Source organism: Aedes aegypti, chromosome 2 (genome assembly GCF_002204515.2).
Source record: "Aedes aegypti strain LVP_AGWG chromosome 2, AaegL5.0 Primary Assembly, whole genome shotgun sequence".
NCBI lineage: Eukaryota > Metazoa > Arthropoda > Insecta > Diptera > Culicidae > Aedes > Aedes aegypti.
The window spans coordinates 335873225-335978014 of record NC_035108.1 but is presented as its reverse complement, the minus strand read 5'-3'; the positions used below and the strand labels follow the sequence as shown (position 1 = coordinate 335978014).

The 104790-nt window shown below is 38.0% G+C and overlaps 2 protein-coding genes across 4 annotated transcripts; one reads left to right on the top strand and one right to left on the bottom strand.

The window, feature by feature from the left end:
- Positions 1-18203: 18203 nt before the first annotated feature.
- On the top strand, positions 18204-90590 carry LOC5577181. Its single transcript, XM_001663219.2, has 5 exons — positions 18204-18902; positions 75679-75751; positions 76432-76604; positions 87237-88231; positions 89702-90590. The coding sequence occupies exons 1-5, from the start codon at positions 18794-18796 to the stop codon at positions 89978-89980; spliced, it is 1629 nt and encodes a 542-aa protein (XP_001663269.2). The 5' UTR covers positions 18204-18793; the 3' UTR covers positions 89981-90590.
- On the bottom strand, positions 90213-103266 carry LOC5577183 (U6 snRNA-associated Sm-like protein LSm7). Of its 3 annotated transcripts, none has more exons than XM_021846024.1 (3): positions 103109-103266; positions 102673-103048; positions 90213-90404 (listed from the first exon to the last, which is right to left on the bottom strand). In XM_021846024.1, the coding sequence occupies exons 1-2, from the start codon at positions 103124-103126 to the stop codon at positions 102680-102682; spliced, it is 387 nt and encodes a 128-aa protein (XP_021701716.1). In that variant the 5' UTR covers positions 103127-103266; the 3' UTR covers positions 90213-90404; positions 102673-102679. The 3 variants fall into 3 exon arrangements, with proteins under 3 accessions (XP_021701716.1, XP_021701717.1, XP_001663270.2); XM_021846025.1 differs by lacking the exon at positions 90213-90404 and adding an exon at positions 91016-91029; XM_001663220.2 differs by lacking the exon at positions 90213-90404 and having other exon boundaries at positions 102571-103048.
- Positions 103267-104790: the final 1524 nt, after the last annotated feature.

Sequence of the window (104790 nt, the reverse complement as noted above, 5' to 3'; positions counted from 1 at the left end):
TTCAGCCTCAATGCAGCCTTTAAAATAGCCCTTATTCAGACAAAACAATATGTTAGTCCCTTGCTGTTGATGATGTTCACACAGTCTCATGTGGAGCAGATGTCAAGGTAAGTGGTTATAAATCAGCGAATCTCAGTTCAAATCTCAATGGCACATATTTACTAATCTTCATCTTTCAATTCCAGCGCTTTTCTACACTATGTGTTTGAAATTGTTAGTTGCGTTGATAAAACCCAAAACTATAAACCTGTAAATACTTTTTTTTTGGTTAATTATTGAATAATGGATGAATAAGCGATCGTTAAGCTTTCGAAGGTTGCCATCTGTTCTAATAATAGAATAATGGTTATTGAAATAGGCCAGAATAAGCGCATGCTGGACTTTTATTCAGACTTCTATACAGCTTCAATTAAGCTTAAGGCTGAATAAAATCGCCAGAATCAGATGTTTAACAGTTGAACAACAGTGAATGCAGACTATGAACAGCTTTTGTTCAAACAAAGGCTGAATTGAATTAGCTAGAAAAGCGTTTGAGCAACTTCAAATTGTTACCTGGGTACATAGTAGCAATCATATGTAGAAAAGTGATCTGCTAAGATGCACTGCACACATAGCGTTGTTCAGTTGAATATCTCAGAGTATCTCTACTTGCTCTTCGGTTCACAGTGATACAGTGACCCCACGCAGTTGAATCACCCACAATTTATGAATCAGCTGATTTCAAAAGACAAAATTATTATCAAACTTGTCACAAAACATCACAGATTTCTTTCTACGCATAGTTTCTTATCAGTAAAAATAATTCTGTGATGTTTTGTGACAAGTTTGATAATAATTTTGTTTTTTGAAATCAGCTGATTCATAAATTGTGGGTGATTCAACTGCGTGGGGTGACTGTATGATTTCTCTAAATTTTCTTAGATTTCAACAAGTGTTTAGCATCATGCACTAATTTGACATGAACACGAACCCTCGATTCAATTCAAAAGTTGAACTACAGGAGTGAAAAGTAAAAGTACGATTCAGTCACACGGAACACCCTTGCCCCGAACTAATTTTCACTCTCTAGTTTACCACTCTATCTGTTTCCGATGGTAAAAGATCTATATTAATGCATGCATAAATTAGAAGTGCACTGATCCGCAGCAGTTGGGCGAGCATTCGACGTTGGATCTCCGCTCCGTACCTAGTCTTCACGATACAAATCGGAGTCAGTCGATGAGCAACGGTTAGGTGGTTAAACAGAGCGCGCGCGCACGATCAAACTCGATCTACGGTTATAGCAATTGCCCGCAACCCCCTCCTTTTGGGGTGGAGTACCAACTGCAGCAACGCAGAAATTCGATCGCAACTCGCACATGGTCATGGACGTAGCCAGAAGAGTCCCTGTTGATGGGCATTTACTTGGCTGCGTCCGAATTCAGGTCAATTTTGGGTAGGAAGGGTAATGTTGACGTGTTAGTTGCTTTAAAAAAGCCGATGAGTCATATGCCCTTCCACAAGAAAATACTGGGTATTTGGATCTTCTTCTTCTTCTTCTTCTTCTTCTTCTTCTTCTTCTTCTTCTTCTTCTTCTTCTTGACATTACGTTCTCACTGAAACAAAGCTTGCTTCTCATATTAGCGTACTTATGAGCACTTCCACAGTTATTAATTGAGAGGCATTCTTTGCCAGAGTTATCATTTTCGTATTCGTATATCGTGTGGCAGGTACGATGACACTCTATGCCCAGATACATCAAGGAAATTTCCATTATGAAAAGAACCTGGACCGACCGGGACTCGAACCTAGACACCTTCAGCATGGCTTTGCTTTGTAGCAGCGGACTCTAGCCACTCAACTAAGGAAGCCCCCGCATGGACTAGCATATCCATAATAGAGTCATGAAATAACTAACGTAAGTTTTCCAGTATCAGCAAATCTATTGTTTTTATTTATTTTATATCATCAACAAAACTCTCCAACATATCTCATTTAATTACGAAAATTGATTATTATTGTAATAATTAAATGATTAATAATTTATGTTCACAATTTAAATGCTCAAGATTGACTTCTGAATTATTTACTTAACTGTAACCACCGATATCGTTTATGTCCACTTCATGCATTTTAAATCATATCTAGATACGTTAATGGTTCTTTTTACATAACCTGTTATTTCTGAAACTGTTGAAATAGGTTTAAAAAATTTGGGTTATGTTTGATGATCCTGAAAACGCTTTTTTCATTTCATACAGTGTATCAAATTTTGATGAAATATGCATATTAACAGAAAATAAGAGGATGTTTATTATGCCCCTAATCCCCCGTAATACCGATGAAGTAGTGCGTGAAACCGCAGATACCAAAATAAAAGCATCAGCTACCTAATCCTTAAATTCCCTCATAAGAAAGTCATCAAAAAATTTATTTACAATTTTGATTTTGTGAAATGAACTGTTTATAGAACAGAAACCTAACAGTCATGTGTCATAAAAAGCTCATATTGATTCCGTGTCTCTAACATACCATAGTTTCCCAAACTGTGGGTCGCGACCCTCCGGTGTGTCATGAGCCTATGTCAGGGAGGTCGCGAGAAAAAATCTAATTTTCTGTGTATTGTTTATACACTTTTCCGAATGCTATTTCAAAACATTTTATGTAAAATTGCGCCAAGATTTATTTAAGTAATTATGTGAATATTATATTGTACACCCCAACCTCTTTTTACGACCGTTATCGGGGGGTCGTAAAAAAATCGGTCGTAAAAAAATCAGAGTTATAATTATGTTTTTGAAAAATGCATGTCACTGCTCCGTCCGTGTAACACTGCCCGATTGTTATCAAAAGAGGCAATTTTATGGGGGTGTGATATGCAAATACCAAAAAAAAAATTAAAGATAACGATACCGAATGTTCACCAAAGTAGAAGGAAGTGTTGCGTGCCATACAGTCGACCAAATCACAAATGTTCATGTGGCTGGCAACACTGTTTAAGAAGAATAAAGTAAAGATCAAAACCATCAAACTTGAACGGAACAGAAAAATATAATGCTTTGCAACATAGCAATACTTTTAAACTGTAATCCAGTTTTTCATGAGGGGTTCAAAAAATTTTTCGTAGCTGGCAACACTGCTTAAGTGAAATTGCGCCGCCAGGCAGTACAAGTGTGCATGCAACTATTGTTTTGCGGATATCTCAGGATCCTGACCACTGAGAAATATGACGTCTTCGCCAAAGTTGTTCAGTAGCTCAAGGACTATCATTATAAAAGTTATGAGATTCAAAATTCCGCCACCAGGCAGCGCTAGTGAGCATAGAACTGACCACTTAGTAAGATGGCGTCTTCGGCAAAGTTGTTCAGTAGCTCAAGCGCTATTATTATAAAAGCTATGTGATTCAGAATTGCTCCACCAGGCGGTGCTAGTGAGCATGGAACTTTTGTTGTGCGGATATCTCAGGATCCTACCTACTTAGAAAGATAGCGTCTTCGCAAAGTTGTTTATCAGCTCAAGGACTATCATTATAAAAGCTATGAGATTCAAATTTTGCCAAAATATCTCAGGATCCTGACTACATAGACATGGCGTCTTGGGCAAAGTTGAGCTACTCAACAAGTTTACCGGAGTCTTCATCTTTCTTTGTAGCCAGATAACCGCAAAACAAAAGTTTGATGCTCACTAGCGCAACCTGGTGGCAACATTTTGAATCTCATGGCTTTTGTAATGATAGCGCTTAAACTACTGGACAATTTGCCGAAGACGCCATCTTACTAAGTGGTCAGGATCCTGAGATATTCGCAAAAAAAAATCATGCTCACTAGCGCCACCTGGTGGCAAAGTTTCAAATCTCATATCTTTTATAATGATAGCGCTTGAGCTACTAAACAACTTTGCCCAAGGCGACATATTTTTAAGTGGTCAGGATCCTAAGATAACCGCAAAACAAAAGTTTCATGCGCACTAGCGCCGCCTGGTGGCGGAATTTTGAATCTCATAGCTTTCATAATGATAGTCCTTGAGCTACTGAACAACTTTGGCGAAGACGCCATCTCTCTAAGTGATCAGGATCCTGAGCTATCCGCAAAACAAAAGTTCTATGCTGACTAGCGCCGCCTGGTGGCGGAATTTTGAATCTCGTAACGTTTATAATGATAGCGCTTGAGCTACTGAACAACTTTGGCGAAGGCACCATCTTTCTCAGTGGCCAGGATCCTGAGATATCCGCAAAACAAATGTTCCATGCTCACTAGCGCCACCTGGTGGCAAAATATCGAATCTCTTAGCTATCCGCAAAACAAAAGTTCTTTGCTCACTAGCGCCACCCGGTAGCGGAATTTTGAATCTCATAACTTTTATAATGATAGTCCTTGAGCTACTGAACAACTTTGGCGAAGACGCCATCTCTTTAAGTGGTCAGGATTCTGAGCTATCCGCAAAACAAAAGTTCTATGCTGACTAGCGCCGCCTGGTGACGGAATTTTGAATCTCATAACGTTTATAATGATAGCGCTTGAGCTACTGAACAACTTTGGCGAAGGCGCCATCTTTCTAAGTGGCCAGGATCCTGAGATATCCGCAAAACAAATGTTTCATGCTCACCAGCGCCGCCTTGTGACAAAATCTGGAATCTCTTGGCTAGAATAATGATAGTCCTTGAGCTACTGAACAACTTTGGCGAAGACGCTATATTTCTCAGTCGTCAGGATCCTGAGCTATCAGCAAAACAAAAGTTCTATGCTCACTAGCGCTGCCTGGTGGCGGAATTTTGAATCTCATAACTTTTATAATGATAGTCCTTGAGCAAATGAACAACTTTGGCGAAGACGCCATCTTTCTAAGTGGTCAGGATCCTGAGCTATCCGCAAAACAAAAGTTCTATGCTCACTAGTGCCGCCTGGTGGCGGAATTTTGAATCTCATAGCTATTATAATGATAGCGCTCGAGCTACTGAATAACTTTGCCGAAGACGCCATATTTTTAAGTGGCCATTATCCTGAGATATCCGCAAAACAAAAGTTCTATGCTCACTAGCGCCGCCTGGTGGCGGAATTTTGAATCTCATAGCTATTATAATTACACGGTAAAAAATAGGCACCATGCTATCAATAGTTCTGCACTTGGATTTGCACTACTGTTGAATCTTGACAAAATCAAGGTAACATCACTTGAATTCAACGTTGCATGTTTTGATAAAATAAAAAAAAAAGTTAAAATAAACATTTCCGCCTGACCCAGATTTGAACCACCAACCTTCGGAGTGCAAGTCTAGTGTCTTACCTCGACACTAACTCGCATCTGTTGAAACGGATTGAATTGATCTCAATCACTTTCTACAACGAGCTGTCAATGATTGCTCTCATACAAAAGACATGATGTTCAAAATCAACGACTTTTCACTTCAGAGTCTAGTTCTAGAGACAGTAGAGCAAATAAAAAGTTGAAACTCTTCAAATCATGGTGATTAGTGTTATGAATTGAGTCAAGTGATCAATCTATTCCATCGAACGTGCTGATTTTTTACCGTGTAGGCTATTATAATTATATGATAGCGCTTGAGCTACTGAACAACTTTGCCGAGGGCGCCATATTTCTTAGTGGCTAGGATCCTGAGATATCCACAAAACAAATGTTTCATGCTCACTAGCGCCGCCTGGTGGCAAAATCTCGAAACTCTGGGCTAGAATAATGATAGTCCTTGAACTACTGAACAACTTTGTCAAAGACGCCATCTCTCTAAGTGTTCAGGATCCGCAAAACAAAAGTTCTTTGCTCACTAGCGCCACCTGGTGGCGGAATTTTGAATCTCATAGCTTTTATAATGATAGCGCTTGAGCTACTGAACAAATCTGCCGAAGGCGCCATCTTTCTAAGTTACCAGGATCCTAAGATAATCGCAAAACAAAAGTTCTTTGCTCACTAGCGTTGCCTGGTGGCAAAATTTTGAACCTCATAGCGTTTATAATGATGGTCCTTGAGCTGATAAACAACTTTGTCGAAGACGCCATCTCTCTAAGTGGTCAGGATCCTGAGATATCCGCAAAACAAAATTTCGATGCTCACTAACGCCACCTAGTGGTAGAATCCCGCAATTCAATGATCATCATATAGCCCTTGAGCTACTGAACAATTTTGCTGAACATCATGATCCTCTATTTTGAATACTTTTTAAAATAATGATCATTTATAAAAACGGTCGTTAATCTGAATTTCGGTCGTAAAAAAGTGGTCGGAAAAAGAACCGTCGGTAAAAAAACGGTCGTAAAAAGAGGTCGGTGTGTATTCGTCTCTAAACTGTCTTATTTATAAATAAACAATTTAAAAGAATCATAAGTTAAGTAAAAATCAATGCTTTATCGACTCGGAAAATATTGTTTTTCCATTTGTTAAAAAGACATTCGAGATATTCGAGCTTTAATCCTTCAAAAGAATACAATTTGCTCATTAAAGCATATATCAACGTTATTATAGTAAAACAAGATATTTATTCAGTGGGTTCAATACTGCAGGAGATCTCCACTCAGTTGTTTTTATATATCAATGCTCTTGATGGAACAACCTGGATAATATTGTGGACATCAAATTCGAGTGTTATCGAAATTATTCTATCATTCAGTTTTCTAAGTCACTCAAAAATTCAGCAAAAGAGCATTTTTACTATTTTATTGTTTGTTTTTGTTTGTTTATTGCTGCCGTGAATCACAAGTCAGTCCCATCTGTAAAAAGTAGGCATTGAGAAAATGGGCTGAGAAGTTTCCAAACTCGTTTTCTATATTAACATTAAAAAAAATCCTGGAGATTGAAACATTTTTCAATCTCAATGGAATTTTCACAATTTACTTATTACTCCGATGGCTATCCGAGAAAAATGTTAAGATGACGAAAAGATGATCATTTGTTGTGTTACACGTTGCAAAACTCTGAAACTATTTCACTTGGTATTTTTTCCTTATTTTACCGAACAAATTGTTATGGATCATTAGTGCAGCTGAAAGATCATATCAACTCAATTTTGACAAAAATGCAGATGGGACTGACTTGCGATTCACGGCAGTGCAGTTCAGAAAAAAACTAGTAGATATGGGAAGCTGTTCTTCTACATACTTTTGAAGCAATGTGTCAAATTTGCATTCGATTGTTCAATAACACTTTTTTGGCGAACCATTTGAACAGTGTTATAGATGAACGCTAGTCTAGATAGAAATTAAATCAAGTTGATGGTAGTTTCCTCTTGATGTAATTCTAGCTTGTCTGAGATTAAAAAAGTTTTAACACAGGTCCTAAATAAGATTTACATTAATTAGCTTTTAGCGCCGTACGCCTATGTAAATTTTTCCAAGTCATCCACAAACTATTTAAGATGATTATAGAACGAAGCCATACCTCAAATTTTCAAGATTACAAGTCGCATTGAAAATTTGTCCCATTGATTGGTCACCACCAGCAAGCAAGTAATTTGATCGATTTTCAACGAGAACTGTTGTAAGATTCTCCAGACTTGAGCACTTGAAAATTCAAAGTTTGGCTTCGTAAATCACATTAATGCATCTGTGCACATTTTGAGCATACGAAATGAATCCAGCATGAAACCACTTCTGTTATTATCCACTGCTCCTTAGGCTGTGAACCGTTTCATCAGTTCGTTTAACTATTAGTTAAAATTTGACATTTCGATAGTTATTTTCCCCTCAAATGGTTAAATTGAACATCGCAGTCGACCCATTTGAGCTTTGACAGTCCAGTAGTTATTTCAGAACGAAGTTGACAGATGGTTAGTTATTTTCAAATTCACGGGAGCAAAAAATAACTTTCGAACTGTCAAGTTTAACCATGCTCCAGAGCAGGGTTATTTCTAACCGGAGGGGAAATAACTATCGAGCTGTCAAATTTTAACTAAAAGTTAAACGAATTGGTGAAACGGTTCACAGCCTTAAAACCTTAAAAAAAATAGACAATCACTAGAAAATGAGAAATATGTTTGATATTTTAAAGTCCTGAACCAAGGTTAAACAGTCTGACATTACTTCGTGAACAATGAAAATTTTTACCTTCACGAAGATTGCTTTGATCGAACTATATAAATTTATAGTGTAGACAAGGAATGTCAGAAGGGGGTAATTCAAAATTTATGGCCTGCTAACGTAAAAAGCTGGATAAACTGGACCCCAACATTATGTAACTCAAACAGGGAATAAGTTTGTTAAAACTGTCTTCCAAATGATTTTTGGGCACTGCGGTTATAAAAGTATCATTCGTAAGATTATCCTAACGCATGCGGCCCGCGTAAGGATTTTGAATAGTAGTGTGGTTAGGCCCGTAAGCTGTAATAACTTAATTCAAAGTTATCTGTCAAATCGTACACTTCAGGTTAATTATCAGAACTCCAGATCTGAAAGACTTCCTGTAAGAGCTGGAGTTCCCCAAGGCAGCATTTTGGGACCAATATTATACAATATTTTCACATCTGACTTACCTGAGTTACCTCAGGGATGTCAAAAATCTTTGTTTGCGGATGACACAGGCCTCTCCGCCAAAGGACGAAGCTTGCGTGTCATCTGTAGTCGATTGCAAAAAAGTTTGGATTTTTTTTCTTCATACTTGCAATAATGGAAGATTTCTCCTAATGCTTCCAAAACTCAACTAATAATATTCCCACATAAACCAAAATCTCTTTATTTGAAACCTTCAAGTAGACATGTTGTCACGACGAGAGGGGTTCCAATAAATTGGTCAGATGAAGTTAAGTATCTAGGGCTCATGCTAGATAAGAATTAAACTTTCAAAAATCACATTGAGGGCATTCAAGCCAAATGTAATAAATATGTAAAATGTCTCTATCCCTCATTAATAGAAAATCAAAACTTTGTCTTAAGAACAAGCTTTTGATATTCAAACAAATTTTCAGGCCAGCCATGTTGTATGCTGTACCAATATGGACTAGCTGTTGTAATACCAGGAAGAAAGCTCTGCAGAGAATTCAAAATAAAATTTTGAAAATGATTCTGAGGCTTCTTTCCTGGTATAGTACCAATGAGTTACATAGAATATCCAATGTTGAAACATTGGAACAAATCTATATAAATAAAAATGGAGTGGTGTTTGTATGTCACGAAATGGCTTAAGAACGGGTCAACGTATTTGAATGATAATTTCTTAGTTTTATTCCTCAAGGGTTCCGACGTGTTTGTATGTATAAAAATCCCAGGGTATTCTCCAGGAAAGTCGAAAAACGAGAATGTACGGAACTGTCGTTTTGTATGGAGTGATTCAAATCGTTTTCCAACAGCCTTACTTGATGGCAAGACGAAGTCAAATAAAATAATAAATAATTTCAGGCAAAAATCGTTACAATCTTCTATTTCTACGATTGATGCGTTATATGTTTAGGTTGAGTTAGGTTAAGTATATTAAAAACTTTTTTTTTCTCTTATAAGCAGGTGAAATCAACTCACCTGTAAAAAATCTGAACTGCTACGGCAAATGAAATGTAATATGGTGTTAACAAAATGTTAATTAAATCTTAAATTTGTTTTACCAATGATAAATTATAAGAAATGAATGTAATGTTTGGAATAATACTAATAAAGTAATTAAAAAAAAAAAAAAAAAGCTGTAATAACTTGGTGACCGGGGTTATGTTAAATTGTTTTATCAACTATATTTTCGGAAAACTTGTCTTTCAAACCAGTCTGAAAATTCTAATAATTTCCTGGAATTTGCGAATAAGCTTTTATGTATTAGCTCAGGAACACCTTTCAATCTGTCTAAGGACCTATGCGTCAAATTTCGAAATTTTCTGGAATTTACAAACAAGGCTTTGGTAGTCCGAGGGCTTCAGATTTTTTTTTCTGATCTCTTAATATTGATTGGCTTTGCGATAACTGTTGCTTTTTTATGTCTTTTAATTTCTATCGAAGAAACGTTTTTCCCAAGTTGTATGGGCGCTTAAATTGAATTAGCAATTCTGGAGCCTAGATTTTGTCGATAATATTGAGAGATTTTGAAAGTAACGGGTACTTCATGATAATCCAGATGTTTGATCTCTTCAATGGTTTCTTATGGGAAGATAATGGGAGAACCCAGAAGAACCTTTGTGTTCATATTGTGTATCCCGTCAACAGTTTTCGTGGCGCATACCTCATGCATGTAGATCTTAGCATTTACTTGTCATTCTTTCGGTGTCTCCTGGGTGATTAATCCAAATTGTCTAAGAAAAGATCATTAGTGCGGAACAAAATTCTAATTCTCGCTCCAGTCCACTTTTTGGATTGCTTTTGGGATCCATAACAACTGTGCACAATTTCAGCTCGATCGTTGAAAATATAACTTGGCGCCAGCCATTCAGAGTTAGTATGGGATTTACTATGAAAAAAATTCTTTTGCAAAGAAAAGTCGCCAGAAGTCACCCATTGCCCTCTATGAAAAGTATGAACACAGATCTAGATAGGGCTTATGTAACAGTGATAGAGGCAATATTAACAGGTTGAGGAATAAAAAATTGCCGAACAATATCGAAAGCTCGTTTTCCATATCTGAATAAGTTATTTAATAGCTTTTTTATTCTATTTCACGTAAAAAATAATCATAAAATAATAAAATCATTGAATCTTTTAAAAAAGCACTTCCTTCATTGGAACATGTTCTTGTAATAGTGGTATTTGCTTACTTCTGTTCCTATAATAGTGGTTTACATCGATTTCCCATTGAAACTCACTATATTAGGAACGTCCCACTATTACTGATGCAAATAGCGAAAACGCTAATCTTTTTAATTGTTTTCTATTATTTCCTTACTATTTTCTAAGATTTTTTTTATACTATTTTAACAAGAGCAAAGTTAGACAAATACACTTAAAATGAAAATTGCCAATAACACGCTTTTGAAACCGCACTATCGCTATTATTAGCGAACACACAACCACTTGATCAGCCACACTAGGCATTTTTACGGTGAAGAATATTGCCGAAAAAGCCTACACTTGTGAAAAAACTTTTGAATAACTGCGAAAACCTACAAGTGTTTTCAAGATTTTCTTCACGAGAGGTTTTTGTGCAACATTCGCTACCGTAATTTCGGGTGAAATTGATCATTTTTAACGGGTTTTCTTGTCCGTTTTCTATAATGTTGACAATGCCAAACAATTGAATGCAGGAAAACAAGTACGAAGGTGAATCTCATTGACTCATGTACCGAAATTTTCTAACAAATGTCATTTTAGTGCTAAGATATAGCTCTAAAATAAGAAATCGGGAAATCTCATTTCGGGGTGAAATTGATCACTTGTCAATGCGATTATTGTTAGTTTTCAAACCAACTCTATATAATAAATTTGAGGTCCCTGAATCCGAATATGCTTGCTAAATTCTTAACAATACAATAATTATATAAATAATGAATAGTTAAATTTCAAGAATTACGCGAAAAACGCCTAAAAGTATGCAACTCCCTAAGGAATTTCCTGATATCTAACAGAAATTCAATTATTTCCACCGAATGAGCAAATTGGTACGAGTTTTGGTTATGAAATCTGGTTTGGGGGTATATCTCATGAATCCTCACAAACATTCAGGTTTATACCATGTTCAAATCCTTGTTTAGAACTAGGAGTTTATGAATGTTTGTCAATACTGCACCGCACATGATTTTGGAATTTTACATTATTTTCATAGAAATACATATTCTTTAACGCAAAAAACTTCACAACACACAATTTAGCAATAGTTACGACAAACAACGTTCATTTACTGCAGGTTACATTTATATTTGTGCTCCATTAGGAAAAAATAAAATCGGGTGGCACGGTGATCAATTTCACCCTACTGATCAATTACACCCGAATTTACGGTAACGATATTTTTTTGCAATACCATTGGAAGCTGTTTAAATAAACTTATTCATATCTTGCGGCCCGCGCTATGTTTTGAGAGCATTCAGGTGGCCCGCATAACCAGTTAGGCTGAGGACCACTGGATTACCGCTACAAGTGGAGATTGTGCGTTCCGGAAGGATTGTGGAAGTCGGTTCTTAAGGAAGAACACGATTATGCTCTGCACCCAATTTTCGAAATTTTCCGGCTGCTTGGGCACGTCAGGAGTTAATCATCAATGTTAACCTTCTTTTCCCGAGTATCCTAGATAGCCGCGTAGTGTCGGTAGCGGTGGTTTCAACTGGCTAAGAATTAACACTTCGGACTGCCTGTTCCGGTGGTAAAAGTCCACCTCACCGTGCCTAGGAATAAATGGTTAGCGGGGTCTAAATAAAACTTAACCGCTAACGGAGCCTTTGGGGGTACCAGGGCGCCCTCCACAGTATTGAGCCCTTCCTGTGCTACCCGGAACAATGGTGCAGGTGACCTTGTGTTTCTCCGAGATAATCGGCTGCCCTTCTTCAGTCTCTATCCTGAGGCTTAATAAGGGTGGGATTATGAATATGTTGACATTTAATTTAAATTATCACCTATATGGATTCGCATTATATGTTTTACACAGTGTATTCTGCGCTCTTTCGCCTTTGGCGACTTTAAATAGATACCGATCTGGTTTTTTCGTTGCTGGTCTTTTTCGTGCTGAGATTACAATAAGCTTGGCAGGATTAGTGTGGGTAGTGGCTACGGTTAGGATAGCTCAGATCAATCTTCAGCATAAAAGAACAGCAACGATCAATCTTTGCAGACTCTAGAACTATATTTCAAGAAGTTTTCGGATGGCCATTTCATTTATTTAGTTAACATCTACACAGATAACACTGAATCAACAATTTCACGCTACAATACTCGGTTCGTGGCCGCATCTCTCCATCCTCGGTTGTGCCCCACGCTCTCCAAATCGATACGCACTTGATCCGCCCACCTAGCTCGCTGCGCTCCACGCCTTCTTGTACCAACCGGATCCGAAGCGAATACCATCTTTGCAGGGTTGCTGTCCGGCATTCTTGCAACATGCCCTGCCTATCGTATCCTTCCAGCTTTGGCCACCTTCTGGATACTGGGTTCGCCGTAGAGTTGGGCGAGCTCGTGGTTCATCCTTCGCCGCCACACACCGTTCTCCTGCACACCGCCGAAGATCGTCCTAAGCACCCGACGTTCGAAGACTCCAAGTGCTTGCAGGTCCTCCTCGAGCATCGTCCACGTTTCATGATGCCTGTAGAGGACTACCGGCCTTATGAGCGTTTTGTACATGGTACATTTGGTGCGGGCGTGAATCTTTTTTGACCGCAGCTTCTTCTGGAGGCCATAGTAGGCCCGACTTCCACTGATGATGCGCCTCCGTATTTCACGGCTAATGTTATTGTCAGCCGTCAGCAAGGATCCAAGGTAGACGAACTCGTCGACCACCTCGAACGTATCCCCGTCTATCGTGACACTGCTACCTAGGCGAGCCCTGTCGCGCTCGGCCCCACCAGTTAGCATGTACTTTGTCTTGGCCGCATTCACCACCAGTCCAACTTTTGCTGCCTCGCGTTTCAGGCGGGTGTACAGGTCTGCCACCTTTTCAAATGTGCGGCCGACGATGTCCATATCATCCGCGAAGCAAACAAATTGACTGGATCTCGTAAAACTCGTACCCCGACTGTTAAGCCTGGCTCTCCGCATAACACCTTCTAGCGCAATATTGAACAACAGGCACGAAAGTCCATCACCTTGTCGTAGTCCCCGGTGGGATCCAAACGAACTGGAGTGTTCGCCTGAAACCTTCACACAATTTTGCACACCTTCCATCCTCGCTCTTATCAGTCTCGTGAGCTTCCCGGGAAAGCTGTTCTCGTCCATGATTTTCCATAGCTCTACGCGGTTGATACTGTCGTATGCCGCCTTGAAATCGATAAAAAGGTGATGCGTTGGAACCTGGTATTCACGACATTTTTGGAGGATTTGCCGTACAGTAAAGATCTGGTCCGTTGTCGATCGGCCGTCAACAAAGCCGGCTTGATAACCTCCCACGAACTCGTTTACTACAGGTGACAGGCGACGGAAGATGATCTGGGATAATACTTTGTAGGCCGCATTTAGAACAGGGCTGGCATCTCCTCAGTGAAAACAGAAAAACACAAAGAGCGCGCACTTTGTGTTGATCATGAATTTGAGTGCAGTGCTACAGCTACAGAGAAGTGAGAAACTGGTTCTTACCTCTTTGACGCCTCTTTGTGTTTCTGCTCTCGCTGCAATGCATCCTTCGACACAAAGTGTTGATGGAAAATGGTGAACACACACTCTTTGTGTGGCTCATTGAGTACCTACCGAATGCTTCTATAGGAGCTTCTATTGGAATATAGGGGAACATGGTCCAAGACGCACTGATGGGGTAAAATGGCTCACCTTATTAAATCATTCCTACAGCATTTCCATTTGTATTCTTTGCCAAACGATGTTAAAATATGTTTACCCAAGAGTTGCCGCTACAACCCTTGAACATACACTCATAGATTTTTCTTTAAATTCTCGGTAAAATTCAACAATTTTCACTTTTTTGCCAAAAAATTAAGGTTTTACGATGATTTTATCAACGAATAAGCGTTTCCATACCACAGAGCAAACTCATGGAGTAACATGGTTGCTTACTCCTAGTGCTCCATACTAAATGGCATTCTACCCCACTCATTCGGTCGTTTTGAACCACCCCCATTTTTCAACCAACTTTTCTTCACGATTTAAGATCGTTAAATATCTCAAATTTGGGAAATGTTTTCAATGTGGTAGCTTGCCAATATTGTAAAGTTACTGTTAGGACTAAGAATGGTGTTAAAATGTAGATCTCATTAAGAGAAAACGACACATATCCTTAAAGTGGCATTTTGGACCATTTTGCCCTATGGGAGAATTGTTGGAACGGGACCGACGAGTAGGTAACGGAAATCGATGTCCGATGTCATTTTGGAATCCAAGATGGCGACTTCCGGTTTGCAAAAATCCCTTCAAACCCCTGCAATATGGGTATTTTTGGAACGGGGCCGACGAGTAGATGCCGGAAATCGATGTCCGGTGTCGTTTTGGAATCCAAGATGGCGACTTCCGGTTTGTGAAAATCATTTTGAACCCATGCAATATGGGTATTTATGGAATGGGACCGACGAGTAGATGACGGAAATCGATGTCTGGCACCAATTTGGAATCCAAGATGGCGACTTCCGGTTTGCAAAAATCCCTTCAAACCCCTGCAATATGGGTATTTTTGGAACGGGGCCGAAGAGTAGATGCCGGAAATCGATGTCTGGCACCAATTTGGAATCCAAGATGGCGACTTCCGGTTTGCAAAAATCCTTTCAAACCCATGCAATATGGGTATTTTTGGAACGGGGCCGACGAGTAGTTGCCGGAAATCGATGTCCGTTGTCGTTTTGGAATCCAAGATGGCGACTTCCGGTTTGTGAAAATCACTTTGAGCCCATGCAATATGGGTATTTTTGGAACAGGGCCGACGAGTAGATGCCGGAAATCGATGTCCGGTGTTGTTTTGGAATCCAAGATGGCGACTTCCGGTTTGTGAAAATCACTTTGAGCCCATGCAATATGGGTATTTTTGGAACGGGGCCGACGAGTAGATGGCGGAAATCGATGTCCGACGCCATTTTGGAATCCAAGATAGCGACTTCCGGTTTGCGAAAATTTCTTCAAACCCATGCAATATGGGTATTTTTGGAACGGGACCAACGAGTAGATGGCGGAAATCAATGTCTGCCACCATTTTGAAAGATGGCGAAATCCGGTTTAAAGTGATTTTCACAAATCTTGGATTCCAAAATGGCGTCAGACATCGATTTCCGTCATCTACTCATCGGCCCCGTTCCAAAAATACCCATATTGCATGGGTTCAAAGTGATTTTTACAAACCGGAAGTCGCCATCTTGGATTCCAAAATGGCGTCGGACATCGATTTCCGCCATCTACTCGTCGGCCCCGTTCCAAATGTACCCATATTGCATGGGTTTGAAGCGCTTTTCACAAACCGGATGTCGCCATCTTGGATTCCAAAAGCGCTTTTCACAAACCGGATGTCGCCATCTTGGATTCCAAAATGGCGTCAAACATCGATTTCCGTCATCTACACATCGGCCCCGTTCCAAAAATACCCATATTGCATGGGTTCAAAGTGATTTTTACAAACCGGAAGTCGCCATCTTGGATTCCAAAATGGCGTCGGACATCGATTTCCGCCATCTACTCGTCGGCCCCGTTCCAAATGTACCCATATTGCATGGGTTTGAAGCGCTTTTCACAAACCGGATGTCGCCATCTTGGATTCCAAAAGCGCTTTTCACAAACCGGATGTCGCCATCTTGGATTCCAAAATGGCGTCAAACATCGATTTCCGTCATCTACACATCGGCCCCGTTCCAAAAATACCCATATTGCATGGGTTCAAAGTGATTTTCACAAACCGGAAGTCGCCATCTTGGATTCCAAAACGACACCGGACATAGATTTCCGTCATGTATTCATCGGCCCCGTTCCAAAAATACCCATATTGCATGGGTTTGAAACGCTTTTCACAAACCGGAAGTCGCCATCTTGAATTCCAAAACAACTACGGACATCGATATCCGACATCTATTCGTTGGTCTCGTTTTAAAAATACCCATGTTATAAGGTAAAAAGAGCCAAATTGTGTACTCTTTGAGCATGTTTTGCCAACACACTCCGTCAGCATTACTCTTTGCGTAATCGCTTACACTCTCTTTCCTACTGCGTGCCCTCATTGTGTTCGTGTTGTTACACTTTGCGCGCGTCTGTCTCCTCTTTGTGCAGTGGTTAAATTCTGCTCTTTGCGCGCATTGTGCGAGTTGATGCCAGCCCTGATTTAGAATGGTGATCGCTCGAAAGTTCTCACAATCTAACTTGTCGCCTTTCTTGTAGATGGGGTAGATTACCCCTTCCTTCCACTCCTCCGGTAGCTGTTCTGTTTCCCAGATTGTGCCTATCAGCCGGTGCAGACAAATGGCCAGCCTTTCCAGACCCATCGTTATGAGTTCAGCTCCGATACCATCCTTACCAGCAGCTTTATTGTTCTTGAGCTGGTGAATGGCATCCTTAACCTCCCTCAAAGTGGGGGCTGGTTGGTTTCCATCTTCCGCAGTACTGACGTCCTTCATTGCCTGTGCTCTCAGCACCATTCAGGTGCTCGTCGAAGTGCTGCTTCCACCTTTCGATCACCTCACGCTCATCCGTCAGAATGCTCCCATCCTTATCCCAGCACATCTCGGCTCGCGGCACGAAGCCGTTGCGGGATGCGTTGAGCTTCTGATAGAACCTACGCGTTTCCTGAGACCGGCACAGCTGTTTCATCTCCTCGCACTCCGTCTCCTCCAGGCGGCGTTTTTTCTCCCGAAAGAGGCGGGTCTGCTGTTGCCGTTTCCGTTTATAGCGTTCCACGTTTTGCCGTTTCCGTTTATAGCGTTCCACGTTTTGCCGGGTCCCTTGCTGCAGCATGACCGCTTGCGCTCTATTCTTCTCCTTCAAAACCTCCAGGCACTCCTCGTCGAACGAATCGTTCCGTCGACTCCGTCCTACGTACCCGACGTTGCTCTCAGCTGCATCGTTTCGGATGGCCGTGATTGGCCAATACATTTTTGAAGAAATGTACTCAGATTTCATGAATCATACTTTATTAAATCACTAATAGCCCGTACCGTACTACATCATCCCTTATGTTACTTATTACGTATGTAGATTCTAAGACATGTTCCACGAAAATCTTGAATGACTCAAAACATCCCATCCCCCTGTTGCATAACAATACAACAACAAAATCAAAGCAACATATTTCTCTGATTGCATTCGTATATCGTGTGGCAGATACGATGATACTCTATGTCCAGGAAAGTCAAGGAAATTATCATTACGAATGGAACCTGGACTGACCGGGAATCGAACCCAGACACCTTCAGCATGGTTTTGCTTTATAGCCGCTAACTCTAACCACTCGGCTAAGGAGAGACGTAAATTTAATTTACAAAATCTTTCGGAATCCTCAACATCCGTTTATTTTAGTAGGGTCTTAGATAATTGATTGTGAAGCTAAATAATAGGAATGGGGATCGGTTCGTGGGTTGATTGAAATGTGCTTTCTATATATGTTTCATCGAACTCGAGACGACTGCCTCCAACACCCCCCTCTGATAGGAATCCTTGCAACTCCCATGCACATGGTGCAGCACCAGCGCGTTGACAACCCCGCGAGCGGAAAGGAAAAGTGGTCCCGATCACGATCGCAAACTCGCTCGCGCTCGCAGTCACGCTGTCGGCGTCGGCGTCTTGGTTTGGCTATTGGTTAGCTTTGATCGCGTCGCGTGCGCCAGAGGAAAACCAACCACGAAGGCGTTCGGATGCGCGTGTTCCGCGTCGCTGTCGGAAACTGCTGCTAGGAGCCTGTGCAAATAAAAGTTCGTTCGGATCAAGATCAAGTTTGGTGACTTTTCCCTCGCGTGACAACCACGGAGAAGATTCGCGATCTTTGTGATGGAAAAATACCGGTGGTGGGTGAAAATTCGCGTGTGACAACTGTCGGTTTCAAAGGAAGGGGCGGGTTGTGAACAGGGCGGTTTAAATTGTGCATCTAATGTTCAACTTTGTATAATTCAAAGAAAATTAACGGTCTCCCAGCATGAAGAAAGTGCTCAAATGAAACGCAAACAAGACTTTCGGAAGTGAGTTCACCAAACAACAATCGACAGCAGCTGAATGGAATCGAAACAATATCACCCCGTGGGAAAAGTCGAAATCAAATAACGTAATTACGGTTGGTGGCCTTCCGAAATTGGGCAGAAGCTAAATAATTCGTTCAAAGCAGTGCTGGAAAATCTTCACCACCGAGAAAAATGAAGATATACAAACTGACCACGGGTTCGGCGCACAAGACAGCTGCTACCGGAATGGATCTATTTATACTTTTCGCAACGGCAGCGCTGCTTACTTTCACTGGAAACGGTACGTACCAATAGCCAATAACCCGCGAACAAGATTCGGAAACTGTAGTATAATGAGCGAGGTAATATGTGTATGAATTCTGGATGCAGTCGGTTACGAAAACAGCATGTGGGCCGAAATTGCGTAATTTGAACGGGAACAAAGTGAAAGTACGTAATTCGTTTAAGCTCGGTAGACAGGGGGGTAGTGTGTAGAAGGGGAAAGAAATATAGCAATTTTCTTGAGTGTAGGCTGTTATCACCTGTTTTGTTGTGACCGAGAGGATTTCTCGACCAGAAGAAAATAGCAAGCCTATAACAGTCACATATCCAACTGAGCTACAATATCTGGAGTTATTTATGATTTGTTATTATTTGTATAATTTACTTGATGAAGGCTATATTAAAATACTGCAGTTATGTTTAAGTTGATCTGTAGATAAACCCTTTTTAATGTTTTCGAACTCTATGAGCAGAATCTCAATAAAGAGATAGAGTACTTAGTACACTTTAAATTCACTTTAATCACTGATCTTTGACAAAGTTTGGATATTTTTTCTTCATACATGCAAAAATGGAAGATTTCTCCTAATGCTTCCAAAACTCAACTAATATTATTCCCACATAAACCAAAAGCTCTTTATTTGAAACTTTCAAGTAGACATGTTGTCACGATGAGAAGGGTTTCAATAAATTGGTCAGATGAAGTTAAGTATCTAGGGCTCATGCTGGATAAGAATTTAATTTTCAAAAATCACATCGAGGGCATTCAAGCCAAATGTAACAAATAAGTAAAATGTCTCTATCCACTTATTAATAGAAAATCAAAATTTTGTCTTAAGAACAAGCTTTTGATATTCAAACAAATTTTCAGGCCAGCCATGTTGTATGCTGTACCAATATGGACTAACTGTTGTAATATCAGGGAGAAAGCACTTTAGAGGATTGAAAATAAAATTTTGAAAATGATTCTGAAACTTCCTCCCTGGTATAGCACCAATGTGTTACATAGAATATCCAATGTTGAAACATTGGAACAAATGAAAGCGTTTTTTTTTCTCTTATAAGCAGGTGAAATCAACTCACCTGTAAAAAATCTGAACTGCTACGTCAAATGAAATGTTATATGTTGGTAACAAAATGTAAATAAAAACTTAAATTTGTTTTACCAAATTAAGATGATAGTGTTGTTTAACATAGAACATCAAGATATAAGAAATGAATGTAATAAAGAATTAAAAAAAATACATTTTTTTTTTCTGATCACACTAAGCAGCTGAAAAGAAATGTCAGCTCAAACGGGAGTCGAAATTTTAGAAAATTTCTGCTAGGCGAGAAATTACTTTAGAGATTCCTTTTCAGCAGCAAATAAGACTTTATCTGCAAAAAAAAACTTATATGACATGGTTCTTAAGAAAAATGTCAAACTCGGTGCAAAAAAAACGTATTTTCATTACTTTGGTCTTATTTTGCCGTAAACTCGAAAACAGCAGGACGTGGAATTTTGGCGTCATCTTATGTTAATAAATCTTCGAGCTGTTTAGTAGAATACCTATAAGTAGATGAAAAAACCGAATTTAGTACTATACCATTTAATTCCACTAGAGTTTGTATCCTTTGACAGATACGCGTATTTCGACCTCAACTGTAAGGCCGTCTTCAGTGTCGTGTACTAGACTCGACTTATGTTATAAAAATGAACAAATTTGCCGAACGTTCCAAGTCTCTAGAACGTCACAGTAAAAAGTAAGTTTGTGGCGCCACCTGTATGTGGAAGATATACGAACTATCCGTTTGTCAGTAGATGGTTCTCGTTGTTACAAAAAACTTTGCCAAATCCAGCTTTTTACGCTAACTATAAAACTGCGGGGGTGATTTAACTTTGATATTTATTTTTCTTACCTACCGATTTTATAGTTAAGTTTTAGTAGGCTATGCGTTTTGATTGTGGGAGGTCAAGAGTCAAAATCAAATTTGTATCAGCCTAAAAATAAAAATAAAATCACAGAGAACCTTTAATATAAATCAACATTACAAAATTAATATAAAGTGCAATATTATACAAAAAAATATATATCTGCATATAAAATGACTGGTGTTCATGCAATCGCGCATTTTTTGTTGGAATTGAGTCGTCCCTGATGTGCTGTTCATTTTCCTGAAAGGTTTGATGATGAATTTGAAGAAATATTTGTATTTTGTAATTGTTCCATTTTCTGTACATCCCCTAGACGATGCTTGTAAACTTAACAAAAGTCATAAGGCATAATAAATTTTATATAATATAACATGATGTAATACAACATAAAAGAATATAATATAATAAATTATAATACAACATACTATACATCCGGTAGAAATAAAGACCAACACTTGTTTAAAATTGTTGTTTTCTCGGGCCCCGAGCGTCATAGCTAATATGTGAATAGTGCGCTGTGTTTACAAAAATCGTAAGAATGCAGCGCCACACTAAAAAACTGATTTCAAAATGCGGCATGTTGAGCCGCGTCGCGAGTCTCACTGGCGCGATCCGGTTTGGTGGCGGTGCGACAATAATATAATTTAATATAATATAATATAATATAATATAATATAATATAATATAATATAATATAATATAATATAATATAATATAATATAATATAATATAATATAATATAATATAATATAATATAATATAATATAATATAATATAATATAATATAATATAATACAATACAATATAATACAATATAACATAATATAATATAATACAATATAACATATTGCTGTGTGCGTTTGAAATGCAAATATCAAATGCGGGAACACCAAATGCGGTAAGATTTTCCACCAGAAATGCGGTGTCAAATACAGATTCTTCATGCTAGGGCGGCGGTGATTTCTATAATAGTTGCTATGTGTCTTTTGATTGTTTTGTGTTACCGCATTCGGAGGACATTTGGTCAAGGTTTGCAATTCAAATGCAAACAGCAATAATATAATATAACATAATATAATACAATATAATACCGCAATAAAACATTATATAATCTGTAAAAGTAAAAACGTAATTAGTTAGTTTGTAAAGATGCCTCATCCAAATGGATAGCCAAAACAACATATTATTCTCCACTGATGCATGCCTACATGTACCTGCGAGGAAACAGTTTAGATCATGTGTGATGGTGATAAAAAAAATGCGTTGCAATCTCATTTGGAGGCAGTATAAGGTCAGCTAGAACACCTAATATAATTTAACATAATAAACTATTATAAAATATAATATGATGTAATATAATATAAAAACTATAATACAATTAATCCCATTGATCCGCATACGATGAAGATTTGATGAACAACCTTGAAGTAGCTGTGGTAGGAAGTTAACATTAATGAATCTCTTCAGTGGCATGTAACATAATTATGTATGAAGGTAGTCACCATCCTAGCTTGGAACTTGTTCTGCATGCGGTTCCTCTTAACAGTACAGTCAATTTTCATTATCAATCTGAATTCAACATACCATTGTATGAAGGGCTGAAATGGGGTGTGGCGGACCCGTAAGCAGAGACACTTACGTGAAACCCGCGGAAATAGAGAATCTCCTTCCAATAATATGATCCAACGGAAAGCATAATGAAATTTACAAACCTGTCAAGTTATCCACGGGATGATTTGTCCCAGAATCGTTGAATAAAAGATGATTAATATTCAATACATAGTAACATATTGTTCCAACAAGCCTGAAAAAAAAATACAATGACAATGTTAATACTAAATGTTTACGACGGCTTCCTGCAATTATATATTGTTGATATATCCTGAAAAAAAAAACTCCGCCAATGATTGTCATTCTCACATATAATTATGACGTGCAAGAACAATAAAATTGAGTAAAGTTCGAACTCAGTTTTGATAATATAATATAATATAATATAATATAATATAATATAATATAATATAATATAATATAATATAATATAATATAATATAATATAATATAATATAATATAATATAATATAGTATAATATAATATAATATAATATAACATAATATAATATAATACAATATAACATAATACAATATAATATAATATAATATTTAATAATTTCAGTTTTATTGAAAATGCTGAAAGAACGAAACTACCCGTGTAGTAGCTAATCTGCTATCAGCATTTGTTCAGAATCCTTACATCCTTACCATAGCCAAATAAAACCTCGTGCTCTGTATTAAAAATTTATCAAACGTTCACATATAAAACTAAGGCCGTTCGAAAGAAAAAAATAATATAATACTGCTTTTCCCAGCAAACCTAATAAGAATATCTAGTATGTGTGCCTATTATATAGAAGAAAGTGAGAACATATCGAGTTGTGCTCTACAATGAAGCGACTGCGATGAAAAATCGCCTATACGTTGTATCAATTTGCACTATGTGACTGTCGCTCAGCTCAACCAAAGCTACAAGATACAAAATGGAAGGAACAACAATTTGGTTGTTAACCGCGTATCAGAATGCTTAGATAATAAATATTGGTCATGTAGAAAAAATATAAAAAAACATTACGATACAAACAAATTAATTGCATGTGAAACGCTGTACATCTGCATATTAGGGTGACGTATCCCAAGCAACCAAAAGTTCCGATAAAAAGGCATATTTTGGCTTAAGCAGCTCCCTTTTTAAGTAATTAACCGAACTTCAGTTCACATAAAGTTTAATTAAATGCTTAAATGGAATGATATTTACCATAAAGTCGAGAAAAAGTTTGATTCGATCTTGTTCTGAACTTTCTAGTTGTTTATAAGTGTATGAGTTACTTTCTGAAGAATCAAGTTCTGTTAGTATCTGTTGTGTTCTCTCAATCAGCAATATAGTTCAATTGGAACTCAAAATCTACTAGAAGTGAACTTTTGAGTTCACTGCTTAAGTAAAATCCGAACTATTGGTTGCTTAGGATATAATTTGGACATGCATATAATTTGGACAGGCTAGTCGTTCTATGCTTATTTCCAATGAGATGGTGGAGTATACATGTACGGGAAATCATGTATTGTATTGTTAATACACTATGCTACTTATTAATGATGACCATTTTCATAACAATCACAAATTGGCTTCAAAAACATAAAAATTGTAAATTGTATCTACAGAACATCTGTGAAACCTACAAATGCAAGAGGATGTGCATTTCAAGAACATACATTAAATGCAATAATAGCGCTCAGAATTAGCATTCACAAAAAGTTTGAAAGTGGAAACATGATTAAATATGTCTAAAATTTAAGCAAAGTTCATCTAAAATCTTAACATGAGTATATATGGCATAAATCAGGGGTATATTAGGTGTCCGAAATGTATGTCAGACAGGCTGCCAAAAAACGCTAATTTGGAAGCTAATACTACAGTTTGTAAGCTTTTTCTCTCCAGAAATTCAAGGTACAATGGGACATTAAGCATATAAGCACCATTGCCTAATAAAATATTTGTATTTAATGCAGTTAATCGATCGTCGTTTCCAGACATATCCTTAGCCTGTCCAAAATACATAATTTACCCTATCATTCATAATTTTATTCTAGAGTGTACCGACCTAACATGACCTCGAGCGTTACTGTCGTGATTAGAATCGTGACGTCATACTCGCTTTGTTTAGCCGCCCGACATGCACATTACAAGGAAAAAAAAGACCTACACACGCAAAACGACATGGAAAAAATATATACATGTATTCGTGTATTGCCTATAATACATAGTCGTCAAGATTCGATGCCGCACACCATCTTACTTCACCAGCATTGGGCGACATCAGGCAATTATCGCTAACCGTTAATTCTCACCGACAGAAAAAAAAAAAGTTTGAAATTATCTCTGCTTACTCTTCGCAGCAATAGCAATGGCTAGCAAAAAAAACAACACAAAAACATAAAGGATATGATTAAAATACTATTATAATAATAATAAAAGCAAACATCGTGCAATCTTTCGTGGTTAAATTAATTGGAAATCGAATCCCTTTTGACGTTAACTACGTCTTACGGCAATATACTGGGTGTCAATTGAAAATCTAAAATTTTGCGACCGTCACGAAATTATGAAAGATTTTGAACGCTAATAACGCAGTCATTTATCGATAGATTTTAAAAAATTTCTTTTGAATCGCTCAATGCTTGCAATGATCACACATATGGACTTTCATTGACATATACAGCCACGCAACATGGAAACAGTCAACTTGCCCTTCCATCACTTCAATTACCGAAAAAGTTATCACTCTCAACTATTTATGTTTGAATCAGAATACTTACATCTAAGTCTCAACCCACGCATTCTCCAAAACAGATCATTAGGAACAATCTCACCGGTTTTGAAGCTGCATTTCTTCAATAAGTAGCCATCAGTAACTTAGTTTTTCCATCAGCTATACGCGGCTCTTTCTGTTTCTGCTTTTCACACACACTACAGCATTAAATCACTAGAGGGAGATAGCATGCTGCTACCGCCCACTGTCACTTCAGTTTTCTTCCACTGCCTTCCATTTTTCTTTCACTTCCCACATAAATTTAATTTACATTTTCCTCCACATTCTTACTTGAAACTGCTAAATATATTATGAAATTCATTCGTCAATCCCTTGTACGTCCGTTCTCACCATCCATTCCTATAATAAGATGCAATTCAAACACTGAACCACAGAACATTATGGAGCAAAAGATGTACGCGTGCTCTTCATGAAATCACAACACTGACACTGACTTTTGTGTCATTTTTTTCTTGCACCTTAATAACGTTTGTAACTTTGTTTTTTTATAGCAGTTATGATTTTCATTAGGGGTCATGCACAAATTACGTCACGCTCCAAGGGAGGGGAGGGGGTCAAGCCAAGCATGACAAGCCTTACAAATCTTTGAAGGACTCATACAAAAAACGTGACAAAGGGGGGGGAGGGGGTCGAAAAAGTCGAAATTTAGCGTGACATAGTTTGTGAACCATCCCTTTCCTTGAAACCGTTATGGGGACTATGAACCTGGAAAAAATGATCGACTATCTCGATGCAAGAGAAATTTATTGCCAGAAATTGTCAAGAAAATCATTTTTCCTTGATCGCAGTTGCATAGGTTGAGAAAAAAAAATGTCATTTCAAATAGAACTCACTGTAGAAAATTTCTTGAGCAATTGCGCCAAAGAAATGTTTACTTTTCTTGAGCTGAACTGCATACTAAGCTTCAGAAAAAAAAAATAAAAATTCATCATTTACGTTTACAAATATCATTGACAGACTACTTAACTGTAATTTAAAAAAATAGCAGCTGAGTTCTGAGCTATTTTAAACTATTGGTGTAAATACGAGGTGTAGGTGTAGGATGTAGGGGGTTCGCGGACCACCGATTGGGAAGCATAGCCTTAGCCAATAACGTTGCAGTTGCAAAATTAGTAATGCTGTTTTTTTTTTTCACTGAACATGCACAGGTAAGTTTAGGGCTCTGTATCTCAGTAATGTTGAATGGGCTAAAATTTGAATGATAATGTACAAATTACCTAACATTTGTCTGTGGTCATTCTATCGCAGGCATTTTTCCAAAACAGTTTCAGATGGTTGTTGAAAAAACAAAATTAAGTAATCAACTGATATTTTTATTTATTTTTCTACTTACAGGTAGTGGTTAGTTGACAGGTTTGCTTGCAAAATTATTCACTTTCATATGTTACGGAAATTTTCTGATAAAAAAAGCAACAATTAATATATTTTGAAAATCAAAGAATCATATAAACATTGCTTAATTTTTTTTGTTTTTAAACAACTATATGAAATTTGTTTAAAAATGATTTCAACTAAGTGGAATCGTTGCAAACAAAATTTCAGGTTATTCGAAGATTGTCCTTGTCCTTAAACATTAGTCCTTAAACTATTTGCGAAACTGGATTTCTATAAAAAATCTATCCCAATATCGTTCGAAATTCGTAATTGGAAGTAATTTTCGTTTCGTAATATTCAAGATTAATTTTAAACTATAAATCAGTGCACATTGGTCCCAAAGCCATATCTAGGAAGACAAAAACGATTGCGCCTAAACCGTCAATTTTAGATACATGGTGTCTTCGGCAAAGTTTCTCCATATTTCTCAGACATTTTTTTCAGAGATGTGAAATTAGGGTAGCCCATACGGTTTACGAGATCAGCACATAAAGTTTTTTGCTGACGCATTTAGGACTACACAATGTTCTACAATGTTTTAAAACAACCGGTTTGGAGCAACTTTGCCGAAGAACCCAAATTTCTATCTCTTATGGTTCGCGAGTTATGATTTTTTTTAACAAAAAAGTTAGGGTGGTACTGAAAAATCAGTTTTTTCTTGATAACTTTTCATACGATAATTTCTCGCAAAAACTTTGTTCCGAGAACTTTTAGAACTTTTGATTGCGCAACTTTTTGCCGAAGAAACTACTGTTCCATCTCTTATGGTTACAGAGTTATAAGAATTTTTCTTCGAAAAAATAGTTGTTTTCAAATGCCGATATCTCCAAAAGGCGCAAACGGATTTTCAATCTTTTGTCGGCATTAGAAAGATTATCTCTTTCTCTGGTTATGATGAAAAAACTGTGAGGACGTTTTTTGTTTGAAAAGATTGACAAAATTTTGAAAATAATATGTTTCTTAACCGAAAATTGTCCATAACTTGAAAAATATTCGAGATAGCTCTTTGGTGCCTTCAGCAAAAATGTGCAAAATTGAGAGTTCTGAAAGTACTTCATACAAAGCATTCATAAAAAATCAACCCTTTAAGATATATTCACCATAAACCGAATTTTATATGGTAAAGAAAGCGAAAAAAGAGATATTTGCTGGAACAATCGAAATAACTGTATGTAAAGTCAAAGATTGAAAATCCGTTTGCGCCTTTCGGAGATATCGGCATTTGAAATCAACCATTTTTTCGAATAAACTTTTCGATAACTCTGTAATCATAAGAGATAGAACATTAGTTTCTTCGGCAAAAAGTTGCGCAATCAAAAGTTCTAAAAGTGCTCGGAACAAAGATTTTGCGAGAAATTATCGTATGAAAAGTTATCAAGAAAAAACTGATTTTTCAGTACCACCCTAACTTTTTTGTTAAAAAAAATCATAACTCGCGAACCATAAAAGATAGAAATTTGGGTTCTTCGGCAAAGTTGCTCCAAATCGATTGTTCTAAAACATTGTAGAACATTGTGTAGTCCTAAATGCGTCAGCAAAAAACTTTATGTGCTGATCTCGTAAACCGTATGGGCTACCCTAATTTCACATCTCTGAAAAAAATGTCTGAGAAATATGGAGAAACTTTGCCGAAGACACCATGTATCTAAAATTGACGGTTTAGGCGCAATCGTTTTTGTCTTCCTAGATATGGCTTTGGGACCAATGTGCAGTGTTAAGAAATACAAACTTTCCCATCGCATATACATTCATATTTGCAATAATTTTTCACCAGTATGGCGCATGAAAAATGCGAAGATTATTTGAACGCAAATTTAGCATCCACAAGCGTTATTTTCATTGTTTTTGTAAGTGAATGTAATATATTCTGATTCCTATTTTGCATGCTGTGATCCATCATCACTTTAAATTTCATGTATACATCAATGAAACCAGTGTTTGATATAACTTTGGCAACCTGTAGCTAAAAATTGTGATGTACTGGAACATGTCTGAGAACGGCATCAGATTCAGCAACCCAAAAACTACTAGAGACACATAATATTAGTTAATTTTGTATTAGAGCATGGAGAAGTTCTAAGAGAACGTGTTTTTCATGGTTACACATGCCTTCATTTTTTTTTTGTTACAGTTCAATAAAAAATATATACGGAGGGTAATAACAGTTTTTCGAGGAAGAAATTTGTTCCTTCTGTTTGAAACCACTTATATCAATACTAGCTCATAGGTTTTGAGCAAAACGGAGCCGCTTCTCATACTTATATGAAGGTTCAGCTCTACAGAATAAGTCGTTTTTTTCTAAAATATGTTTAAGTATCCAAGTGTGCTCCAGGTATGAATCCATTCTATCATTTGATATGGGCGAATTGTCATATTAAACTCGATGACTGTATGATAAAATTTTAAGGTATACTTCCAATTCCACTCTATTAAGGTGAAAGTAACAGATAAATATCATGTCAAAAGCGAAAAACAGAATCTTGACACATTAAACAATACAAATGATGAATAACATTTATATTTCATTTACATTTTCCATATAAGAACTTCCATAAAACATACAAAAGGTATCGACCGTGATAATTTTATTTTGAATTTGTTTATCGGCATATCGGTCTATTTTGCTCGAAGTAAGAGCGAGCATGGAGAAGAAAGCAATGAACACTTGATGGATAGGTACCGTAAGAGAACGGCGAGAGAAACTACACACGTATGAAACAGTATTATTTGAAACGTCCTTCCTTGTGGCTAACGTCCCCTATGGGAACGGCTTGGTGTGTTTTGAGAATGACACTACCAAGACAGCCAAAAGGAAGGAGGTTTCAAGCGCCCTAAAACTGTTTGGCGATCAAGCAGGTTCTATCGATCGATGGCTTATATTATTGGGGAATCATTACACAATCATAGATGGTTTGTCCATATCATGCGTATTTCTCCCCGATAAGCCACACACATGATCATTATTTATGAACTGCGTTTTTGTTATTTTACATACAAGTTCAGATCGATGATCTTTTCGGGTTGGTAATTCTCTCGACTTACTAGTTAGGGCATAGAGTATCTTCGTACCTGCCACACGATGTACACATGTAAAAATGGTCAATTGGGTCCTAAAGCCCTGTCCCAATGTTAGTGCCAAACGCTTAAGTTTAGGCCAAAAACACATGTTTACTCAATTTTCTAATGTTTTCCGTTGGTTTAAGCCCAAAAACATTTTTATTAGATTTTGTCACATCCTTTGGCTTAAACTCAAATTTTGGGTGTATTTTGTTTTCCGTGTCACTTACGAAATGTCAGATAGGAACAACCCCAGTGGTCGAACTAAAACCCCTGTGGCATTTTTGTCGACTAAGCGAACGTCAAACATGATCAAAAGTGTCAAGGTTCATTTATGGACCAAATTTTTAAATAAAAGTTTAAACATGATATAGACATTATTTGAGCGGGAAAAATTGCTAAAGTAATTACAGTAACTTGCTTTTTCGTGTTATTGAATAAAAACAAGATTTCATTACAAATTTTAGGACCCAATTGCCAATGAAAGCTCTCAGTTAATAACTATGGAAGTACGCACAAGAACACTAAGCCGAGAAGCAGGCTATGTTTCAGTGAAGAAGTAACGTTAGAAAGAAGAAGAGCAAATTTGGCCCACGATACTCTAAATGCTATCACGATACTCTAAATGCTTTGTGAAGTATTCAGAAACCGAGGACCAATTGGAAATTTTACCGTGAGGGATCGAAATCCGTACACCTAAGAAATGAATCTGAATCCGTCCACTTCAAACAAAACGCCTACTATTAGTATGAAGTGTACGGATTTTGAGCCTGTGCGGATTTAGGTCCCCCACTGTATTTTAACAAAACATAAAATCAAATGAAAATTCGCAATTGGCTCATAAAACGAAAACGAAAGCGAATGATCATAAACTCGTAGCGAGCGTGGAAAACAATGAATCCAGAAGTGAAAATTGGAAAATTTACAACCCAAAGCGCCTGAGATGCACTAAGTTATGAAACAATGGTGTGAATATGTTTCAATCAAAACCTTCTTACATACATAGTTGCTTGTATGCTATTGTCGTTGCAAGACATGTAGACAGTGAAACTGTAAACTTTTGCTTTCATTCAACGGCTTATTTGATAATAGTTTGTACTGTGAGGTGTCAGATCGAATCTCACACTTGATTGGTTCCGATCGAGCGACACCATCGATCTGGTTCATCGATGGTGGCTTTCACGGCGCAAAATTTCACGTGTGTCACACGAACGAAACTAGCTGTGCCTTTTAATTGCCTAATTATGGACGCGTGCCGCTCCGTTAATCGTCTTTGGCGCAGTCCACCGAAACCCATCCATATGCCCACCAAATAAGCCGGCTTCGTCGGACGTCATCGGTTTAACCAGCGCGCCGCCGGCTTGTTTCTCCCTTGTTTCCTGATGGTTAACGTCTGAGATTAAGTTGAGTTGAGCGCTTCCGTTTCTTGGTTGGAGATGAGTCAAGATGCGTGCTCGACTAGACGATTGGTTTACCACCAATTAGTTGGTGTTTCATTTTTTGTTTGCTCGCATGTTTTTCAATAGGTAGGTGATCTTGATGGAGTTCGATGGGAATTGCTGGCATATGTTGATAGCCCACATACCAGATGATGCTTCCGTTAATCGAGATAAATTGGTTTTATTACCGTCGGTTGGTGTAATGACAAGCATAGTGCATCATTATGAAAGCGTATGTGTAGCTAATAATTCACGCTCTGGTAAATCACATCAGATGATTTAGATGTACTTAACTATTGAAGCACTACTATATAAATTGTTCCAGCCCGAATGTATGACACCAGTAGCGCAACCAGGATTTGACTCTAGGGGGGGGGGGGTTTGTGAACTTGAACCTTGGATAGATGTAATAGTTTTCGAGAAGAAAAATTCAAAAATGTTGCTGGATTAACATTAAAGGAAAAACATAACACCATATGCAAACTTAAGCTTTTTTCGTTCACTCTGGGTACATTTTTTATAAAAATGTACAATTCTACTCGAAGGAAATCTGTTACACCTGGTGAAATTTTCCAAAAGTTTTCCGAAATACGTTTGTTAAGTATGGAAAAATCTTCGGGTTCCAAAGAACATCTCATTCTGTTCAAATTTTGTTATAGATTGAACGTTTTAAATATGAATGATTGAACTGGATCACAATATTCTGATCGTTTGAATCTCCATTCAAACATTTCATATCTTGTTCGGAAGTTTATCTAAGCTTCTTTTGGATCCACGAACTTACGTTAGCGTGATAGCGTTGAATTAGTCTTCGATTTTTCTGTTCCATACATACGTTTTCAAGTTTTTCAAGCTTTCAGCGCAAGTCACAGTAAGAAGCATTGTGACTATCATTAGCAGTTTATCAAATGAAAATGTATACAAATGCAAATGTATACGACCACTAGTCGAGCTAACAATATCAATAATAATAATTGCTAAGAACTAGTATGTGACCACCAGTCGCGATAGCAAGTGTGCACCACAATTGCTTAGAACAAATATACGACCACCAGTCGAGCTTACAACATCAATAATACTTGCTAAGAACAACTATACGACCACCAGTTGAGTTAACAACAGTAATAGCAGTTACTAAGAACAAATACGCGACCACCAGTCGCGGTAGCAAGTGTACACCACAATGGAACAAGTATGCGACCACCAGTCGAGTTAACGATATCAATAGCACTTCATAGGAACAACCATGCGACCACCAGTCGCGGTGGCAAGTGTACACCACCATTGCTTAGAACAAATATGCGACCACCAGTCGCGCTAGCAATATCAATAACATTGATTGATAGGAACAAGTTTGTGACCAACAGTCGCGTTATGGACATATTTTGCAACCATTTGTCGCGTTAAAGACATTACTTTTTTATTGCAACCACCAGTCGCTTTTACGGACATATTTTTATTGCAACCACCAGTCTCATTAAGGACATTTTTTTTTTTTGGATTGCAACACCAGTTGTGTTAAGGACATTTTTTCCATTGCAACCACCGCGTTAAGGACAGTTTTTTGCATTCAAACATGTTTTTAACATTGCATTTATTTAGAAATAATAATGAATTAAGCAGATTTGAATAGTTTGGACCTCACCAGTTATGTGTGTGTGTGTGTGTAATCCAACTAACACCCACTGTCCGGCAGTGATATTATGGAAGAAATCTTTCTGCAATGCTTATAGATGCTCTTGCAGAAAGCTTTAGTCCAGGAGTTAGAAGGTGATAGCTCTATTGCAGATCCAGTGACCCATTTCAGAATGGCTGGAAAGACACGTCCATTCAGAAGTCACTTTCACCAACAATAAGCCCCGCATGTGTGCATTACCGTTATCAAATGGATAATGATAATACAAACACACTTCCAAATCCAAAGATATGCTCTTTGGAACTGGCACGTATTTAGTTTATAAAGGTAACAATAAAGATAGGAACAATCTCACCAAATTTATCCAAGATGACTACGACGCTGTGTACTCTCCAATTTGAGGCACTTTTTGCACCTTTCCACGTAGTATACAGCCACTCGGTCATCACTAAACCACACGCCCAAACGGTATTACTGTGTAACTATTTCTCGGAAAACAACAAGACGAACATCAATTGTCATAAACAAATTGGCCCAAAGCATTAAACGCTGTGAAGCGTGCTTCGGAACCGGGTGGCATGGTTCCATTAAAACCACCTGCCGCAATCGCATTATTATAGCTTGAAAATCATTCTTATACCAATACAAGACACTACCGATCACTAAAAACCTAACTGATTGACTATTTTCACACTGATCACGCTGTTATCACTTCTCAAAGCAGCACTTTTCTTCTAAATGTGTGTCGTGAGGCTATGCTGCTATGCCATCAGCCATTTTGGTCTTCCATCAGCCGAATGGAAAACAATGCGAAGCCGAGATAAACGTGACAGCGAAATCAAAAACGCAGCCGCTCGCGCGCACAGCCTGCTGCGATCTCAGTTTGGACCTCACCAGTTATCGTCACAAAATTCACAAAAAAAAAATTACCGATTCAGTAGGCTTCACACCTAACTTGTAAACATTACTGGATACACAATGTACTGAAGTAAATAGGAAAGAAAACAATCATGTGCACTATTGGGCAAATTTTACCAAAACATCGATAATACTGAATCGATTCAAATTCGATACGTCGAATCGATTCGTTTATTCAATCGAATCCTTTGTATCCATTTTATGTTTCCACTCGTAAGCAAATTTACAAGAACAACGGCTCAAATTAAGACCAAATCCCTGGAATTAGGATTTCATGTTGTTTCAACAACAAAAAACCGATTAATTGGAACGAAAAATCTACTTTTGGAACATCAATTCAAAATCGCCCATGGCTAGGAAAATTTGCACACACTAATATTCATTTATCACTCTATCTTACTTTATTAAAACTATTTTATTTTTATTTGAAAGCAGGAGAGATAAAATATAGAAATGTGCGTATTATCACAGAAGATACGATAAATTGATCACATACAAACAAAGCGAAGTTTTATCATTGTTTGTATAGAAATTTGCAGAGATGATAAATGATACGGGCTTTTTTTTGTACGATTGAAATTACTAATTGATAAGTTATACAAATTGATTAATATTCAAGAAAACCATTATACAAATTAAAATTTATTATACGATATTTTTATACACATTTTGCACGGATATGTTCAACTGACTTCTGCAAAAAAATAGTTCAGTTCCTAACGTTATTCTTTTTTCGTTCAACTTATGCAGAAAATAGCTATGATCAAAGCAGAATACGTACTTCATAACTTAGATGAATCAGCTCGAAATGAACATAATCTTTGAATCGAATAAAACAGATGAAACACTTTCTCCATTTTTTTTACATTCAAATATTTTCATCGAAGTAATCTGTTTGAATTCAAAAGCAAAACAAAATATTCACTTCAAAACCTGCATCGCGCAACTCAAATAGTTGAGGTGATGCTGGTGTTCAATAAGAGCAACAACAAGAACAGAGAGAAAAATTGCTGCTTCAACGAGTAGTGAAGCGGCTAATGTCATATTTCATCTTAAATCAGTTTTCTCTTATTCATAGAAAATACCACATTGCTGTTTACTTACAGACATATGCCTTTTTTATCAGATTCAAACTTCACTCCACAATCACTCTGACCACATATTTTCACACGCGGTTTAAGAAGAACTCGACACAAACACATATTCTAGTGGACACTCCCGCTTGCTAACGAATACAGGCTCTCTAGGAACACGAAAATTTATTTAAAATTCTGGCAGGTTCGCAAATGTGAAGTTCGGAATCGATGTTGGCAAGCGGGTGCCCACGAAGAACCTTTCATTCCATTCTGACGTTACTATAGGAGTGAGGCGTCGGAGTTGTGCCATGCCTACTAGATAGTTTGATGTTCGATCTGCTGCTACATTCTCGGATATCTTTCAACAGGCTTTTGATTGTCTGCCATCATAACAGGGTTGGAAGACAAGATATATGACAATGTTCATTCACTACCACACAATGCCTACTACCCATATTCGCCCAACAGAAGAAGTTGATAATTTTCTAGATCATTGATGCGGTATTTTCACGAAATGATACAGTCGCCTCTCCCCATCTCGATATTGAAGGGACCATCGAGATAGGGAGAGATCGAGACAAAGAACAAATTTTGAAAGAAAACTTGATTGAAAAACACTCCGTTACCAATAAAATAACAAACAATCAGACGTCGTTGCATGTTCTAAATGTGTTTTGAATCCCAAAAATTGGGTCTAGTAACCATTGATATTGGTTATATCGACATACAGAGAGAAAATTGGAAACGAAAAATTAACAGGAACACATCGAGATACGGAGATATCGAGATAAGGAGAATATCGAGATGTGGAGAGAGAAATTGTATGCAGAATGAAGGGACCTAAGAAATCATCGACATAGGGAGAGATATCGAGATATAGAACATTGAGATGTGGAGAGTCGACTGTAGGAGCAAATCAAAGCAATGTTGGATTGGGAAAAGAGGAGTGTGTATTTTCCTTCTCCCTGATTTATTGAACAAAGCAACGCAATGCAAAGGAGATTTTGAAGACTGGTCCGTAGTGTAACAGCCTACCATATAACATCACCATTAGACTGGCCCAGCTCAGTATGGGAGAAAAATAATGTTGTATGATTCCACGGGGCACCCCCTCGCAGGATTATTCCTTGGGGTTAGAGGAAGCCTTTCTGAAAAATTCAGTTCATTTGGTCGTTCCATGAGCTGGCGCATTTGAATTGAAGTTAGGATGGGATTTTCAGCTTAAACATATGAGCAACAGCACATCATCTACTGTTTGCTTCAGGAAAATTGATGATCGCGTTCAATTGGACCCAGAATGTCAAAAACACTACTTGATGTAATAGCGAAGAATATTGTAGAAGATTGTAACATGATCAAAATTAATAAAGTTGGTGTTTTAACCATCTGAAGTATATCATGCAGTACTGCTTGTATTTCTTCAACATAGCTTGGAGGTAGCCACTAAGCGCATCATAGCCATCTATGACGCTGGGCGAGCTGAGGCACATGTCGCATGCATATAAGTGACTGTACGGGAGTGCTGATCTATGCCTAACTTTCAACAACGGAAAGAGTAATGGAAATGAGATTAAATCTAGATACAACCTTCTGCAATTATGTTCATTAGGGTATCAACTAGTGTATTTGTCATTCTGGGCTTATTTGAACGCGAACAATTAGTATACGGAACGAAACAGTGACATAGGATCAATTTTCAATATATTTTAGACGAATATCCCATACAAACTTCAAATCGAATGCGCCAGCTGGTGGAGCAACCAATTGAGTTGAAATTTTGAGAGAGCGTTTTTCTTACCCTAAGGCTTATATCTAGGGGGTGCCCCGTTGAGTTTTACAACTTTTTTGTTTGAGGGCCAGTCTAATCAAATCATCCATCTAATACACGAAGCTTCCATCACCCACCACCAGAGGGATAGGCAGAATCTATTGGTAGCCAAAAACGGGTAATGAAACGGAGTATCAATATGGACGATCTAACAGGTACCATATATATATTGCATTAACCTTCTGTCTGTGCGAAGAATAAGTTACGTAGTCTGTTTTGGGGTCATATTGACCCCACTGGCGTAAACGAGAATGCAAAACGGTTTTCAATCAAAAGAGCATTCGAACGTAAAGAAGAATAGGGGTGATTCTGGATTTGCAATAGTTTTTTCCATAACTCGAATTATCTTTATCATTCCATGAAGTCCGGCAAGCAGTCAATAGCAGGACAAATATTGAAATATGAAAAATAAATCAGGACACCTCAGAACAATATCAAAATCAGGACATTTCCTGCTAAATCATAATGGATGGTAACCCTACTCCTAGTGGCTGTTTTTGAGTTAAGCAGACATGCAGCTTACAGCTCTTGATTTAACGAACAACTGTGCTGAAGTAATCATTCTTCCAAATCCAAAGCACCTTCAGATACAGAACATCATAACAAATATGTAAGCTCCATATAGTAACATTTTCTAAGCTAGCGTCATCACACGGTGAAATTCCAAACTAACGAATGTGTAATATTTTGGTCCTTTCCCTGACACAAATTTTCTCCGAAGAAAGTATAATTTTACATATAACTGTTCCTAAAATATAAGCTTTGTATCGAAAATTCACTGTTTTTTACCATTCTTCACAATAGCCCTTCCCCCCGATGAACCAGGCCCTTTTTGATTTTTTTTATTATTTATTATTCAATGGAATTTGCTAAAACTGCAGAAAAATCGAAATCTATTTGTTTTTCGCGAAGTTACAGCGATTTAAATTTAGGCTCAATATGACCCCAAAACACAGACAACGTATTATTTTCACAAAAATACTCTAAAAACTATATTTCAATATAATTGGAAAAAATCCAATTAGCAAATCAAAAAACTCGCGGAAACTCACTAACGTGTGAAAATATTTCCCAAATCGGTTTTCTAACAACAAATTTACAGCCCCGTCAAAGTGCTCTGGGGTCATATTGACTCCAAACACAGACAAAGGGTTAAAAATAATGGCCTTTTTATTTTGATGAAATGTTGTCTTAAGATTGTTAATTATGTTTACTACCTACCATCCATTCTAGCCAAATTCGAGTTATTGGGCTCAACTACGGGTTTGCGTTGGAACAACTCAGATTTGAATGAATCCGCGGTGCCGGCGTAATGACTTTACAGAGGCTTTTGTGAGGTTCTATCTATTTAAATTGTTAAAATATTGTGACATTATTGAACCAGTCATCATTGTTATTTTTATTACAAATACTGGAAAATACAATATGTTATATTATAGCTGAAAAAATACCTACATTGTCAGGAGACAGGCCTGGTGTAGTGGTTAGAACACACGCCTCTCACGCCGAGGACCAGGGATCGAATCCCATCCCCGAGGTAGTCACTTATGACACAAAGGTTAAAGTGTGACGACTTCCTTCAGAAGGGAAGTAAGGCTGTTGGTCCTTACAGCAACTTACATTGCCATAAGTCAATGAGAAACAAGCCTAATTTTACTTCATCGACTTCGAAAGATTTATTTTTATGAGCAAAATTGAAAATTAAGCTAATATTGTTTCTAGAGGCCTTCATAGGAAATAACTAGCATATTTTTGACTTTATTGTTGAGAGACTCCGTCAGCTTTTTGACTAGTTCCTCGATAATTTTCTTGAAATTTATTGGCGAAATCTTCTCGAATCTATCACTAAGATTTTGATGGGATTTTCTGTGAAGATTCTTCATGAATATCGGACGAAGGTTTTGAAAAGTTACTTTTAACGAATTTATTCAAAAAAGGAATTTTTGACGAATTTATCCAACGCACCTCCTACTTCTTGGCATTACATCCTTCCTGGGACAGAGCGTACTTATCAGCTTAATGTTCAGTGAGCACTTTCAAAGATTAACTGGGAAGCTTACTTTGGCAAATTTGCCATTTTCGCATTCGTATATCGTGTGGCAGGTACGACGATACTCTATGCCCAGGGAAGTCAAGGAAATTATCATTACGAGAGGATCCTGGGAATCGAACCCAGACACTTTCAACATGGCTAAGCACCTATAATGGAAATTAACAGGTGTCTTGAAACGTTCAAAGCAGCTTGTAAAGATGATGCATGAAGTACAACCTATCTTCGGATAATTACGTGAATTCTGGTGGAAGCTTAGAGGATATCTGAAGAAATCTTTCATATCTTCTGAAAACTTTTTGCGAAGGTATTCGAAATCTTCATCGACGAATATTTTTAACTAGTTGCTGACGGGAGTTTTTGTAGGCTTCTTTTCTACTACCTTTTTATGGATTTTGGCATGATCCCTTTATGAAGTTGCTAGCATGTACTTTGTCTTGGCCGCATTCACCACCAGTCCAACTTCTGCTGACTCGCGTTTCAGGTGGGTGTATAAGTCTGCCACCATTTCAAATGTTTGGCCGACAATGTCCATATCATCCGCTAAGCAAAGAAATTGACTGGATCTCGTAAAAGTCGTACCATGGCTCTCCGCATGACACCTTCAAGCGTAATATTGAACAACAGCCACGAAAGCCCATCACCTTGTTGTAGTCCCCGGCGGGATCCAAACGAACTAGAGTGTTCGCCTGAAACCTTCACACAATTTTGCACACCTATGGATGGACATTTGCACACCTATTATGGATTTTAACATGATCCTTTTATGAAGTTGCTAATCGGAAGATTCTTAGTTGACTTATAAGCGGTTTCTTCACCACCGCTTAGGCCTTAAACCTGGTTTAATCGTATGGGTAAACGTGGTTTACGGGTTAAACGAAGGTGAAGAAATCGGCCCTTAGGGCCGATTTCTTCAACCTCGCTTAAGCCGTAAACCACGTTTACTCATACGGTTAAACCAGGTGTAAGGCCTAAGCAGTGGTGAAGAAACCGCTTTTTAGTGCACTCCAAATGAACTTGACAGAATTCTTACATTATCTGCCACGGCGTGTCTGGTAGAACAATATTATCACAAAAAAATAGGCATCGCTAAATCTTTCACCATTCGAAAATATAGGTTTTTAGCTTTCATTTGACGTGTTCCCCAAAAAAATCCACCGAGGGATCCCGAACATTTTTTTTATTTTAAATTTTTGTTCCTTTAAGTACACTACAGTCGACTCTCCACAACTCGATGTTCTATAACTCGATATACTCTATAACTCAATGGATTTTTCGGTCCCGTCAAATTTCCATACATCGTGCTCTCCATAAGTCGATATTTCTATAACTCGATATCTTCACTAGTCGGTGTCATGTGAGAGGGAAATTTCTCTCCATAACTCGATACCTATTTTAAAATCTTTCTTTTTTTAGGAAACGTGGTCTAATTATTGTTTGGAGATGAATAAATACTTTCAAGTTGTAATAAAAGTTGAAAAACATGAAAATAAAAAAAAAAAATTGTCAGTCAAAATAATGTGATTATTTGAGCATTTCGAAAAAAAAATCAAATAATAGTTTTTAAAGTACAATCAACAAAATAGTATTACTTTCTTACAGAGGTAGGTCTTACAGAGAAATACATAAATTTTTTCCTTCGATTTTGTGATTTTTTGTTTCGGTACATTCTATAACTCGATAATTCTATAAGTCGATGGTCCCTTGAAAATCGAGTTATGGAGAATCGACTGTATTTTCAAATGTAATCATGGTAGAAGGCAGTTTTTTTTCTCTGAAGCTCTATGGTGGTCTTAATTTCAATGAAAGTTGATAAAACATAGATATATAGGGTTATATTTTGTAAAAGACATCTCTGTCCTATGTGATGTTGTGGATTCAATGAGCAATAGGACACTTATTCGTACAATGGAAGTACACAGTCAGTTGATCCCGGGAATTTTTCCTTTTTTTACCAAGATCCGCACAACCGAACGGTCAGCACATGAATTTTAACTGATATGTCAGCAAAAAATCAAGTTTATTTAAAGCAGAATACTGCTGACAACAAACGTAATTTCTGCTGAGATGTCAGCAAACGACCTTTAACCAAGATTTACACAGCTGAGATCAGTTTTCTGTTTTAAATGTGTATTTGATTCTAGCGTATAAATGTTTCTTTTCATGGTTAGCATACATGAACTTTGTTCTTCTTCTGTCTGGAATTACACCCCTATTGGGACAAAGACAGTTTCTCAGCTTCTTCTAATACTTATTAACTGAGAATTTGCTTCGCCAATGGTTCATCAATGTGTTTTTATGTTGTGTGTAGGAAAAATATTCTCCACCGGTGAGATCGAACCAACCATCCAGAAAAAAATCGTAATTCCAGTGAATCAAATTGTCAACAAAGAAGACGAAAAACACGCAACAAAGCGAACCCTCTCACAACCGTTTATCCTATCAGAAGGCCGGCTCCAAAGGCACGTTCCCCACCAGTTGGGAGATTTGTGCCAACACAGGTAAAGTTCTCGAAAATTGCAATGAGAAGTCCAGAAAATCGTTGCGTATGTAAGTTTATGAGACGATGACCGGGAGAATCCGCAAATAACTCATTTCAACATAAACATAGCCTGACAACTTCGCATTCATAGACCGCACGATCAAATGGCAGATTGGTTCCAATACACAAAATACAAATGCACTAACTGTTGATTGGCAAGGAAAACTCTCAATTAATAACTAAGTGCTCAACGAACTCTAAGCTGGGTGTAGCAGGCTATGTCCCAGCTGAAGTGTAACGCCAAACAGGAGAGGGGGAAGAAGAAATTAAATGTATTCTAACAATGATAGGAAACAGTGCTCGGATCAATAAACTTCCACAGTACCGTAATCCTGGGGCAAATTGATCACTGGGGTGAATTTGGTCAGGTCGGTACCAAATTGCATTTCCTTTCAAGGATGCTTAATACTCCGTTGCTATCACAGACATTCCATGTTTTCTAGTTTATAGATGTCTAATGATGGATTTAAACTATTTCATTTTTATTTAGGTCAGTTTTGCATAGAAATATTCACAGTTTTTGAAGGTGTTAGCAATACTGTTGGAAATATCGGCACTAAACAATCCGCTGATGCTATGCCTGCATGTAAACTTTAAGTGTTAAAAATGTTGTGTTAGCTTCAATGTGAACTGCTGAACTCATTTTTGAAATCGTTCAGCATAACAAGAATAGTTTTTTGCTCGTAAAACCGCTTTTTGTTGAATAAAGTGCTTATTTCAAGGGAAATTGCATACATTTAGGCGTATCATGTAGATTTACTAAGTTTAATTTTGCAATTAAATGATGATATACACAAGTTGTAAGAATTTTGCCATCATTTTCAGATTCAGGAAACCAAAATTTAGTAGATAGGGAAATTTTACTTTCTAATATATGCTCTATTATATAGTGATCAATTTCGCCCCAATGTGTCATTTTCCATTTTTCGATTTAAAACTAATTTTATGAAATGTTAAATTTTATTTCGTGAAAAATCGATAACATAAACTGATAGAGATCAATGAAGTACTGATTTTACCGAAATAAATTTGACATTTTTTTATTCTAAAGGAAATCATAACGAAAAGTTGTGAAAAAGTGATCAATTTGCCCCCGGATTACGGTACTAATAAGTGTCCAACAGTGTAACTTTCAACATACAGTAATACCTCGAAATAACGTAACTCGATTTTCATTTTCGTTACGTTATATCGAGGTTACGTTATATCGAAGCAAAATATTCTGTTTTCTAAATTTCGTTCAACATGTAGTGTTTGATGAGAAATTTATATTATTGACCTAGCAGTTATTTTCAGTCTTTCTTACACATTTTTTTCGATATTTTTCCACGTTTATTTTTTATATTTTTCTTCTTTTTAATTTTTACGTTTCTATTACAGTAATCTTTAAAGAAATGTAATCAGGAAAAATCTTTGAACACTTGGAGAAATTCTAAAAGAATTGATTTTCTTTATTATAGAAGCTTTCAGCCTTTGGCGGGTTCACCTCTGCAATTCTAAAAGAATTTAATAAATGAGATCTTTCAAAAACCTTTAAAAAAAGTTAATGTTGAACAGTCTATGAACAATTCTAGCAGTAGATGAAAAACCCGAATTTAGTACTATACCATTTAGTTCCACTAGAGTTTGTATCGTTTGACAGATACGCGTATTTCGACCTCAACTGTAAGGCCGTCTTCAGTGTCGTGTACTAGACTCGACTTCTAGCAGGCAATTATGGCACTTCAAGAATTTTGTTCCATTTTGTTTGTTTAAGCTCACGGTAAAACTCTTAGAACAAATTTTTTTTTTAATTTCTTGACAGAATTATAGAATGAATGTCCCAAGAATTCGTGGATTTTTTTTATTCAGATTTCATGAAGAAATCACTAGAAAACTCCTTTAAAAACTAAAACTATCCTTGAGGGATTTTCTTTGGAAAATTTTTTGAATGAATACGTGGTGGGATTATCGGTAGTATTCAGTTCAGTAGTATGACAGTTCTATGGGGGATCTGGGGATTTCTCAGTTTTTTAACGAATCCCTGAATATATTTTTGTAATAAAAAAAACATATGCAAATTTATAGATGATAACATCAAAATTTATCGTAGAATCTGGAATTCTTTGGAAACAGTTCTTGGACATATTCTGTAGAAATTCATAAAGAAATATTTGAACTATTTCTTGGTGGAATTCAATGAGAACCGTTTGATGAAATTACTCAAGGAATAATTTAGACGGGTATTCGATAAGACAATACTGATCAAATGTTCCTAGAATCTCTTGGACGAAACTCTGAAATCGATTTGAAAAAAAAAATTATTTCAGAAAAAAATTCCAAAGGTTTTTAATCATGAATACCTTCTTGATATTAACTAGTGGAATTTCTGAGAGATGCCTGTTGGAATTATTTTAAGGATATGTTTTAAGTTTTACGCATGAATATTAGAAGAGTTCAAGATGAATCCGCGAAGAAACTATTGGAGGAGTAAGGTACCGTGGGGTAAGTGGATACAGAAAAATCAAAAGTCAACTTTATCGTTATGTACAGCTAACGTTAATAATGTAATTCAAACTTTTTTCTGTGGATGACATATGAAGGCCTAATGTACTTCAAATCGTGAATTATTTTGATTTTTCTGATCGTTATGTATTGAGTATGAGGGACTTGAAAATTTGCGCCATATGATCCACTTGTCCCACCATGGTGGGGTAAGTGGATCACCAATAAAAAAAATCTATTCTATTCTCAAAACAAATGAGGTGTAATTATGAATAGTAAGAATGATATTACTCTCATTCTTGTTATTAGTGCTAGTTATGTTACATTTTGATACTTTTGACATCAAAAAGTATCTTTATTTAATCAAAATATTATGACAAATATTTAAACATTAATGGGGTCCTAAAATGTTTGATAAAATCTTGTTTTTATTCAACAACACGAAAGGGCATGTTATTTCAACTACTTTATCAATTTTTCCCGCTCAAATAACGGCTATATCATGTTTAAACATTAATTTTAAAATTGGGTCCATAAATGAACCTTGACACTTGAGATCATGTTTGACGTTCGCTTAGTCGACAAAAACACCACAGGGGTTTAAGTTTTAACACTGGGTTTGTTCCTATCTGACATTTCGGAAGGGACACGGAAAACAAAATTCACCCAAAATTTGAGTTTAAGCCAAGGGGTGTGACAAAATCTAAAAAAAAAACATAAAAAAATGTTTTTTGGACATAAACCAACGGAAAACATTGGAAAATTGAGTAAACATGTGTTTTTGGCCTTAATTTAAGCGTTTGGCACTAAAATCGGGACAGGGCTTTAGGACCCTATTCACACTAAAAAAAATATTGTAACTAGAATAATTTGGATAATATTCATCTATTTTATTCTCATAAGTTATACAGACGTATTGTAGGATTATTCCTAATGATGTTTTCGAAAAACACTTGAAGTTTAAAAATATTAGTTACATTTACTTCTGTTTAACAAATTGAAATCTTTTTATTCTATTAATGAATATAATTGTACCATCTATTTAGAACAATTAATATCGCCAAATGAGGTAGGAGAATATGCTTTCAATTGGAAAATTTGTTTGTTATGTTTTTTTTTGCAATTCAGCTTAGATAAACCATGAAAAGTTTTGTTTGAATTTTGCAATATTCATTCTTTTATATTTTTTTTATACGAGAAAGACTAAAAATACTTTTAGGTGGATTAATTGAAATTTTCTATGCAACTTTGACAAATTTAAGCTAGGAATGAAAAAAGTTAAAGGAAAACAACATTTGAGGATATTCAAAATTATTCATATTCGCATAAGCAGTCTGCTAATATGCGATAATAATGCTTGATCCACTTACCCCATCCCAGTAAAAAGTAGGGGGAAGTGTACCATGTCCAATATATCTGTATTTATTTATAAAAATCATATATTTTTCATTGTCATTCACTCAATTAGAACTGAAATGCTCATCATGTGTTGAAAAAACTAATAGTATTCGATTTTAGATAGAGATACAATGGATTTTTGATTGATAGAAAACAATTTTGAAATTAATTGATTTTTGTAGTTACAAAGTTTGCTTGTGTTAGTGTACGTGTATTACCAGTTTTGCAATAGTATTAGTGTGGACATAAGAATATAACCTGAAACGAAGCAATGGTGCGAAAAAATTCAACATATTCAAGTATTTATGCTTAATGTAGACAAATGATCCACTTACCCCACTGATACACTTCCCCCACTGTACCTTATCTGGAGGCATCCTCCGATTGATTCTTCAACTAGAGTCCATGGAAAAATTCCAATAGAAATAACGAATGCTTGAAGAAATCATTTGAAGATTATCTGTAAGAATTCCTAAAGCAATAACTATATTTACACATTTGAGTTTTATCTTGTCTTTTTGAACGCTAAGTCTAAATCAAAAATCATTAAAGTTTTCATCCTCATCATTATCAAACATCATTTAAATGAAGTGAATAGCAAGCTTGCTTCCAGTGGCAGCGTAAATGTAACAAAAATAAAAAAGAATGATGTATACAAATGTACAGCAATGACAAAATGTTGGTTTTAACATTTAGCTTATAGCTCACTCGATATCGATTTATGAATGTATTTAGTTATAGCAAACTCTTGTATTGCTTTGATTTAGTATTTATTGTAGTTTGAATCATGAAGAATATTTATTGTAGTTCATAAATCATGTTTTTGATGGAAATTGGACCAATAAATGGGAGCCAAAAAAAAGACGTTATATCGAGGTCAAAATTACGTTATATCGAGTTACGTTATATCGAGGTTACGTTATATCGAAGTATTAATGTATCTAATCGAAAAAGTGTCCTATGTAGCGATGGGCGATTTTGAATCGATGTTCCAAAAGTCGATTTTTTTGTTGCGATTAATCGATTTTTTGAATCGATGTTAGTAGCACTCAAAATCGAGTGAATCGATTTTCTCCATTCGATTTTTGTTTAGATTTAAAATGATTAATAAGAGTTTTTAACGAGTTGATCTAGTTTCGAAGTGTTAAATATATAATTTTAAATTTCAAACGTTTGAAATTTCATTTGGTCTTATTTTGAAAGCTTGTTTTTGTAAATTTTCATATGAGCTTGATATTCGAATCGATTCAAATGATTCGATTTAATCGGTGAATCGATTCATCACTCCTAATTTGAATCAATTCAGTAACATCGATGTTCTGGACAAATTTGCCCAAAGCTAGTCTTATGGTTCATAAAATCCTCAAAATCACATATGACAGATTTGTTTTTACTAAATAAAACCTAATATATATGTATTTTATGAACTTTTATTTGGAATTGAAGTTTTAATCGAGCTAAATATCAATGAAACAGTCTTTCACAATGATTACATTAAAAAATAATGAAATTGAAAGAACAAAAATTTAAAATAAAAAAAAATGTTCGGGATCACTCGGTGGATTTTTTTGGGGAACACGTCAAATGAAAGCTAAAAACCTATATTTTCGAATGGTGAAAGATTTAGCGATGCCTATTTTTTGTGATAAACCTCTCCCATATACACGCCGTGCTGCATTATCTCATACTCTTATGAGAAATATCATAGAGTTCTTAAGTTGGGGTTCAAATCATTTCTTCTCATTCCCAGGACAGTTGAATGTTCTTTGACCTTGGTAACGAACGGGAAAATGGCAAACCTCATACAACAAGGACTGTACCACCAGCCACTCAATGCTAATGCGATCTATGGCGAATGATAGAAAGTTTTGGATGTGCTTGCTGAGTATATAATAATATCTTTAAAAAGGCTTATACACTAATTCCTAACTAATTTTAGGGGTCCGCATGATGTTTGTAACACGTGCCGCAGCTTCAAAAAGATTTAGAACCACTGGGGAAGGCTTTATCTTTTTTTCCTTCGAACATTTTTTTTTTCTATCTCTTTATTGAAACTTTCAATTTAAGACTATTCCAAAATTTCTAGGAGTTGTTCCGACAATATTAAGTACAACTTGTTCGATAAACTGTGCTTAATATTTTTGATTTGTAAAAACCTAATTTTTTTTTGCTGAAACATTAATTTTAAAAGAATGGCGATCCAAAAATCTCGAAAATTTACGTTTTATGGAAACAAAAATTAAATGGCACCATACTATCACCTTCAGATGAAAAATGCTCCAACATACAAACGATTAATTTCGACTGAAAACCAAGCTAGGGTCGTAACAAAAACTCGGAGCAAAATAAAAAGATTTAATATGAAATATGAACAAACATTTTCAAAACTTTAACTTGAAAAAGAGAAACGGATTAAAAATTCTCATTCTAAAGGATGTCCACGATGAAATTGCCACACACAAAATTGATTCGCAAAATTCGAGTTTTCATCCGATTGCCATCAAATTTTCAGGGATTGAAAAATAACTATTAAACTTCATTTTACCATTTTAGTCGTATTTTATTTACAGTCCATACGCAAATGCCCGCACCTTGGCCTTAACCCCGGCCATAAGATTCTGCACAACCTGTGAATCAACCGTTCTTTTACATGTAAACCCATACTTTCTTCAGTTCCTCGACTGTCTTCACTACCTTAGGTCGTTTAAGAAGGTGCTGCTTCATAATCGCCCAGTACTTCTCGATGGGGTGGAGCTCCGGAGTGTTGGGAGGGTTGAACATTTTCGGCACGAAATTGACCTAATTGTCCGCATACTACTTCAGCACGTCCTTGGAGTAATGGCATGACGCCAAATCCGGCCAGAAGATTGTTGGGACGTTGTGGGCCTCCAGGAGAGGAAGCAGCCGCTTCTGGAGGCACTCTTTCATTTACACCTGTCCGTTCATCGTGTCCTGGGTCACGAAAGGTGCACTCCGCTTCCCGCATGTGCAGATGGCTTGCCAAACCAGGATTTTTTTTTTCGCAAATTTGGACATCTTCTGAGTGCGGACATGCTCCGGAATGCTGAACTTATCCTTGGCCGTGAAAAACAGGTTGTCGGGGATCTGTTTGAAGTCGGCCTTCACATTTGTTTCGTCGTCCATGATGCATGTTGAGGTACAACTTCCTGGCACGGGTTTTGGCGGACTTGTTCTGCTTCTCGTCGCGATCAGGGGCCTTTTGTACTTTGAACACTCGAAGCCCAGCCTTAGTTTTGGCCTTCTGGACAAAACTTCGGCTTAGGTGCAGGTTCTTAGCCACATCCCTAACGGAGGCGTTCGGGTTTCGGTTGAAGGCCCCAACTACGCGGTTGTGAATTTTGATGTTGTACGGAATACTTTTTCCTTCACTTCTGGGCTTCCGATCGGTGGTCAATCGTTCCTCGAACCGCTTAATCACTCGCGACACCGTGGAATTCGCGATTCCCAACGTTTTAGCGATGGAACGATGCGAGAGATCCTTGTTCTCGTGATGAATGTGCAAGATTTTATCACGCACGAGCTGTTCTTTCGACTCCAAAAAAAAAACTTCCAAGATGTAAATAATGCACTATGAACTAAATCCACCCAAATTTTCATTAAATTCTACCCAACGGTTAAAAAGTTAGAGCAATTTCATAGTGTGGCAATTTCATCGTGGACACCCTTTATTTGTATAATCTACCTGTAAAGCACATTTACGTTCAAATATTTTCGAAACCTCGTAAACCAATATATAAATACCACATATGCATGGTGTATGCGTGTCTGATGATGAATGATATAATCTCTATGATCAATTTTGCAGTGAAGTCAGTCCTGCCGACGATAGTCGCAAAGGTTACTGCTTTGTATCGATTTCCATATTTTTTACTTAATAACATGGTATTTTTGCATTTCCGTCGATCTGAGGTTGAAATTTATTGATCCAGGTAAAAGTTGCTCCCGGTATCCAATCGTTCCGGAGTATAGCCACATAACTATTTTGAACCAGTCGTAGACCCCTTACGATGCACCATCGCGCAGCGTAGCAAACGTAGACGCAGCCTAAAGATCGGTTAGATAGAAAAACGTGCCACCCGTACTTCTTCTTATTCTCCCCCACACAGGCCAGGTGGACCAAACCAGACCAGACACCTGCTGACAGCCTTACCTCATCGCTTAGATCAACTGCGGACCGCTCTTCTGTGCTGCTGTTGGATAACATTCGCGGAGCGAGTGCGAATAACTTCCTAGGAGAGATGCGCAAACGGCGGAATTATGCCAATCTGGATGAAACCAAGCCGTTCGCTTCTCTTCCGCACGTTGATCCAACGTTCCTTCCCCCAACCCTCCAGCATCACAACGAGGTGATTTTTAATGAGCCTACCGAACGACCCGGTAGCACCACTTTCGTTTTCGTTTGAAATCCACCGTCCGCCCATCAGTTAAGTCGTGAGCTGCGCCTGCGATTCAGCGTTTGAATCAGTTAATAAATTGAATTAAAAAGGGGTGCATTTTCACGGATCTCAACGGTGGAAAATTGCGGGTGCGCTCGAAACATGCTTTAGGAGATTGCAACCGTGTTACTTTCAATCGGATTGAATTGTTTATGCTTAATTCTCCGTTTAATTGCCGCTCATAGAGTTTCGAATGGGCATTTGGCTATTACAGTCAATTACTCGATATTCCGTATCTCGATATCGAGTTAGAGAACCATAGTAAAAGTTGGTTTGCATGGTTACCTCGATGGTCCCTTGGGTCGCAGTTGTTTTGTGTTCTGTAACTCGATCCCTCCCTTACTCGATAGTCCCTTCAACATCGAGTTATGGAGAGTTGACTGTAGTATGATAAGTAAGATGCGATAGCGTTGGTGTGTGAAATTTGTAAATTCATTACTTTCAACCATTGGCCCCTCTATTGGTTCACATGGAATAATATTCCTACAAGAAAATGTGCAGATTATAATTTGAGTGATTTCCAGAATCTTGTTCTTGTTGTTGATATATTCACATCATTGGGGCGGTTCAAAATTTAAAAAAGAGTTCGAAAATCCAATCTCCCATATCTTTCTTACCATCCTTATTATGCAAATAGTGTTCTGTGATATTTTCAGCTTTCTAAGTGGTGATTTGAAGGTGGCCCAAAGACAATGTAGGTTTATATGAAAATTACTATGAAGAAAATTTTAAAAATGTTCCTAACACGTTGATATTGGAATGTAAGTACCGTAATCCGGGGTAACATTGATCATTTTTTTGAATATTTCTTAAATATTTCGTTTGAAAATGCATATATTGCAAATTTTATATTTTTAAAACAAGTACTTCCACCTATAACTCGTGACTATATACTACATTTTCTTTTTTGAAAGATTTAAGCATGTTTAAATAAATGTTTTAAGTGATTTTTTGATATAGCTGATATGGGGTAACATTGATCATCTATGTAAACAACGTTCGGTTATATTTAAAATGTTGTTACTTACTTAAATCATGACCCCCGAAGCCGAATATGAAGGCCGAACGCTTACAAGCCATTTACTTTTCGAGTTATTTTAAAATTAAAAACACCTCAAACCACGGAATACGCCTAAAGGTAGGCAATTTCCTAAGGGAATTCTATATTCTTTACAGTAATTCGTTAATGTTGCCTAATTGAGCAAACTTATGAAAGTTTTGACAACGGAATCGTTTTCAGCGATGTCATTTTTAGTAAGAATTGCATTTTCCTTGCTCATATAGTTTGCAGAACTTATGTGAGACATGAATCTTCGGTAGTGTCATTCTTACCCATTGAAATCATTGTTTCGAAAAGTTGACAAATTTACGCATAACGTAAACGCAATTTTCACAAAAACCTTCACTTTCATTAGCTCATGAATATGAGAAAGAGAATCACCATTTATGATTTGAACATGTTCCATCAATAAATAATTAAACGATCTTTTTACGAGATGGGTCATTCCGATCAATGTTACCCCACTGATCAATGATACCCCGGTTTACGGTACTAACGTGTCATCCAATGATGAAAACTTGTCCTTCAAACCATAATGAAGAAATTTGCTTAATATAGCAATTCGATCTGATGGATAGGAGAAGAGATATTCAAGAGTTTGTTAGCTTTTCTTTAGGTTCATATGGGATTATAGCCCTGCAAACATCCACCTTCCAATTACCACCTAGAAAGCTGAAAATTTCACAGAACACTATTTTCGTGGTAAGGATGGTAAGGAATATATGGGAGATTGGATTTTTTTTTATTTGTGTCGCCCTAATAAATCATGGATCTCAACTTCCTTAACTTATCTTACTAATTCGATGCCGTTTCCATGACAACTGTGGAGACGTTCTCTACCCAAGCAGCACACATTGTTACAAGTAAGTCACAGCAACGACTATTCAACATATTCAATAATTATAATAGGATATATTACAACATGGACAAATACTGCTGTGTAACCGAAAAGGCGCATGAAGTCGAGCCTCATGTAACTTGTTGATCGTTACATAAGAAGTTTACTTGCGACTGCTATGAAATTTGTTCGTTACGCATGAGTTTGTCTGCAGCAAAATAATAGCATTGAACAAAATATTTCCTTCTGACAGTTTTGTAACCGAACAACCATTTTAGATTAATTATCAGCAAAAGTTAAACATATCGCAAGAACATCTTAAATTTATCATGCATATTTGAATTTGTAGTGAAATTAATAATATTACTAAAAATTAACGCACTCGTGAAATATCGAATTCTCGATTACTTTTTCAAATCGACGTAAGTAACTTCCATACGGTTTTGAGAAAATTAATTCAGAAGAATCACAACCTGTCTCCTAAAACTGTTTTCATTTCATCACCTTTTTAAAAAAAATTTCGACGTGTACATTGCTCAAATTTTGCATACAATGAGCTCGCGTAAGATGATAAGCCGTTTTATTCAGTTACTTGCGACGTTTTTCTACCAGTGTAAAATCGACTCAAGTAATATTTTGTTTTGATTCGTGGTTAAGTCACTTTGTCTCTCCATATAACGGGGCGGCGAAAGTAGTGGTTAGGTTGGGAAAGTTGAAATTTTTTATTTTCGTCGTTTTGTAAATCCAAAAATTTAACGTTCTAAACGTGAAAAATCGAGTTGGTTCAGAGCGAAACGTGTAGAATTTCGTCTGCGAAACACGTAGGATCGATGAAGTAAGTTTGTATACTTTTTTTGACTTGAGTCTATATGAATAAGTTTTCGAGAATTATTGTGAATTCAACTCACACATGATACCTGGATTGTTCATTATAACTGACATAACGAATGAAAATTAACATTTTTACTTAAATCATCAGTTATTGTCATTTGTATTTTATTATTTGTAATCATTGTGATTCAAAAATCACGTGTTTCGTGTCCCGCATTTGATTTTTCTTGATTGCATATCATAATTCGGCATTTAATTTCACCTTGCTGCAGTTACACTTCCGAATGACTGTTTGAAGACAGCCAATCCTCAATGATGACAACTATTGCAAAGTTGTTAGAGAGGCTGCGAATTGTGAATTTATCAATTTCAATTCATCACTGGAAAAAAAATCTACGAAAACAACAACAGGACATAAAATAGTAAAGTTCTAATATCAAAATTCCCAGTTTATATGAAAATTGTTGGCATGTAGTGTTGATCACTGTCAGCGAATGGCTCGTTTGTTACACATCAGTTATCTTACGTTATTTTGTAACTGATGTGTAACTATTCTGAAACTGCTATTAAATTACACTGCTGTCGTCAATATTAGACATGGTAACCAAACATAAACTTCATGCTTCATGCTGGTTAAGTTCAAAGTTTTTTTTATGCTAATTCGTCAACAACAAAATTCGTTTTATGATTCCCATTTTATATGTACTTTAGATCAAATTATGGTTATTCTATTCATGTTTAATATTCAAGTTGTTGATTAATTTAACAGTTTTAGTCTTTTTATAGAGACTTCCCAACAAACATTTTTACGGTATAAGAGTTGACCCAACAACTCTAAACCATATTTCAGCTGAATAAACTCTTATTCAGATACTAATGTTTGTTGGGTTGGTCACTATTTTAATGAAAGTCTCTGAATAGTCTCTTTTTTAATGGAAGATCTCTGAGGTCTCTATTTTAATCAAAATGCTCTCTAGAGTATTTTATTCCCTCATTAGGATTACAGTGAATCCTGATGCAAAATTCTACGGGTCCCAGAGAAAAAAAAAATCAAAGACTTCAATACAGCTGTTCGGCTGGTTCTTCAAGAATTTCCTTTCACATGTCTCATGGAAAAACTTCAGAATTTTCTCCAGAGTTTCCTCTACCAATACTCACCTCCAGTTATTTCGTCAGAGATTAACCCGAGTTTTTTTTTCCAAAGACTATACTAGGAGTTCCTCCAGATATTTTTTTCACTAATTCTTCAAACGAAATCTACAGTTGATATTAAGGAAATCGAAAGAAGAATCACCTGATTCAATCATGGAGAACTTAGGCCTTCCTCGAAAAATATCCAACAGAATATTTGGATAAATTTCTGGGCAATATATATAGTTAGTTATCCTTGTCAAAATCCAGGTTATATTCTTGAGACATCTGAAATAAAATTCTTGGAGGAATTCCACAGGAAATAATAACTTAAACTTCGGAATTATTTCTGTATCTTTGGGAAAACACCTACATTCTCATGAAATTCGTAGAAAAAGCCATGAAAAAATAAATACAATAATACGATCAGTAACGTCGTAATGTCGTAATGAAAAAAAAGATAAATGTCTGGCCTGATTCTCTTCTCTTCTGGTTAATTTTGGGTTACATTTTGTTTATTTGTTTCCTGTTAGATCTGTTCGCGACAGCGAAGTGGTTACAGCCCTTTCCCAACGTCCCTGACTTCAATCCTGTACAGCGCACGACAAACATCTCCTTTGTTTCCCTTTCCTTTTCCCATCCTTTCCTGTTAATGAACGCGACCACACCAACACCAACGAATGCCATGGCGGTACACAGTCATCCAAATCAAGCAAGGAACTTCGTTCTGTGCAACCACTATAAACCGACGACGCTGAGTGGTGGACCAATCAGGAAGGAGTTTGTTTTCAATGATTTTTTTTTTTCTACCCGTCAAGAGTATAAATAGACTTGCATTGTCGAAAATTGGGGTCTCGACGACATGGAGGAGAGTCAGCTGGAAGCCGAGCTGAAGGCAGCGGGTCTCGATCCGCTAAAGATCTTCAAGATCAGGCGCCACGACAAGAACAAGCGGTACCGCGACCAGCTGTACCTACTTAATCCACTTCCCCAAGGGTTACACCATGCAACAGCTACAAGTGGTCAGAACGTTGTTCTACCACTCCATTCAGTGGGAACGGTACAAGCCGGGCCACCGGGATGTGACGCAGTGCTCCAACTGCTTGAGCTTTGGCCATGGGGCCAAACACTGCCACATACAAAGTCGCTGCTCCAACTGTGGAGGCAATCATGCTTCATCCAGCTGTGCAGTCGAGGACCCAAAACCCTTGTGTGTCAACCGCAACCAAGATCACTCCTCAACAAGCCGCGCCTGCCCGAAGAGAGCGGAATTTATCCAGTTCCGCAAGCAAGCGAATCAACGGAAGCATCACCCGAAGAAGAAGCAGGATCCCATCCATCTCGGCCTCGACTTCTTCCCGGAGTTGCCCATCCCTAAAGGTACATGGCCAGCCCAGAAGCAAGCGTACTCCGGCCCACCCCCTGGCTTTTGGAGTAACACTCCCAGCTCCGGATCTGCGTTCCAGCAAGATCAACCGACCGCGCCTCCACCTCCGGATGGCATGACGCAAATCATCAACCAACTGACATCTCTGGTCACCGAGATGCAAAAGATGATCATGCAAATGATGCAGTTCTTCGTCCGTTGCAACATTCACCCTCAAGTTGCTTAATAGGAACGCCCACTCCGTGTCGAAAAAACAGCTGGAAGTCATCGACTTTCTGCAAAAACATGAAATCGACATTGCGTTTCTAACGGAAACCGGACAAGAACATCTGCTTCCTGGAACACACCATCGTCCGACTTGATCGAGCCAACCAAACGACTTGCGGGGGCGTTGCCATCGCACTTAGGAGAGACCTCGAGTTCAAGATCCTGCCGGACTTTCGTCTTTCCACCATCGAAGCCATCGGCGTCGAGCTGGCTTCTCCCTACGGCCCAGTCATCTGTATAGCCGCCTACTGCCCTGCTCAGTGCAGAGATCCAGATGGCTCTTCCGTGCGCCTGAAAAACGACATCCAAAGGCTGACCCGCTGGAGTAGCCACTTCATCATCGCTGGTGATTTGAACGCCCGCCACAGTCTGTGGGGCAACACCCGGAACAACAAGAACGGCACGCTCCTGGCTGAGGACCTCCAAGTCGGCCACTACGTCATTCTCCATCCAGACTCGCCAACGTTCTTCTCTCGAGCTGGCGTAGGTTCAACGCTTGACATCGTCCTCACCAACATGGCGGATAGCTGTTCCGCCATTCGTACCTTCATCGACCTGCCATCCGATCACCTTCCGGTGGTCTTCGAAATGGACCAAGCCGTCAACCTGTGCCAACAGGGTCAGAGGCGTAACTACCACCGAGCCATGTGGCCACAACTGACTCGCTACATCGAAGACCGCATTCCTGACGACCCTCCGCTGGCAACGACTGACGAAATCGACAGTGTGCTACGCTGTCTCACGCAAGACATCGGTGAAGCTGAGCAACGGTTCATCCCATCAACACAAGTAACACGTAAGTTCACCAATATCGACTCGGAAACGAAACGAATTATCTCGCTCAGGAATGCCATTCAGCGCCAGTTCCAACGAACGAAGAATCAGGGCCGGAAAGTTCTTTACCGGAAGTTGAGTAAGATTATCGCGATCAGGGTCCAGAAGATTAGGAACATTCAATTCCAGAAGGACATTCGCAGTATGCCTAGCTACTCGAAACCCTTCTGGAGACTCACGAAAGCCTTAAAAGCCAAGCCAAAACCCATCCCTCCACTAACCAGTGACGAGAAGGTCCATCTGACCTCTGGGGAGAAAAACAATTCTCTCTCCAAGCATTTTCTGGCTTCCCACAAGCTGGGTCGCGACACTGTCAGCCCGATGGAAGCGTCGTTATTTGACAGTATTTTCCAACTCGCTAACTCGCCAAGTGAACTCCCCGACGATCAACAGATCTCGCTGGACGAACTCACCTCAGCGGTTAAATCATTGAGGAACATGAAAGCCCCTGGATTCAATGGTGTCTTCAACATCGTCCTTAAACACCTCGGCCCCAAAGCCCTATCGCTTCTCGTAAGCATCTTCAACCGTTGCCTTGCGACTGGATACTTTCCGTCCGATTGGAAGCGATCCAAAGTGGTAGCCATTGCCAAGCCAGGTAAGGACCCCATCTGTCCTTCGAGCTACAGGCCGATCAGTCTGCTTTCCTCAATACGCAAGCTCTTCGAAAAGCTTATTTACTCCTGGCTTCTGTCCCACACCGAGGCCAACAACATTCTTCCGGAGGAGCAATTTGGGTTCCGCCGAGGTCACTCGACGGTCCATCAGCTCCAAAGAGTAGCGAATACCATCAACCAAGCGAAAGCGATCTCGAAGACGACGGTCATGGCCCTGCTCGACGTCGAAAAGGCCTTCGACAATGTGTGGCACGACGGCCTAGTCCACAAACTTACCCAATACAACTTCCCGGGATACCTGGTAAAGATAATTTCCGGCTATCTTGAGGGAAGAACATCGCAGGTCTGTGTAGGCAGTGCACTTTCGGATCCCTATCCGATTCCCGCCGGAGTCCCCCAAGGTAGCATTCTGGGACCCCTGATGTACAACCTGTATACGGCTGACGTCCCTCCGCTCCCAGGTGGAGGCACCTTGTCGCTATTCGCAGACGACTCTGCGATTACCAACTCGGGTCGTGTCATACGCCCCCTTGTGGATAGGCTCCAACGTCTTGACACCTACATCAAATTTCTCACGGATTGGAAGATACGTGTCAACGGTTCCAAAACCCAAGTAATAGTATTTCCACACCGAAACTCCGAGCGACTCAAACCGCCAACTAAAATCCGCATCCAAAATGCGGAAATCGAGTGGTCCCCTGAGGACCGCTACATTGGACTGATGCTCGACAGCAAGCTCCTGTTCCGCTCCCACGTCGAAGACCGTGAATCGAAGGGAATCACCTTGATGAAGTCCCTCTACCCCATCATCAACCGTCGCTCAAAAATGTCCGTCAGCAATAAACTGGCGGTATTCAAGCACATCGTTGCCCCCATGCTGGAATATGGGTCCCCAGTTTGGCGAGGATGTGCGAAAACCCACAGGAGGAAACTGCAGAAACTCCAGAACAAGTTCCTGAAAATGATTTTAAATCTACCGACACGCACGCGCACCACCGAGGTCCATCGGCTGGATAACCACGGCACTGTGGAGCAGCGAATGGCCAAATTCACTGAACGCCATAGAATTAGAGCGCAAAACTCCGAATTTGAGTACATCCGAAACCTGTACCCAATGTTGTAAATAGTAAGTTAAGGTAGTTAGTTAGGTAGCATTTTTAAATAATTAAAATTAAAGTGTACAAAAGTACCAACTGTAAAACAGGCATAAGCCATCATCCGTCAACAGCAATTTGCACAACCAAGAAGAAAAAAAACTGAATAACTTTTATAGTTGAACCACTTGATTTGTCAACCTTTGTAAGAAAAACGAACTAAACTGAATAAATCAAATTGAAATAGAAAAAAAAATTGAAAATTGGTGAGAAGTATTTTGCAATTTATGCAGTGAAGAGCAATAAACAAGACTGAAAAGTATTTAGTGTGAGGTGTATCACTGATCGAGCCGAGCCCTGAGGGATGCAGCTACCGCTGCTCGTCTAGTCGCTGCTGCAGTTTCCGCTGCTATTCGTTCCATTAGCCCAGCCGCCGATCGAGTCCATTGGAATTTGCCAACATTTGGAGAGCCTTTCTGCCTTCGTGTGCTTTGCTGTTTCGGCTGTGGCAGCTATCAGGTGTTACCTTCCTTTTATGAGTTGTTAAGAAATAGTAGCTCTTTTCAGAACTGATTTTTAAGATCATAAAACAATAAAAGAATAGTTTTTTGCTTATATAACTGTTTATTCTCGAATAACGTGCTTATTTCAAGGGAAATTGCCTACATTCATTCGTATTATGCAGAATTGCAAAGATTAATCTATCTAAATAAATAAAAATGGAGTGGCGTTTGTATGTCACGAAATGGCTTGAGAACGGATCAACGGATTGACGTGAGTTTTTCACTGTTGCACTCGACAACAAATGCGACGTGATCGTGCGAAGAAAAATTTCGAGAAAGTCTTCGGAAAAATCGGATAAAGACAACGCTTTACAAAAGCCTACTTGATGGCAAGACTAAGTTTGCCGGGACCTCTAGTTTTGCAAAAAAAAATGTATTTGCGAGCTATAAGAATTTTGATACCATATCTATATTCAGGATACACAAATCTAATAGATAGGGGATATTTTTCATTTAAAATCTGTTTGGTTATATGGTAATCAATGTCGTCGCAGTTTGTCATTTTTAATGTTTGATAGTAACCCCTCTACCGGCAGCTTCATTTTTACCGTAAAAAAAATTCAAATCACGATAACTTTTTTGTTTCTTGGTATTTTTGCACCATTTTTTCACAAGTTTTCCAAAAACTCTTCTAATTTAAGAATCCATATCGATATTAATCATTGATAGTCTGGTTTTGAAGATATTCCAATGTTCCTTGGAAGACCGACATTCTCCATACAAAATGTCTTTGGCGGCCATTTTGTTTTTGGTCAATTGTTAAAAAATAATAAAATGTGAGCTATACATTGCCAGGTAATAAGGAGCTACTCTGAAAAAATCATGCAAATCGGTTCAGTATACTTGGAGAAATCTGAAAATTACGATATGATGTTTTTTGAAGTTTTCAAGATCTTTATGTAGACATCGTGGTACCAGCAGCATAAATGCTCATTACTGAAAGACGACTGCACCAAATTGCTTCATTTTTTCGCAACATACTCTCATCAATGCGAGTAAGCGAAGAGTGCATATCCGAATACGTAGCTGTAGCCTGAGATATAAACGTGGGTTATGGTTACGCGTCGGTTTCCCAAGGAATTTCGGAATATCTCTGGATCCAGATGACCAATGATCAATGTTGACGCAGATTCTAAAACAAGAAGAGTTTTTTGAAAACTTGTGAAAAACTGATGCAAAAATACCGAGAAACAAAACAGTTATCGCGATTTGAATTTTTTAATTGCAGTAAAAAATGAAACTGCCGGTAGAGGGGTTAAGCACATCAGTCAGCGGACCAAATACTACCCGATCTATTGAAGCCCTATTTAGAGCTTTACAAACATTTTTATATCGACAACTTTGCCCAATACACCCCAACTATACAGCAATGAAAAAATAGTGCAACACAGCGCTGACAGACAGATAAATTATAAATATTTACAACTCCCTCCCGATATGCTTCGTTTGAGGAGACTTTGTCCACTTGATGGCCATAGCAGCGAAACGACGAACCCGGCTTTTTTCGACTGTGTAGCCACTACACAACAATGGATGCGACAAATAACGCAATGCAATCACTTCATGTCTACCTTTGATGCTCTAGGTCTCGTGCCTCACAGCTGACGACGATCACTTAAGGCTATTTATGATGATGCCGAAAGAAAATAACCCTTTAAGATATTATACCTACAAACTGTTTGTAGTTTCTTTAGACTGAATTGAGAGATAGATGATGGATCATGATACGACGAGGGTAATGGACGACTGTTTTCGTTTATTCTCTCGCTAATGAACTGTAGCGCAATGATGGACAATTTGAAACCAGTTTGTTTGGTGTGAGGGTTTGAGGGCATATCATGTTAAGTAGTGTTATGCAATGGGTATGATGTACGTATTTGCATAACAGTTGATTTGTCAGTTAAGGGGTTCAGATCTTAACTGATTTGTTGAAATTTGGAGCAACTTCCAAAGCTATGAAGAAACAAATTCCAACAGGGCTGGTAGCGACTGTGTGTCTTATTATAGAGACCCCATGGGTGAAAAAAGGGGTCTAATGTTAAACAAACAGGTACCAAAACATCAAATTTTGTCAATTAACTGTTCGGATGATTCTATGACACTACCCCGAACGCCACTACCCCGAATGCCACTACCCCGAACGCCACTACCCCGAAAGCCATTACCCCGAATGGGTCATTACCCCGAACGCCACTACCCCGAATGGGTCACTACCCCGAACGCCATTACCCCGAATGGATAACATTTTGAGACATATTCTAGTTAGCGAGTGGGGAGATAATTGTACGATTCCTTTTGAGTATTTCACGAGTTTGGCTCAAAAATGTAAGTAGATGAAAAAACCGAATTTAGTACTATACCATTTAATTCCACTAGAGCTTGTATCCTTTGACAGATACGCGTATTTCGACCTCAACTGTAAGGCCGTCTTCAGTGTCGTGTACTAGACTCGACGGAAGTCGAGTCTAGTACACGACACTGAAGACGGCCTTACAGTTGAGGTCGAAATACGCGTATCTGTCAAAGGATACAAGCTCTAGTGGAATTAAATGGTATAGTACTAAATTCGGTTTTTTCATCTACTTATAGGTATTCTACTAAACAGCTCGAAGATTTATTATCAAAAATGTATTTTTCAAATATTAGAAGATAAAAAAGCAGCTAGTTGTTCAGCATATAATTTTTACACACTAAGTTTTGTCCTCTAATTTTGGGAAGATTCACACAGCCACATTGCAATGCTCTGAAGAACAGCCTATTTCGAAAAGAAGGGTGTATTTATTATTAGAAGGATAGCTATAATATGTACAAAATTAGGATGTAGTAAAGTCTCTTATTGGACGTCGGTAGCCACTTCCTTTACTCATTTTATAGGTGTCGGGCATTAAGATTAAGATCTTCTTAAAGATTTTGTTTCGTAAACGATGGTAATGCAAGTTCACCCTGAGATAGTCGCTGAAAAAGTTGTTCCATGGAACCCGCCCAAAAACAACCTAATAGAAGACCGTTCCGCTATCGCACTTGTACACTTGTACATGTTAGAAAAATCGGCGGCCTCTGATTGACGCTACAGTAAGATCTTTTGTTGATTTGTGGGATCATTAATTTTAATTTCTGTGAGATAACCACAAAAAAAAATGTTTTTTTGATTCAAGATAATGAAGTGGTGGTAAATCCATAAGAAAGGGAAAATTTCCAATTTGAATTATAGCAGGAATCACTTTAGTGAATGCCTTCAAGATATATTCCTTTATAAAAAGCTGTTCTGTATGGAAATATTAGTGACAAGCTTATCCAACAAAAATGTGAAAGAACAGCCTATTTAAAAAAGAAGGGCAAATTTCTGGTGAAATGTTTGCAGCTATGACGTGAATGATCACTGTAACAACGTAATGCTATGACACAACCTATATTCATAAGAAAGAAAAAATATTTGTTCAAAAACAAAATTGAAGTATGAACACCACCAACAAGACCAAATACCGGTGATTACGCATCTGTTAAGCAACACCATATTGAGGGTTATGGATTCGAATTCCTTTGAGTCAATAAAAGGCTTATTTTATTAAAGCCCATTCACAAATTTCGTAACGCTGAAGGGAGCAAAAACAGTTTGTGGGTGGTTGTCCTCAAAATGTTACAGCCCATTCACAATATGTAGAATTTCCATACAAAAAAAAACGAGGGGGTGGGTAGATGTTAAAAATGGCAATTGTTGGCTAAATGAAATTTGTGAATGAACCCTTGAATTGTGAAGGCACTGTCTCAGAAAGAATGAGAAGAATATAGTTGCCATCAAGATATTTCGAAAGAATAAATATATGATGAACATTTTACCGACGAATTTTACGTGCCATTAATTACCAGCCTTCATTAGAGACGCATTTTTGCACGCAAAACAAGATACATACTATTCGGGGTAATGGCTCATTCGGGGTAGTGGCGTTCGGGGTAGTGGCGTTCGGGGTAATGGCGTTCGGGGTAATGGGATGGAGCCGTTCGGATTTACTACCAACTATTAGGTGTAACAAATTTGATTCGTTCAAACAAAGCTGAAGGCTATACTACTGGTCTTGCTCTTCTAGACATAGAAAGAGCATTCAACAGTATTTGGCATTGTTGGCGCGACGGTCGGAAATGGTAACCCTATACACAGCTCAGCTGAAATAATAGATCTGTGGAAGAATGGACAGTCTGTAAAGAGTTGAATTCGAGAAGGATTGTTTGGAAAGCAGCTTCGTAATAATTAGTTGATAGACGGTTTGAAACCTAGTGGATAGAAACACTGAAATTTGTAAGTAGATGTGTAGTAATTTCTAGCTATAATATTCAAATAAATCTATTTAGTTTAAGCTGATCAACATAAAACGGCCTTTCGAAGAAATCAGTGTCGTGATTGAATCACTCCCAACACCTCAACAGGCATGGAGGTTTGATCGTAAAATTAAAAACTTTAGTTTATCAACAAACATTGTTAGAATAATCCAAAGTTGTCTGTCAAATCGTACACTTCAGGTTAATTATCAGAACTGCAGGTCTGAAAGACTTCCTGTAAGAGCTGGTGTTCCTCAAGGCAGCATTTCGGGGACAATATTATACAATATTTTTATCTGAGTTATCTCAGGGATGTCAAAAATCTTTGTTTGCGGATGACACAAGCCTCTCCCCCAAAGGACGAAACCTGCGTGTCATCTGTAGTCGATTGCAAAAAAGTTTGATTTTTTTTATACTTGCAAAAATGGAAGATTTCTCCTAATGCTGTCAAAACTCAACTAATAATATACCCACATAAACCAAAAGCTCTTTATTTGAAACCTTCAAGTAGACATGTTGTCACGATGAGAGGGGTTTCAATATATTGGTCAGAGGAAGTTAAGTATCTAGGGCTCATGCTAGATAAGAATTTAACTTTCGAAAATCACATTGATGGCATTGAAGCAAATGTAACAAATATGTTAAATGTCTCTATCCCCTTATTAATAGAAAATCAAAACTTTGTCTTAAGAACAAGCTTTTGATATTCAAACAAATTTTCAGGTCAGCCATGTTGTATGCTATACCAATATGGACTAGCTGTTGTAATACGAGGAATAAAGCTCTGCAGGATTCAAATAAAATTTCGAAAATGATTCCTTAGCTTCCTCCCTGGTATACTGCCATGAATCGCAAATCAATCCCATCTGTAAGAAGTAGGCATAGAGAAAATTGACTCAGAAGTTTTCAAACTCATTTCCCATCTAAAGCCTGATTTGCTGCTGAACAGGAATCGCTAAAGAAATTTCTCGCCGATTCCTTGCAGAAATTTTCTACAGCGACTCCCGTTTGAACTGACAGTTCTTTTCAACTGCGTACTGCGATCAGAAAAAAGCGCTTCCTTGATCGATTCCTTGCAGGAATTTTCCATGCATCAAGATAGGCCAAGAAATTACTTGTCAGCAGCGAATCAGGCTTAAATATTCAAAAAAATCCAGGAGATTGGAGCATGTTTCGAACTCAATGAAACTTTCACAATTTGCTTTTCATCTGGTTATACGGCAAATGTCATGTAGTATGTTGTTAACAAAATGTTAATAAAAGCTTAATTTTTTTACCAAATTAGGATGATAATGTTGTCTAACACTATCATCCTAATTTTATAAAACAAAATAAAGCTTTTCATTAACATATTGTTAACAACATACTATATTTCATGTACAAAACACCTAGATATAAGAAAGCAATATATAAGGTTATGTTCAAAATTATATTAATAATAACATTTAAAAAACGTACCAAAACCTATTGTTCAGAAATCAAGCAAACGAAACCAAACAGGAACCAGTAGATAACATTTTTCCTAAGAATTCATCAGAGAATCCAACGAGACATTTCTCTAGGAATATTTTTTTCAACCCACGTGACATGGAGACAAGTATAACTGCTCTTATCACTGAACATATTTTCATGATTTCCTCCAGGAATTCTATCAGAAACTCATTGTCTCTATTTTCTGATATTATTGCGGAGGAATGTTTTAAGGATGGTTCTTTTAGTGGCGCAAACCATTTCTTATGAGACCCTCCAATATGGGTACACCGATGCACCACTATGGGTGTAAACAAAATAATTGTTTTAAACAGTTTTACAATTAAATTTCGTAAATATTATTGGATTACTTGTATCATTTTCGCATCGTACATCATAGAAAAGAAGGGGCCAGATAGCCGTAGCGGTAAACGCGCAGCTATTCAGCATGACCATGCTGAGGATCGTGGGTTCGAATCCCACTGGTCGAAGATCAAATTTTCTCGATCCCCAGGGCATAGAAGTATCTTCGTACCTGCCACACGATATACACATGCAAAAATGGTCAATCGGCAAAGAAAGCTCTCAGTTAATAACTGTGGAAGTGCTCATAAGAACACTAATCTGAGAAGCAGGCTTCCCAGACAACCAAAATGTACGTATAACGAAATCACCTGGAGGCTCTATATGTGCAAAATTTCACTTATAAGATGTTGCGAAACGGCCTTCTACGTACAAAAGTGGAGGCGATATGCGTGCATATATTATGTGATGAATAATAACATACAATGCGAGTGTATAAATATTCTACCGAACTAACCTGCAATATTATGCGACTTAAATTATGATAACAAATGATGATTTGACAGCTGGTACGGATTGATTCGACTTACTTTATACGTGTGTACGAGACGAAACAAAATGTACAAATGAACTCAGAAAAGAAGTGTTTTATGCGAGGAAACTCATCAATCTGACGAGTTTATCCACGGTGTTTAGCGAGTATGATGTAATTAGTATGAATAAACGAGTTGTAACGTGAACTTTCATGCGATTTCTGGTTGTCTGGGTTTGTCCCAGTTGGGACGTAACGCCAGAAAGAAGAAGAAGAAGATCATAGAAAAATATCACATAGAGTAAAGTGGGGCAAAAGTTCGAGTGGCGTAAAAGTTTCTTTTTAAGATTTCTAGCTCAATTCAAAACAAATCTAATAAATGTCATGGTGGTTCGAATGCTATTCAAGTAAGAGACTTTCACTCCAAATATCATAAAAATCTATTGAGATTTGGAAAAGTTATGGCTATTTGTTGTTTTTCAACGTGAATATTGTAATTTTTGGTCAAACTTTCGTTGCATGGAACCAATTCAAGATAAAATCTTTTTGAATATTTAATGTAAGGGCGTTTCTAGGCCTATCATAGGGTTGCTTTGAGGTGTATTAGTTTTTGCATAAATGCTTGAAAACAATTTTTGGCCCATAGTGGGGCAAAAGTTCGAATCAGCGGGGCAAAAGTTCGACCCATGTATAAAATCACGGAAAAATTTGCAAATTGCCTAAAATCCACATATTATCTTCAAATTTAGTTAAATTTGTCTGATCGTATGAAAATTGTCACCAAAATTTTACATTTCCACTTAGTTTCACGAAAAACTGCTATTTTTGAGTATATTACAATTATCTCGGTTTTGGGCAATTTTTTGATGATAATTTAGTGTGTATTTTTCGTTAAACTTAAGTTTACAGCTGGTGTAAGGTATGCCTGTCATAAAAGGATCGATATTTTGTGTTTTAGCCAGCGAACTTTTGCCCCACACTAGATTCGAACTCTTGCCCCACCGGTGGGGCAAAAGTTCGAATAAGACAATCAATTTAGAAACTGTTACAACTAAAAATAAGTAAATATTTTGACACAAGTTTGTTCAGCAAAATTATAGCCAATATGTTGAAGGTTCACTGTATGGTATTTGTTTTGTTTTAGCTGCTATTGTTTTCCTGGAAACTTTGTTTATACCACTAAGGTCGAACTTTTGCCCCACCTTACTCTACTCATTTTTTCAAGTCAAACATGTCAAAATGCACTACCTTCACTAAGGGAGCGTTGGCCCTAGTTAAAATATTTTTTTTTAATTTAAAACACATAGAATTATTGACTTAAAATGGAATTTATGTATTTAGATGTATTTTTTATGAAAATCATCTGAGAACTTTTGAATGTTATGTTAAAGGTGCTTTAGAAAATTCCTAAGAAATATTCATATGGCCACAAAACCTAATATTTGTTTCAAACGAATTTTTGATGAAATACATTTTTTTAAAGAAATTTTTCTAAACATCTCTGAGCCATTTGTTTTCAGGTAGAGTTTCAAAACTTTTTTAACTGGAGAACTGGAAAGAATTTTAGAGCTTATGCCTGAAATATAATTCGAAAGACAAAGCATACACTGAAACAAGCGTTGCAGTAATGAGAACCATGAACTTGTTTTTAAATTTACTATTTCAACCACGATTGAGCTATCATGAACGCTTTTTATTTGCGTTTTGTTCCCTCTCAATCCAACCGCGTCGATAGCCGAGCGGCTAGCGTTCGCGCTTGACAATCGCCAGATCCTCGGTTCGATTCTGCTGCAAGTTTTTAACCATGATATAGTAATTTTTACTATACAAATGGTGCCATGGTAAAATTGAATGCACAAAATATTCTAAATAAATGCGAATTTAGTCTGCACAAATCAAGTGGCGTTGTGTATCTGATATAGTATTTTCAACCGCAACGCTGTTCTCAGTGTAGTCTTTCAAAATTAAGAATGTTTTACGCAAGTCTTTGTAATTGTAATTGTAAGAGAATTTTTTTTTATTATAGAATGGTTTAGATTTTTCGGAAATTAGAATATTTTGTTTTTCAGAGAGAAAGTTCTCTAAAATTTGCACGGACGTATTTTTTTTTAATTTCGCGTTAAATTAGTCAAGATATTCTCTATAAGTTTTATTGTAAAATAGCAATGTGGAGACCACCAATTTTGTCATTAATCAATGAAACTTACTTGAAATATAACAGAGTTTTTAAATAGTTTCTAATGAATTGCTATTACCGTTGAAAGCAAAAGCTTTCTTCACAGTAAGTTACCAAAAACTGTAAATATTAACAAAATAAAAACAATTTTATTCTCTAGAACATTTAAATTGAATTTCCCTTCACGATGGAAGAGAATGGAATCGAGGATCTATCAAAACTAAGTTTACCATATATATTTTGAATGGAATATTCTTAAAAAACATCAAATGAATCAGGAAAATCTCAATCAGGCAAACTTTTAACAACAATGTTGAAGAGGTTTAAATAGTTTCAGTCAACCATTCTACTATATTTTTTTTTCGGATAACCAAACGATTTTCGGCTAGTGTAGAACATTTTCTAACTTATTTAAAATTTATTACAGATTGTAAAATTACATCTGCTGTGAGAGTTTTGGCTACGTTTAAAACAGTTTAAAAATGGTCAGAGTTATCAAAAAAATACACAACATTTTGCCAGAATCACCTATTGTTATGTAAAAGATCAATCAAGGTAAAGCGAGAGAATCCTGTTCTTGGTTTTGTGAGAATCTTGCCAAATTTTCTGTAAGATTTCTACCCAGAATTTCGTGGATCTCGCTTAAATGAAAGAGTCATGTTCAGTATTCTATGAAAATTTCTTTTAAAATCCAACCTGGGATTCAGTGACGAATTTAGTCATTCTGCTGTACCTTTATCAAGGCTTAGTAGAATTTCAATTTTGCCAATTTATCAAAGAGTCGTAGGTGGGAAAGTATTTCTTGTAATTTCAATAAATAAATCGAGTGATCGAAACATATAGTATTACGTCTAGCATATATACAAATCTGAATAATAAAAATCTTTGTTTCTTCTCTTTACCAAACTTAATTTATGAGTAATTATTCGAACTGCACACTTAAAAAATACAAGGAATGAACAATTTCTTTTGAAATGCTCATTGCATATTTTGTTAAAAGCTTCTCTGAAATTGTTTTATATTTTTCTTTATTAGGCCTAATAATTCTTTTGTAATATACAGTATCATAAATTTCACCAAGTGATTCACGCATTTTGGCGCCCCCTTAAGGCTGGCGCCCTTGGCTGGCGCCCTTGGCTGGTGCCAACCTGACCAATCGCACGCTACGGCACTGCTTGAGACATACGCATTTTCAAATGAAATTTTTGAGAAATATCAAAAAAAAAATATCAATGTTACCCCGAATTATGGTACCATGATATACCTCCCAGATGAGAGGCACAGAACCCCAAATCCAATCCTTATCATGTCCTTCCTTTCAAAAAACTTTGACCATCAATCTCGAATTGTCACGAGTAGCCGCCTGGCTAATTTTGGTACTGCAAAGGTGAATAAATGGTGAATAATACAAACAATGAATTTCGGCTCCGCAAAGCGTTAAACTCAATTGAGCCTCAAGTAAACGAACTGATTAAAAAAAACTTTGAAAATTCAAACCATTTTTTTGTGGATTCAAAAAAATTTCTGGAATTACCCTCCTAAGATGCATCAGCACATTTTTCAAGGAAATTCTCCATCAGTTCATTTAGTGATTCTTCCATCACTTTGATATCATCCAAAATATTCGTTTAGAACATCTTCAGAACTATAGCAACGATTTCTCCAGAGATACCTCCTCTGGTTTCTTAGGATTTCCTCTAAAATTGTGTTTCAGGAATTCTTTAAGATTTCAATCAGGAATTTCTCTAAGAATATTTTTAGAAATTTCCTATAAGATTGCTTCGGCATGTTCTTCACATTCTTTGGAAAATTTCCCAAGAAAATTATCAAGGACATTTTTTAGACATTATTGGTGATGTCTGAATAATTGTTGTAGTGTTTGATGGTGTGAAACTCGAAATTAAATTTTGAAGAATTCATTGTGATTCTACTTGAGAAATTACTCGAGAACTGTTTGAAAGAGCAATTGGAGTAATTCATGAATAAAATATTGGAGAAATATCCAGAAAAAAATGAAGTAACCTTAATGAAAATCCTGGTCAATTTTGTTAAAGAATTCCTGCAAGAGTTCTTCATTTATTTCCTGATATAATCCCTGGAAAGTGCGCTTGGTACATTCCAAGCAGGCGTGATTGTTTTCTTTTTTTTGCGTCGCCAAAGTGGAAGTTTTTTTAATATTTTTTGATATCATTCCAAACATTACATTCATTTACATGATCTGTGTTAGAAAACACTATCTTCCTGATATGGTAAAACTAAATTAAGCATTTATTAACGTTTTGTTAAAAACATATTACAATTAATTTGCCGCAGCAATTGAGATTTTTTACAGATGAGTTGATTTCACCTGCTTATAAGAGAAAAAACGAAAGATCGAAGTTCAAGTGTTTTCCTCGTTTACCGGCAGTGCGCTTCGTAAAGCCCAAGTAAGCGGGCTTGTTTATGGCATCGCTGGAATGAAAATTTGGTTTTAAGTTCGCATTTTTCTGAGTAGCATCTTATTGAACAGTCGAGGATGGAATATCAACTGGTGAGTTCCTTTCATGCTTCTCTCTCTAATGAACTAAATATGATGGGGAAAAGTCGATTAGTGCTGGAATACATTTGATTTTTTTTTATTTGAAATCTTTGAATGGCTCGTCACTGAAGAATCTATGACATTTCGTCGAAAGACATTTGGTCGAATGACATTTGGTCGAAATTTTGGTCGAATTGGGGGTTTCAGATTATTGTCCTTGTCAAAGTGAAAATTTGATGTTAATACACAAAAGGGGAGTGTAAATGTAGTACATGCTATTACTGGAGGTTGCATATGCTAGAGCAACATGATAGAGTGCAATAAATTGGCTTTGATGTTTTAGTGAAGTTTCTTGAACAATATTCAAGCCTCCAATATGTGTCGACAATTTACACAATGCAATTGTGTAATGCTGATAAATCTAAAGACAAGACTAGTGCTGATGCTTCGCTTTTGCACGGGGGATGCGTACCGTGCAAAAAAAAATCAAAAACCTTGAAAAACAAGTAATACCATTTCTCGACGTTTCACGCAAAAATAAAGTTTTGGCGGAAAAAATGTATGGAAACTTTTTTGCACGGCCGTGTGAAAAAAAATCCGTGCAAAAACATTATCGGGTGTAATTTTTTGCTGAGACGTTCACGTGAGGGTTTCAACGGCTGGCTCATTGATTGATGTAAATACAAAGTGGAATAAAGAAAACTCAGCAATAACAGAAAAAGAAGACCGTCTTCGCGAGTCTCGTCTCAGGTTTATGTCATAAAAATGTGTCGACAGACTGTACGCTCGGGCAAGTTTTGTACAGATGCATAGATTACTTTTTCAATTGAGGTATTATTATTGACATCGTTTGGAGCCGATGTAACCCGTGAACATAATTTGTTATTTCTGGTTGACTTATAGGGATCTTAGGCTGTGAACCGTTTCACCAGTTCGTTTAACTTTTAGTTAAAATTTGACAGCTCGGAAGGAAATATCGATACCACCGATATATTGAATAGAAAATATCGATACCAAAATATCGAATATCGAAAGCAAAATATCGATATTCCGATATATCGGAAGTATCGGAATATCCCTAAACGAGGGTGCAATGAATCCCAGGCAGCATCCGTTAATTCCTTGTGCCCTTGCAACAATGGAGTAGCGATTTACCATACTCATGCTCAAATCCCTGGAATAATCTCTGGAAGAATATTGAAGAAATTTTGGAGCATTTCCTGGGACAAGCTGTGGATGAATTGAGGAAGGAATCCGTATGAAATATTTGGTAAAACCAACGTAGAAACTCTTTGAGAAATTTTGTAGCGTTTCCTTGAAAAACCTCTTAGGCAGCGTCCATAAATGACGTAGCGTTTTTTTTCTGCCACCCACTTACCCCAACGTAGACTTTCCCCTAAAATGCTACGTCATTTATGGACGGCCCCTCAATGAAATTATTTAAAAAAAACTCTAGAATAAACTGTGATGATTTTCTTGAAACAACTTCTTTGGAAATCTTCGAAAGACAAACTTTACCAGTAGTTTTCTAAATCGTATATATACTATATGTACCTGATGCTCTCAAAAAAAGGCCTACGCCGAAACGTACGCATAAATGCAATTCCAAAGGTTTTTGATTAGGGTGACCATATCCTGGAGATTTAAAATCAGGACAATTTGCAATTTTCACAATTTTCCTGTACAAATTCCATTTTGTCTCAAATTTATTCCTTCCAAACGGTCTTTAGCAAAGTTGTAGCTGATGAATGTATCTTACATTATCAACATAGATCTAATCCCCAAAAGCACATGTGCCAACACCATGACCGATTGAATGATTTGCTTGCTTTTCCCATTGTAATTCCCATATAAACTTTAATGGGCTTGTGCAGCCTCAGTTTTCACCCGAATGAGCTCAAATTTTGGGAGGACACTCAGAATTTGATTTAGGATCAAACGGTGTGGAGCAAAAACGATTGTTTGAACCTGGGAGGGAGAAACCAATACAAAATTTCTCTACGTCACAGTGAGCCGAGATTTTGCTGTCACGAACTGTCACTGTGAGCCCGGATCTTAAACAATGGACAAACATGATAAAAGCGCGTAATTAGCATAAGCATATTTTTGCATTTCATCAAAAGTAGCAAAAATCGAGTTAGAATCAATTCATGCACATTTAAAAGTAACGTCACAAGAGAACCGTTAATTCTTATTGAATGTAACGTATTGGAACTGTGGCCCTTTTTCAATGTTTGTCCAGAAAGATCGAAGGCACACAACAATTGAAAACTAGCGATTTTCACTAAGCCTGCCTTGATTGTCGTTGGCAAACTGGAGTTGTCTTGCAATTTGGAAAACAATTGTATCCAAGATTATTATAATGACAGGTTTACCGATCTTAGCAGTCAGTGGGTGCGCGGTGTGGTGAGCTGCGGGGAAGACGGAAGTGACAGCTGGCGAGTTGGCTAGCTGGCGGGTTTGTGTACTCAACCGTTTCTATGGGGCTGTTAGGGAATGTTTACTCCAACAAACATAAACACAGTGAAGTGAAAATTTTCTCCAGCATTTTGTCGCGAATCAAATTTTCGTCTTTAATGTAGTATTCCGGTGTTTTGTGTCAAAGAAAAGCAGATTACTTGAAAAATTGGTTTACAATTGCATGTAATGCATGTAAATGTGGAAATTTCGAATAGTGCAGCGGGTGCGAGCCACCCACCACCGATGGTCTACGATGAAAGAGAGGATGCGCCACGGTGTCACCGTCTGACGATGACGGTTGTGTCGTAAATCCACAATCCGATCACTGGGAAATTTCGTCCATCAAACTCCAACACAAAATAGCACAATTCAAATTACTTGAACGAACGTCATTTAAAACACGTCTGTTCGTCTCAAAATCTATCCAAGGAATCCTTCAATCAGATCGACAAAGCACCACGCGCCCTATGGTATGTCGTTCTTTCTCTCTCCAACCAACGAGCCACACATATCTGTGCTCCTTCAGCTCACTCGCTTCATTCGTGATTTTTCACAAGCCAAAGATTCATTGGAATCGTCAACCTTTCTCATTTCACCAAAGCTGTTCTTTGCTTATGTCGACTATCAGTGATGCCAAATACATCCAAATAGCCACCAACCTATGAATCAAATAACATTTTAAATATTTTAAAATGATTCAATGACTTCGTTATGTACACTACAGGTTGTACTCTTGTAACATTATCTCGTAAGTTAAGTCATTGTACTATCAGTGCATTACACAGAGAAGTAAATTCAGATACTTTGCCGCGTATACTGCACAGATGTGGGTGTAAAAGAAATATTCTATACCTACTATGTCACGCCATGCATCTGATATCCAAACAACCAAAACAAACTCGCCAGCTGTCACTTGGCATTTCAAAATGGTGGAATGGGAAATCTGACACATTGGACTACCTCCCTTCTAGATACCTTGATTGTATCCAATTTCGTGTGTAGTATCGGTGCCTCCCTCCCAGGTTTGAACCACTCTAATGACTCATATTCCGACCAGCAGCGACTACAAAGATATGTTTTAAATTTTTAACGTTGAGGACTTGTATGTATGATCTCGAGAAACTTCCAATTAGCGGGTATGAGCATGAGCATAAATTTAATTATAACTAGCATTTTTCAAACACAATAATCTATCCCTTTTCGGAAGACTCTAGTGTGTTTTGACTTTTGTTTTTACTGACAAGTATTTTCTCAATATTATTGTTTGAAGTCTGTCAAAAACCACAGTAGAAATCCTGTTCGTCAGACTGTCACCTAAAATTACATAAAGCATCTCGTCAGTAATCCTTTAAGAATCTACTGACGGTCTATGAACATCCATTTATCTATTAAGGAAATCCTGTAATAATCTCGCCAATCTCTCTGATCAAGATTCTGCAAGAACATTCCTAAGAATGTCAAAAAAAAAACAGTCTAAGAATGTCAAAAGTATATTTCATAGAATCTAAAAAAAACATTTGAAATCTGCTTATGGTGAAGATGCATCGGAGCCAAACCTAAAACTTTCAAGAACACGAATCTGGAGTACTTAATCGATTGGTCACTAACTGGTCACTAGCAATCGATTAATTTTTTAGCCAGATGGATGTTCGGTTCTCCAGATTCGTGCTCTTGAAAATTTGAGTTTCGGCTTCGATTCATCTTCACCTTAAAGTCTTTTCAGAGATTTATCAAAGATCGAGGAAATGTCGCTTGGATTCTTTGAATCATGGTTTTAAAAAGAATGTGCTAAGAATCTTTTAAGAATTTTCACAAAGAAGCTTACGATAAATTTTAAGATAGGATCTCGCTAGAAATTCATGAAGAGTCCTATAGAAATCATTAAAGTTTTAGGGAGAAATCTGGCAAAGATTTTTACTGGAAACCAACAGTGTTTTCAACACGATTCTAAGAGCAATTCGTTAAAGATCTTTCCAGAAACTAACGGAGGGCTCACCAACTTTAATTTTCTAGTTTTGGCCATGGTGTTTATAAATACTGAAAGATCAAATGCTCGCAGTCAAATACGCTCAACAAAAGATAAAAGGTAGGAGGCTGCGTGACTACTCTAAGGTGATGGAGTATATCTAAGGCCTAGCTTCTCGGGAGTTTGAACTATGGAAACCTAAGATTGTACAAGTTTTACTGACATTTAACAATTTACATTCTACCAAACGCTTAACACGAATTTTCCGTTGACTCTCACGACATAAAATAACCAACACTCACAAGTACGAGCTCAAATGATTTTATTATTAACATATCGTCAAACATCGACTGAATTTGAAGGAATTGTGACACAGTATGAAACGCATCCCAAACTTTCTATGCGGCAGAAGTCGATTTCTGAACCGCGTTGCGAACTGATTGCGTTTTTTCAACATGGATTTTGTAAAAGATTCCATTTGAACATTCTTGCTGTTTTTTTGGCAGTAGGATAGCTTTTCCAAATTCGAAATATCTATGATATTCCACAGTGTTCGCCAAGCAGGACAAAGCAGGACAAAACTTAAAAATATGAAAAATAAATCAGGACGCCTCAAAAGAATTTTAAAATCAGGACGGATGGTAACCCTATTTTTGATGTAATTTCAAAACATTCAGAACTTCTAAACATATCAGGGTCTTCAGGTTTTTTTCTGGGTTACCCTTGGGCGTGGAATGTTTAGATTTCAGAATGGGCAACTTTAAAGAGTTTGATCTGAGTTATTTATGAACCGATTTAAATTAAATTATTACAGCTCTTCAGACATAACTTGAGTTTCAACATATATTTTCATGAATTCAAAAGCAATAACACTAAAGTGAATAATTTGAATTTGTCGAAGTCGAGTCTAGTACACGACACTAAAGACGGCCTTACAGGTGAGGTCGAAATAAGCGTATCTGTCGAAAGATATAAACTCTAGTGAAATTAAATATTAAATATTACTATATTCGGTTTTTCATCTACTTAAATTTAGGTCATAAAAAAGGGGTCTTTAAAAAAACCGTCATTAAAAGAGGTTGGTGTGCAACGTCAACAAGTTGGTGTGCATCAACAACAAGTTGCATCGTCAACAAATTTAGACGAGATGAACGAATTTATTGAAGATATTTTCGGGTATTTTTAGACGAGTATTTTACAAACTAAGCTACAGAGCCACTTGGTAACTCAGAAGGTTACAAGTTTTGAATTGAGTTATGAGAAGGGTCTGCGTGAACTGTTGGGATTTTAATTCGAAACTTGTAACCTTCTGAGTTATTGGGTCACAAAGTGGCTCGGTAACTTAGTTGGTAAAGCACTCGTCTAAAAATACAAGAGTCGTGGATTCGAATCCCACCTGAGAACGTGGATTTTTCTTTTTCATAAATTCGCTCATAATTCATCAATCTTTACTACGCGTATTGAGTTCATTATTTTTTATTCCAGAAGTGCTCTCCGAAGAAATCACTCGAAAAATTCCTTAAAAGCTCGATGAATCTGAGAATTCCGGGATTGGTCACTTAAGAGTCTCATAAGTTTTCTCTGTATGCTGTACTAGAGCACCAGGATTCACTACATGCAGAAAAAGATATAAAATGACTTTAGAGACCATTTTGATAAAAAAGACCATAGAGACGTTCCATTCAAAATAGTGACTTTTTGGAGACTTGCATTAAAATAGTAATCAAGTCTCCAAAAAGAGACCCGCTACCATCCCTGCCCCATGTATCTACCTCGATAAATGCTCAGTATCCTCAACGCTAAATAATCTAAACCAATCAACGACATATCTTTTCATCGGCATTTTCTCATTTCCCATTTTGTTTCCCTCCACAGCACACGCCGGCAACTTGGTCAAGCGCAGTCTGAAAAACACAGTTCCCTGCTTAGAGGATGGACGATTTTACAGGTCAGCTATTGGTGTCATTTTTATTTAAGTTATTATCTCCGGTCTCGTTCGCTATTCAATATAGTAGTAGAGGTAATAGATATTGTATTAATTTTTCCTTCTGCTTTCATTGGATATTTCCTACTTCAGTTTTCTGACTATAAAAGCATAACTGTCCCATGCGGATAATGGAACCAACTCCTTTTTTCATCGCGTCATTTATGTTTTGATATATGTATACTTTACTACACATATAAAACTTAACACTCTTTTTTAAAAAACAATTTGGAAAAATATGAAGTTGGTACAGTCCCATATTAAACAATAAAGGTATAACAGTCTCTATATCAACTTTCAACCATATGATCAATAGAAGCAAAATGAGTTATCTGTGCGATTATGCAGAAAATTATGAACATTTGGTTGAAAAGACTAACTTCAAACTTTAAGCGATAATTTCTCAATACCTTCTTTTCCCATATGAGACAGTTATGCTTTTATGGGCAGATTTTGTTGTCACAATTCCTGACAATAAGTAGTGCTTGAAGCGATCCGGAGATTAACCGCGGCTAATGAAACCGATGATTGAATCGATCATTAGGCTTATTGAGCCGTTCAATTGTGAAGCGCCGACCGCCAAGGCATAACGAAATGAGGAAAATTTAATTTTCTCTTTCTGTTTAATTTTTTTCTCCCGGCAGGAATCCAGAACGGCCCGCGCACAAAATGTGGACCAACGTCGAGTGCGCCAAGTACTACCTATGTCTCGATGGGGAAGTGTTCGAATTCAAATGCTCCGTCGGGCTGCTGTTCGACGTGACCCGGCAGATTTGCGACTTCAAGCAGAACGTGGACAACTGCGAGGTGACGGCCGGTAGGTATGGATTGAGAGTTGCGTGCGAGGTCTTCCGAAATTATGACTTATCGAAGATACTCCGGAATGAGATCAATTTGCTACTATGATAACTATCCAGAACAAATAAACCGTAAATCTTTGTTTTTCTACTGATATTAGCATTATATAGGCTTTGAATTGCTCTTTTTATCTTTATTGACGATATTTTCAACCCTAGGCTAGTTCACCTGGGGCCTTCCTTAGTCGATTCCCGGTCGGTCCAGGATCTTTGCATATGGGAAATTTCCTAGACTTACCTGGGTATAGAGTATCATCGTACCTGCCCCACGATATACGAATGCGAAAATGGCAACATTGGCAAAGAAAGCTCTTGGTGAATAACTGTGGAAGTGCTCATAAGAACATTAAGCTGAGAAGCAGGCTCTGTCCCAGTGAGGACGTTAATGCCAAGAAGATTGAAGATGAAGAAGAAGCTAGTTCACCACGGAACCACAGCTAATTTTCCTTTGAGATTACTGCGACCTTTAAGTTGAGCTATTGACCAGCGGCTTTTCTTCGACCCCATATTATGAGTACATGAGGCTTCAAATTTCAATCAGTTGTAATTAACCTTCCGTCAGTCGCTCAAAAAAAAGTTACACCAGCGGTCGCATCGTGTACTGAGTACACGCGGAGCAGTTCTTAATGTCAATCTAACGCTAGGCGAGATAGAGTATTGATGTCTTAGGGAAATTTCTTCAGTTTAACGGTACCAATTGGTCAGTGGACAAATTAAACTTTGAAAACATCCTCACCTTCCAGTGGCCATCGGATTGTGCCCCGGGGTAACCGATGAAGTGGACATTTCGCAATGCAACATCTCGAACACAAATATATCAGGATCTAGATATTTTAGCAAGATGGTGTCTTCTGCAAAGTTTTTCAGTAGATCAAGGACTAACATGTGATGGGTCGCTTGTTTCGGAACTCTGCCACCAGTTGGCGCTAGTGAGCATGTAATTTTTCAAACACAGATATCTCAGGGTCCTGATTACCTAGAAAGATGCGGTCTTCGACAAAGTTGTTTAGTAGGTTATGGACTAACATATTATAGGCCATCTAACTTGATGGCGCTAGCGAGTATGCAATACTTCAATCACGTATATCTCAGAATCCCGATTTTTTAGAAAGATGGTGTTTTCGGAGAAGTTGTTCAGTAGTTCATGTACTGATATGTGACGATTAAATTATATTATTATTTATTTATTTAATTCGGAATTATTTCACCAGATGGCGCTTGTGAGCATGGTGTATATTGATCGCGGCTATCTCAGGATAGCGATATTATAGCAAGATGGTGTCTTCGGCAAAGCTATTTAGTAGATCAAGGACTAAACATATGATGCGCCGTTTGATTCAGAATTCTTTCATAAAACGGTGCTAGTGATCATGCAAGTTTTCGAACGCAGATATCTTTGGATCCTGATTCCTAAAAAAAAAATGATCCAAAAATATCATCATTACTAAGAAATATGACGTCTCCGTCAAAGTTGTTTATTGAATGAAAGCCAAAACTGTTTTTCAACTGTTTTTAAAATTAGCGCTAGTATGATTGCTAATATCTGAGGATCCCGATTACATCGAATGATGAAGTTTTCGGCCAAATGGTAAATCAAGTACAAACCTGTGATGGGTCACACTTGGTTCGGAATTCTTCTACTAGATGTTGGTACTGAGTATGCTATATTTCCAACCCAAATATCTAGGATCGTGATTGCATAATCATGAAAGTGACGTCTTCAACAATGTTGTTTATTCTGTCCAAGGCTAAAGTACGTTTCAGATGTAATAATCCGTTTGATTCGTTACGTTCCAACTGGGACAAAACCTGCCTTTCAGATTAGTGTTCTTATGAGCACTTCCTCAGTTATTAACTGAGAGCTTTCTTTGCCGAATGACTATTTTTGAATGTGTATATCGTGTGGCAGGTACGAAGATACTCTATGCCCTGGAAATCGATAAAATTTGCTTTACGAAAAGATCTTCGACCAGCGGGATTCGAACCCACGACCCTCAGTATGGTCCTTCTGAATAGCTGCTCGTTTACCGCTACGGCTATCTGGGCCCCCAAACCAAACGGCGCTATTAGGCATGAAAATTCCATAAGTAAATACTTCAGAATCTTAACTACAATCAAACTTCCAGTCGTTCTTTAAGGGATCATCGACTCATGGAAATATTGGGTGATATTAATAAAAAACTTTGAACTTTACTACATGTAGCATCTACTCAAGAACACTAAGTTTACTACACTTTTGGTACGAATAAAAAAATTTTCGGACATGTAGTACTTACAACTTTCGAACATGGGCAGTGACTGAAGCTGCACGTTAAGAAATTTCTATTCAGAGTGCAGAGTGATTCTGCACGTAAAGAACAGTCTATTCAGAGTGACGCTTAAAATTAATACAATCATGCATATGAAGGAAAAGCATGGAATCTAATCGATTACGCGACAATTTGCACAAAATCATGAAGGTGCTGTAGAGATTTTTATGGGAATTGTAGTGATTCCATTGGTAGTCGTTAGAATTCAATGAGGATCTCCCCTAAAACACCAGGGTTCCCTTTGAAATTATTAAAATTCTTATCGGTTTCACACAAAAATCCCATTAAAAAAAATTAACCGACATTCAAAAGGTTCATATTAAAGCTTTGCTTTGAAATACCAACAGCACTGGAGATCAACGGAATCTTAAAGGTTTTTACAATACCCGGTCAACCAGTCAGTGATTTTCGATAGCGATCGATATAGATTCGTTTTGAACCGTTAGCGATCGCCATCGTTCGTCAAAGATCTATAAAGAATTATGAAGACTGGTTGGTCGGGTAATTACAAAGATTGATTTTCAGAATTACAAATATTCACACAATAATTCGCAGGAATCCCACCGTAATCTCATAGATTCTTACAGAAATACCGTTTCAAAGATACCCAAAGAATTCTAAGAGATCAATAGCCGGAATCCCATTCCCACCCCAATTCTAGAGTTTTTACCAGATTTCTAATATTTCCGCAATATTCCTAGAATGGTATTTAAACTTCCAGAACTATCATAAAAAATCCGACATCCCTATCCGAATCCCAAATTTCCTACAGGAATTCCGGAATTCCAAAGAAAATCTGAGAATCTGAGATGCCAGAATTTACACGTAAAATTCAGGATTACATTATAATTATCTGAATTCCTACCGACATCCAAAAATTCCTAGAAAATAACATAATTATCGTAATGCCAGAATTCACACGGATATTACAAATTGCTACTGCCGGTAATCTTACCGGAATCTCAGAATTGGCGGGGCGAATGTTTTCGTAACCTCAGAATTCCTAAGCAAAACTTCCGAAATCAAAACTCATAGCGTTTTCCCATGATTTTTACTCAAAAGTAATTTATTCCATTCAATTCCGCAATCTCGAAGCATGTGTAGCAACCTCTAAAGCTAACTACCAGTAGCTTTGTAGTAAATGCTACCTTTATTCATAGCAATGCGTTGTTTGTAGTATGTTCGAAAGGTGTAGAAAGGAAAATGACACAACCATATTCCACTCGTATATAGCGTTTACTACCGAGAATGTAGTTAACTCAACTTTACTACATTTTATTCATACGGCCCATTGAGTCATGGAACAGATATTCATGATTCGATATCCAGCTAAGGTTTGACTGTATTTGGAAATATGTGTCTTCTGTTCTCTTTACAAACTGTGTTCGATTTTTTTTTTTTTTTTGAAACAAATACAGTCAACTCTCCCCCCCCCCTTTTGGAGATGAACCAGCCACGGGCTGAAAATCTCCCTAATAAAGCTAATAATAATAATAATAATAACTCTCCCTTACTCGATATTCGGTATCTCGATATCGAGTATTGATGCGTGCGTTTGAAATGCAAATATGAAATGCGGGAAAACTAAACGTGGAATGATATTTCAACAAGAAAGGCGAAGTCAAAGATCGTTTTTCTTTACTAGGTTGGCTGGAATATGTATCATTGTTGCTAAGTATCCTTTGGTCACTTTGAGTTACCGCATTTGAAGCTCAGTTATACGAGATTTGCACATCAAACGCAAACAGCAATAATAAAACCATAGTAAAAGTTGGTTTTCACGGCTACCTCGATGGTTCCTTGAATCGCATTTGCACTGATTTTGTGTTCTGTAACTCGATATCTCCTTATTAGATAATCCCTTCAATATCGAGTTAGGGAGAGTTGACTGTATAATTCAACTGCCTCTTGGCTTCTATTACAAAATCTCTAAGAAATCTTAGCTGAATTGTGTTTGGTTAGGAATTATATTTTTTTTTTATTATTATTCAGCTGCACCAGTATAAACAATTTTAATAAAATTCGTTCTCATATTAAATTTTGACATCGTTTTTGTAGTTAAATTATTTAGACATTGAATGAGAAAATCATTCTGTTTAATTTGAAAATATTGTACTAAAAGCGCCATGAGCTCTTACTTATTTTTCATTTTTTTCATATATGTGGCTTCACATCTCCAGTGGAACATTTCAAATCTTCAACATGAAAGTTTACTAAGCAAAGTGCATTTTTTTGCAAATAGAAAATCAATTATTTTTATGCGTTTATTGCTGTGACGAACTTGTAAAATTTAAAGGATGACAACACATGTTGATATTTATGAAAACAACGTTTTCCAGATTATTCCAGAGACTTTTCTAAACTGTTTGCTCGTACGAACACGTCGCATTCCTTGTCGATTGCAACAATGGAAAACTGACGTCTATCCGATGATTTGTTCTCAAGCCATTTCGTGACATACAAACAGCACTCCATTTTTATTTATATAGATAAAAGATAAATAGATAGATACACAGAAAAAAAATCCGTTCTTGTATCCGTGAACAGCAGACGTGAACTCGCCAACAAACAAAAAAACACCGTGAACAAGTTTTTGCGTAAACATGATGGTAGTTCATGGTGTATGTTTGACAGTTCACGTTTTCCAGAACTCTTTTTCGAGCGTGTAGATTCACCAGCGTCAAACGTCAAAACTCAACTGTATTTTAGTTAAGAAAACTGTGTTTTGTAACGTTTACTCAACTTTTTAATGCTTTACGGCAGACAGTGAAACCTCCTTGAGTCGATGTTTCATGACTCGCTATCGATTCATGGAATCATACTGAAAACAAAATTTACTAGATATTGCTGTTTGCGTTTGACGTGCAAACCTTAGCTAACTAGGCTTCCAAAGCGGTAACACAAAGCAATCAAAGGATACTTAGCAACCATGATCCATATCACCGCCAACCTAGCAAAGAAAATCAAATTTTGACTTCGCCTTCCTTGTGAAAAATCTTACCGCGTTTGGTGTTCCCGCATTTGATATTTGCATTTCAAACGCACACAGCAATACTATGTAGCCGTTCTAAGCATATTTGTCCCGCCATAAGGCTCACATAGAACACAGGACAAGTAGGCGTAGAAGGGCAGTATGATGGTACCCATCATTAAACTTTAAAAGGCATTTGTGTTCCATAACTCGAAAGAATAATGTTTGATCCTTTGCTCCTTTGTGATGAGGTCAAGAACAATCGCATTGCGCGTCGCTCGCATAGCACGGTAGAATAGTGTCGCGAATCACGTTAGTAGTGTTTGGTCTTTTAATCGTATCGCTTGCTCTTGCGAGGGCGAGCGATGAGTACTTGTTCAGTGTTCAATGCGTTTATCGAATAATATCGCGAATCCGATTAAGCGTGGATATATCATGGATCGCATCACCAACTAATCCTATATCCTCCCCATGTCAAATGTGGTACACTGAGAAAAATGTACACGTCAAGGTCGTGTGTTTTACTTATAGATTTGCGCAATGAGGAAAACCACATGATTCGAGTGTGGTAGCCATATGGATTTCATCATTGATTTCACGGTATAATAACATGTGTATCGACATTAGGTTGTCATGTGAAACAAATATGAATTTCCAAATATTAAATCATGAAAACCAACTGATTTGCTTATTGAATTCGAAATGTAGTAGCTTTAGATAGTCATGTGTGATAGAACATGAATGTCAAGGGACTGAAAGAAGAAATTTGCTCCCCAAAATATGGATTCGAGGCTCCTCTGCTTGTCGCAAGCTCTCTTGATTTTTTTTCAAACCCGTGAGCCAGCAACAAGCGGGACGCCGCAAATCCATAATTTGGGAAGCCAGGGATAAGCATATTCCATTTTTTTCGAAACTGAAAGCCAGGAAAATCTGTTGGTGGAATCCGATTTTTCTACTAAACTATACATTATAAGGGTTCATTCATATATTTCATAACGCTGAAATCTACCATTTTCGACACCCACCCACCCCCTCGTAACGCTTTTTGTATGAATGTTCTACAAATTTTGTATGAATTGTAACATCATGAGGACACCCACCCACCCCCTTCAGCGTTATGAAATTTGTGAATGAGCCCTAATCAATGTTTTCTTATAGAAAGGTAGAATTCTCGTATATCGGTCAACTTCGCTAATAAAAGAAAAATCGAATTCACAAATTTTCATCCAACTCTTTCAGCTTCAAAATTTGCTTCTTCTCTTTGGAAGCATGATGATGACTGTCGTTCGACACGAGGTCCAACCGCAGTTCAGTTCACTATGCATCCCATGGGTTGATCACGAACAATTTAGAAGCTTTTAACATGGAAATCGATAGCATAGCTCATGGATTTCATCATAACAATCTCATTGCGCAAATCAATAAATCGACCAACTTGAACATGATGATCATGACACAAGATAACCATAAGCAAAACACACTGAATTCGTGTTGGAGTGATGATCTATGCGTCCATAGGTTGACACATACGAATCTGAAGAAAAAGCTTCGGGAACTTATGTGGATAAAATATGGAATCCCTGTTGTCGGTTGATGAATCAATCCATTAAGCAAAACACAGGAATTTAATGTGTAACACACACGAAGTTTGCAAGAAAATCATAGCAAATCGATATGGATGTTCATGAATCGATCCATAATTTTAAACACACAGATCGAGCGTGTGGATTTTTATTAGTGTATGCAGAAGATTTGTCGGTCTCTAGTAACAATGGCTGTCTAACTAACAGTGGCGTAGCTAGGGTTTTCTGGGCTCGGTGCGGATTAAAATTCGAAGACCTCCCTCAAGTCTGAAAAATGTGATAAAAAAGAGACTGATCAGCAATCACGTTGCAATAAGGATTCTCCAGAGTATTTAAACAGTTATCTCTCAGAGAGTCTTTCTAAAAACTTCTATGAGGATTACTCGTGACATTACGCCAAATATTACTAAGTGTATTTGTAGATTTCCTGAGAGTGATATTCAGGTGTTCGCTTATAGCTTTTTTCAGTTATTGATTCGAAGATTTCTTCACGAGTTTATTGAGCGATTTCTGCACAAATTTTACAAAAAAATCACTCTTAGATTTTCGTGCAGTATACTTTGAAGATTACATCCAGGATTTTTTCCAAAGATACCGTCAAAGATTATTCCAGGGATTTATTTTAGAGATTTGTCTTCCAAGAAAGTTAATTTTTCGAAACTTATCCAGCGATTCTTCCATAAAATCCTCCTTTGTTCAGAGCTTCTATAATATTCAAACTAGAAATTTATCAAAAAATACCCCGAGGAATTGTTTTCCTAGTTTCCTTTAGGTATTCTTCAATAGATTCTTCCAAAAATTTCCCAAAAATGTTATCAAAAAACTCATCAAGGATTTCTCTAAGAACATCTTCAAGGAGATGATATGAAATTTTTCCAGAAATAGTTGGAGGGAATTCCTGAAAAATATCTGCTGGATATTTCTAAACATAATCACAAAGATATAGCTGATTCTGGTAAAATAGATGATAAATTCCTACAAGAGGAAAGCCTTTTAAAGATCTCCGGATTTTTTCTAGACTTTTGAGAAAGTCTTGTATGAGTTTCCCGAAAATTTCGAGAGGAATCCTTGAAGGAATTACATGAATAATAGCTGTAACATTTTGTGGTCTTAAACTAAATGAACTACTGAACTAAGGAATTCATTCAGTTTACTTCAATAAATATTGTTGAAAGAACTCACAATTTCTGGAGAAAACAATCCCCTGGTTGAATTTATTGTAAAATTTCTGGAAGAATCCCTAATATCACTGGAATTGTTCCATAAATTCTATCACGGAAAATTTGTAATTAACCTAAAGTAAGACTAAGGCCTCCAGAATATTCTAGAATTTTGCCATAATCAACATAGGTTCACAAGCTATTTTTAGCGATTGATGTCTACGTTTTTTGGTTTACGGCACTCCAAAGCCTTAGTAGACGTGTCCACAAAATTTGACAAGAAATTGGATATTGGAAGTCATCCGAATCATCCTGGAATTCATGATCTGCTGTAGTAGATTTACAGTCTATACTAACCCAATTCTCTTGAAACTTTCTCGTTCCTAACCATAAAGCTTCGTATGGCTCAAAGAGTGTACTGCTATGAATATTGATAATCTCAATGTCTTTAGAACATACTGAAGTTGTGCCAGAAAGAAGAGGATACATCCGAATCACATTTCCAAAGCAAGGTGGACCATATTTTCAGCCATTTAGCTGCCCAGACTGTATACTTAATAATGATCGCATCCACCGCACTCCCTGGCTACGCTACTGCTAACTAATATTCCTTCCAATCCCCGAAGACCGTAAGAACGTGGCCGGCGCCGTTATTGACTTTTAAATTTTGAGCTCTCGGCTTGTGCACATTAAGAATGGTAAGCTAATCCCAAGCCCCATTCATTAAATCTCTGTAACTTCGATTGCTCTGGTCAAACAAGGAGAAGCAACTACGATTTGTACGGTCATGTATGCTCATGCTCCAACTTGCTTTATTAAATGATGATTAATTTCGCTCCAGTCATTCGTCATTTTCAATTTTCGATATTAAAACTAATTTTATAAAATGTTAAATGTTATTTTATAAAAAAAATGATTAAATAATCTGATAAAGGTCAATGAAGTTCTGATTTTGTCTGTGTTGCGTTGGTTCAACCACAAGCAATGCATTGTGTTTCACAGCAGATCAAAACACCTTTATTTTTTAACGATCAGCTTGAACTACAAGTATTTTTATTTATTAAATTATAATCAATGTAAGCTATTTTCACTTACAATCAGCAGTGCTCCTTTACGCCTGTTTATTTGGTTTCAAACCAATATTTATTTCAACAACATTCCTTCAATCTGAAGAGGCAAACAACGATAACGCTCATCTAGGTCTCAATGTCTCTCATCTAGGGTAGCCAGCTATGCATTTCGCGCCAACAGTCTGGCATCCTTTTTTTCAAATCTTCCAGATATCCTTCCCGTTATTTTCCTCGGAATGTCTCTGGCCTCTCGATTTTTCTCAAGATTATTACAGCCAACATTTTGCAACAATTTTGCATGAAATTGCAAATAAGGAATTCTTCCCTTAAATACTCAGTTTTTATTCCTGAACTAGTATTGAAATCTACTTACTAATTGTAACTACATAACTCATCAAGAGAATCCTTCGGGTTCACTTCAGGAATTGCCTTTATAATTCTGCAAGGATCTCAAGTATTCTTTCAAAAATCAATTCAACCAAATGTGGAGGAAATAAGTCAGAAGTTTCTTCAAATATTTATTATGCTATACTTTCAGAAAATAGTCCATACAAATTGCTTCAAAGATTCTGCTACGATTCAAGTATGCAAGTATACTGAAAAGAAGTGTAATAAATATTTATAAGTATTTTTTCGATAAAATTATGGACGAAATGTTCAGATCTTTGGTATTAATTCTAAAAAAAATCAAATAAACTATACCTGAAAGAGAAACCATTTTTACATGGGGGAAATCTGCAGACAGACTCCTGAATTTGATTTGAGTTAAAAACTATATACATTGATCACTCGCTGGTGGTGACCAATCGATCAAGTTTTTGGCTTAAATGGATGTTCGGTTTTCCTGATGTGTGCTCTTGACAATTTGAAACATGGCTTCGATTTATCTTCTACTTAAACTTGGAAAGTTGTTAGAATATGGCTTAGGGTGTCCAAAATATGAAGGGTTCCAAATGTTACCCCATAGAGATATTTTAAATCAAAGAAAAAAAACACTGACATGGTTGTTGGAAGCATTCTTGGAACAAATGTGATTGATAAAAGTATTTCTGCTCAAGTTTCTTTAAAATCAACTTTTTTTAAATTTTGTGGACAACTCTAGATAATACTACTAACATTTTATATAAAAGAACGCGAATATTTTTCAAACAATTTCTGGATAGAATACTGAAACACTAGAAATTATTGAAAAACATACTATTAAAGCGTTTCTGGAAGAAGCTTGGGTGCAGATGGTTTATTAGACGATCTTATTTTTCCATTTCTCAAAACATTAAGGGCTTCCTTTGGAAATACTTGGGAATCGATTAAGACATTCAAATGAATTCCCTCGAAACAAAATATATGATTTCAACTTTTGAAAAGTATGATTAAAATTTCGAGCGGAACTTTCAAGCTTAGTAAGAAGCTAAAGTATGCCCATGAAGAACTCTAGCCTACATAAAGTACGGAATTCTTAGGAACTTTGAAGTTCTAATTCACCTCCTCTTTATTTTCAGAGGCCCGTGTTCCGAAACCGCTGCTAGATGCCGCCCAATGCGAGGAGCGGTCACAGCTGGGCTGCGGCGATGGCACCTGCCTACCGAACGAGTACTTCTGCGATGGATCCATCGATTGTCCAGACGGGTCCGACGAAGGTTGGTGTGATGTCGAGAACGATCCGAACGCTGCAGATCCGTGTGACCTTTCGGTTTGCGAACTACCGGACTGTTTCTGCTCCAAGGATGGAACGATCATTCCTTCGCGTTTGGAGCGAACCCAAACGCCGCAGATGATCGTGCTGACCTTCGATGATGCGATCAACTTTGAGAATTGGGAACTCTACACGCAGAAGATCTTCACACCCAATCGGAAAAACCCTAATGGATGCCCAATGCGAGCGACGTTCTTCATCTCGCATCAGTACACCAATTACCAGCAGGTGCAGAAGATGTGGAACGATGGCCACGAGATCGCCATCCATTCGATCACCCATCGAGGCCCGGAGGAGTGGTGGTCCCGAAATGCCACCATCGAGGACTGGTTCGACGAAATGGTCGGCCAAGCGAACATCATCAACAAGTTCTCCAACGTACGGATGGAAGAGCTCCGGGGAATGCGGGTTCCGTTCCTTCGGGTCGGATGGAACCGCCAATTCCTGATGATGAAGGAGTTCGGATTCGTGTACGATTCGTCGATGGTGGCACCGTTCTCCAATCCACCCCTGTGGCCATACACGCTGGACTACAAGATGCCGCACGCCTGCAATGGGAACAACCAGTACTGTCCGTCCCGGAGCTATCCGGGCATTTGGGAAATGGTTATGAATCAGCTGGAGGCCGGCGAGTACACGTGCGGTATGGTGGACACCTGCCCGCCGAACATGAACGGAGAAGACGTGTACAAGATGTTCGTGCACAACTTCAAGCGGCACTACCACACGAATCGGGCCCCGTACGGATTGTACTTCCACTCGACGTGGTTCCGGAAGCAGGAGTATTTGGAGGCATTTTTGGTAAAGTCATATATTTGTTTGTATTTGCATGAAAAATTTCCCGTTTTAGGGAAACTTTAGAACTCAACGTAAAGATTTACGGAAAATTGTCGTTTCCTCTTGATTTTTAAAATAATTCTCGATTACTTTTTCTAATCGACGTAAGTAACTTTCATATGGTTTTGAGAAAATTAATTCAGAAGAATCACAACCTGTCTTTTAAAACTGTTTTAAAATTAATCAACTTTTTAAATTTTTTTCGCCGTGCACATCGCTTAAATTTTGCATACATTAAGCTCGCGTTCAAAAACTAGGGAGTTCCTGTTATTTCCCACAAAAAAAAATATTACAAAATGATAAGCCGATTTATTCAGTTACTTTCGACGTTTTTCTACCAGTGTAAAATCGGCTCAAGTAGTGTTTTGTTTTGATTCGTGGTTAAGTCACTTTGTCTCTCCATACAGCGGGGCGGCGAAAGTAGTGGTTAGGTTGCGAAAGTTGAGAATCTTACTTTCGTCGTTTTGTAAATCCGGAAATTAAACGTTTTAAAAGTGAAAAATCGAGTTGGTTCAGAGCGCAACGTGTAGAATTTCGTCTGCGAAACACGTAGTATCGATAAAGTGAGTTTGTATACTTTTTTGACTTGAGTCTGTTAGAATAAGTTTTCGAGAATTGTATGGAACAAACAACGTTATTTAAGTTTTTAGTGGGCTTCGTGGCCGTGCGGTTAGTGTTACCAAGCATTTAGCCGCATCATGTCAAGGAGTGTGGGTTCGATTCACGCTTCTGTCCGGAAAACTTTTCTTTAGGAATGTACCACTGGGCGATGCATGCTAGTCTATTGTCTCTAGTGTGGTGCTCCCTTCAAAGGGCAAATCGTCCACTGGCAGCATTAACGGATCGTTGTCTTTTTAAGGGTCCAGGTAACGAAAGATATGTCAATGTTTAGGTCAGTAGACTACTCAATTCCCATGATTAGGGGAGTCAGCTCATGAATAATAAAAACTATCGGTAAACATGGTATAGGACAGTTGGTCATTTTTCTGCACCGGCTGATAGACAGAACCAGGACAGCTACCAGAGGAGAGGAATGAGTGGTCGGAAGTCTTTCCGTAAGAAACAAAAAAGTTATAGGGACCGTCCATTAATTACGTAAGGGGTTATGGGAGGAGCGGGGGTTTGAGATTTTTTACGCTCCATACACTTGTTTTTGATTATCATACAAAAAAAATCTTACCACGGGGTCGAAAAGCTCCGAAAATTGTCTTACGTAATTAATGGACAGCTCCATACCTAACGATTTTGTGGAATTTGTATGTTTTGGTGATAGCTCAAGAAGGATTTATCATTTAAAAATATAATTGCCAACTTGTTATATTATAAAAGTCTTCGCTATAAAGTCTTAGATGTTTTGCTACAAAATAAGGTACCCATTAAATCCCAAATTAAATACCCTTCGCATTCCTTTCCTTTCTACCACACTCCTTCCAGCGCTTCCTGGACGACATGCAGAAGCACCCGGACGTGTACTTCGTCACCAACATCCAAGCGATCGAGTGGATCCGGAATCCAACGCCGCTGAACCAGCTCGGCCACTTCGACCCGTGGTACTGCCAACCGAAGCAGCTGGACCCGAACGAGTTGGCCTGCAATCTGCCCCGTACCTGCAAGCTGCACAGTCGAGTCCTGCAGCAGGACCGCTACCTGTTCACCTGCAACGAATGTCCCGCCCAGTACCCCTGGATAAGGAACGAGTTCGGTTTGGACTGAATTGTGGCGGAATCGACGGCGGAAACGACTGTGGTAGCAGTATTGTTAATTATGCTTAACTTAATGTCCCTTACGTGGGTTTTAGGCAGTAAGAATCTCGCATTTGATTTGGCTTTCTTTTGAACGAAAATTCGAAGAAAGATTGAAATAGCTTCTAAGTTTATTGTTTCGTTAAATTTATTTGTTGCAATATTTAAATTATAGACTGCGTTAAATCGTTTGTAAGGCTTACTTTTAGGTGCCAAAAAGAAAATGCAGATGCAGAAACAGTAGAAGTCGTTATAGTTTGCATATGATTACAGCTTAACTAACTCATATTTGGGTGAACCATTGGAATCAAGCAACTTAGTAATTGCAGAAGTTGATATTGAAAATTGTACAAATTGAGTGAACTCAACAGATTCTACTGGAACAGTTTCGTGATCTGAAAGAAACAGAAAAAATTACAGTAACTCAAACCCATATCCGTGCAGGATGCTGTTTCAATATCAAGTTGGTAAAGAACTATCGAATGATACATACAATTAGAAATATTTTTTAACTAGTGAAGGACATATATTGACAATCATAAACTGTTTACATTTACCTTCATATTAGTAATAATGGAGAAGCAATGAACTGTGTCTAAAATTGACCCAACATATTCGTACACCTATCAAAATTCAAACATACAACGATTCAAGATAAATTTGTTAGATCCCTGAGAAACCCCGGGAAATTGTTGGATTAATATCAAACGAAACCCTGTATAATATTCTGCAGGAGTATCTGAAGGTATTTCTGGAAAAACTGGGTATAATCTTTGGTTGAGCTTTATATCGGGTCAAAGTCACGTACAGATAGTTAAAATGAGAAACATGTAAAGGTAATTATTGAATCTTCATTATTAATAAACTATTTTTAAAATATATGTATCATTTATAGTTTTTTACCAATTTTATGTGAAAACAGTGTCCTGTACGAATATGATTTTGAGATAATAATAAAAATTGTACAAACTGAGTGAACTAAATTGAATCTATTGTTAACCCTCGAAACAGTTTCGTGATCTTTCAAAAAAAAACTGAATAAACTATAATAAATCGATATATTCTCATTCTTTCCGGAGAAATCCCAAACCCTCCAAAACGCCATGACTGGAAGCCGAAAATATCGACCATAGCAGTCATTTTTGTTCCAATAGTTCCTGATTAATTTTTGCGACCATCTCACCAATTTGCTAACTTCTGAGGAAATCGTGGAGGTTTTTCTAGTTAATTTTTAAGATGGATATTCAAAAAATATCAAATGAATGAACTGCAGAAGTAATTTGTGGATAAAATGTTGGAAAATTTTCAGATTCAGATTCAGTGGTCGAATTTATTGAGAAATTCCTGGAAGGGTTCTTAATAGATTTCCAGGAATGATCTTTGGAAGAATTTTGGAGCAACTCGCTAGATAAACCGTAGATGAATTCTCGAAGGGAGCTGAATTGTCTCCGTACGTTGATCTTGGTAAAGTTTACATAAATCACAATAAAAAAATTCTCCATTTCTTAAATTTCCCAGTTATTTACGTATTCAGTATATTGTATTGGTAAATTGCTAAGATACCGTAAAATCGGGTGTAATTGATCAGAAGGGTGAAATTGATCATCGTATCACACGATTTTATATATGCATAATGGAACACAAATATCAATGTAAGCTGCAGTAAGTGAACGTTGTTTGTCGTAACTATTGTCGAATTGTGTGTTGTGAAGTTTTTTGCGTTAAAGAATGTTTATTACTATGAAAATAATGTTAAATTTAAAAATCATGCACGGTGAAGTATTGACAAACACCTGTGAACTTCTATTTTTAAGCAAGGATTCGAACATGGTATAAAGCTGAAAGTTTGTGAGGATGCTTGAGATATATCCCCAAACCAGATTTCATCACCAAAACTCGTACCAATTAGCTCAGATGGATGAAATAATTGAATTTCTGTTAGATATCATTGAATTTCTTAGGAAATTGCATACATTTAGGCGTATTCCACGCAATTCTTGAAATTTAACTATTCGTTATTTATATAAATATTGCATTGTTAAGAATTTGGCAAGCATATTCGGATTCAGGGAGCTCAAATTTATCATGTAGAGTTGTTTTGAAAACTAACAATAATGACATTGACAAGTGATCAATTTCACCCCGAAATGAGATCCCCTGATTTTTTTATTTTAGATATATTTGTTAACACTGAAATGACATTTGTTAGAAAATTTCGGCACATAAGTCAATGAGGCTCACCTTCGTCCTTGTTTTCCTGCATTTAGTTGTTTTGCTTAGTTAACATTAAAGAAAACAGACTAGAAAAAACGTGAAAAATGATCAATTTCACCCGAAATTACGGTAACTGTAAAAAAATCGAAACTTCGAATAATGCCCATGAGAACATTTTGAATAAATCCACTAAAAATTATCTATGAATGGTCGGAGCAATAGCTGTAATAATTACAGAAAAAATGGAGATTTGGGAATTTTATTTAAAAATAAAAAGGTTGATCCGCAGCAATAATATTTGCCAGAAGGTTTTTTTGGGGAAGTTGATGAGAGTAATTGTGGATGAAAATTCTTGGAATAAGTTGATAATTTTAGTAATTGAATAAATGAAATTATTGTTTGGTTTCTTGGAAAACTGTTGAAACGATTTCTTTCAAATACTCTGAAATAAATCTTTGTGGATGAACTCCTGTTGGATCTTTGTGAAATCCTGTAGAAGTAACAACTGGAGAAATCGGTGAAAGAATCAGTGGAAAAACGTCAGGAGGATATCCTGGAATAATCGCTAGGATTAACACAGAGTAATCTCTTTTTTGTTTCAAAAAATATCTGGAATTAACCTTTGTGTTAGCGTTGGAGTGCTCTAAGATTTTCTGGACCAAATTCTGAAGAAATTTCTCTAAGCATACAGGTAGCATCCATGAAGAAGTTCGCGTAAAAGTATTTCAGAAGTATTTTCGACGTAGGACTACGTCTTTGTTTTCTATATTGGGGTGCACTTAAAAAGTACGGAAAATGAGACATGTAACGAAATTAGGGGAGATTTTGAACGTTAATAACTCAGTTGTTTATGAACCAATTATTACGATTTTAGTATCATTCGATCAGAAATGTATCAACGCATCGATAGTAATATATCCGATAAGTGAATTTTGTTTATTTGTTTATTGGTTTATTTGTTACATCAACAGGCAAAGTGAGGCCCCAATGATGTTGGTAGTTAAAAACATACAAATCGAGACAAGAAAGGTCAAATCTACAAATAACACATATGGAAGTCAAGAGCTAAAACATAATCTAAAGCACATTCAAAGCCGTTGTCAGTTGTTTCGTTCAGCAAAAAAGGATGAAAATCTTCGACGTAAGAACTCACGAGTGAGATGAAAGTCGAAGATTGATGCGACTCGGTTGAAAAGTTTCAGTAATCCGTTGATCCCACCGTTAGTACTGTAGTTCGTCCGTCGGAGAGGAAGCCTTAGGAGCGAACTATTGCGGAGCAGTCGTGGTCGAGCATTCAAGTCGATTTGTTCGAGGATTGATGCGCAGTCTATTCGTCCCTGAAGCGTATCGGCGATCGTCAAAGCTCTGATTGTGTCTCTTCGCGTGCGGAGTAGCTCGAGATCTATTAGTTGGCATCTGCTCTCGTAACTAGGTAGGCGGAACGGATTCGTCCACGGTAGTTTGCGAAGCGCAAAACGTAGAAAGCGGCGTTGAACCGACTCGATTCGCTCGGCGCCGTTGTTGTATGCAGGACACCAGACTGCAGAACAATATTCCAGAGTGGAACGAACGAGGGAGCAATAAAGCGACTTTAGGCAGTAGATGTCCGTGAAGTTTTTGGCGATCCTGAAGATAAATCCAAGGGTTCTGGACGCCTTGTCTACGGTGTACGACACATGCTGCCTGAAAGACAATTGTGAGTCCATGATGACACCCAGATCTTTCACGTGGTTAACGCGTTCGATAATCGTCCCATACAGACTGTAGGCGAATAGGGTCGGCTGCTTCAGTCGTGAGAACGTTATAATTGAACATTTGACTGGGTTAACTACCATCCTATTAAGAGAGCACCAGTTAGCGAAAGCGTCAATCTGTTGTTGCAAAAAGTGGCAGTCGGTTGTAGAGCGGATCTGTAGGAACATTTTTAGGTCGTCGGCGTAAGACAAACGAGGACCTTTGATTAGCAGATGAACATCGTTGAAATACAACAGAAAGATCAACGGACCCAAATGGCTACCTTGTGGGATGCCAGAAGAAGCAGAAAAGCTACTGGATTTGAAATCGCCAATTGAAACCAATAATTGACGACCGGTGAGGTACGTCCGGAACCAACATAACAAATTGCCGCTGACACCAAGTCTGTCGAGTTTTGCGATCGCGATAGCGTGGTCCAGCTTGTCGAATGCAGCAGAGAGATCGGTGTATATGACATCCGTCTGCGTACGCTCCGTCATGCTATTAGTGATGTAGGATGTGAGGCACAGTAAATTAGTGGTAGTTGACCGGCCCGCAGTGAAACCATGCTGGTCGGGGCTGAGATACTGCTGACAGTGTGAGAGCAAAGGTTCCATGACGACAAGCTCGAAAAGTTTCGAGACGGAACACAGCGCCGCAATTCCTCGGTAGTTATTCACGTCGTGTTTACTTCCTTTTTTATGTACTGGGAACATGTATGCGGTTTTCCAGCAGGACGGAAAAGTGCCACTGGAAAGCGACATTTGAAAAAGATGACGGAGAGGAACTAGCAAGTTGTCGATGTGTTTTTTCAGGAGTGCGGAGGGGACACCGTCTGGCCCCGGATTATTTGAGGATTTGAGCTTTGAAGTGGCCTTGGTGATCGCGTCGAATTGTACGTCGATAGCACTCAACGATTCACCATTCAGAGGAACATAACTGGCTGCGCGGCTTACTTGGTCCTCGGTGATGCCCTCATCGTTGAAAACGTTGGCAAATTTTTCAGCGAACAGCTGACAGATTTCTTGCGTGGTAGATGCGATTTCTCCGTTCAGCTCCATATACGACGGAAGGCCAGATTCCTTACGTTGTTCATTTACAAATTTCCAGAAGGATTTGGGCTTATTTTTAAGTTTAAGCTCTATATCTCGCTGGTGCTGAGAGTAACATAAGCGACTTAATCTTTTATATTCGTTATTGATCCTCACATAATCGTCCCTTAGAGGAAGCGTTCGATGCTTTGTTAGTTTCCTTAAAGCGGCTCTCTTCTGCGACTTAAGTTGGCGAAGCTCTTTTGTTTACCAGGGAGGATGTGCGTCTTGAAGATGTATGCGCTTTGGTACATGCCTGTCGATGACATATGAGAGAACATTTGAAAAAGTAGTTGCAGCGACTTCAACATCGCGGGGGTCAAGAATGGTTGCCCAATCGATACTTGACAGGACATCTGCAATGCTACGATGATCGGCTTTCACAAAGTTGTACGAAACAGAGGCGGGGCGATCGTCGAATTCGGATATCTGGTAGCCTTCAATAGATATCATCAACGCAGGATGATGAGCGACATCTTTTACTAAGGCGCACGGAGCCTCGGAAATTATTGGTGCTTTTTCTTGGAAACTCACGAAACATAGATCCAGACTACGGTTATTTTCATTGACAACGTGATTGATTTGAGTCAATGTGGCGGCACTGTAGCTATCCAACAGATTAATCGCACAGGCATGGAACGACGAGCACTCGGGGTCCGGGTAGAGGAAACCGCTGTGAGACGGTTTCCACGAAACACCAGCAAGATTGAAGTCACCGACAATGATTATTTCGTCCGTCGGGGATGCTGACTCCATCATAGAGAACACAGATTGACAGTGAGCATTAATAAGTTCGACGTCGCGCACCCGATCGGGTGCAATGTACAAGGCGCACAAAAACAATGTACGACCGTCGAACTGGATAGATACCCAGACTTGTTCCAAGCACCTCCACAGGCCGTTGTCAAGAGCTTTCACTCTCAGTCCAGAGCGAACCGCCACAAGAACACCGCCTCCGGTGCGTTTGCAGCTATTGTTTGGATTCCGATCGCAACGAAATACCTCGTAACCGGATCCGAATACCTGATTAGAAAGCGTTTTAGAGTCAAGCCAAGTCTCGGTTAAGACGATAATATCGTAGCAGGCATCAGAGACGGCTAAGCGATAATCGTCGATACTTGTATTCATGCCGCCGACATTTTGGTAGTACAGAACGATGTCTAGTTTCGAAGTCGCTGCCGAAGGTTCGCTTATTCTGGAATGCAATAGTGCGTCAGGTGTCGAATGAGTGCATGTTGAAACAGGTGAATACTCGCCAGAGTCGGGTTGTTGGAAGACCCTCTCTCCGTTACCGACTACAGGACCAGAACGACTGTGATGAACGTGGGCAGCAAGAGGCAGGACTGTAGCGGAGGGATCGAGGGCTTCCATGAAGCTTTCTACGATGCGTTCTGGTTGTCCAGCAGCAGATGAAGTTGAAATATCGTCGTTGACACTAAAAATTGAGGGCGCATCAGGCGACGAAGGAACAGAGGCTTGAATGTACTTGCCTGTGAGTGCGCGAGTGAAGACCCCTGATCCGCATCTAGCTAAAGGACCAGGACGACTGTGCTGAGCGATGGCGGGAGATGGCACGACTTCGCTAGAGGAATCAGGGGCTTCCAAAAAGCTGTATACAGTGCGTCCTGGTTGTGAAAATAGCTGGGTTGCGCAGTGAGCTTCTATTGAAGGGCCGTCGATGGAAATGAGATAATTGTCGGCGGACTCCAGATATGAGGAGGCCATGGTCGCAGCGATTTGACTATACAAGCGATTACTCGTGGTGGCAGAGGGATCCACAGCGCTAGAACGTGAGAACTGATCAAGCGGAGAAGAGCTACTAAACGATGAATACTTGCCTGTGTGAGAGGGTTGGGAGACCCTGTTACCATACTCGACAACAGGACCAGAACGGCTGAGATGGCGGGAAGCAGCTTGCGCGACTGTGTCGAGAGGTTCGAGGGCTCCCATAATGCGACAGGCAGTGCGTTCTGGTTTACAGCATTCAGGTGCTAACAGCTCGGTACAATGCCGGATACCGGAGTTGAAAATGGCGAGCTGGCTGGATCTGGGGAAATCAGGATAGCAGGCGTGTTTTGGCGTGGCAGCCACAAGTTTTTTGATGTGCTGTCTTCAAACTCGCGAAACAGTATTCCTTTCGGCCATGTGTCCGCGTTGAGCGCAGCTTCGCGAAGGCTAGGGTCAATGCCGACTTTGAATGAGATGAAGTTCAGGCGATTGGTATCGATTCCCCGCTTAACAAGCGGAATCGCTTTGATGATTCCTTCACAGTGCAAGCAATCCTTAACCAGTTGTTCAACCGCATCCGGTTTAACACTAGGGTGAATACGAGAGAGATACACCCAGAAAAGCTCGATGGGCTCAGGCACGGTAAGCACGTTTGCATCAGCCACTATTTTAGTGCCCCCGACGAGAGGTTTGTTGGAAACCGAACCGTCATCACGGCGTCTTTTCAAGGGCGGTTGTCGTGAGGAAGTACCAGGTTCTTGGGAAAGAATTGGAGTTAACGGGGTGATGCGCATGGATAGCTGCGCGATTTGCTGTCCTTGTTTGGCTAGTTCTTTCTTGATCTCAGCATGCACAGATTCTTGTTTTTCGGTAATAGCGTTAATAGCTTCACCAAATGAAGAAACCGTCGATTTGAACCTCGCAATTTTCATTAATTGGCGCACTCATCGCACATCCACATTAGGTTCGGATTTTCATGAACGATTCTCACAGACGCCTTGTTGAGTTTTGCGACCGTACATTTCAGATGAACCATCCTCTCGCAAAAAGCCATACAAGTTACGCAATCCTCTTCGCATTTGATAGGCTTTGCGCAATGATCGCAAGCAGCGGACGATGACATGGTAAGGTGGAGATGCTCTAATTTGAAAGTACGGTGGTCGAGAAAGTGCACTGAGCGTACAGGTACGTAAACAGCAAAACAAAAGTACGGTTGCTTGAAAAGTGTAGTAAGCGCACAAACAACAAGATCGCGCGAGAGAAGTGTACCACTGTTTCACAGAATCTTAAAAGTGATTTCTCAATCTTATCACCAACTAAACCGGATCTTCCACGGAATTAATGTTCACAGACGGGCAATTCAACGGTTGACACAGAAAGGATTCGATTAAATATGATTAAATAACGGAATAACACTATAATTTCCGGAGCGATACATAAACCAACCAACTTTCGTACAGTGATGATATCGATTTGTTGTTAAACTATTGAAAATTAGATAAATGTTGACCCCTTTCTTATCCAACCAAACACGTTCGAGCATTTTTCGACGGTATCGCTTCCCACTATAAAAGCAAACGGGTCCCTGCTTCTTCCCTCAGTCTTCTTTTTGCGGTCGGACTGTGAACACGATCGGGCAAGTCATTCTCGCTTTGCTTTTGCACCCGCGTCACAGTTCAATTTGTGTCGTCGGAAGAGGAAGACGCAAGATTGATTTGCGGCGGCGATCACGATGGTTTGGGCGCCCCAAGCCATCGTAATCACCGCCGCAAATTTATCTGCGCTCCCAGATTTCGACTCGTGATAAATTCAGCATCGGTGGTCAAGAAGCAAGCCCGTTAGGAGCCAAATACCACAAGCTCCCAGAGTTGCTGATCCGAGGAGCTGCTGCTAATCGAGCGTCGGACTAGTGAAATCGCTCATGATTTCAAGAGTGAGCATCGTTTCCAGATTTCGACTTGTGCCTGGGGATCCAATACCCGTTGTTGTTGTGCGCCATCCACGTCACGAGCCATTCAGCTGGTTCGTCGTATAAGCAAATTCCCCGTTTGACCATGGCAATCAACTTATAACATCCCGTAGTGCTATTTATCTGTGACCGTATCGAGGCTAAGACAGCCATCGGCCCTTATCAGGGCCATCAAATTTGTGGAAAAGAGTTGAAGGAATAATATTTAAAAAAAAAAGACACTGACACGTTAATGCTTCCAGTGGACATTTATGCCCTTTGAAGGAAGCACCACACTAGACAACGGACTAGCATGCAACGCCCAGTGGCACAGTCGGAAAACATTTCTCACGAAAATTTTACCAGCCTGAGGCGGGAATTGAACCCACACTCCCTAGCACGATACGGCTAAATGCCTGGTGACACAAACCGCACGGCTACGAAGCCCACAACCGACCTTATTAGATCTTATATTCCTCAATCAACCTCACAGCTTCGTACAAAATTTAATTTGTTATGAATAATTAATGGCTCGACAATGTGAGACTATTCTTGGACGCTGCTGCTGTGCCGTCGGGGTGAGTGCTCAACATTTCACAACGATTGTAAACTAGAGTGGCATTTCCAACAGTGTCTTTGATTTGCCATATTTTAAGGGAGCACTTCGATTATGAAAATTATCGCATGTAACTGTAAATTCTGCCGCTTGGAGAAGCGCCCCAGCCATCGGCGTTTTGCCTGCGCTTCCAGATTTCGACTCGTGGTCATGCGTCGGTGGTAGAGCAGTAAAGAAGCACGCCCGTTAGGAACCAGATACTAGAAGCCCCTTGAGTTGTTGATCCGAGGAGCTGCTGATAGAGTGTCGAACTAGTGAAATCGCTCAAAATTTCAAGAGTGAGCATCGTTTCCAGATTTCGACTTATGCCCGGTGATCCACTACCCGTTCCTGTGTGCGTTATCACGCCACGAAAAATTCGCAAAAAAAAGCATCGAAGCTAAGAAAACTATCGGCCCTTTTCAGAGCCATCAAATGTGTGGAAAAGAGTTACAAGAATAAAATTTCCGACTTTATTACATCTTATATTCCTCAACCAATCTCACAGCTTCATACAAAGTTTAATTTGTCATGAATAATTAATTGATGACACGACCATGTGTGACTGAAATCGCGGACGCTGCTGCAGTGTCGTCGGGGTGATTGCTCAACAGTTCACAACGATTGTAAAATAGAGTGGCATTTAGCACAGCGTCTTTAATTTTCCATATTTTATGGGAATACTTAAATTACGAAAATAATCACATGTAACAAAATTACGACATATTTAGAATGCTTTTCAAAACAAATTCTCATTGAACAATTTTCATCATTTTGGCATCCATGGATCATAAATTCACCTTCATACTAAACTATTGATTATCTATAGCTAACTATTGAAAATTTAGTAAATGACAACTATTCATGTTCGACCAATTTTTCACGCATTTTCGGCAATTTTCAAGTAATTCTAAGCCAAAATCATTATTGGCACATACCCATTTCCCAGATTGGTCGACTAGAAAGAGAAGAGCACGAAAGGGAGGAGCATCATCTGCTACTCTAAAGGGTTTAAAAGATGCTTCCTTCGCCGGATTCGGTTTCATTCCATTGAGCTGGTAAGAATTCATCCGAACCTGCTTAGCGAGGAGCACCTCGCAGCCAGAAGCCTGCTGAGCTGTTGATCAGCGTCTGGTTTGTGAAATCGCCCTAGATTGACCCGCGCTTCTAGATTTCGACTCAAGATTTCAAAATAGAGCTACATTTCCAGATTTCGATTTCAGCCGTGTGATCCACTACCTGTTGCTGATGTGTGCCATCCCTACCACAAAACATTCAGCTGTTTCGTCGTATAAGCAGAGAACTTATTCAAATTTATACACTTGTGTTGAGGATTCTCCGTTTAACTATGGCAATCAACTGATAACATCCTGTAGTGCGATTCATCTATGACAACATCCGAGCTAACAAAGCCACCAGGGCCACCAAATGTGCGTAAAAGGGTTAACAGAATAATATTTCCGGCTTTATTTATCACATTGCCAAGCAATGAATAATATTTCTCTCAAACCATAAGACCAACAAAGCGATGACCGGAGCTTTCATTACAATTACATGAATAATTTCCTATAGACACATTACTATGAAATATTCGCTATTTAGTTTAGCATGGTGAACATTGAGGAACTACTGTTCTTTCCAATGCTATCATATATTTCATAATATAATATAAAAATGATCATACAACCTAAAGTGGAATTTCACATCCTCATAGATAAGTATGACGAATGATTGACCAAATTGTAATGTTCATACAAAATACACTTGGCTGCAAATCGTTATATGCATAAATATTTACGAAAGTTTCGAGCACTGAAAGGCATAGCATAGACTAACTGTACATGTCAATGGTTGCTACTCCGTGATTGATCGGAACTGGTAAGAATTGCACTACGATCCAAATGAATAAGGGATGGGAGTTTCCGCTTACTCTCGAAGTGCAATTTTAGCAGATCTAATATTATTGATCAATAACGGCGCCGGCCAAGTCCTTACAGTCAATTGGGATGGGGAAGGAATGTTAGGGTGTAATGATTGTTGCTTCTAGAGACCGAGAACACCTCTGCATCTCCACAATCACCACGGGAAGGGTGTTTATTAGTGAGGGAGGAAAAGATCTGGGAGTCACCTTTGGTCGATGATGCGATCCATGGACAAGGGGGGAAATATACGACTTATATTTAAAGCTAGTTTTGTATTTTTGTCTCGAGAAGTTTTTGGTAGAAGCTTTAAAAAATACGTCAACATCTATAATGTCGAACAATTTAAAAGATGTTTTTATTAATGACGAAAACTGAAAATTACATGTATATATTTAAAATTATATGAAACAGGAATAATGCCGACACTTGTAGTGACGAACTATACATAGTTTGTTTGAAAATTACATATAAGTATTACTGTGCATTTTGTCTCGATATGGTAGAAGTTTCAAAAATTACGTTAACATTCACAATGTCGAACAATTCAAAATATAATTTTTAATAATGTCAAAAAGAGAAAAATATATGTATATTGAAATTGTATAAGAAAAAAGCATAATGCCGACACTTATGGTGAGCAAAACCTATTTGACGACGCAAAATCGAACCGTCCTGCTTGGGCTTCACGAAGCACTACCCAGCAAGACGCTCCGAAACAGGAAAAAAATCTCCGGCGACAAAAACAAAAACACGCGCGAAACTGTGAGCAAAATTTTACGAAAGTTTCGAGCACTGAAAACAGTATGAAGTCAAAACGAGCAACAAGAACGACATCAAAATCAGTTACATAAACCGTCGTGGTCCTACGTCACCAACTCGTACAACCCCATTGGGCTGTACCCTTATAGTTTTTTAAAAAATCACAAGAATTCCTAAAGCATTTCTGCCTATGAGAAAAATATCATTAGGACTTGTGGAATAGTCGTGTAACAGTCTCTGAAAGCTTCGCTGGGGCCTTTAGAATATTGCACCAGGATTTTCTGTAAGTAATAAATTTCTTGAGAATTCCAAGTTTTTTTTTTCATGTTGAATAAAATTCCCTGATAATTCCAGGTTTTTTAAGTTTTTGCCAGGTAGTAGACATCCTGGTTAATCGTATACTGCTACGGCTCTGATTAGATCGGGAGAATAGCAGTCCATGATAAAACCCATCTAAACAAACTCTATTGCTAACGGCAATCGCGCCAGTTAAATAAAACCCTACCCCACGGGTAAACAACAAGATGTTGAAGTATAAGATGTCGATATTTTATCTTAATTACTCTTAAACTCATTCAAAGTTTTATTTATATTCTCATATTTCATTATGTATTACTGTAGGTATTCTCATTCATTCTCGAGAAATCCCAAAGCCCCTCCCTCAAAACCCACCTTAGTCTTAACCTTCCTGCGTGATGAACGGATTCTGGATGGACTCCATGCCCTCCTGGGGACAAATCAACACCACCGATGTCCCCCGGCAAACCACCAGTCCCAAATGTCTCGTTTCTTCCGCCAGCTTGTAGTCGTCCGGATCGCGCAGGAATTCCACCGTGTTGTCCAGTACCAAATTGAGCAGCGGATCATATCCTTTCAAAACGCCGGCCGCTTCCCGCCCGCCGGAAAACTTGACCCGTATGGTTTTCTCCAGGTATTTGCTCAGATCAAGGATCGATTCCTTGCGGCGCTTTTCCTTGTTGTCGCCACCGCCACCGCCTCCTCCTCCTGGACCACCACGTTCAGGGCCACCAGGACCGCTCGGGCCGGACTGAAAGTATAACACCATTATAGAGTGCATTCTCCACCATTGAGGCAAGAGCTCACTTACCTTTTTATCTGCCATCATGTACAGTAAACTGGATTAATAAATCACAGGGATTTTCGAGTAGAAACGGCAAGAGAAACCAGCGAAACGTTTTGCATAGATTTTTTGTTTATAAACATGTGCGGCTGAAGCCCGCGGTTCGCAATTTTGACAGCACTTTTAAAAGCCGGCTTTTTGTACTAAAATATTGCCCAACACGCCGTTTTAATTCAAACTTCAGACAACTTCAAAATAGGGTTCTAAAGTGAGCATTTTCAAACGTCCGCCGGACCCGGCAGATCGAATCTGCCGCTTCGGCACTCGTTTTGAAAAGAGTTTTATTGCATCCGCCGGACCCAACGGATCGTATCCGTCGCTATGGCTGCTCCCTCTAAAGGTGAGCATTATATGCTTACTCGCCGCACCCGACAGCTCGAAACTGTCGCGGCTGCTCCCTTCTAAGGCAAGCATTTTTTTTTTTTTTTTGAACAGCCTGACCCGGTGGATCGCATCCACCGCTAAAGGCCCAAACGCAATGATAGCGGAACGGCAACGGAATGCGGAACCGGTTCGCCAGCATGAACTATGATCAGCTTGTCGACTCAGTGTTGATCTAATTTCATTCGTTGTCAGCTCAGTCGAGATGTTGTGATTCATGCTGGCGAACCGGTTCCGCATTCCGTTGCCGTTCCGCTATCATTGCGTTTGGGCCTTAAGGCAACTTCCCAGAAGTTTTACTTATTTGACTTACAGGTTTGATATCCTTTTTGTCATCCTTTCATCCTGACATCGAATATTGACATTCTTCTCTAATTCTTCAATGGAACTCTTCAAGATTCCATAATATTCTTCAAATATTTTTTTCTTACCGAATAAACTAAATTTCGTAACTCACAGAAGAACGTGGATTCTATCGTCGCCAATGTGGAACTTCCAGTCTTTACTGCTTGACAACTTGAATAATAACAATATTGTTCTTCATGGCTTGCTGTAAATGACAAATCACCACAGTTGATATTGTTAAATCAGCTAATAATGTGCCAAAAAGTTGAAGCACATTCAACATTTCGATGGTTTTGGAAGGAGAGCAAACATAAAAAGGCATCTTGCAAGCCTTCAAGCACCCGCATAATTATGAACCATACATCTACTGTTTCCCATTCAATCCACAACAATTAACAACAGTATTCGTATAATTTGGTGTAAACTTAAAAATTACAATAAACCAACAGTACCATAAACGGGTTTTACAGTTCGGGGAATGGTAATTGCACAAATTACAATGTGGGGAATAGGCGGTTAAGTTATGTAACCATTTAAAAATGCCGATTTTGTCGAACAAAGTTTTTTCAATACAATCTGCCAAACTGTTCACATACCTTCCATTTTTTGTCCAATCTACTGTAATCCAAACAGGTAGAGAATGGTTGAACTTTATAATTTAAATCAAAACAAATACTGTATACACTCCCGTGCATAAGTTTGGGTTCACCCCCTCAAAAACATACAAAAGTGTTCTGTCCATATCTCTGTGATGACACGTCCAATTGAAACTCTATAAGCCGCATTCGAAAGGCAAAGAGTTATTCTTACTTCGTATGTATTTTTCCAAAAACATTTTTTGAATTTTGTATACTAAATTTTTACTTAAAGTTGTTACATTTTCAAAAAACACACTGAAAATTCATATCTAATTTCCTCAGCAT

Coding starts and splice junctions, on each gene's coding strand:
- LOC5577181 (XM_001663219.2), top strand. CDS start 18,794: ATGAAGATATACAAACTGACCACGGGTTCGGCGCACAAGACAGCTGCT. Junction 76,605..87,236: donor CAACTGCGAGGTGACGGCCG/GTAGGTATGGAT, acceptor CTTTATTTTCAG/AGGCCCGTGTTCCGAAACCG. Junction 88,232..89,701: donor AGTATTTGGAGGCATTTTTG/GTAAAGTCATAT, acceptor CACTCCTTCCAG/CGCTTCCTGGACGACATGCA.